The sequence below is a fragment of the Tauraco erythrolophus genome, chromosome 22, assembly GCF_009769465.1.
Source record: "Tauraco erythrolophus isolate bTauEry1 chromosome 22, bTauEry1.pri, whole genome shotgun sequence".
Classification (NCBI taxonomy): Eukaryota; Metazoa; Chordata; class Aves; order Musophagiformes; family Musophagidae; genus Tauraco; species Tauraco erythrolophus.
This window is the reverse complement of record NC_141486.1, coordinates 12309159-12453337: the sequence shown is the minus strand read 5'-3', so window position 1 is coordinate 12453337 and position 144179 is coordinate 12309159. Positions and strand designations below refer to the sequence as shown.

At 49.2% G+C, this 144179-nt stretch overlaps 1 protein-coding gene across 2 annotated transcripts; it reads right to left on the bottom strand.

The window, feature by feature from the left end:
- Positions 1-32555: 32555 nt before the first annotated feature.
- Positions 32556-132758, bottom strand: LMX1B (LIM homeobox transcription factor 1 beta). 2 transcript variants are annotated; one of them, XM_086625198.1, is made up of 8 exons: positions 132620-132758; positions 132098-132284; positions 40223-40455; positions 36862-37040; positions 35897-35974; positions 35459-35525; positions 34451-34612; positions 32556-32713 (listed from the first exon to the last, which is right to left on the bottom strand). In XM_086625198.1, exons 1-8 carry the CDS (start codon positions 132756-132758, stop codon positions 32556-32558), a joined length of 1203 nt encoding a protein of 400 aa, XP_086481324.1. The 2 variants fall into 2 exon arrangements, with proteins under 2 accessions (XP_086481324.1, XP_086481325.1); XM_086625199.1 differs by having other exon boundaries at positions 34472-34612.
- Between the last annotated feature and the right edge of the window lie 11421 nt (positions 132759-144179).

The window sequence follows — 144179 nt, the reverse complement described above, 5'->3', positions numbered from 1 at the left end:
GTTCCGGGGTATTTTGGCGTTCCTTCTGTTTGCGTTTAGATCTTTCATCAGGAAGTTTATGTTCTCGGAGCAAGTAAGATCTCAAATCCCATAAATCCTAATGTTTAATACGTTAACGATATAGAGATAAGTATTTAATTCTACTTTACGCATGACAGAGAGGCCAATGACAAATAGCACTGAGTAATATTTATGAGTTCCATGCCTGGAGGAATAATAAGCACCTTAAATTATTGTAAATTTTGACAAGGCACATACATTGAAGACTTTATAAAACTTCATGCATGTAACTACAACACTGTTCTTCTCCTGCCACAGTTCAGCTCCTGATACTCTGAGCTGATGCGATCACGAAGGAGGATCTTCCCAAGCTGAAACCACCTGAGAGAATGCCTCTACCTGTCCTGCTTCATGTTGCTCTGGCCTGCAGTTTCCTGCTATGTTCTGAAATGTGCCCTGAGAAGGGCAGTGAAGAAATCTGTCCAAGTGCTGTGGAAATAGCATCAGGTAATTATATGTCCATCATGGCTAGAAACAAAATGGGGTTCTTCTTTCCTTCTTTTCTTTCATTATTCGTATATTAATGTTACATGTTCTGCATCTCCCCCTCTGGAACACAGTTTGCAATCCCTTCTCACCTGCAGCACTGAGGCAGGTTCCTTTACCAGTGAGCTGAGCATCTTTTCTAGGAGTATCCAGGAAGCATCTGGCACCTAGTTTTAGGAAACTCCAAATTCCTATACATTTCCTATAGAGATAATCTAACAAAGATCTGGTAGAGCATTTGTATGGATCACTAACTGTTCAACGTCAGAGGTTTCTCAAGGTTTAGCTGCAGTCAGCAGCAGTGCTTGAAATGGGACACCTGTGCTGGTAACATCTCATAGTGCTTGCTTGCTGAATGGCAGCTGGAGGGGGTAACGTTACACACGCATGAACACAGCAGCAATTTCTGTGAGCGTCTTACAACAGTTGAGCAACAATGAATGAAAAGCTGCAGGAAGAGAAGACGCACTATAGCAAAGGAAATCTGTAGGAAGATTTTCCTTGAATTTTCAAGTGCATCTGATAACCGGATTCAAAAGAGGAGTCACAAATGTTCAAGAAGGTACCGATTCCTCCGGCTGTATTTGGCTCCGATAGCAGTGGGAAACTGAAGCTGCCTTGGTAGCCAAGGAAATATTTACAGCTACTAATGAGAGAGGATGACAACCTTGTACAAAATGACATAGTTGCCAGTCACTGTCATTAACACTAGCTGTACACTGCAAGACTTAAAAGATGTTTTTTCAGTGTACTATTTTAAGAGCATTGTAAGTAAGGAGTAGCTGCCAGAATGAATGGAAAGTAACCTGCTGCATGGATAATTTTTTTTCAACTCTGTTCTGAAAAAAGAGGGAACAACAGAGAATTGGCTACTTGAACTCAAATTGTTTTTCTTTGGAATACGTGTGTAGAGCAGAGGCAGCGGTTGGCACATAAATGGGCATAATCGTGTGACTGAGTTTCATGATATCACTGAACCAAGCATGATGAAATGAAGAGGGAGAGGAGGTGGGAATCTTCCTGTCTGCAATCATATTTAGACTGGTGAAGAGGTAGTTCCCCCATCTCTAAATATCAGATCTTACCACCCATCCTTTGTGCCACTGCACCACATCAGTGTGCACTCTGCACAGAGCGGCGTACCAGACGTGCGCTCGGACATTCGCCTCTGCTTGCAGAAGAGTTGTGCTGGCAGGAAATGCAGCAGCTGAACCAGTGTCCCAGTCCTGCTTGGCAAGACTCCTGCCTCTGCTCCCTCATAGTAAAATCAAACTGTTTGTTGGGAAAAAAAACCCACAAACAAACCTTAAAAAAAAAAAAACACAACAGTTCCCCAAAGCAAGCGTCCTTTTTCCTCTTTTCCTTAAGGGCAATTTAGCACAACCTATACCTTGGACGGGACCTCTTCCAACAGAAGCTGAGTTTTGTTTTTACTCCGTTAATCAGGCGTGGCAGGAAACTGTTACCAGTTGTGCACAATGCATCTAGTTTCTTCCCTTCTCTGTTCCAAGTGTGCTTGGATTTATTAAGGTACAGGAGACTTTCAGAAATGTGATGTTGTGGGCTTGCCAAAATAAACCACGAGCGATGATGAAGCAATAATGTATTTAACAAAGCGTCATGGAAAAGACACGCTGCAAAATCTATTTGCTGGGCTGCTTCACTGTCTGCAGCTGCATAAAACAGAATCCTGCGTATTTGCTGAGTACTCTGCGCGCACAGGACTGCTGCATGAAGTTACTCGCATTCATGTGCTTCACCCAGACTCTGATCTGGGTTATGGTTCTTTAAATTCTGACACCAACTGTTGAAAATATATTGGATAGAGAAATCTCTGGCCACATCCACCCTTTGATAACAGAAAAAATTATTCGTGTCAATAACTTTAGAAGAGACCTTGTGAGCAAGACGTGGCCACAGGAAGGAAGAAAACCCCTTGAATTCTTCAAAGCCAGTTCAGACACTAGGACACAGCTGGATGGTCAGAAGCAGCATCTCTAGGAGATGCCTCCTTGTGACAGTTATGGTCACTTACTGCGGGTACAACATTCAGACCTGTAACACTGATGGGTGCTCTGAAATATTCTATTCTATTCTATTCTATTCTATTCTATTCTATTCTATTCTATTCTATTCTATTCTATTCTATTCTATTCTATTCTATTCTATTCTATTCTATTCTATTCTATTCTATTCTATTCCATTCCATTCCATTCCATTCCATTCCATTCCACTCTATTCCGTGGACCTTCCCTCTGCCCACACTGCACTGGACTCTGCTTCTGTGTGTAAAGCTGTGCTAAGGGGACATGGGGGACGGGTGACAGATTTCACAACTGGCCATGAGAGCTGCACGTGGTGCCAGACTTTGGGGGAGGCTGTGGCCTCTGGACTCTGTTACTCAGCGTCACGTTTCGCCTCATCATTGAAAGGCAGCTATGCTGCTATCCGATTCCTGGGGGAGATCCTTCATCTCTCACAATCATGTCACTGCATCCACATGTACGAGCGCCCGGCTGCGAGCGCTGGCAGTGCCAGGATACTGCTGGAACCCAGGAACCAAGTTTCTAGAGCGAGGTGATGATACCCAGGTCACGGTGGCACAGGTCCTCGTAGTGCTGATGCACAGAGGTGCAGCGAGACGTGATTCACTGCTCCCTTCGGCTATCGCTGCGAGACGCGTGGTGCGGCAGGGCTCTGAGGGTTGGGCTGAGAACGTAGGAAGGACTCGCTACTGAGACAGCGTTAACGTTGCAGCGTTTGCCAGCGGCTCAGCTGACACAGCAGCAAACCCAGCCTCTCCTCTCTGCATCTTCATTTGCTTCTGCATTTGGCATCTTCCCTGCCAAGACTGGTTTTCTAAAAATCAGATAAATATATGTATCTAATCCTATTAATGTATTTTTAATTCTTTTTTTTTTTTTTTAATTGAGCAGTGGAGACTGGCTGTCTCTCACCAGCTTTTGCTAAGTTTTGCATTTTGGATGAGAGACGTACATAAAGGGTCTTGAACAAATAGTAGCGTTCTGTTGTGCTCAGTGCCCATCTGTAACTCATTTTCAGCTCATTCTAAGGCTTGAACTAATGAGTGTGCTGAGGACACTCAGAGCAAAAATAAAACAAGATTCAGAAAGTTGGTGAAACACTGTTTTTCTTGGCAACAGGAAGGAGCATGGACTGCCATGGGGAGGTGCTGGGTGAGCGAGGGAACCGTCAGCGGGAGAGTGCCCAGGAAAACTGAGACCCCGTCGTGGGAGCGGGACTGGTCCGTGGGCAGAGCCCACCCCAGCGCGGGGCTGGAGGAGCGTGCTGGCACCTGTGTGCCACACACATCGCGTAGGGACACGCTGCCCCAGGCGCCCTTCCCCACTCTGCTCAGCTGATAACTGAAATGTTTTCTAATGCGTTATTTCAACTAACGAGTAACTAATACAGACTGTAACGCTGATTTCTGAAGCTTAGTAATGCTACCAGGCGAATGAGTCTTAACGTAGACGGGAATCTGTACTGCAGAAACAACGGCAAACATGGAATGTAGTAATCCAAATAAAAATAACAGCTCCTGTGTGAGGACAGCTTAACTTCTAATCACAATGTTGATTTGAAGTGCATCTACGAGGTAAAGAAAAGGTAAATAAATTACCAAAAGTCACACAGCATCAGGAGCCCTGAATCTGAGTTACTCTTCACTCAGTCACTTCTTTCAAAGCCCATTTTAAATTTTTTCTCTTTTGCTGTCACCCTCAAAAAGCATCTTACTGAAATCAGGGGCTGTCCAGGGCATGCAGGTGTTGAAAGGAGGTCTGGCTGCCTTGAGCTTGCAAGGTCAGAATAGAGACTGTACTTGTTCAGATTATTCTAAAAATAAACTCTGTTCCTTGCTCTGCCCCCCTCTCCTCATTCCTACTTTTCTGTCTGTACTGTCAGTGCTGCTTCCACCCACTCTATACACGAAAGTAAGTTAAACAGGCACAGAGAGAGTGTGTTTACCATGAGAGTTGTAGAACACTGGAACAGGTTGCCCAGAGAGGTGGTGGATGCTCCATCCCTGGAGACGTTCAAGGCCAGGTTGGACGAGGCCCTGAGCAACCTGATCTAGTTGGAGATATCCCTGTTCCTTGCAGGGGGGTTGGACTAGATGACCTTTGAAGGTCCCTTCCAGCCCTAACCATTCTATGATTCTATGATTCTAAATAGGAATAGCGAGAGGAATCCTGAAGTACCTAACAGGAAATTTGGGGCTAAAATGATATTTCATCATCAGAAAGAGAGGCTGCCCAAGGGTACAGAGGGAAAGGAAGAGGAATCAAGAAAGTTCTGAAAAATAAACTCAAATTCAGGAGCCCTGGGAATTAAACTGAGCTGCAAAGAACTTTTTTTTTCTCTAGAATAAAACCAGGTTTTTGTGGTAGAAACTTTCCCAGACTCATCTTGCTTGCTTTGCCTCTATGATTGTTGTTGCTTACTTTATTCTGTTCTTTGGTCAGTGCTCTTTCAAATCATCCCTCTACCATCAGGCTGAGCTGAGCTCCCAGGATGCCCCCACAAAGGTGATGGAGCCCTCGTACAGGGACAGACTTCCAGCAGCTCCGCTCCCAATGCCGCGGTTCCAACCTCTTCCTGGTGTTCTCACTGGTTTTGGGGCTCCCAGCTCTATTTAACCTGACTGGAACTTGCTTGCTCTTTGTCTTTTCTGGATTGTTACCAGGAATAGGGAGAAGCAGCCGGAGCCTTAGCAAAGCGCGAGTGGCAGGAACATGCTCTTCTCAGCAGGACCGGCAGCGGCGGCTCCGGAGCGGGGGCTGCCTTAGTGCTGTGTATCGTAGCAGCCATTTGGAGATCACACTCTGTTCTGATACATTATTGTTCGTTATTAGGTCTTATAACCTTTGGTCACTTCTTGTTTAGCCAAATTACTTCACAGCCCTCTGCTGTTCCTGAGTTACTGGTGCTATTGAACAGTGCCCGAATGCTGGAAACGTCAGGGTATCTTTTTTCTTTTTTAGTGTCGAGGCTGTATTTTTGTTTTTTTCATGATGAGTTTTGCTTCAGTACGATATTTTCAAATCACGAGCTACCAAGTAGGAGGTTAGGGATCAAAGAGGTATTGAAAAATGAAAAAATTTCATGAAAAATTCAAAGCAAAATTGTGGAGGAAATGGGTGATGGAACAAACAATGATATTTTCAAGGATAAGCAATGGCGATTGCGCTTCTCAGCAGTGGCTCAATCAAACCGATAACGATCAGACATGTGTCTAATGAGACGCAGGTTGTTGCAGGAGCTCACAATGAGTTGAAGCCGCTCGGATTCCCTGCCCCAGCGCAGCAGCAGCCCACCTTGCTGGGACATCCCCTTCTCCCCAGAACAGCCCTGGGTAGAAGCTGCCGGGCTGCGCTGGTCAAGGTCAGGCACCTCAGGGATTGCCAACTCCTGTGTCGTCATATGAGGCTGAGAAGGGGACTCACTGGTGGGTGGTGGTAGCTGACGGGTTGGTATCGGGACAATAAATCCACTTTGGGGCTCTTTACTGCTGTGGAAAGTCAGGTCCAGGCCACGGGTCAGACAGTCTTTACTGGCCTCCACTTAATTTCAGAAAAACTAGTAACAAAACATAAAAGATTTAGTTTGCTGGAAGTGTTGCAAAAAGATTTTTAAAAGCATATTTCAAAGCTTTTCTTAATAAGGACGCATGGTGCTCTTGCCTTTCTTTGCTGGTTTAACAGGATGCAATGGAGATGCCGTCCCTCTCCAGCCTCCATTAGAATGAGTTACCTGAACGCGGAGGGGGTTCTTGAAAGTGCTGGGAGTAGGGGCAGGCTGGTAGCCAAGCAAGGTTTAAATCTTACAAGGCTGTAGTTCTCTACTCTCCAAACTAATGGAAGTATTTCTTTGGGAGGAGAATTTTCCTGCATTCCCAAACAAGTGTTGCAAGAGAACATTTAAAACATTGCTGTCGGTGCCTTCTAGCTCTAAACCTAATTAAGTCTCTTTCATGTCTCGGAGGACGGCACATGCTCGCTTTCAGGAGGATGGCAAAGCGCCGGCTCTGCCAGGAGACGTGTGTCAATGTGTGAGGTGCCTCTGCTGTAGAGAGTAAATGACAGTCAGGAATTGGTAGCTGGTGCTTGTAACATAGACCCGAGAAGCTGAGATTGACATTTGCTGGCAGCAGGTTTGTTGTGGTTAAATATCTTTTTTCTTTAGCCAAGAAAAAATACTCACACAAAAATTACTTGATCCGCAGCAGAAGAATAGGATTAGGATCAGGAAGGGGTGTCTGGTGGCAGGCCCCCACGGAACGAGCCGCCGTCCCTGAATGGGATTCATTCTTCCCCAGCCGAGCCGGTGGGAAGTTCCTGCTCTTACAGGAAAGTGCTCGGACCGCTGCAGCCGTGTTGTTTTTGCTCTCGTGTTATGCCCTTTTGCAGGGGTCAAGAGTTCTTCCATAGAACTCACTCCTGCCTATAGGTCCCAGCATGAGTAGCCTATGTTGCCCGTCCTCCCAGAAGGGATTTTATAGACGGGGTGCTGGAGCCCTCCTGAAACGCTTGTCAGCCCAGTACTGTTTGCTTATTCCGGGTTCACTGCAAGGAGACCTGGCTTCACTCTTCAGCCTGTCGTGGCCATTTTTTTCACACATTTTCTCTATCTTTTTTCGGTGGCCATCTCTCAGTGAGATCTCTCCACCACTGCCAACCCGCTCTTCCAGGCTGCGCAGTCTGGCACAGAAGGAGACAAAGCCAGACTGAGTCATTTACACAAACAAGGCGCCGCCCATTATTTTAGCACGCTGGAGTGGACTGCTGCTGGGAGATCTCGAGTGCCAAACAATAAATGAATCCTCTCCGGTTAATCGTCACCCCTGCCAATGAGACGGAGGTTGGTCGCTTTTGCAATAAAGGACAAAAGTCTTTTCTTCTGCTCTTTGTTGCCCGTGACAAAGCTGGTTGGCTGCAGCTGGGATCAGGCCCACAGCTGATCCTCCCCTCCCCCGCCCCTGGGCCATTCCTTTCGGCTCAGCTGGGGTAGCCCGGACAATGGGGAAGCTGTGTGTGCTGCATCTCAGGGTGTCAGGGCTATAGTTCGGACAGCCCGAGAATACGCGTGTATTCTCCGCGTTGATGTCCGGGGGCTCGATACCTCTTTGTTTGCTTTGCTTTATTGAAAGGTAAAACGGAAGAAGGCATAATGCCCCCGCTTAGAAATATAGATGCATGGTGACATAAAAGCGACGAGAGAGGAACGGTTCAGACATGAGCCCTGAACCGACGCTCTTTGCGAGGGGCGGCACGGGAGGCGAGCTGTGGTACCAGCTGTGCTGCCCCGCTGCAAGGCTTCCTCAGGCAGGAGCCTTCCCACAAAGCCAAGCCCTGGTCCCTGTTGGGATAACAGGCTGCCCAGTGTGAGATGTGGCAATAACCTGCTGGTTCCTCCCGGCCCCTGGCAGGTAGCGCTCCGTGCAGGAGCGAACAGGCAGGGCTGACTCAGCTGCACGCAGACGAGCCGTCAGGAAAGGATGATCAGAAAATAGTGCTCTTCGTTTTCCGGTGTTGGAGCTTGGCTTCCCCAGTGTGTTTGATGTAGGTGCATTAAAAGTACAGGATAATTTTTTCCACTCTCTGTTTCTGTATTTTTGCGGTTGCCTTTCTCGCAGCTCGGGAGCCAGCAGGCAGATCCGAGCACGTCCATTTTCTACCCACTTGTGCCTCAGCGAGCGAGAGAGCCAGCTGTGCAGGCTCTGCCTGCCTCATTAGGACCTAACCTCGTTACCTGCTTCCCCACAGTCTGACCTGCTGGGCCTTACAGGAAATCACCGCACGGCATCCTCATTTCCATAAAGCACACTGCTACCCAGAGCATCCCAGCAGCCAGCTGCGTTTCCCACAGTTTATCATACGTGGTGGCTGCAGTTCATTTATTGGCGTATCAGTCTGAGAAGCTCTCTGCTTTCACATCTGCACTGAGCACCTAGGGGACACTTCCCAGTGCCGTGGGTTAAACAAAAATACGCCCTTTTCCAGACCATACCCAGGGAGCTGGAGAAAGGTCAGAACTGCAGTGGTCTGCTTCCTCCTGCTCCCTACTGCCGAGTAACTGCTCTCACGCCTTCAGTGCTAAGAGTAGCGGAGGCTGATAAGCACCTTTAAAGAGATAATTTAAGTTGTATTTACCTATGCACACAAATAAAACTTGAGGCAACACAGGCGACGTTACATTCTCTGGCATCTAATGTTAAAGATATGAATGGCTTTTAGTCCGTTTACTGTTTTGGAATAATGTATCTCCTGATTTTTCAGGTGTCATTGGATTATTGATAGTTACTGTGTTCTATCTGCATATCAATGCTTGTACTCCCTCCGCAAAAGATGCTCACCTAGAAGCCTGTGGAAATCAAATACATATTCAGGACTCGAAACAATTCTTGCCTGATGTATTCAAACACAGCAGCAGAATTTCATCACCTACCTCACCACCAAATTCTTTTCAGATCTTATCTTTTCCAGTCATAAGCTAAAAAAGATGCATGATACAATATCCTACCAGTGCTGCAGGGGATGTGACTCCATAGGTAATTTGTGAGATAGATGTTGGGAGTGTCCCTAACTAAAATTGTTTGAGGATAAAATTACTGAGCACAGTGCTGAAATGGTGGATCACCCACTGGCCTGGTCTAGGATTTCCAGAGGGCTTCTAGGATCTAGGTGCCAAAATACTACTGAATATGAATTAAAATTGTGTTTCTAATTAGATTCCCTGAAACTCAACTAATCCTTCCCGTAACATTTCTTTCAGCTTTTGGATGATGATTACATTAAAAATCCTATAGAATTTGATCATAACAGACAACATTGCTATAGCAACTGAAGTATGAAACACTGAAAACTGGGCTGACTGGACAGACTGAAAAATTCAGTGGCATCCCTAAGGCACAGAGGGTAAGCAGATCCGGCGGAAGGTCTCGTGCCTCTGTGCCTAACCAGCTCACTGCGTGGTGCTCAGGTTGAGAGCAGAGAAAGGAACGTGTCGGGCCACAGACTATTTTTTTCCCATAGGGGTTTTCATTTCTGAGGATTCTGAGAGTGGCAAGAGGGGAGGGGAGGTTTGGAGAGGAGGTTTGTGGCTGTAATCTCAGTTTTCATTGGAGCACCAAACATACAATTATCTTAAGAACTAAACCTCTTCTTAGTGTGCACTCTCTCATTGTCTGAATAACGTTAGCTCTCCCCTGGCCTTGCACTGAATTCACACGTAACTAGGACTGAAAACTGACTGAAAACTGTTCAAAGTTTCACCAGAATCCAGTGAAGAAAGAGTTAGTCCATGGAAGTATTAGAAGAAAGGAAAATATTTTCTGTATGGGAGGAAAACGTTTGTGCTGGGTGTCACAGGGAGCTCTACTAAGTGCTACATTTAAAAGGTTCCTTTTTTTCAGATTCAATGGAACATTGTATTTTTTCAGATTCAAGGTGTTTCCATGGCTCAGCTCCTTACCTGTGTGTTGTCCCGTTTGTTTGCCGGCCACATGGCAAGTGGTTTTTGAGCTCTTTATCCTGTTTAGCTTCCAAGGGAGAACACACACCGGAGCAGGATGTAATCAATACAATGGTAGAGCATTCTTTATTAGAATTCCATACATGCATAAAAAATTCACTGTGATTGATTATTACATAGTGCTTTATAGCTTTTTATTGCAACGTAAAACTTTATTCAAATGACACTTTTGAAAGGGAGAATTACAACTACTGTCTATGGCATCATCTGGTAACACTTTATTACTAGTGGATTACATACAATGCTTTACAGAAAGTTATTAAAGAATAAATTGCTCTTTAATAGGAAGTTATTAAACCACTCAAAATAGAATCTTAATGAGAGATTTTTGCAAATTAATATTTCAACTATATACTATATACATGCTACTGCACCTCCTTGTTTTGGAGTCAACATTTTTGAAGTTTAGACTCTACTAAACCATTGAGCTGCTCGTTCACTATTTCAGCGCCGTGTGAAAAGCGTGATCTTTCTCAGGGGCAGTAGTACATCAGCAGTGAGCAAAGCCCACATACGCTGATATTAACTCTGCATCCATTTTTTGTGTCCCTGCTGAAATGGCAGGAGAACACATCTTTACACCACCTTCCAAGCTCGTTTACCTTGCACAAAATTTCACTCTCGAGTAGCAAGTGTTCATGGGTTTGGCCTTGTTAAGCTCCATCTGAAAGATGTTGCAGGATGGGGACTATTGCTCTTAGTTCCTCGAGGATGCTCCACTGTCTCTACCACTTTCCTTCAGCTTTGTAAGGCTTTGGAGAAGCCACCCTGCTCCGCATCACAGGCTCAGGTGCTGCTGGCAGCAGAGCCACTGCTGAGTGGAATTGGGCACAGCCCAACTACCCATTCAGTACCCAGCTTCGTAAAGGGCGTTGAGCCCACGCCAAGCCACAGGCACTGCTGACACACGTATCCACAGGTGACCTAGGCGGGTAAACAACTGGTAACAAATCAAAAGACACAGAATAAAACAGTGGCCTGTTTGCGAGAATATCCACATGGCAGTTTAGATGCTATCCCAGTGCTTCTTGAAAAATCAGGCGCTTCACACGGTACTTCGTTTTTAATGCAAATTGTTCATCTAGGAGCAGTCATCATAGATTAGATCACTAATGATGTAATATGAGTCTTTCTATTGCATCCTTAGAGTGCCAAGAGACTCCTTCAGGCCATTACAATACCGACCAAAGCAGCGTATTCTTGGTGTCACCGTTCGATGCCATGGTAACACGCAGGACTCAGAGGCAAAGCTCCCAGATGACGACAGAGATGTCATGTAGGGATCGGGTAAATCCCTGGCAAGGACAGCAGGTTAAAGCGAGGTACCACCTCAGCCAGCTCCTTGGAACAACCTGTTCTGGCGTGTGATGTGCCCGGTCTCCTTCTGGCCTGGAGGACGCGAGTCCTGAGTGCTTTCCAAAGCACTTGGGAATCCTGAGCATCAGCACAGCCCAGTGAGGCAGCCCACGGGCATGGCTGCTGGCACTCCACAGGCACCGGTCAAGAACAGAAACGATGCCATCAGCAGGTATAGCAGTTTACCTGACTGCTACACAATCTGTAACACATAAAGACCTCAGGAAGAAGCACGTTAAGAGTTGCGCTAGAGGGCTGGAGACTAACAAATATTTTACTTGTTTTCAAAAAGGACTCACTGCACTAACTGCAGCTGAAAGCATTCCTGACATCCACACGAATACCCAGTCTCTTCTCAGATTTTTATATGCTTTGGCCTCAGCTGTGTCTTATTTTAATGATCCAAAGTTTTAAAGAAACACAAAATAACCTACTTTGATAGTAGAGTTACCATCTTCTAAGCATGTCAAGAGGATGGGCAGGTAGCGTGTGTTGTTTAGTCTCTACACCAGTTTAGAATGAGTAAATCTACACTTTCTAGACCTAATTACACCAAAAAAATAGACCACACACACTGCAGCACAGCAGAAAATGTGAATATTTAGGTGGAAACTTTGTGCAAAGAGTATGGACGCTTATAAAATGGACTTCCCCCCATAATTTTGTTCATGGAAACTGAGTACATGGGAACATGGAATTTTATTCATGGCTCTGAGTGACACAAGATGTTTGATGTGAGCATGCTATGCTTGATATGGTTGAACAAAACCTTTTTTCATCAGAACTGCATTTCTAGAGACATCACAGGCAGCAGCTTCTATGGCAAAATGCATATTGACTGACTGATGAGGAAATACAACCGATCCTGGAACAGCAACAATCAACCTTCTTACATGGTAAATGCACTTGCATTTCTGACCTGAGATCAAAAACTAGTGCAGTAGTGGATGAATTGTGTGAAGAACACAGCTCAGATATGGTCTGATGAGAGGTGGGATTTTGGAAGCCACCCTTTGTCAGAGGTACTCCAACCAGCAGGGCAGAGAAGCCCAAGGCTGTTTTCTTACCAACAACACTGCAATACTAATACAAGCAACTTCATGTGATGTTGCTAAATATGCTGAGAACTTAATGGCCAGATCATACAGCAAGTCAGAACATCCATATTGAGGCATGAGTCTGATGCCCCCAAGATGAGTTATCCTGTAGACATGCTGTTTTCTGATGTTTGAACAAGAGCCAGACTTACCTGTATTTGCTTTGATGTGTTAGAGCTTTGATACCCACATCAACATGAAATCAAATTATGAGAAAAATTTAGAGATTCATATCAGCTTATTATGGCAGCTATTCACAAAAATCTCTGATAGAAAGGAGTGCGTATGTGATGTTTACTTGTATTCTTAGAAGCACAAGCCAGGAGACAAAGGTCTGATGCTAAATCAAGGTGTCAATGACAAAAACCCAAGCACTGACATACTTGGAAGCAGGAATGATAGAAATTATGACACTTGTGAATCTCTATTCCAGGCTGGACTGCTGATCTGTGAGTTGCCATCTCCTTCACTTGTCACCACAGGTGACAACATGTCTTTTTAACAGAGGCAAGAAACAGCAGTTGGTTTCCTGACAGAGCATCACCAACATTGATTGTGAGCTTGGAACCTGTTCAATTGTGGCTGCTGGTTCCTTAGAGAAGGACAAAATCTCTGGTACAGATTTACTTCCCCAGCGTAGGTATGCTGAGGGAGCACCCAAGTCCAACCCCTTTGGTTTCTTTGGGATAGTGAGAAGAGCCAAGAGTTACTGTCTGAAATTACCTGCAGAAAGCATTTGCCTGAATTTGAGTTTCGCAGCATGACTAAGGATGACAGAGCTGTCAGGCCAAGAACTGCTGAACCGCAGGCTGCACGTGAGCGCAAGAGCAGGTCGGTAACACCCGCTGCTCCCAGCGGACACATGGGAGGAAAGCTGGAGAACAGTGTGAGAGGGAAGGGGAAAGCGCCGCTGAGGACAGACAACGGAAGTTCACAGGCTGAAAAGAGTGATACCAGAAGTCACCATACGAAAGTGAGCTGGTTCAGTCCCGCAGCGGTGTCTCTAGTACCAGCTTGGCTCTCCAAATTCTGTTTTCTATGTTGAACAAAACCTTCCCTACAAATTCACCCATTGTTGCTTCTTCTGTGGTTACTTCGGTAAGTGGGTCTTGACTGGAGGGACCGTGCTTGCTAGAGACGGAGCCTGCCTGCTGCCATAAATCCTCTTCCTTATTCCTGTACAAGGGAGGGAAGGACTTGCCCGAGCTAATTATCTGGAGAGTGAACTTGCACAAAAGCCAAACCGTGCAAAACCAGGAAAGTGCCAATGATTTTTGCTTTGCAGGACCGAAGTGTTGGAGAGAAAGCTGCCCTGTGGAACATGGTCCTGCCCTCCATCAGTGCCCATAGAATCGACCACAGGGTCGTTGTAGGCATTTTGCATAACTGGAGGGCAAGATTTTCCTTTTGCTGGCCACAGTGTTTGTACAGGAAAACCTGCATGTCTGATTGGGAAGAAAAGAATATTTGTACCTCATATATTGGAGAAATTGTTTAAGAACAGTTAATCCTTGTGAAAATCTTGCTCTGAAATGCTGCCAAGAGCAGTGGCTGTGTTGTTATCTGCCATGTCAATGCCAGTCTGTGAGCTGGCTCTTGCTGTACAGCGTGTAACTTGGGCATCTGACAAAAACAGCAGGACGTTTTTCTTCCAGAGGGACACAGCGGATTCTGTTGTTAACGCTGCCTGTTCCCGGGGAGTGCTGGCCTTTGCTCCACTGCAGGCATTTCCTCCTGTCCGCTGCGTCACTGCGGAAGGGCTGGTTGTGGGATGTCCTGCCCGTGGAGCACATGGGCACTTGGTTCCAGTGTGCCTTACCTGGAAAACCGTTTCGCGCTCTACGAACACGCGTGTACACTGTGCGTCTGTTTTATCATCTCACTCATCGCAGTGTCTGTCCTGGACTCGTAACCAACCGTGTTCTGCACCGTTCAGAGCCGGGTTTTTTCAGCCAGCCACTGTCAGACAGGACGTGCCAGTAAACTCTGCGCACCCCAGTGACAATGCTCATCACTTCAATAGCCTTGTGCTTTCCTCCATGTCTCACTTTTCATGTTCTTAGCGGCCGTAACAAGTCTGAAAGGTAAATGCTGTGAAGACTTGAGTATAGAGGGGAAGATTGTTTGATTCTCCTGCAAAACTGGAAAAGAAATGCCACAAACACCTTTTGATTTTCACATATGTGAGACATTGTTCGTGTCACAGCCATGCCAGGCTCAGAAAGATAAAACATACTGTTTTCTTTATAAAGTGGTGCTTCCAATTTTTCCCCCTCACCACCCATACTGTCCTTACATATAAATGTCTTTTCAACAAAAGAATATTTTTAATTCATTAAACATTTCCCTGCCCTTTCTATCTGATTGGAATAACAATCTACGCTCCTTGGCAGCCTTTCTGAAAATAAATGCTATTCCCTGACTCGTAGTGCCTGTGAATGCCTCCTCAGCCAGGAGCCCGTGGCACGGTGGGCAGGCACGACTGCTCTGAAAGTTTCTGCAGGACTTAACTCCTTACCGAGGCTTGAGGAGAACGTGCTGAAGATACTTTTCTCTAATTCCTTCTATACCTAATGCACAATGGCGCTGTAAATACTGGCGGGTTATTCTCAGCCTGTCGCACAGTGCACGAGGTGGGTTGCTCATAGTTCCGATTTTTAGGGCGCTGTCCTCTTGGTGACTCCGCTCCGCTCCTGGTGCTGAGCAGCTTTGCCTCCCGGGAGCTGCAGCCTGGGCAGGGCACAGGGAGGGCAGCCCCCCCCCGTGCCCAGCTCCCACTGCACGCGGCCGTCACCGTCCGAACCACCCGGAACCGTGGGCCTGGCGGGAGGGAAAGCCCCGCTACAAACGTCACCGGGGCATCGCGTTAGAGACCGTCGCTGCAGTGCCAGGGTGTCCCGAGCGAGGCCAGAATAGCCAAACGGATACGGAAAAGCTGCCTCTCACTATTTCCTGGGAAGCTATATATTAGCTCCAGCCTCCGTTCTGTCCCAGATAAGGATCTAGGTCAGACCTTGATTTGGCAAAATAAGAGATGGATATCTTTTATTTTGGAGGAAATAAAGTGTAAGAAATCCTCAGGTTGTCAGAGTGAAGCAAGGAGACTGATTTTTATATGGCTGCAAGGCAGAAAAGAGACAGGAAAATCAGGACAGGTATCTGGAACACACCATACTTCTGCAAGAGCCATTTTGGGGGGGAACTGGTCTTATTCAGATGTTTTTAATTATATTTCAGAAATAATAAAATAATGGTTGCATAGAAATGTCATATCAGGTAAACTTTTGATTTAATTTTCAATTATACTAAAATATCAATGTTACCATTGTATTTTCATTAGTAAAAGCTTTAATCACTCTTACATGCATTTGGTTCAAAACTAACCATTTAAGACTTTTTTCCCAATCTTCGGAAAGTCAGCTTTTCATTCTAGTCTGTCAGATGTTTCACTAGAATGAAAAATCAGTTTTCTTCCAGTGTTATAAGGTAAAGTTTGGCAAAGCACAATAACGATGATTGATAAAATATTATTCCATTGCTCTGATTAAACCTGTTCATTTTTATCTACTTGGTCTGTGAAGGTTTGTTTTTCTTCCTGTGGTGTAATTGTTGATTTTGGTACAGAAACACAAATATTCCAGACTTGCAGATACCAGCTCCTGCTTTCAGAAACTCCTATCTGGCAGCTAATTGAGGTGTTGCTTCATTAGCAGTACTAGCAGGAGCAGCAGAGTCTTCCTTACCCCTCTGGAACGGGGGAAGGAGAATAACCCAGGGAAAAGCAGTGTCTGGTAAAAGCAAGGACTGGTGAATCTGGACGGGTTTGTCACAGGGCATGACAGCTCTGAACTGTTAAGTCCTGGCTGTCCGGACGTGGATCGTGATGTCCTGGCTCTTCAGCGTGCCCCTTCAGGCATCTGAATGCTGCTGCACGTTTTGAGCAGATTAGGAAAGAAAAAGGTACAGCACTCTCTAATGGCAGCTGAAAATTGCTGAAAGCAGTAATAGGTTTGGTGTGCAAGTTTGAGTAATAGTTTGAACATGCGAATTAAGGTCCAGAAATTTACTGTGGTGCCCTCAGGGGCATGTCTTTGCAGTAGCTCTATGTAGAGATAAGCAAGGTACCATGAGAATGAATTCATGCTTTTTGTAGGTACGGTAATTTGGGCTAATTAGGGCAGGCTCAGCACCACCCTGGTGCAGAACAGAAAGCTGCACAGTAATTCAAAGGAACTAAGCTGTCAACTTCGGTGAGTTCCTCATCCAAAAGACCTCACTCACAATCACCCAAGGAAAAAAGCTACTTGCACAGGCAAGCCATCCTGAAGGCATCCAGAACCATGAAAAAATATTTCAGTTCTGAAGAAGGTGAGATGTTTAGAGCTTCCTGCCAGAACTCCCTAGTGATGCTTGCAGGGTACGCAGGCTGCGGACAAGCCCGACGGTAGAACTGCAGCCCAGCAGACAGCCGAAAGCCTCGCGAACCCTGGCATGGCTGTCTGGTCTCCAAGGAGGCAGAGAGAAACTGAGTTCACTTCTCATCTGTTCTACCCAGCACCCAAGCCCAGCACTGCTTGGCCACGCTTCCAGCAGTATCTGAAAGATGAAAGGCTGAGATCTGCCCTTGGTTACGCCACTTTCCTCCAACCCAGCCCAGCACAGACATCAGTGATGCCCCTGAGGCTGCCTGAATCACCGCTGCAGCACCCGTATCTGACACCTCGCTTTGCAAAGCATTGCTGTTTAGTGCCTGTCTCTGCTCCAGTTCCAGCTTCGTCGAAATGACGAAACCCTGCACAACATCAGCCTGACACGGCTCCTTTCTCCTGGAGAGGATTCATTTGCTGTATTGACAAAGTTGCCAGGTATGTGGAAGGGGAAGGGCTAGGGCTGTGCTCACATGCTCCGAAAGCAGTTGAGAAACCTGAAAACACAGCACAATCTGATGTAAACAAACTAGTTCTGCATATTCTCCTTTCCCAAATATTCAGAAGTCTTAAAAGAATTGGGCGTGTAATTGAAAGTAGCCAAAGGCAGCTTTATCCTGTGCTACCAGCGCTTACGCAGCCGATCGCCCGAAGTTTCACTTGGCAGGTTGACAGGGTTATGCATTTTCACATGGGTGAACAGTTCTCTAACAAAGCCTTGCAGCCCAAAAGACAGAAAGACCCACATCGTCTTGTTCCGCTGCTTCTTATTCCAACAGGCTAGAAGAGAAATTTTCATTCTTTCTTTGCCCCAGTCTTACGGCCAAGCCCCTTGCCTGATTTCACAGCTTTCCAGCACCAGGAGCCTGTTTTCTTTCACCTCTCGAATCTCACCTGCATTTTCTTGGAGAGGCGATAGGAATGATCTTTCCTGTGTCAAGTCCCTTGTGCTCTTTCCCGCGTTCTCGGTAAGCACTTTTGAGGACGTCGTTCTTGATGTCACGGGATCCCACTGTCAGGAAGGGATCCTGAACCAGCAGCATTTTGGAGTTTGGAAGGCACTGTATCAGAAAATTTGGCACTTGAAGGGGATGCAATGGTTCTGAGAAACGAAAACGTAAACCAAAGAGCTCTCAGAGCTCCTGCTCCAGGGAACGGCGCTGGCGCTGGTGCCAGAATACCAGGTCGGCTTCCTTGCGTGCTAAGACCTGCACTTTTTTCTCTTATGGGCCAGAGAAGAAGATCATTCCGTGAAAGGAAAACTCAGTAGGCAACACATTACTGGACAAAGCAATGTAGAAGGGGAGGGAGATGAGCCTCTTACAGTTCTGCATTTGAGGGAACAGAGGAATTTGTCCCTTCTACCATGGAAATTCAATAGCTCTCTTAAAAAGTAGTCGATTTCCCATCTTTTGAGAAAAATTCTCATTTCTGATTACTTTGTTCCTGGCTAAAAAAAATATTTTTTTTTACTGAAATATGACAAGATAAACAGAAAACACCATAATATGGGCAGAAACTATACATTCATTAAAAAAAAAGAAGAAATAAAAAATAAAAAGGCTTTTCACACAGTTGATTTCTGTTATTTAGGCACACAGTTGATTTCTGTTATTCAGGAAAAAAAAAAAGTGCTTTTTCTCAATCATCGCTCTTGTGAGAGACAGAAAAGTCCACCTACAATACAAATCATCTCGTTTACCAAAACCACAAATGAGCGCATTTCTGGTTCCTTCTGCGGCAAGCTTTGACGTCGAGTGGCATTCCCAGCATGGAGACAAATTTATTTATTCATTAATTTAATATATTCAATAAACCAACCAGCACACAGACTTATTCTTTACAAGTAATTAGAATGTATTACAAGCATACAAATGTGCCTAAGATTGAGAACTTGGGTTATAATCTAATGAAAATATTGTTGCTGAATTAATTTCCTATGTGGTGCCAGAGCCATGGAATAAAAACTATATTGAAAGTCTTCAGAGACCTACTGTCAACAGCCTCGCTCTACCTCTATTTTAAGCTGTAGAAGATTAGATTTCAAAAGCCTGTTCTTTTTCATGCATGTTCTAGCTGTCTTACAGGAATCTTCCGTGCTTGAAAGGCCTTGCAAAAGTTTCAGAGATTAAGAAAGTGAAGAAACAGGCAATTTCTGCTACTGTCATTAAAGTGCGTTACTCTCACAGAAACGGGCTCAAGCGCAGGTTTACCAGGAACTTGAGGCAGTTGGTCCTCTCTGTGCCAAGTTGCAGTCTTGTGAGCTGTGAGTTGCACCATTGCACCCACTGGAAAGCACGCCGTGGCTGCCTGCTCTTGGCGCAGATGCGCTCTCTTTCCGTGGGCGCTGCAGCAGCAGAGCATACCAGCAGCATACAGAGGGTCACTGCTGCTTCGGTCCTTCTAAAAATGCCCAGATTTCATACTTCCCTAGGATTTTCATTTTCTAAGCATTTTGCAAACTAACTAGTGCTGTATCAGTGAGAAAAGGAATATTTTTAAGAATGGGACGTGCAATTGCAACAACTCAACACATGCAAAAGCATATGGAGTGAACTGGGTGCAGAGGCAGGCTATGCTTGCTGGTGTTCCCAGGAGAATAGTTGCAAACATGAAGGAAGGAGAGTTGTGAAGCATAGCTGTTGAGACTCGTTCTTTGACTCGCCCTTAGAAGCCAGACTGGCCAATGAACTACAACTGGGATACTGGTTCCAGTTTTCTGTTTTGATCTGCTGGCACAGAGGGTCAAGGGAGCCAAGCAGACGTGGCCCTGGCCGGGTGCACAATTCCCAAATCAGGCTGCGCTGGTACGAGCTGCGTCCTCTGGTGCGCTCCCGGAGCTGCCAGCCTGTCAGCGACCTGCCTTCAAACATCCTTTTGTTTCTTTCTACCTGGCACACAGATCTCGGGGCTGCTTCTTCTTTATAGTAACAAAAAAAAAAGAGATTAGGTTATCCAGGTCTTTGCGATTAATTTTTTTAATCACGTATGTTTTGCCTTGCTTCAGTAAGCACAAGTTTCCATTGCTGCATCCTGTAAGAAAGACTATTGCCACCGGGAGTGTAATTACCTGGTTGGTTCCTCCTCTCAATCCTAAAGCAAAAGGTTTTCACGGAGCGCTGAGATGTAAAGAAAGATCAAGGGAACGCGCCCGGCTCACCGGGAGCGCGTCTGCGCCGGGCTTATCAGCAGCGCCTTATCGCCTTCATCTGACAACACAGGTGTGAGGGAATGCCCCAGCTGGGACGGAGCGCTGGTAATCTGATCGGGAGTAACTGGTGTTCTGGTGGACACCAGGTTGCTTGTTACCGGTTGAACAAAGGAAGAAATTAAGCGCAGCTGATGAAGTGGTGCTGGAGACACGGGAGGTGCGGAGGGGAGAGCCGCAGCCGCGGCTGTGGGTGGGTGTGCGGCTCGTGGGCATTGCACAACACCCGCAGACGCGCTCCGGGCTGAGGGCGAGGTAATTACAGATGGCTGTTCAGAAGGAAAAGGCATTTCGTATCCCATGTTCCTCATTTTAATAAGACAGACTGCTGCGTTGTGAAACATCTTCCTTAGCCAAGCACTAAATGCCGTGGCCGAGAAGGGTCCGTGCCCAGCGGTGAGCGGGGCTGGTCCCAGGGCTGCTGGGGGACACTCACGGCTGTGAGGGTCGGCATCCGGCCGGAGCCGGGGCATCGAACGGAGGGGTGTTCCTGCCGGGCACTCCCCGGCATGCCTGGTGCGGAGGCATGTCAGCGCTCTGTAGATCGCTCCTTCACAGACCCGGTCTCCATCGCCCTCCTTGTCCTCACCCTGGCTCCCACTGGGTCCTGCATGTGCCCCCGGGCCCACTGCCCACGGGGAGGGGACAGCACACGGGGCTGGCGGGCGGTGGGAGCTCAGCCGCCCCTGCCTCAGTCTGGCCTTCTGTGGCAGCGGCCATGGCCCTCCACCACCCCAGCGCTCCTCCGGAGCAGCCGCTGCCACAGTCCGGACCTCCACCGGGAGCCAAAGGGAACGCCGAGACCTCGCTGGGCGAGGGAAGGGGCAAACGGGCAGCACGGAGCCACTCTCCCCTCAGCCCCGTCTCAGAGGACCAGAAGGCATCTTCATTGCATAAGGAAAACATAGATCTCCATCATCCAGGTCTCCGTCACCTCCCTCGTGACTCCACGTCGTTTGGCCACCGCCGTTACTCAGCTCCTCAGCTTCGTTTGGGCGCCTCTGTCTCGTCACGGTTCCCACAACAATGTCCTGTGTGCTGAACTGAAGCAGCAGAAGAGCTAGGAGCATTTTGGGGGAAGAAGTGTGTTGAGGCTGTTGTAGTCCTGACGCTCCAAAAGGAAGTTGATTGTTTATGCAGGAAATAATATTCACTTAAAAAGCTGTAAGAAATCCTTCAGCGCCTTACACTTTTGTACAGTAATTTGTATGGAAAAATGGCTCAACTCTGGCAAAAACACTTGAACTATGAACAAGCCTTTCTAGAAGTAAAATATCACAGCATACGGAAAGATTTGTTTGGAAGGGGAGGGACACACCAGCACACAACAAGGAGAAGAACCCGTGTGTTGCTGACAGACGCGCGTGGTTTGCGCACGGGAGCTGCTGGGCTCTGCTCTGGGTGTCAGCTGTTGAACCCTTGCCATTAAAGCACTGCTTTTATCTGCCTGTCTTCCAAAATCCTTTTTCCTTCGGACATCACCTGACTGTGCCAGTGTCTAACGGCACCCTCATTCTCTGCTGCTGCTGGGAACGGCTTGCGTGGTCACTGCCCAGTGACCGGCTGGCACAAGCGGTGGGCAGGGGGAGGTCTCAGCAAGCAGACGTCATGTTAGTCCCCTGCACGGTTCCTTGTGGCTGCACCATCCCAAAGGCAGACAAAAATATCACTCCATTTCCTCTTTTTGGTTAAAGAAGAGAGAATGTGATGCCCTCTCATAACTAAAGAGCAAAAGATTATCAGCTAATGTAAATCCAGGGGGTAGAGATGAGCCAAAGGGTAAATCCAGAGAGTAGAGAAGGGCAAATACTCTATCAAGAGCCAGTAAAATGTGCATTGCACTAATTAATGTTGTGTCCTATATAATTGTCCGCTCATATTATTTTCTTTCCTCTGCAGTCTGGGGTGCAGCTCTGGTCGTGTCTAATACCACGTCTTGCCCACCGTGTGATACTCCAAGAGCCTGTGATCTACAGCAGCAGTGAAGCCAAAACCCTGGGGCTCAGTGCCGTGCACGGGTGAGTCCAACCCCAGCCACCATCGGTGGGAACTGCCAGACCCCGGTGAGGAGCTGCAGGCCAAGGAGATGGGTATGTGCAGATCATTTCTGAATTTAAGGTCTTCCACAGGTACAACCAACAGTGTGCTTTGACTTCATCTGAGTAATTCATATGTAGTTCCCAAAGTATGAGGAAAAAAACAGTTTGAGAATGCAAATGGTGACTGTTGCTTTGATAAATACTACTAGCCAAATTCATTAGTGGGCTTTCAAAGAGAATTGGTTTGTTTTCGCATCATAAGTAAATGAAGAAATAGCATTCTCTATCATCTCTCTCATTTCAGAATGTACCTGCTGGTTCGAGTTCTAATTACCATGTTCTTTCTGAGATGGAAAATAGCCCCATAGCATCTTAACTGCAAAATTTGGTTTTCAAGAAAGAACAGTTTTCTGAGAATGTAAAAATGTGTTTCATTCTTACTGAGTAATTGGTTTATATTTTAATATAAATAAATGAGAAGCAAGTATGTTATTTGTATAATAGCATTTAATGCACAATCATGTTATACAGTGGGGCCATACTCATAATGTTTCTCTTATGTTATTAAAAATATTGATAAAACACTAGACATTCATTAGTTACACCATTTCCAAGTGCACAGAAGGATGAACAAATGTGTTTTCATTATAAGAGGTAATAATAATTAAGAGTGACAGCACCTTATCCTCAGGATCTGCCTCCCAGCAGCAGTTTGGCTGATAAAAAAACAGAAGTTAAGATAAGGCAGCAATTATTAAGACAAATCTTTTGAAGGGCTGTTTGAACTCCTGTGTCCAGCAGATAATCTGATTTTACAAGGTGCTCCAAGGAGGGGGTAGACTGTATGGGAAGCAGTACCCAGGTGCAGGCCTTTAGCCCTTTGCACCGGCATTTTTACCTCTAGCCATTTCCCTGGTCGCTTCTTCTTTTGTTTGCTACAGCTGTGGCATATAAATCAGTCTTCATTCTGTCTCACTGACACCAAAGAGAAACACAGCACAAACAATGCGGAACACCAAGCCCCAAATGTATTAATCATCTTCTTTTTTTTTTTTTTTTTTTTTTTTTTTTGTGTGTGTGTTGGTTTTTTTTTTTTTGCTGATCCCTTCCACCTGTCTTTTTGGGAAGATTCAGAAATGGCTACGGGCAACTCAGTAATTCTTCCTTCATAAATATTAGATGCACGCAGAGCATGAATATTTGAGTAGCTAACTCTGACTTAGGTGAAACCAATTGCTAATGGCAATTCATTTTTCCTTAGTGACATTCCACCAATAACAAGCGTGAGGGGGACAGGATGATGCAATTTGGATCTGGACAGCAAAAAGGGAAAGAAGGTGCCGACTGGGAACAAAGATGCTTTATTGATCGGGTCTGCAGGTCGAACTCAGGGCTCTGGAGCCCCCCTTACTTGGAGAAAGTTTGAGCAGAAATATTTGTGCTCAGCAGTTACATGCGTGTTGCTTAGGAACTAAATATTGGAAAAAAGTTTTAAACACATATGACTGATTTTTATTACGTCACTGAGCTACCGACTCTTGATGTGCTGTGCCCATGACCTGCAAACTGCAGTGGGAAAGGCCAGGCGGTTCCCCGACACCCTCCCCCCGGGGTGCACCACGTCCTCGCTGTCAGACCGCGGCTCGCCGTGGCAAGGGGCACTCGGGGCTCCCCGGAGCGTCCCCTGCCCCCACTGACTCCCGCAGCCCCGTGCCTGTAGCACGCGGCACGGTCAGCCGCTGTTGCGGGGACAGGCGCTGCCGCTCGGGTCCGTAGCGGACTGAGTTTCAAGCCGGGTGAAGCCGCCGGGCGGCACGAGGGCTGCGAAGGGCGTGCGGAAACGGCGCGACCGGCAGCGGGGAGTGAAACGGGGCTGCCCGTTACGGTGATACCAGGTTAGCTGTGAAGCTGCATGGTTTGATTTTCATTAAAAAATAGAAAGCACGACTTTATGCCTGAGGCACAGAAAACAAATGTAGTGTCTCTGGACCTGGGGAACAGCAATGAGTAATCAGATGTGACCAGATCAAACCTCAGCTGACGTTCATGTTCATGTTCACATGGCCCAGGAGACACCGGCACATATCTGTCATTTTATATGGGTCTCGGATTTGCCGTTACTGGATGAACCCTTTATAATCCATGGGCAATACTTACAGGCGTCGGTTTCAGCACGCGGCTCTCCTCGCACGCCTTTTGCCTCAGGAAAGATGCCGTTGGGTCTCTCAGAAGCCACCACAGCCGCCACGAGCTGCTTTGCCAACCTCCTGCCCGCCATCCCACAGTAGGCAGTGCTGCCAGTGGTGCGGGTGGAGCGATGCTCCGGGCTCACGCTGGGGCCCGGCAGCCGTCTGCGCCCTATGGACGGTGCCCGGCAAGCGCAGGGGCTGCCCGCCTGCCCTGGCACGCGTCAGCCGCCTGCAGCCCCGCCATCTCAGCGCTGGCACCGGGCCCCGCTTCCCACTCCAGCCAGACCCACTGCAGCTCAGGGGCTGGGGACACTGCATGCAGCTCCGGCAGGAGCCTGTGCAGCAGCACATGCACAGAGGACAACGTCTGGGGCCTGCAGCCATGACATGTGCCTCTTCAGATCACGGAGCCGCCTCTCTAGGGGTGCCAGCCGTGCTCCCGCTGGCTGTGCTCCCACCAGCCGTTCCGACTAGCCCCCGGCCACACAGACCTGCCAACCACGTGTGGCAACCGGGGCCGCTCAGGGACCTGCGGGGATGCAGTCCTCGGACGGGGCAGCAGTGCCAGCTGGGTCCCTGCCCGCTGCTGCACGTGCCCGAGCAGCCGGTGGCAGAAGGGCTCCCTGAGCCCCAGCACCGCAGACACCAGCGCTCTGTTTGCCAGTACGAACCTCCGTGGCGGGACCAGCAGAGCCGCAGGGTTGTTCTGCCAGGGCGGGCTGTTGGCATGGGCTCCTCGTCCCCGGGCACAGCCCAAGGAGCCAACCCTGCCCAGGAGCGGCCTGGAGCAGCAGGAGCCGCAAGACGGGTGCTGGGCTGTCCTCCTGCCCCTGCAGCTCCGCACCGCTCTTCTTGTGCTGCTCTCCGGGTCAGCAGAGCCTGATACTGGCTTTTCACTTAAGGATAAATGGCATCAGATAAGCTAATAAAACGATAACCACATGGCCACTTCTCCATCACTCGAGCAGCAAAAAAGTGGTTAAAAAGCTTGGCCCAGATCTCTGGCTGCCGCGTTCTGGAGCTGGTTCACCTTCCACACCTGCACTTGCTCTGCTTTGCTTCCCTTTAAGGACTATCTCTTCCAGAAAATGTTCTTGTCTCAGTGTCCGTTGAAAACTGAGCAGGTTTTTGTCAGAAATTTTCCATCTGAGACATTTTATTTCTACCCAAAAAAAATCAAAATTTTCTCTGGAAAACTAAGCATATGCTTTCTGTAGGTGAAAACCAGCTTTTAGCTGGCAATCATAATTCTCAGCTTAAAAATAGTTTGAAGGGCAAACTTTCAAGGGAGCCCATTAACTGTCTAACTTGCCTTGCACCAAAACTGGACTGACAGGACCAGACCATGTCTCGTGGGTGAGATCCCGTCTCTGGCTGTTGCCTGCAGGGGCGGCTCGGGGCACGGGCGCAGCAGGCACACGGAGACAGCCGCTCCTCGCCAGAGCTCCAGCCGTGGCAAACGGCAGGCATGTTGGAGGCCGTTAACAGCAGCACGTAGCCCTCACCTCTGCGAGCTTGTCGGGCTCTTGGACATCGCCACAGCACTCGGTGGCAGTGAGTGCTGACGCCTTCCCCTGAAGCAGTTCACGCCTCATCCAAAGCACTGCTCATCCTCCAGACCTCTGCTACGTTGTGGGTGAAGCAAAGGGCCAGTGAGTTGCTGTGCTTGTGGTGTGAGCTGTTTGTTGTAATGAACAGGTGTTTCCCTGGTTTCTCCTATAGCTGTGCCTGTGGCCAGTGGCAGAGGAGTGGTGCACCCATGCTTGCCATGACCCCAGGTACGCCCAAAATGCTACTGGACTTATTGCAGTAGACTGGTCATATATAGAGTCACAGAACGGTTTGTGTTGGAAGGGACCTTAAATACCATCCAGTTCCAAGCCCCCTGCCATGGGCAGGGACACCCTCCACTACACCAGGTTGCTCAAAGCCCCATCCAACCTGGCCTTGAACACTTCCAGGGATGGGGCAGCCACAGCTTCTCTGGGCAACCTGTGCCAGTGCCTCGCTGCCCTCAGAGGTGTATCTGTACTAATCTAAATCTCCCCTACTTCAATTTAAAGCCATTACCCCTTGTCCTATCACTCCACGCGCTCTTAAACAATGGATATGCGTAGTCATATCCACGTGCCTCAGAGCAAGCCTTCCTGGCACTGCCAGCACAAGCAGCCCCTGCCCCACACACATCTTGGTCCTGACAGAGCTCCGCCTGTGCCGTGGGTCTGGCTGCACTGGCTTGAATTCCTACAGACTTCTGCTGTCCTCAACGAGCCCATGCAAAAACGGCTGAGGGTCGTCATGATGTGTAAAAGACTGTCCCCATCCCTACAGAGCAGCTCTCAACTTGCAGAGGCCAAAGAACAGTGTGAAAGGAGACCCTGCCTTTGCCCTTGCTGTCTCCCCTCGGAAGAAAGCAGGGTACCCACTGAGCAGCCTGGGCTATTGTCCCACACCGCCGAAAACACGAATGCAGTGCTCAGCTGTCACAGCCCCCCGGTCCTCCTGCCTGAGAAAACAGCCGTGCCACCCCCAGTACCCAGAGAACATGCTTTCAGTCTGCAAAAGCAAAGAAAGAACTGCACGCTGAAAGAAAATCCTGCTTTGTTTACAGGTTGCTTTTATTTACAAATATACTGAAGTGTCATCTCTCTCTTTTTTTTCTTTTTCTGTTTTTGCTTAGTGAGTGTGCGTGCACACACGTGCACATGAGAAGGAGTGTAATGTATGAGAAACTCATGTATCTTAGCTGCCAGGCAATGGTGGCAGGAAAAAAAATACAGTGAAATGAAATTTAAAAACACTAATAAATAATTTAACAATGACAAGTAATTAAATTAAAAAAAATCCGATCTACATACATTATGGTGGTTTGTTACCAACACAGGGAGAAAGGAGCAGAGAATCTACGGTGAAAGGCAGCTGGTTAAGTATGAGAGAGCATAGTCATATTTTTTACAAGTTAAACAAATTGTAACAGACAGCTACAAAATACTACATTTCGATAACATAAATACAGAATATATAAATATACAAGTAATACAGCCATACACAGCTAAAAAATAGGGTGTTCACTTAAAAACAGAGTTCCCAATGCAAAGTATCTGGCAGTCCCTTCCCAGGCACTGCTGAGCAGACACGGGGTGTGCAGCACGGCGGGGCCGCGGCCGCAGCCGCGCGGAGGGCGAACCGTTGCCAGTTCGTTCAGACAGGCCTCCAGTGAGCAACACCGTGCTGAAATCCCACCGAAGCCAAAAGACTTCGGGTACCTGCCAAGAGGCAAGCGAGTGCCCAAGTACCCCCTAACTGCAAGAAGAGCGGCCCAAAGCCCTGCGGTGCTGCCACGGGCGCGGTGGCCGGCTGTCCCGTGCCACCGGCGCACGGAGGGTGGGCTGGAGACGGACCGCACATGCGGGGAGCGTCTGCGGTTCAGAAATACATCCCGCGGTTTGGGCACAGGATTGGGGAAGCACTACCCTGAGCACTTGCAGCCTTGGGTACTGTGGCTCCAGCTCCCGCAGCTTTGCTACGCTCTGGTCGCCTCTCTGTCCTTTCCCTGTCGTGACCGAGCTCTGGGCTCCCAACAACCCCTCCCTTCCTCCTGGCTTCTGCTGTTAACTTCTCGCGACTTTGGGGGACAACCAGAATTACTATGACACGGTTCAAAGAGGAGCTCTCGCAAACCCCAGCCTGCAGCATTCCTAGCAGCATCCCAGAGCCGGGATCCCCGCAGCACCTGGGGCGGCGGCTTGGGACATACTTCTGATCCTTAAGGAAACTGGAAGGGAGTCCTGAGCACAGTAGGAAGAGGTAAGTGGGTTCACATCATCCCTGGAAGGTTTGCCGGCATGCAGGGCCCTCCCCGCGCAGCGACGGTGCAGCGCAGTGGCTGAGTTGCTGCTGACAGAGCGGCAATGACCCCCTCAAACGACCCGGTAACATCGGTCTGACCCGTGCGAGGTGAGTCTGGACAACCCATTCCGCAGCCACCGCGAGACTAACGTGAGTCCCGTCTCTGGCACGGCTAGCAGCAACTGAGCCGAGTGGTCTGGATGCCTTGACGGAGTTTAAAGAAGAAAAGGCGATCGAAATGCCCAGGATGGTGTTTCAATCTCAGCGACTGCAACCACCACACTTTACGTACAGCAGCATAATTATCGTCCGCGTTGTGACCGTGACAAACGTTCACCACCGGCCCCTGACTGCTTTAACCCGCCGCGCCGTGGCAAACGGGGTGAGGACAGCAGCGCGTGGCACGACTCGTCCCCTCGACGGTCAGCCGTGCGACGGAAACGTGCTGCTGCCCAGCCGAGGCACCCGCAGACCCCGCTGCTCAGTAACCGCTTCCCAATGCCGGGAAATCTCTACGTGCCACCGTTACAGGTCTGGGAAGTGCACAATAAAGACCTCCGAGGGCGCTGGTACCTGGCAAAGCCATTCTGATCTCACAATCATCTTTTCTAAACATTATTGAGCAAACACTGAAACCTAATCAATCATCTTTTACTTAATTGCATCTTGTCACCACTTTAGCTTAACATGTACTCCTTGCTTAGCCAAAGCAACATGATTGAAACCCTGTGAAGAGCTCACTTGACGCATTTATATTAGAGAGGGGTTAATTTCCTAGGGAAAATGATCACTGTAAGGTGCATGTAATAAACTGCTGTCGTGACCTCTAGCCTTCAAGCTCCCATATGTGCAATCATTGTTTGTGGTTTCCGTGGAAGTGCCAGATGCTAAGAATTTTTGGCAAGAGTTTATCAATTTGACTCAGTGTAAGATATTACTGTGATATGGCCCATTAAACATTTTACTTTCACCTGATTGGTGACATTTCCCTTGACAATAGAAGAGTAAAGCAGAAATCAAAAAGGTCAGAGGTTGCTATATAATCTTTTACTGCAGGTCCCAGGTTAAAACCACAATGATCACACTCCAGTAGGATAATTCATTCCACAAAAAAAAAAAAAAAGTGACATTTATTTTCCTTTAATGAACTTTGGCCTTTGCCAGATATAACAGGTCTGCTGGAAATCATTGGCTATGCATTCCTTCCCTTGACCATCAGCAACCCACAGTGGCATGGGAAACGTTACGCATGCCAGAGGGATTGACTGCGTCGTGTGCGTGGTACCAGAGATGGTAGAATAGGGGGCAACAAACCAAGGCATCATCATACAATACATCAAGGGAAGAGGAGGTGATACGTACAAGCAATGGAAAGAAATTAAAAAAAAAAAAAAAAAAAAAAGAGGTGGCAAACAGTCATCCAAAAAGTCAGCAAAAGATTATGGTTACTTCAGCTATAAAATGGGATATCTGGTTCTTTCCTTGGAAATTGATTGTTTTTTTCAACATCCAGCCCAGAAGCAGAGGTAGAGTTGGGACAAGGCAGTTCTCCAAACTGTAGGTTACATTATACTTCTCATGTAAGTCCCTGTAAACACTAAAAATGCCATTTTGATCCTGCCAGTAATGAAGGATGAAGCCAGACTATGCCTATGTGTAGAGCCTATAAACCCGGTACATTTGAGATGGTGAAGATGCTTTCTATGACTCTAACGTAGCACAGCAGAAGGTGGGGAGGAAAACTTGATGAATCCATTGAGATTGGTGGTAACAAACGTTTATAATGTGTCATGTGAAATCTGCTTGCCTTCTGCCCTGCAAGCAGTGAGGATCACCTGAGTTCTTTATAGATGTTTGCTATCATGCAGAAAAAGGAAATTGTTATTTATTTTGATACACAAGGAAAGGGAAAAATAATTGAAGGAGATGGGTGAGAAAAGAAAATTCTCCCAATTTCAAAACACATCCAGGGGCTCACAACCTTCAACTGAAAATCCACATCCCTGTCAGAAAGCGAGACAACGGTCAGTAGCAAAAGGGCCCATCTCCCTGGCACGGCACCCAGCAGCTCAGCTGCAGCCACGGAGGGAGGGGGGCGTCACCCCGGCACCCTCGCAGACGTGGGCCCCTCTGCTCGCCAAGGGCTGCGCGTGCGGCAGACGGTGCGTCTGCGTCCGAGCAGCAGCGGGAAGGGTTTGCCTCAGCTCTGCGCTCGGCTCTCCTGCACCGCACACGCAGTGTCTTCTCCCCCAGTGCTTTCCTCACCTCCAGGGAGTGAAAACGCACACACTTATCTTGGAGACAAAACTTTGCTTTCTCGAGGAACCTCTAACACGCTTGGTCCGCGTTTCCAAACTGGGGAGGAATGTGGTCTTATTTTTTCCCTTGGACCTATCACTTGATCCTTGACATCCAGCCCTCTGGGACGCAGGAGGACCTTTCTCCATCTGTGAAGGGGCGGGCAGCCGCCTGCGGGGCTCCCCAGCAGGACCTCACCGTGGCTGCAGCCATGGTGCCCCTGGCACTCAGAGGGGCCGCTCCTTCCCTGGGCACGGAGGCTGTGGGGCTCCGCTCTGGTGGCCACCCCCCACCATGGGAGTCCCACAGAGTCCTGTGCTCCCGCAGAAGGTGCTGAGCCCCACGGGAGACTCTGCAGCTCTGGCCTGGTACCAGTCCTCAGCCTGGAGGAGTCAGATTAATCAACGCTTTGGACTTGTTTTCAGCTATTATGGTCAATATATTAAAGGTATTTATTTAAGAAAGTGCCTATCCTGCCAATCTTTCCCCATGAGCTCTATTTTGAACACACCCTATAATTACTGATATTACCCTGGCAAATTTTCCCCATGAAGTTTTCTCCACTAAAAGCCATGACCATACTTGTCTGCCTCTCCACATTATAATTATCACCAGGCAATATTTATAACTATACTATTATTATTCATGATATTTTATGCCCTATGAAAACCTATATGACATATGCTCAAACTTCAGCATCTGAGACATTCAGACTTCAGCTGGGACATTCCCTTCCATTTGCTTACTTGTTCTTCTGACATTTGCACTAACAGGTTAGTTGGAGCATTTAATGTAAATACAGGAGTCCCGTCAGTGTGAAACCTGCAGGACTTGGGTTAGACTCCAGCTCAACATATCTAAACCTCCCATTGTGGTCTCTTTCATACTTTTTTTTCCCCAGTTGGTGCACATTTCAGGACTTGTGATGGTTCAGGCTAGAACTGTATATCATAGATTCTTGCTGAGGCGAGATAATTAACTAAAGGAGTGCTTAATTATTCCAGATGGACAATGGAGCATAGCACATTTATGCCTCATGCAAAACATAAATAAACAGAACAGAATGAACAGCACATGCTTGCCAATCATGGTCTAGACTTGAAATTTGGCACTGCAATACTTACAAACAAATGTAAATGCTTTATTCTCTCACACTTCAAAAAGAATTAAATAAAAGTCTGTCTTGTAAGCACCTTTAGTTTTAATTATTTAAGATCAATACTAACCTAAATGCCTCTGTCCCTAACATGCATCTCCTCTCCAGGGTCACAGACCTTTCTTATTATGAAATCACTGGCTTTCTCCACAAATATTTCTGTTAACCAGTTTCCTCAGTATCATATGCATAAGGGCTATAAACTAATGAGCAGATCTAGGTTATGTAGAAAAAGTGCAGAAAGGAAACAAATGTCGAACGTCACATTTACATTAACTTCTCACAGTTCAAATGGCAATTTATCCACAACATAGTATGAATCATGCAGTAAGAAAAGGGAGGAATCTCCAGTTTCTTTGATTTATTTGTCATATGGTCGACTGATGTCAGTATCAGTGGCTTTAAAAAAAAAAAAGTTTAAACATCCAAAAGAAAGGAAGAGAGAAAGGAGGAAAAGGTCTAGCTTTCCGCAAAATCCATTTCCTTTACAACGATGAGCTCAAACCAAACCAAACCAAAGGCTGCTGAAGAGCAGGGTCTTCCGTTCCTTCCGTGCTTGTCTTGTGGTCTGGTGCAAGCTGGGAATCAGGGGTATGGGACTGGTGGATGCATTTTTTTATATATATATATATGTATGTATGTAGGTAGGTATTAATATATATATACATACATACACATATATGCACACAGATACAGTCTTCCTAAAAATGCTCTTTGCAGTCCAGAGGCAGCAGGAGTCACTGTGAAGGAAGAGCTGGGCAACATATGGCTGTAGAGTCTGCACTGGAAAAAGTCACTGGCTAAATATACGCCGGCTGTTTGTTTTCTTTTATTTTCATGAGGCGAAATACGAGCTCTGCATAGAGTACAGCCTGTCAATGGGGTTTCCTACTCTAGCCTGCATGGAGTTAACTTCGGAAGAGGCAAGAAAACAGTCGCTCAAGCTAGTTAAAGAGGTATCACTGTCGATATCATGAAAAATGGAGTCGTTTCCTGCAAATGAAACGTACACGTTAAGCTGGATTCTGTGCATCCAGAGCAGGACACAGTACACACGATGCTCTTATGTTGCGCACCGCAGCAAAAGGGAACGCTCCTGGTTTTGTTTGTACATGTCAACATAATTTCGCTCTAAGGGTCTGACCTACAAAGAGGAAGGCAGGCAACCAAGTCACAGAGTTCAGCTGGCAGCAGTGCCACTCAAATCTGCCAGGATTTAATTTATACCTCAGTCAGCAGCACAAAAGAGAGTCTTGGCTGATGACAGGAGCAAGCGGTGCCGGGGAGGAGCAGGTCCCCGGCTCCCCGTCAGCTGGGCTCCAGCATTGGCGGGGGCACCAGGGCCACCGGGGCAGGTGGGACCAGACACCGAGTGCCCGCAGCAGGGAAAAGCGGTCTGGGAGCCATAACCAGTAACGGTCTTCATTTACACACGAGGTAAAAGGCAGATCTACGAATGCAACAGGACCCAGGAGGAAACCCAGCTTCCCTGGCCTCAAGTGAGCTACAGCCGTAAACACGCTTTCATTTCAGAAAACTGCACTCTTTTGGGGCTGGTTTGGAACAGCAACTTTTATTTCCCTTAGCAACTAAGACTTCAGCTTACTTAACTCCTAAGGTAGCAGAAAGAGCTCCAGCCTGTGAGCACTAAGAAGGTGTTAGTCCAGCTCTTTTTCCGCATGCACTCATTTAAAATGGCTTTGTGCTCTCTCCTGCACTGGTTTTGGAGCACAGAACCTGCCTCTCAAGGAGCCAGTAAATTGTTAGCAACAGGATCAAGAGCCATCCGATGCTCACTGGCACTTCAGATGTCCTCAGCCCCTTACAGGATTTACCAGATTGCCTGGTGTTTACTGTGGACTTGTCTCAGGGGGCAAAGTAGTAACATGGACCCGAAGCAGATTTCTCGTTGGCCCGTGCATGCCGTGCTCAAGAAAGCCATACGCACACGGACCTCTGCAATGAAGTGCTCCTGGTCAGCAGAAACAAGTCTGAGGGAACAGGCCCTTGTGGGCTACAGCAATACGGCCAACAATCACAGTCTGAGAAATCTCCATAGATTTTATTTAAATGCCACACTGCAATTGTCCAGAATCAATTATTAGGCACTTCATGTTTGTGATGCGTTTGGTGTACCTGCCACTTGATGGTATGTGGTCAGGACATCGTGAAAACAAATCATCATCTTGATTTTGGGCAGAGAATAAAATTACGCAGGAGAAATGTCCTGTGGTGATGCATCTCTTAGTAGGCTCAAGAACTTTCTTTAACAAATTCATGCATCCAATCTGAGGGATCTTAGAGGGGAGCTTATTCATTTTGGAAGGAATAGATTACTTCATTAGACCACTTTTCAAGGCACTTTTTTCCCAAAGCTTCTAAGGAAAAGGAAAAAACTTGTGGGGGAGCTAGAATTTGGTACTGTTTATTTTTCAATGTCTTGGATAGTGGCTTAAAAAAGTGGAGCTGGAGAGGTGAAGTAGCTCGGTTTATCATTTATCAGAATTATACTGTGAAGTAGTTCTGAAGGGTGTCCAGAGCCTGGGATGAGCTCTCTTCTATCCCCTTATGTGTACAGGAAAATACAGCACAAAACTGACGGGTACAAATTCCCTGGTACAAATCCCAGAAAAGATATTATAAAAGCAAGTACCTCTACTGAACCTTTGGTGTGTGTACCAGCACACGAACCCTGCTATTTCTGATGCGGCAGAATGATGCATGCCTTACCATAAGGGTTCATGTGGTCGCCTGGCATTTGTGGAGGGGTAAGACCCTGCTGAAATGGGTCTGTGCCATAACTGCTTTGATCCATTGCTACAATCTGCTGCTGTGGTGGTGCAAGTGGCGTGTAAGACGTCATCATCCCTTCCATTCGGTTGGACATTACTTCTGCAAAGCAAACAGGAGGGCACAGTCACTGCTTAGCAACAAAGAGGCAGCGGACAGCAGCACCAGTGCCAGCACCAAACCCAGGCGCAGAGTAAGCACAGCTAGGTGTGTCCTGTCGTTCAGAGGAGCCTTCCAAATTTTGTCTGAGAGTACAAATCTGAGCAGTAAGTTGGAAGACTTGTAATTTCTGACTGTATCATTTCTAGAGCTCCTGGGTGCTGGACTGTATCTTCCCAAAGTCTATCCTGTGCGTGACATAGTGCTATTATTCTTAACTTCTGTTGGTACCAGTTTTTCTGGCTCTACATAAGAAGAGGATTTGAGGTGCAAACCCTTGGGAGTTGGAGAACCTCAGGAGCATCCACGGAGCAGCAGGGCAAGCCCTGGCACCTCTGTGCAGCACCTGCCCCAGCTGCTGGGGCGCAGGAGGGGCTCCCCATCCGTGACTGCGGCAGCGATGCTGACGTCCTTGGAAACAGCCTGTGGACGCTGAGCTGAGCACGGTCACCCTTTCTTCAGGAGAAGACAAACTGGAGGATCTACCTGGAGCAAGCCTCCTGGAGATCTCGTCCAGTGAAAGTGCCTCTGCAGTGCGCGCTGCTTCTAGAGGCTGTTACCACAGCCTCTGCGTAAGCACTGCCAGGGTCCGGCCCCGCCGGAGAACTCTGGGATAACTGGCGTGGGCACTCAGAGCACCTCTGCATGTTTCTGCTGAGGATGGCACACGTTATCCATGGACTGGGACGCGCCCTGTACGGCTGTACGTAAGACATTATGTGGGAATGGCACTTCAGGAGACCCTGCAGATCCTTCTCCCCTCCCTTTGCTTCATTGCGAACCCCCTACCTTGCCCTAGTCGCTGCGAGTTTTGTTGCTCCTGCTGCTGCTGATGCCTCCGTGCCAGTTTTTTCATCTAAATAAAAGAGGAAGAACAATCTCATGGCTCTGAATGCAACAACTGTTTCCTCACAAAACTCTCTGCGAACATCAGATCAATCAATATAGACCATTTATATTCATGCACACACCACTGTGGCTTCGGTTTCATTTCTAAGCTTAAACATTTCAGTTTCCAGTTCATACCTGCATGCAAAACCGCCTCAGTGTGCTTTGAGCACATGAACTTAATGGCTGTGTTTGAAAGTTGCCTTTCTGGTACGGATGCAGACAGCAGTGCATGCAAAATAAACGTACAGCCCAGTCCCTGGGATGTCTGTGGTACGTACTATATTGTGTTGGAGGACAATTTGCGTTTTACTTTTGAGAACTTGACAAACAACCTACCTTTGCTCTTTGGTTCTGAAACCAGACCTGGACAACTCGCACACTGAGTCCTGTTTCAGCTGCTAGTGTTTCTCTGACCTGCAGGAAGAGATGCTTAATGATGTAATTTTTTACATTTAAAAAAAAAAACCTAATCAGTTATGTTAAGAGGAATATGCCTGTACTTACAATAAAAACTGCATGTGCAGAATTACTTTTAAAATTCCTCATATTTTTGCATAGTTTGTTCGAGTTCTGCCCTTCATGTCGCTACCAGTTTCGTAAGTACTGAATAAAGGATCTGAGCTGTGTAAAATGACACTAAGTCATTTCATAATTTTTATTTTACCCATAAAACAGTTCTGTGCAAAAAGATACAAATTTGTCTACAAACATTTTTTATATTGCTGAGGTAAAATGTCATACTTTAAAATGGCAAAAAGGCACATTGCACTGTCCCAAAAGACACACTTTGTACACCAGGAGGAGACTGTAACTTTTTGCAAAAATGACAGCTTCCAGGATGCAACTCCATTTTTTTCCAGTCAAACTTAGGAAGAAAACAGTTAGCTGGGTTGCTTTTGGCAAAGATTTGATTTTCACCAGCTTCACCAGCGAAGCAATACGTGACACTTTTCCCTAGCTGCTATACACAAGACCGAGAGCAGGGTTAAGACTGGAAGGACAAGCAGTGGGACCAAAGCTGAGCCACCATCCCAGCAGACCATGACTCTCTCCACGATGGGAAGGAGAAGGGCAAAAGCCACTTGTTTACCCGGGCTCTGAGAGTCAGAGACTACTTCATGGTATTGCTGGGACAGGATGCGGGTGAGCGTTGCCGGGCACTGCCCTGGCTTCTGTATTCACTCTGAGGCACTGCTGCTGTCCTGGGACGGGGCAGGTGGCTCTCTGGGGCTGTGGCCTGACCCTGCCACCCCTGTGGCCCGGTGTCAGAGCTGACTTCAGGTCCCTGAGGAGGCACCCACCTTCCTACAGGGCTTGGAAGACACTTCAAAGGATGCTTTGAATGCTCGTCTCTGCTGCGTAGTAAGTATCGTCCTTGGTCGTTTAGGTCTTCTTGGGTCCTTCCCATCATCGCTTCCTTTTCCTTGGGTTACTTGTCCTTTGGTGGGCTTAACGTCTCCGTCTTCATCATCACTTTTAACTAGTGAAAAATAAACAGGATATAAAATTGTACTTGTTCCACCAAGAAAACAGGGCATGTGAGAACTGCTTTTCAGCTGCCAAACTACTCAACGGGTTCAACTATTATCCCATGTTTATTTGAATGCCTAAACTAACTGCGGGCAGGAAGAGACTTAGATTTGTGTGCGCTGCCTAAATCAAAGGCCACAAAAGCATAAAAACGTGTTTAATTTTCAGCTGAGGGCATGGGACTGATCAGGGGATGGAAACTCAGAATACGCTTCAGGATTTCCAGCAATCAGGACAGAGACTTTGTGCCCTCCCAGCATCGCTCGGTCGCCCGTGTGCGCCCACAGCAGCTGGCACCCCCCCACCCTTCGCAGCACAGCAGCACCTTCTCCCGAGGCATCGGCTGCAGACGGGCACCGCTGCCCGCACCGCGCGGCAGCACAGCGGTGTAATGCGCTATCACAAAAATATCTCGATGTCTGTTCAGCTAAATGCAGTGTAGATTCCAGGGATTGTTCTGAACATTTTGAAGCTCCGGAGATGATAGGAAGTATAATCTTTGCCATCTCATTTCTGAATCCCACAGAAAACATCAGTGTTCTTTCTCTGTGTATTTCAATGTGTCTATACGCACGCACAGATTTCTCTTCCTTGGTAAATACATACAAGTATATATGTGCTTGTGCAGACCAAATAGATTGTTTGTATTTTCTGTAGCTAAATTCTGAATATTTGGTGACATTACTTGTGTTAGTATATTGCACTGGGAAATCCCACTCACAGTGGCAAAGGTCAAAGAGTAAGGACAAATTTTGTTGTGAAAACAACTTTTCAACTCAGCGTATTTTTTTTCACCAGACTACTGATTTTTCTTCCAGAAAACATTAGTATGCTATTATAGGGACTTGAACACGAAGAAACCCACTGCAATTTTTATATACTCAGAGATTATGTTTAGGGAATTAAGAAATTAGACTTTAATTCATTTTGGGGTCTGATTATTATGCACCTAGCAATCTAATCACCTTTTACTTTAATAAGCATCTTTTGCCTAATGATGAAAGAGAAGTTCAGTCATTTTAATAACCATGACATTATTAACTTTCCAGCACGCCATTTCTAAGGAAAGGTTTGCAAGGATTAATATTGCTCATTGGAGAGCTACTCTTGTGTCCAGTGGATAAATATTTGATTGGAGAAGGACACGTTCTCAGCCAGGGCTCTGTGAAATCATTTGCTCTCACACAGGCATCTGGGAGAGCTGTGTTTTCAGTGCATTAGACAACGGGAGACAAAACATCCCATTTAATTTGTCAACTTGTTTTTCAGGTTTGGGTTTGGCTAACAGAGAATAACGAGGGGAAAAAAAGCATCTCCAGGAGTAGGAAACTACCCCTTGTGCCAAGGGGAAATGAAATTGAAACCGAGGCGGTTCTGTGCCGCTGGGGCACCTCACTGCTGATCACAAAATCCAAAACGTGGTCCTGAAGGAGAGCCCAGCCATGCCCAAAGCAGACTCAGATGCAGCTGGCTGGCCAACAGTGCCTGGGTGGCGCACAAGGAAGGCGGGAGGAGGATCCCCGTGCCCATCGCTGTGGCACGCGGACAGCCTGGACACTCGGCGTTTCCGAGGACACAGACAGCAGGATGCTGCAGCTGGCGAGGAGAGCACTACACTGGAGGGCAAGTAGGAAACTCTCGTGCCTCGGGTAAACTCACAAAGAGCCCAAACCCTGCGACACGAGATTTACAGAGCAGAGTGCTCGAGGTCCTGCAAATACAGTATGGCAATAAATAACAGCTGCTGCAAGAAAGGCCTCGGTCCCGCATGTCCTGCTGAGTCAGCACTGACCTTTGTCTTGCAGCATTCCTGACATGAAAATATAAATTTCAGCAATGTAGAGAATATGGCTCTCAGATTAGAGATTAAGGATAATTACTGCTCCTAGCTAAATTGGAATAATGCATTTTCCCATAAAGCAAAGGCAAACATTCATGTCATTTGTACGCTTAATGGAATGGTAATCGTTGATTTTCTTAGACGTTTTCTTGGGAAACAAGCGTGCGACGATGATGGCTCACAGCAATTTGTGCACACACTGTCTCTAGTCTTGGGATCAGCCAGGGCACGCCAGCAGCAGGCGGCTTCCAGTCTCCCTGAGTGCATATGGCACAGGCAGGAGTCATCTCCTGGAACTGCCTGTGAGCCTCAAAGCCAGTCCTCACTGTACCCACCACTAGATGCCCCAGTTTTGGACTGGAGAACCCAAATCCAGTACATGAACTACTTGTCCTGCGCAACACCGTGCTCCCAGGCCCGGATGGACAGCAAGGGGACTCTGCTCGCTCTGCTGACAGTCAGGTGTCCTTCTGCCTCAGCTCCTGGGCCAAGCGGTGTGGACTCTTTCAACCACGGTGTTCAAAGCCCAGGTCCCTCTGAAGAGAGAGGTCCCACAGCAGATGAGTAGTCGTGCATTTTAGTAAGATATCGAGCCTGTGGTCTCTTGATCCCGAACGGTTTGCAATCATCAGGAACCGCACAGGACCTCAAGGACACTCTTGGAGACCTGTAACAGGCAGACTTTGCACGCCCCGCTTCTGTGCTCTACAGCACACAAACCATAGGGTGGCTACCTGCGGGTCTGCTTGGCTGACACCGCAATGGGCTCAGACACAAAACAGCAGGGAGGCAACAGAGATGATGGAAACCAGGGCCTTCGTGGCACAGAAGAGACGTGCTGCCAGGGAGAAGTCAGGATTAGCAGAGAGAATGCTCTTGAAAACTGTATTACTACTTTGCCCATGTTCCTAGCTCGGTGCTGAAAGTGTACGTGCAGAAGGTCCCCTGAAAAACACATTAAGTGAGTGGAAGAATGCCTGTGGAAAACAGCACGCTTTGAACGAGGCCTCAGGTAACCGAAATCAGTCTGATTCACGTTTTGTGATCTCACAGAAAAATACTTTGACAAAAACAAAAAGATTTTATCCTTTACTAAGCAGCAAGTTAAGGAAGGGAGTCAAGTTAGGGAAAACAGACTGCAAGTAGAGATTTTTAACTGTGCCTGCTCATTTGCATGGGTGGCATGTGCATATGGATAAAGCGGATGCGTACATGGATATACTTTTCTATATAAGAAAGCTCTACAAACCCTTGCAGCTTTTCCAGTTGGAGCAGGTGTGGGAAAAGCTCACCTGAGTCCGAGTCGTCCGGGCTGACAGAGCTCAACAAGTCTTTCTCTTTTTCATAGTCACTTTTGCAGAGCAATTGCCCTTCCTTGAGAACAAATTCATCCCCTTTCCTCAGCTGTCGTTCGCAAACACAGCAGCAGAAGCAGCTTAAGTGGTAAACACACTCCAGGGCTCTCATCACGAATTCTGTTGGGGCGATTTTTTCCATGCAGCCACTGCACTTAGCAGCAAACAGCCTGAAAGAGAGAGAGGCAGAAAAGTCAAAGGGGACGTCAGATCATACACTGCATGAATGTAAATACAACAAATTCTTTAATTTAACTACAGATGGGCTTGGCTCACGCTTTGCACACCGGGAGACTCGCATCCTTAGTCTTGGAAACATCCCAGACATGCAATTTATTCAAATCTCAATCCCTTTGGTCTAGAGACTCCCAAATCATCTTTGCTGGATAAAAACCACTAAGATTTGTCCTTATCTCACTGTTTTGTTCCTCTTCAAAAAGACAAACACAAAGGAGCTCTCAGAGTTTGGACAACTTGTTCAAAACCAAATTTAATTTAATTCACCTTTTCGAGGAAGGACCAATTCTCGCTTTGTTTTATACAGGCTCTCAGGTTTCAGCACTTAAACCCTATTCTGAATAGATTTCATGACTTTCCATTTTCAGTACTGTCTGTCTCTGAGGACGCCGATAAATGAACACAGAAACAAGCACGAAAACTCCGTGCTATTGCTGAGGAGATCACACACACACATGCAATTGCACACATGCAATTGATAAAGAGAAGAGTGAAATAACACGGCTTTTATTTGGATGTTGAGTTATTCCAGAACAACCTGTCTCTGAAGGGAGCACTGTGCATTTCAAATGGTGTGAAACATCCTTTGGCAGAGATAGGCCGTGATGCAATCTGCTAAATTACCACTATAATCACAGGCTCTAGAATATACACTGTATTACAGACTAGTTCTTACTAAACCTTTACAAACCCCCTCTTTCGTCCATCATTAATTTTCTAAGATAAAGTAAGAATGATTTAGATGAATTTTATTTTGCTTTTCTAATGGCAACTGGGAATCTCCCTAAGTGAGCTTTTAGGAAGAGGGCTGCTTCAAATAAAGATTAATAGCTAAGTTACGTCCCTGCATCACGCAGTGGGCTCGGTGACTGGAAATTCAGTGTCTTTTATGGCAATACATCAAAGTGCAAGGTGCATTAATATTTACATTTCGGCAATGAAATTAACACAGCTGCACCCGCGTGTTCACAGGAAAAAAAGGAGATTCTGCCTTTTAGGTTGGAGTACACTGCCTTATTTTTTTCAGCCTCAAAATTATCCTCTTTTTTTATCAAAGCTGATTATCTTCAATTTTAGGAGGCGCAGGCTGTGGTAGTCACTGATTCCTCCAAAGCCTCCATTTTGTCTGAGCCGAGAGGTACAGCAAAATGGCAGTCACAGCTCCTGCGCAAAACGATGGAGTCACAGAACGGGCAGGAGGGAAAAGAAAACGTAAATACATCTGCGTACGGCAGCCACAGAAAGGCTGCGTGCCCAAGAACTTGTGGGTCCTTCCCCATCTGTATCTTTCAAACTAATAAGAGAGACCCACACAGTGACCTCGGTGCGAAACGCCGCACGAGCCATGTGAGGTGGGCTAAGCGGCGCTTTTTTGGGTACATAACGAATGAAATCTATTAAAGGGAAACTGATGCCATGCAGGACCCACAGCCACTGTTAGTAAACAGGTCATCTCATTTCCTACAGTCTACGGGGTTTGTCTGCAAGATTTTTCTTCTGTTAGATGCAAACTTTAACAGAGAGAAATATGATTTTGTGTTCTGACTGGTAAACATCACAAAAACAAGACGACGCTTTAGCTAGCGAATTCCTAAGCAGGAAATATTTTCATCTATACACAATAACATACGTGAAAGGATTAAAACACAGAGGAAAAAAGAGCAAACAGATTTTAAGCACTTTTAAAAAGTTGTTTCCATTTAACTGCTTAAACCTATTTGACGCAGTTTAATTAAGCTCGTGTCTTTTGTCTGAAGGCTGTTGTTACGCCGGAGCACAGTTACAGACCCAAGATGCGCAGACCTGGTGCGACGGCATCCGGCGGCCTCGGCGGGCACCGCTGCACCGACACCGACAGGTAACCCGCGCGCCTCGGCGCAACCCACCGACGGCGCTCGGGGGGACGGGGCAGACCCCGCGCCGGGAACCGGCTCCGACGGCGGCAGCTGCACCGGCCGCGCCGGGAGACGCGTCCGCTGCCGCCGCCGGGTCCCCGCCGGGCTCCCGCCTCCTCCGCCCGTCGGGCCGGTGCGGCTGCGCTGAGAAACAGCGACAGACCCTGCGGGCGGCGGCCGCGACAGCGGCGCTGCGGGCACGGAACGTCGGGGAGCCCTCGGCGCTGCTGCGACAGCGCTGACAGCCCCGGGCCCGCAGACAGCGCTGCGCGGCCGCCGCGGCAGGCGGCTCCTCCCGCCCCGGCCGGGCGGGCTCCGAGCGACACCGGCAGCACCGGCGCTTCGTTCTCCTCGAAAGGAGAAACCGGCGCAGACGCGGCTGCCGCCGCCCGCGCAGCAGCTCCCGCCGCGCCGAACCGCCGCACCGAACCCGCGCGGCGGGAACGGGCAGGAGGCAGCGTCCCCCTCCCACCGCAGCGAGGAGAGAACCGGGAGCCTTCCCTGGGAGGGGGCTGGCGCCCGCGGGGCCCGCTGCGGCGGCCCGGGACGGGCGCTGCGGTGACGGGCGCGCCGGCTGCGCCCGCCTCCGGGTTCCTTCCGCGCAAACCGCAACACACGGCTCCGTCCGGCGACAGCGAAAGCACGAACGCAATACGGTTTACGAACAACGTTACGTAGGAAAGCAGATCCCCCCCCTCCCGTTTCTCCTAACTGGGCCACAAACACAGCCTCCAGCGTGGCCCGGACAATTCCGAAAGGCAGCTCAATAGGTTGAGGAGGTTTTTTTTGTTTCCCTCTGTGCCCGAAACATTTGGGGGATCCAGCTTCTTCGCCTCGTGCCATGGAGCGTGCTGCTTACCTGAGCAGCACCTTCGCCGTCATACTGCTTTACTGAGTCTTTGGTTTGTCTTTGTTTTGTTTTGATTTGATTTTTCTTCAAAATAAAAATGCCTAACTCATAAATAGAAAATCTTCTGTGTTATTTCTGGGCAATTGTTTACTGCCAGAAAGATGGTGCTTTCACAGCAATGTTTCCAAAGGCAGTCTTCTAGCCGTAACGAATTACATTGTCATCAATGTAGCATTAACTCATTCAAACTAACATTAAATTGACCTGACAGTACTGCATGGACTTCACATCTTTAATTTGTCCGTTGTCAACATAAGAAAATTCCATACTCTGTACTCAGGTGCTCTCTGTGTTACAACATGCGCTCACACAACTATGTCCTCACATACTGCACCACGTTGGATTTAATTCTGAGATTCTAAAATCTTAATTAAATCTATCTTATAAAGTGTTTATAGGTATTTTTTCAGCTTCCAGAGAGTAACCCAAGGTTATGCACTTTTTTTTTTGCACAAGGCAATCTCACAACAGGAAACAAATCTTGACAAATGACCAGACTTTGATATCTGTGATCTAAAACACTGCTCATTAGACTGTTCATTTTATAAATGAATGGTAATAAACCTGTTGAGAAGTGTAGGATAGCAGGAATACTTTACAGATCACCCCTTTACAGGTTTCAATCAAAGCTATAAATTTGAAGAGGAACATGCAGATATTCTGTGCCGAGACAAAGACTGTCCCACACCAACCAAGTTTAAAGAAATACTGCTTTTGCTTTTTGTACATTTTACAAATAATTTGCATAACTCTGACTTTTTACCCCCATGGCTGATTATCTCCAGCTCTCTAAAGTTAATGTCAAACCTCAAAATCCTTGGACTTGTTAAAGTATGTGGAGAGTGGAAATCAAATGCCTTTATTAGAAGCCCCAGGAAATCTCTGACTCCTAAGCACAACGAAAACATTCCAAAGAAAATTGTTCAAAGAGGACAAAGGAGAAAAGCAGACAAGAAAACCTTGTTTTGAATCAACGATTGCAAGAGTTTTATAAATAAATTCTGTTGCCTGGACAATTCTGAAAGACAACTCAATAGGTTTAGGAGTTTTTAAGTGTGTTTGCTTCTATGCCTGAAACACTTGGGGGATTCAGCTGAGCTAAAGCTTGGAACAATGGCCTGTCTGTCCATCTGAGTATTTGTAATAATCGCTGTGAAGCAAGTTTACAGTACTACATAGTCAAAAAATCTTCATTGGCTGAAACTGGGTGAACTTAAATTAATTTTGCATATATATTGGGGGCAATGAAAACGCTAAGACATGTGGTCCTGTCTTTAAACAGTAGATGAAAATGTTCACCAGCGGAAGAGGCCGTAAAGATTTTATTTGTTAGGATATCCCTGTGAAGTCAGGCTGAATCAGTAATCCTTAGAAACAACCACAGTTACATGATCCATTGTGCCTTCCTGCATGGGCACAACCATCTGGTGTTTAATACGTACTACTGATTTATTATCTCTCGCGTGGTTATCTTGCAGTAAGTTTGACCCTGCTTTGCTCCTGAGAATCACAGTTCTGCTGTTTACTCTTCTGATGTCCTGACAACCCACCCTTTACCTTTCTATTGCTCACCCAGGTCCTTCATTTCCTCCTGTCTGTGGGCAAATAGATTTTAATTGTTTTATTATAACTAATTTAATCTGTGCTGAGAGATCTCCATGTGCCGTGCAAAATTTGCTGTTCGTATTAAGTGTGGTTCAAGAGGTTTGTTATACAGGACAGAGGTATAAAAACAGACTAATTCAGTCAGGTTGTTTATTTACTGGACCTCTGCCGTGAAGCAGTAAATAGGAAGTTATTAAGCCGTGTTTGATGTATGCAAGAGGACAGATGCTGCTGTCTACCTACCTGAGATGTTAAATCATTTTCCTTTCTGTGTTATTCTGACGTTATGTGTTGCGAGAAACCGCGGCAGATACCTGGCTTTTCTTTATTTAATAAATATGCAAAGATGGTGGCCACAAGCTTTTGTAAATACTGTAGGTATAGTCTCTGGCTCTGATGCTTTTCTTCCTGATAATAGCCTGTATATGACATCCCTACCGTGCCTCTATAGCCAGCTGGGACTTCGCTTGGCACTCGTATAGTACGAAATATGTTAGAGCTGAAGTAAAATATATTCACACAACTGAGTTTTATTAAGAGAAGAAATTAAATTACTAACGAATGACATCTGTTACTTGTTCTTTGGGAGAAATTTTGATACTTCCTTCTTCTTTAGATGACACAGAACGGGGAAAACACTATGCATGGCGTTTTTTTTCCAGCATAGGACTTGAACATTTTTGTAGTGTCTTACAGCTCATGGATGCTTATAAAAAAGAAAAACTGTTGCTTGGTTACACTGAATTCTGAACATTCAAAACATCTCAAATGCACTAAAGCAAAACAGAAATATTATAATTTTATGATTTGAAAAAAAGAAACCCTAAAAAAAGAAACAATCCATTTTAAATATTTTCCCTGCAGAAAAAATAATTACATAGTTTATTAAAGCCAATTTCATAGCTGAAACTTCAGTAAAAGAAAGCTAATTCCCTTTTGCTGAGTAGTAATAAAACATGCACAAAAATTAAAAGTTTCTAGGAAAAAAAAAGCACTATTTAGAGAGAAACTAAACCAAAAACCTTTTGCTTCTTCAGGGAGAACTGAAGAAAATATTTGTTAACCCTCTATCCACAGGTGCTGTAGTAAGAGCACCAACTCCTGGTGAAAGCTTGTGTTTAGAACGGTGCTTCACGATGTGGATTTGGATTCACAAATTAAAATGTAGCATATCTTGGTACCAAGATATTTTTTTTTCCCTGTGAACATTTAACCTGTGTTTTCACAAGAAGGGCTGTAGCGCCACGCAAAGCCAACCTAATGGATAAAACAACGATAGGGGCCACACGTTATCCCACGCTAAGTGAAATCTTGCTCTGAAGCTGATGGGACTTTGGCCATGGACCTTGGCAGAGCCACAAGCTCACATAACCGCTCTGTCCACCAAAGATGGGCCCCAGGCAGCACCACGGAATGGCTACACTCAGACAATGGCTTGTGTCGCAGCCATACCCACAGAAATACTACCCGTTGTTTCATGTACTTACCACTGGAATAAGAGGAAAAAGTCCCATTTGCGTTGATAGGAGCAGGATTTGGTTCATTTTTAGAGCTCTGCTTCGCATTAGTGGCAGGGACGGCTGCACGTACCTCCGTGCCACGCGGCAGTCCTGGCCGGACCACCGTCACCGGCCTCTACCGCAACAGAAATGACAACTGCCAAAAAGTCTCCCGCCCTGTGCTACTTTCTCTCTTTATGGAGTTTCAACACAGGAAAGAGTCACCTGTGAACAGCGAGCCGACGTCCCTCCTGAGCAGAGCTCAGGACCCTGCGGCTGCTCCACCAGCGACGGCTGGTCCAGAGGGCCCTTCACGCAGACCAGCCATCCCCAGCTCCCTCCCAGCACACAGACCAGCCATCCCCAGCTCCCTCCCAGCACACAGACCAGCCATCCCCAGCTCCCTCCCAGCACACAGACCAGCCATCCCCCGCTCCCTCCCAGCGCGCAGACCAGCCACCCCCAGCTCCCTCCCAGCACACAGACCAGCCACCCCCAGCTCCCTCCTGGCGCACCAGGACAGGTTGTGGCTGCCACCTGCTCTGACGGGTGCGTGCTCAGCAGGGGAAGCGACTGGGACAGCCACCCCCCACGTGTGACAGAGGACTGCTCGGCACCTTCTTGGAGGTCCTCAGGCCACCAGGCACAGGGCTCCCCAGCCACTGGTACCCACCACCCGCTCTGGCAGCAGAGGCATCTCCAAATCCTTCCGCAGACCACACCGAAGCTCTGTGCACTGGCGGTTCCGGGGTCGGAACCGTGATGCTAAGGCAAATGGAAAAGACCCAACAAATGGATTCACTAAGACACAAAGACACTCAGAATTCAAAGCTGCCATCCTAACATAACTTGCTTGAGTGGGGCCAGACTGACCTAAAAAGTTACATCTTCCTTAACTATACAGTAAAACACAAAATGTAAAGTGCAGAGGAGTTTCTCGCTTCAAGCAGAACGTGACAGAACGGATTCTTCTCTCTGCTTAATTTTCATCCCCTAATTGACCACTTTGTTCAACTGTCTTCCATCACTGCCACGCAGTTCTATTTTACAGCATTTTTCCTTACAACACTTTGATGGAAAAATTTATGAAGAATCGAATTATTGCTGTTAGAAGGGAATTAAAACAATTTTTCATTTACAAAGTCACTGATATTGCTCTACTGTGCTCCACCTTTGGGAATCCAATTGCTCTTCTCAGCTACTCCCATTCCTCTTTATAGCACGGCAATTGCACTGTACAGATTATGGCTGCAATTTTCTCCTAATCTGTTCTGTAGAGTAGAAACTGTTATAAAAGTTAAGGGCGCCAATTGAATTGATAAAGCCAGGGCTGCAATTAAGAAGCCTAATGGATTAACAAAATATGATGATTTTGTTAGAATTGTATTTTTAGGCAGTGCAAACGTTTGGGAAATAACGTTATTTTTGTCTACGAGTTTAAAAAATGCTAAACGGGCTTCTGCTCTTGTACTTTTCGTGTTGCTTCAAATCATACTGAAGTGCTCTAAAGGCACAGTGCGTGTTGGGGAGCTCGTCCTTCTGCTGCAACTCTGCTGAGCCAGGTCATTACCCAAAACCAAGGGTTTTTTCATTTTTCTTCCTTCGGATTTTTATTCAGTTATTTACGCATATTAAACTAAATCCATCTCTATTTCCTACTTGCACAACCTCACTGGTTTCTGGTGGGCAAAAGGGCTCATGCTCTGCGTGGAGAGGGGCATCATGCCACAGCCCTGCTCTGTGCCACGGGCGCCTGTCTCAGCGCGCTGAATATTCACCAGTCTGATGGAACGTCGTATCCTTCTTGTTCACTAAGTGGCATTCTGAATTTACAGTTGCCTTCGAATTTACATCGCCAACAACACAGGGAAATTCTTCTAATATAATTTTTATATGAGAATTCACCCTAAAGGCCCTATAAGCAGGGAAATTGTACTGTTGGTGATTCACTGCCCCGGCCTTCACTTTTACAGAAAAAAATAATCGTGTGTCAAAGCAATTCAAATGTAATTTCTAAGTTATTTCTTGGCTGGCAAGAATGACTTAGGGAAAGAATTTACACGGGGCCTTTCCTCTCAACTAAGAACATTAAGAGGAAGAAACGTTATTTGCCAGTATAAAACAAAATAACTTCCTGTGCCTGCTGCACTGATGCTGTACAAGAGCTTGTGCCCAAACCCATCAGCACAGCCAATTTAGCAACTGATTTGCAAGGGAAAGATACCTTAGTCCTGTGGTGTTAATGTCTTTACAGTGGGGGGTCTATTGCCAGCTTCTCCAAACTCATCAACACAATCTATTATTAATACCCAGAAAGGCTTTATAGTATCTTTATAGCACAAGGCAATGAAAGCTCTGTGGTGTAATCTGTTATCTATATTGCAAAAACATGTGAAATAAAACAAAACATAGACACTTCATAAACAAAATGTTTCATCTGTTACATCTCTCTGCCTCTCCTATATATAAAGCAGTAGGGTGCAGGAAAGGCATTCACAGAGATTTGCTGTTAGATGTGGGACTGGCTTCTTTTTAAATTTTATTTCTAATGTGACAAACTTCAAACTGAAAGAAAATTTCTGCTTCCTTCACTGAGAAGAAAATGTTCGGATCCTTGTGAAATTAGGCTGTGTTTGATTCGTAGAACAAAGGGGTTTAGGAGCAAAATCCAGCACCTCAAACCCCTAAAGGTGAGCTCTGTACGATACGGCGACGAGCCGGTGGGCACGGCGTACGGACGCAGCCGCGGTGGGGCACGGAGGGAGGCACAAGTCTCCGCTCCCGGGGGTGCCGAGCGCCCGGGCAGGGGCAGGACCAGGTACCTCTGCGAGGGGCATTGCCATGGCAAGAGCTGAAGAATTTGTCCCCAGTAAGCAGCAGCAAAAACCAAGCGCCCACTGGCATTCTCCTGGAGGCAGTTATTTCTTTGGAAAGCATTCAAGAACAGAATTTGAGCAGTTGGATCTTTTCTTGTGTTATTGATCTACATGTCAATATTTTATATGAAAAGCCCAGAATTACTCTACGCTTTGGAACAGACACAATTAGAAATATCATTTAACAGCAAGTAAGTAAATACACAGTTTAAAACCTGAGAAGGTTTTGTTTTGAATAAACAGATTGTGGCAAAGGTGGAACTGAGAAGGGGTATGGAGAAAGTTTTGCATACTTGGTGCAGTTATTTTTGCAATACAGTAAGAACCAAAAAAGCCCTCGACACAGGCCTGTGTCTTATTTCCCAGATGCCCTTTTATTTTCTTTGCCTGTTGAAAATAAATTGTTCTTTTTTAGTGTTTCTCTTTTTCCCTTTTCAGTCCGACTGTCAGCTATTATTTTTCTATTTCCTCTTTTTGTCACTTTGCATTATTTTTGGTGCTGTAATTCCCATTTGTTCCCACTCCTATCTTCCTGTCTCCCATTGTTCCATTTTTTAATCCCCAGTTTTACTCTTCTTCGGCTCTTTTTTGGCCCATTCTCAGTAGGGTTTGAGAGAATACCCAGGCGTGACTCCCTGCTATAGCAACCACACCTCCCCAGGAAAGCCACAACAATCTCTTCGGGAGGAGGAAAGTCTTTCACAAGCTGGCAGCAAAAGTAAATCCTTCTTCAAGGAACAAGAAGGATTAGCAGAGAGCAGTGGGCTGCAGACTTAACCCTACCCCTCATTTCTTTAGAGCACCAGTCACTCAGAACCCTGCTGTGATGTACAATTAAACAGAACCCAAAAAAATCCTGAATGACACAAGAGCCGGATTGTGTAAAGGTTTAATTCCACTTTAATACCTTTCCAAGTTCAGAACTCAAAGATAGCAATTTAACCCAAGAATCCCCATCTGAGCATGAAAAGTTGCTGTTTGTCTTACAAAAGTCCCCACTATATTCTGCTCCAAATCGTGCTCTATTAGCCTGGCCTTTAACGGATGAGATTTTTTTTCCCCCAATCATCTCACATAATTTGTCTTTACTGTCCTTTCACAAACTTTGTTCTTCTGGTAAGACAGAAGAGTCTTATCAGAGGCACAGAGCTTTGGGAGAAACTCTGTAAAAAAAGGACCACTGAAAAAGGAAAAGGGACACTAAAAAACCCCAACCCAACCCAAACTCCCAAAACTCAGGCAACTAAAGGCGTGTCCTGCAATGTCTAGGAATGATAATTTATTCTTGTAATGTGGAGTCACTCTTATTAACATCATGTCAATTACTTATTATTAATATTACAATGGAAAATAAATAGCTCTCTTAATACAGGCTTTTCTGAAGACTCCAAACATCTGATTCATCTTTTTTACGTTAATGAACAGACATCTGATTCACATTTTTTAAGTTAATGAACAGACCAGCCTAGTTATTCTAGTATGGATGACTACTATAGTTGTGCTATATCTGAATTTTTAAATTAACACGGAACTACCAAGATTTCCTAGCTTATGTAAGGCCAAATATGGCTGATAAAGTCCTAAAGACTTTGCGATCAGCATCTGTGTTTGTATTCGGGCTTTGGTAAACCAGACTCTCTAAACCCGTACAAGAAGATTTATCAATAAGCAAGGCCCCATGGCATGCCCAGACCCTCCTTTTGCCTGGAACATCGGCACAGGTTTTAAGTTATTCCAGCAGTTACACATATATCACACAGGACACTTCCACATGTGTGAAAATGAAATCCCATTAGACACCAACAACATTATTAGGCATGCAAAGAGGATTATTCCCTTAAGCTCACAGGACTGAAAGGTTTGCCTAAACATTTTATTAACTTTTTCAGATTTTTTTTTTTTTTAATTAAATGAAAACTTGTAAGTAGGTCAAAGCTGGAAAATACTACTTAGCTTTTGGTTATGTGTACGTATACGTATTATGCACACACATGCGCACACACGCATAGAGAAAAACAGAGATGCCTGTTAGAGAGAAAGCGTACAAAATCCCCACCACATCATTATCAGTACAGCATTCCTTTCTTCTGGCAAGAAAATTTGTACGGCTTGGAGTTGTTCTATAAAAGCACAGAAATATCCCATGGTATTCCTGAGGGTTCCATAAATGTTTCCAAAAATTAGGTGCTTTGTTGAATATCTGGCTGAAAAAAAAATCCTGCTCTGACTGTACTCTCTCCAAAGTTGACAAAGCACTTTTTTTTTTTCTTTTACAGAATATTTGCTGAAATAGAAAGGAGTTTGCTCACCAGTAATTCTGAGGTTCTTAAGATCATCTGCTAAAGATAAATAAAAGAGGAGAAGCTGTGTCAGTTTGCTTCAATGAAGAACTCCTTTGACACCATTAGGAACAGGATTGGGTCCTGATTCACGGGTAAGAAGACTTTAAAAACGCTTAGCTCCATCGAGAATTTGGTCCTAAAACTATTTTCTAGTACTCCCTCGCAGAATCCTCAGCTTTGACATTAAAATATTGTTAGCAGTGTCTCAGTTTGCTGTCAGAAGGAAAACGATTCCTTTTTTGGGTCCCACATCAACACACATCACAATTCACAGAACAGCTGGCACTGGAAATTTTGTGAACACCATCAGCAACGCTGCAGCACAGGCTCGTACGCGCTGCCTGCCGCCGGAGAGGGACACGTCGGATGGTCACGTAGGGGCACGGCTGGTCTGCACGTTTCTCTAGTTCTCGTTTCACTGACAATAGGCATTAAAATATTCAAGATTTGCTTCTAGCACCGCACCAAGGAGGCAGGAAATGTAGAAGCTTGGGTGTACAAGTTAATGAAATATGGTTGGGTGAACATAAGCTCTTCATTTAGACAATAACAGTTACTGCTGCAGTTTCTTTGTACCCACTTTATGAAAGTCATAAACTCTCCAAAGAAAAGCATGAGCTATTTTGCCCGGATGGTCTTTGACTCTCTCTCACTACCTGCTGGCGCAGTTAGAAAGTATGAACTGCCTTTGAACAGATTAGGACCAAGTTAAAGTGTGACAACATCTTAAGCTTTCTCCACATGTTGCCAATGATTTCCAACTAAAGATGTTACCCTCATCACTTCTGCCACAATGATAAGAATCTATAGCCTGCTCACTTGAGGAGATAAAAGCGGTTTAGCTGGAAGTATAAAGTACTCTGACTTGCTAAGCCCAGTGGCTGACTGTCCCAACCTAGCTGAATTTTTCCTCTACAAAGCACAAAATCCTTATCATTAGGGACTTAAGCTGCTTTTTATTTTGAGACAAAAAGAATACTGTTTATTGGCATCCAACTCAAACCAGCTGTAAACAGTTGCTTTGATGAAGAAGCAGCTACAACTCCAGCATGCCCGAAGGCACACACCCACTGAGTGTCAATCATTAAAGGAAGAATGTAAGGTGTATACAGGGTCAAAAGAAGGCCAAGGGACACTTAAGACCTCAGGGATCCTGGATAGCAGGGTTTGCCTTTAGAGGCAAAAGAGGATTTTAAGCTATTCTGCTGTGTGACCTTTCTCTCAAGCGGCAGCTCCGTGGCCGGGCTCAGCCCTGGGTTTACCCACGGCATCAGCAGGCTCGCGGTGTCTTCGGCTTCTCTCACACGTGACTGTGGAAGCAACGTGGTGAACTTTGATTTGATGGAGCCGACACAGCTCCAGGATGCTGCACCTCACAATGAACTCAGGATCCACACAGGAGACTGACAGCAGAAGTCCTGCTGGTTTCTACAGATATTTGAATCATAGACATGCAGGGCACTCTACGTAATTTTAATTCTGGTATTCACCCTTCTCATAACTTATTTCTTTCATCCAGAATCATTTTACTGGCTGCAACAACTATTTAAGTTAGAGATGCCCCACCAACCATTTTGGTGTGAGAAGTATAAAGTTGTTACAGAATGAAAGATGAAATGTCAGGAAGATCAAAAATTTAGTTCAAATTAAGTTTGAGAACCGACAGCAATAGCTCTGTCATGAAACATGTCTCCACAGTTATAAATCCTCTTGTAATCAGATACATACCAGTAAAAAGGCCGAATCTCAGGACAAGAGTCTCGAGAGTGCCTGGGCAATTCCAGATTCTGTCTGGAAAATAGTCACTCTTGGATGTAGACTTGGAAAGGGTTCATAGTCATCAGGAGAAAGCAAAATAGTCCCGTTTTTGTCATACAGTTCACTCTGAGAGTGCCAGCTCTTTTCTGTTTCCCAGAGCGGGTCAGCCCAGTTAGTGTCACCAGTCAGGTTGGGTCTCAAGCAAATAAATGCACAAACACTGAGGGTCTCTTACACATCCCTGCTTGGTCACAGCACACTTTATTTGGACGGTGGTACCTACCGAACACTTCCTAAACACGGAGAAAATATACAAATCCTGGCCCCAGAAATGTACATTTTGAGAGACAGCCGTGGTTTGAGAGGTGAAACGGCTCAGCTGTTGAGGGGCCTCTGACTTCTCAGTCGCAAAGTTCAGCACAAGTGGGAAAAAGAGTCCACATCTTACAGACTCCCCGTATGAAGTTCACACCGCTCCCTGACACAGACAAATAAAACAGGCTGATTGAGGGGCAGCACAGAGGTATGGTGCTGCCTGACACCGGGGGTAGCTTTGGGTGCTGGCACCGCAGGGAGCGAGCCACTGGCACCGAGGCCCCTGCGGGCCCCCGTGTCCCGGCCGTGCCCTGCGGATTGCCATTCCGGCAGCGACAGCAACACCCCTCTGGCGCCCAGCCGCCTTCCTGCCCCGCGGGCTAACCCAACCTTGCAGCAGCAGCACGTGCCCAAAAAACACTGGTTTGAAAGAGAGCAACACAGAGTGGAAACGCATCCCCTGCTCCCCAGGGAGCTGGCACTCCCCAGCGACAGCCCGCACCCGGCAGGGGACGCAGCGCCCGGCGAGGGAACGCAACGCCCGCAGCCCTGCCACTGGCTCCAGGGCAGCCTGGCACGAGCCTGGCACACCTCGTGTCGCTGTTCAGGCATCAGCTGCGTAATTCCACTGTACATGGAGTTAAATGCTGAGGCCAACCTGAGGCCTCCTTCACGGAAAACTCCCTCTTACACTCCCAAAGGACCCTTTTATAACATTTAAGTAGAAAAAGACAGTTCTCTGCCACCTCACCCCCAGTCCAATGCTGAAATTATCCGTAAACCTGCTTCAGGTTCAACCTCCTCAGCAAGGTGCCATCCCATTCCAGCAGGGAATAAAGGACTGAAGAAATGTGCAGGTGAAGCCAAGGAAGGGCAAAAGAGCATCAGTGACAGTGGCGACACATGGAGAGGGAGCTGCAGAGTAAGGACAGTCCTGGGGGTTGGTCTCCTGCAGGACCTGGAACCTGGGGGAACTCTGGAGCAGGGACAAATCCAGCACAGCCGGGGCAGAGCTGCTGCTCAGCACTGGGCTCCTGGCACCGCTGGGGCAGACAGTGCTTCGGGCAGTTGAAGCCTCACTTCTGCATCCCTGCAACACTCTCCAAGTCCCCTGACGTGGCTCCGTTGGCAACTCTGCTTCCTTGTGAGGCTGCCTGCAGCCTCCCAGTGCTCTGGCAACTCCTCACTGCAGGAGCTACATAAACAGCAGCCTGCCCAGTTTTAAGAGACCCAGCCCATGGCCCACACCTGCACACATGCCACTGTCACGGCCAAGACTTGGCTTCCAAAGTCAAGAAATAGAGAGGCCCCGGACAGCCCTAAGCTCTACTGCTGGTCTCCTGTGCGTGGAAGGAAAGCAAAGCGCCTGTTCTGTGGTGTGCTGGAGAGAACAGGCTTTCTGCAGACCGTTTGCACAGATGCAGATGTTCCCTTGTCACAGCAGCAAAGACACTCGGGGGAAGAGTGGCCACTCGTGCCCAGAGCTTTGTGCTGCAGCCAGACACGGACCCTTACAGAGGTTCAACGCTAGCTGCTCTGGGCAGCCCACGAGGGTGGGCTGGTATCAGCTGCTGGCCCTCTGGCCACCCTTCTTCCTCATCGGAATCTCTGCCTGGTGGATGTTGACATCTGACAGTTGGTCCAGGCCTCCTCCCACTCCCCATCCCTGGCACAGAAAGAGAGCTTTCCAAAAACAAGCAGCAGTACAAAGGGTTTCGTCACGAAACGGCAGCACCGGTCCCTGGGTCAGGCAGTTTATGCTCCTTTAGAAGACCAGAGCAACTGATTCAGCACGAATTCAAACGCTAAGTTAACTTAGCTACTGGGTGGGCCAGGCTAACCAGATCTCATTCATGCCACACGAGTTGGAATAACTGCGTGTTTTATAGGAAAGTGTTATTTCTGTAGAGGGCCCTGGTGCCACCAGAATTATGGCTCCTCCAGACACGGGCTCAGCACCTCCTCCTCTTCCCACGGCTGGAAAGATACACACCAGTTTTACCAGTTCCTCTGGCAGATATGGGGCAAATCTTCCTGCCCGCATCCTCACAGATACCACAGGTATCCTTGTTTTAGGACTTCAGTTCAAAATTGCTGCCCAGGCTCAGAACCCTCTCCTGGGATCTTGCAAACCTCGCAGCCTCTCCCTCTCCCCGGTCACATCCGTACCCACAGCACATCCTCCCACTGCCCACTCCCGCGGTCAAACCACCAGCCCGGCTCTCCTGCTGCCACTGCTGCTCTCCCCCACCCTTTCACAGACCACATGCACAGAAACATCTCCAGCCCTTCCTCACTGTGCTGGTGCCTGCCTGGTGTTCAGCTTCCAAACACCCATTTGAGGCAGCCACTCCTCCCAGGTACAGCTCACACTGCTGGAATTGCATGTATTATTTTGGGCTTGCATGACAGGCAAAAGGCAGTAGAAAGTTTGTGGTGCTGTTAGATGATACAACATTACACACATTATATATATATGTGTGTAAAAAAAAAAGTCTTTGCAATTTATTCTGTTAAGAAATTTTCCTTCATAAAATCTTTTTTTAAAAGAGACAGTAGTTCATCTTTATTGTCACGTTGATATCTTTATAAACTTACTCCAGTGATCTATACGAAAAGCAAACCAGACAGCTCTGTATTTATGGGCATATTTAAAAAGCCTCTTATATTTAACAACTGCATTTAGCTGCGTTAACTGCAAGTTGCAGTAATAAAGGCTCTGCACACTTCGATGCTAAATTAAAAAAAGTTCTGCTGTTCAATAATACATAGATGCTGTTTTTTTCATTACTCTTTAATATCATTTCCATTTAGTTTATAAATAATTGTAGCTAGCTAATGAAACGAAATAAAACCTGCCTCCAACCCATTCCCTAGAGCAAACTAAACTCCTCTTTTTAAAGCTTCTTAATCACCGCCCAGTTCTTACAAAATTAGCATAGTAATGGGCTTTAAATTGAGCCTCTTTGTTTTTTAATTAAGCTCCCAGCAGGTAAAAATAAAACAGATTATTGAAGAATATGCCAACACTAATAGCCTGAAACTCTTTTGACAATTAAAAAGATCCCGCGTTAACCCTTTTGAGGAATCCTGCATGCTAATTAGTCACTCCGAGGCCCAAATCCATCAATATTCCAGCCAGGCACCTTGTAAAGTCGAGGCGGGGATGCCGACCCGCGCCCGTCCCGCCGCCGCTGCCCGCAGGAAGGTGCGGTGCGACCGCCCCGCGGCAGCCGGGCCGGCCGGGAGCGGCGGCGGCTCCGGCCCTTCGCCGGAGCGGCCACGGAGCCGCCCGTCCAGCCCCGCGCCGGCCCGTCCAGCCCCGCGCCGGCCCGTCCAGCCCCGCGCCGGCCGCGGGGCTCCGCTCCCCGACAGCCCGGCCGCCCCGGCGCGCACACAAAGACCCCTCTCACTCTCCCAGCCCCGGCGCTCGCTGCTCGGCGGTGCCTCCTTGGAGCCTCTGCTGCATTTTGTACAAAAAAACAACCGGATGCCAGAGGTACCAGCCCCGCCGGCGCGTCAGCCCCGGGGGCTCCTTCGCAGTGCCCGCCTGGCAGCGCCCGTGCCCCGGACACGCCGCCTCTTTCCAGCTCAGCAACATCGAACTGCCCAGCGGCGAAGGTAACTTTAAGCAGAACAAGGGGTTAAGAAAGAGCAAGGGCGAAGCCACGTCGTGGACAGCAGCGATTCTCTGGGAAGACTTACTAGATGTTTCTGGCAGCCTAGGAACAGGCATAGCACTGAGTTTCACTGGTAGTTCTGTCAAATATTTGGAAACCCCCTCCCGAGTCCCCCCCGTCACTTCCAGTGTCTGATTCAGGCGTCAGTGGGAAGTGCTGGCTGCGCTCTGCTCGCATCCAGCCAGGACTATTAATCCCCCGCTTCTGGAGTGCTGTGTCCATCCCAGAAATGAAATCAACAACATGAAAAGACCATTCATTTCCAAGAACGCGGACCACTCTGCATCCTTCAGAGACCCGCAATAAACGGTACCGAATGCTCCTGTGTACCCAGTAAACCCTGCCAGGTCTCAGGCAGCCGCAGTAACCACTGCCAGTTGCTGCTTTATATTAGACCTTATAGCGCGAGGGTCACCGTGATGGAATTAGGGGACAACAGAGGATGTGATCGCACTGAAGGGCAGGCTCTAGCCACGCTGCCTTCTTTCACTGAAGCATTTGGGAGCCTGTAACACGCGTCCTAACATTTCATTTTCAAAGATAAATGGCATTTCTCGTGTCTCTTAACCGATACCAGATAACGTGGAGAAAGAAGGTGCACTTTGCCTACAACGGAATATAAATTCATTAGGCAAAGACCTTCATTTACCCTCTGTGCAGGGACAAGCACTACAGACTTCACTGGGCATCTCTAGACTGTGCCCTGTCACAAATAAGTATCACCAGCAGAATCATTCAAAACAACATAAATCCATCCCAACTGAATTAACTTCCCCTGAACTACCCTGGAGTAGATCACATATACCAACCAGAGAGGCTGGAGTGCAAGATGGTGAAGATGACTTGGAGTTTCTTAGATGGGCTTCTTGGTCCGTCCCACAACCCCTCTCCTCACCATCTCTTCTGGGCCCAATGGAGACACAGCTTATGTGGACAGAAATTCCAGGTCCTCCTGAGACCATTTCAACTATGGGGACCTCTCCAGAAATATATTTTCTTTAAAGCAAAAAGCTGCAATGTTGAAAATAAGCTTGCAACATTTTCAGCACATCTGGCTGAGAACAGCTGGAGAGGCAGTATTCAGTACACACTTCTTTATCCTTCTGCTTGAGGTTTGTCAGCTATTGGTGGGGCTCCAGGGGGGCTGGAGAAGAGAGCAGTAACTCCTGAGGCGCTTCTCAAATTCCCGCAGAACTGACTTCAGAGAACGCAGGATCCATTGCAGCAAACAACTGAACTCCAGCCGTTTCATACTCAAGGCTTCCCAGAAAACTGAGGATAACAGTTCCCTATGCCCATGAGATTTACACTACACGTCAAGCTGGAAAGCGTGCATCCATACATTTTGCATTACATACCTTGTGCCATGTCACATTAGACAAGCTATTCTATGAAACTGTGCTGGCATAACCATTTTCAAGACAAGCATTCATCCCAATGCATTTCAAGAACAGAAATACAAGAGGAGCTCAGCATAATGGTGCATTTAAAAATACTCTGCCTTTTTTGACAGTTTTTACCAGGCCCAGAGACATTCCTTATTATATGAATAATCCTTCTCCCACCACAGAATCAGTCAAAATGGAATAAACTTTTTTTTTCTCATGTCTACTCCTGATTGGTTTTCAGCTGTGGCTGCAGATGGAACTACAATGAACCTACCAACTTTCGCTCTGTGTGCACAGGCTGTTATCTCCACCAGCGTCTGACCTTTTGCAAATGTGATCCAAGGTGACCTTTTACTATTATTGCAGCAGTAAACGCAGTTTTTCAAGGAATTCTCACTGGAGCGTGTTTTACATTAGTAGTTGGTATGCATCAGAAAATCTAGCTTCTCTGCTGTGTAAGGTTTATTAACAGAGCTATCTCTATAGAGATGTACAATTTTATACGAACCTTATATGAAACTAGCGTTATTATCACCAAGCCACTATCAAGCAGCACGTTTCAGGGGGCAATGCAGCTGTCCAAACAGTGCCTGTTGTACCTGGGCGGCATATAGGTACTTGTTTACTCTCTTCCAGCAGAATACACAGAGGTAATTCTCCTGGATTTCATCACTGTCCCTTGTTTTATGCTTTATATTCAACCTCTCAGGAAATCAGAGAAAGGTATTATTTCCTAACAAAAATATCTGTCATCTGATTGCAGCTGGCAGCTTCAACCTCCCCCTCACTCCCCCAAACGAGTGCTTTTGTTGTCTCCTTGGCGGGAGTGTGTTTTATACTGACAAAGTGTAATATGGTTTCTTTTGGATAAAGAATATCCAACCGTTGCTTGTTGAAAGCTCACACCATCCTTTGTCTCATAATGAAGCTGGACTTACTGGTTGCTCCATAGGAAAATAAAAAATAAAAAAATGCTGCATGTGGATTTTTTGTTTGAAAATTAGACTCTCAACAGATCAAAACGTCAGTCCAGAACCAACTCTGCTGACCCAGGCAAGGGGCTCTCTAATACCTGGGAAGCACATTCAGAAGTTACCAAACCCAAATAATAACAATAACAGCAAAAGAAGAGCGTTTGGATCCTAATGGTCTTGTAAGAGATCAGGTATTGGGAAAAATATCTGCGAAAGAGCAAGATACGACAGCAAGCAGTGCCACAGATTTCAATTTTTTCACCACACTCTCCTTCCTGCACCCATCTGGTTCACTAAAAACTTGCACAGCCTTGTCCATGCTAATCCACAAATTCAAAAATGGGCATAGAATTTATTTCTTCACAGTGCACCTTTTTAATCACTTCCAGATGGCACCTGTGAAGCCTTGTGGGACCCCAAAAGTCCCTGCACAGCTTCGCTTCACTCCCACTCCACCAACCATGTGGGCTGCCAGTGCCAAAACCTGCTTCACCCACCACTCGGGGACAATCGGACTTCCCAGGGGCCTGGGGGCCTTTGAAGAGCAGTTTCCAGGCATGTGCCTGTGGCTACAAACAGCTAGCAGGTGAGAGAGATCCTACACCTTCAGCAACTCCAGCTCATGTTTTCTCACCAAGAAATAAATGAAACTTGACAGGAGCAAGGAGACGGCTAGGTCAGGGCTGGCTTTGAGCCGGCTGTTTGCTCCTGCTGGTCTTCTCCAGCCAGAGCCCTGCGTACTGCCACTGCTTCTCCCCTGGCTGGAGAGCAGCACCTTTAATGCCTCGGAGCAGGTGGTGATCTGGTACCTCTCCCATTCTGGCCCCTGCACCACCCGTGCTCAGCAGGGGAGGCAGAGAAAACTCAGAAAAAGGCTTATAAATTTCTGGAGGGGATGACCCCAGTGTTCCTGGTATAAGGGCCACCCCTGCGCAGACAGACATAAAAAGCAGTGAAGCCGACACAAACAGCAGGAAGGATGACACAAAAAGTAGAGAAGATCAGATAGGGATCTGGGGGGAGACAGTTGTCACCTTGTGAGGGACTGAGGTGGGGCTATGGAAGAAAACAGTTATTAGCAACTTGGAGGTTATCTGCATGAGCACAAGGGAGGCTGATGATGTGAAGGTCCCTGAGCGTTTACTTCACCTGAAGATGGAGCAGCTACTGATGGCATTGCTTCCCACTTTGAATGCCTGAACATGCTGAGGGAACGTCCTTCCAGCTCCTCATCCTGAAGACATTTCGCATTAAAACACAGGCATTACCAAGGAACATTTGCATTTTCTGAAAAAGTGCAAATTCTTTTGGCCAGGAAGTCATTGTCTCATGGCTGTACGCTGTAAAACCCTGTGTTTGCTAATGCAAATGTCTAAATTTTACCATGGACTGAATTTACGACCTTTAACAAAATCCTTCATGTGAGGAAATCAATACAATCAAAATAATTTGACATGAAAATGCTAAGAAGAAACCTCATCAGCCACTCTTCCACATTCTTTGAAACACATATCTAAGCGAGACGACAGAGCTGCTGAACCACTAGAGTTGCCACCTCACTTGGAAAATATACATGCATTTTTATTTCCAAATTCTGTCAGAACTGTGAAAAAGACTGTGCAGGTTTGGTAGTTAATAGCACAGCAGAAATCAGATTTTCCCAACACAAGGCTCTGGAAAGAACCTGAAATACCCAGATTGTGTGCAATAGTCACCTGTAAGGAACTCCTGGATTGGTCAAGAGAAGTTCGTATCTCTGTGAATAAGTACGGGACGAACAGATTAACAGGGCACGTTTCCCAATCAGCCCTTATTGGCAAACATTACTGAGTTTAAGAGAAGAATACCATGAAAGCTACCAACGATCCCATCAGCAATCACACACACGAAGTCTCAGGATGACACTGGCAGAAAACTGAAACCATAAAAAGGGGAGCACCTGACTCAGATACCATGAAGATGCCAGCAGCTCAGTGCAAGCCTGTGCTTTTGCACTCTAAAGCTGCTGCACACCAGATAACGATCTGCCTTAAGCCTCCATCACTTGTCCGCTCATGGAAAATTAATAAAAGCTCATCAGTAGCTTTCAACAAAAGCCCTAGCTTTTCTTGATAAGGCTCTGCTCCTGATTTTGTTAAACCATCTTATACTAAAGTCTAGGATTAACCTATAAATACAAAAAGATAAATACAAAGCAATCAGCGCGGCCTCTGTAGTGACACAGGGATGCAGAAGTGCACCTTGCACTGCTGACGCTGTTCTGCGTCCTGGCGCTGAACACGTGCGCTGGAGCAGGAGGACGGTGCTGGTGACGAACTGGGCAGCCTCTGCCTACATGGAAACCGGAACGTTTCTGCCATGCCATGTTTGCATTGCACCGAGAAAGGGAAGATCAGAAGGCAGAGGGGAAAAAAGTCCATGGATTGGTTTTGTTTTTTAGTTTGTTTGTTGGGGGAGGGGGGGGTGTTCTTCTGTTTCACCCCTTTGGGAAGCAGCAGAGACTTGATATGCTGCTGCTGTGTTTGTTTGGAAAGAAACGATGCCCTTACTGTCGGTATTTGCTGAAGGGAGGTAGGGAGGAGGAGGAAGGGGATCGGTTCTGGTTTTCTGTGTCAGAGAACAGCAACACAGATGAGATACCGTAGGAGAACCCTCCAGAGTGCCCTGCCGAGGGTGACGAAGGCTGACATTAAAGCACCTATACAGCAGCCACCTACATGCCCATACATTAGGAAGGGGCAGGGACTCAGCCTAGAGACATTAAGACGGAACAAACAGGCCAGTGAATTTTTGGTCAGTTCAGGAGGAGAAGTGATACACAGACCTTTGCATTGTGTCATCTATTACGTTGCCCATATAGATTTCAGAGACACCCATGGTATGTTTAATTGTGCCCTTTTGCAGACTGCACAGATCTACAAACTCTGAGGCGTTTACGTGCGTATCCGTATCGACAGCGCAGGGCTCTCCTTCCCGAGCCCGCCACGGTGACCGGACACAACCTGCACCGCAGGAGCTCCGGGGCCCGCAGCGCCCTGCGGAACCTCCGGCCATCCTGCAGTGGTGGCCGCGGGCTCGGCCGGGCCGGCCGCTCTGCGGTTGGCGAGTGGGGAGCGCCCTGTCCTGCGCCTCTGGCACTGACTGCTGACGGGAGACGTTTCTTCCCCAACTTTAATGTAGAGGCAAACACAAGGGTAAAGGCGTGACTGTTCCAATTTCTGATCTTTGACTGTATTCAGAAGAAATCCTTAACTCCTCATCGCACTTCCTCATCCCACCCTCGTGTCCCCTCATTTTCCTTTCCAGCTGTGCCCCACCACGCAGGGCACTGCCCCTCTCATGCAGTATTTGCCTCCCGTTCACTGCACGCTCTTTGCCTTTGCCTGGCTTTTCCACGGATACTCCAAGTTCTTTGTGACAGCAGCTTTCTGCTTCCCTGTGCTGCAGGGTGCCGAGCACCGCGAGCCAGGAGCACTTTTGCAACGGCGTAGCCCAGCAGCGAGCACGGGAACACCAGGGCCGAGGAGGCCGGACCGCTGCCACGTGCTCCAGAGCCGTGCCCCGAGTCGGGAAGGGCTGGCAGAGCTGCCGAGCGGGAGCTGCCTGGTGCATCGGGGCCAGCGCCGCTTCTCCCGCTGACCCGCAGATGTGCCCCACTGACAGATGCAGACAGCAGGGTTACGGCTCCTACGTTTTTCTTACTTATTATATAAGCTGACTATGGTCATCAGCTGCCAAATGGCAGAAACAGAATAGGATAAACGTACCTGGAGCCGGACACCGAGCCCAGAAGTGTCATTTAAACCCCGTGGTTTCTTTTGCTCCCACGCACGCTTCAGCATTTGACATTTCACAGAATGTATCCGTCAAAACTATCACCTAATTGCAGTAGCGACCTCTTGGTTAAGAGTGAGCTCTTGGCAAAGCTTCAAGCCCTAATCACTTCAACTGCATCCAACTGCAAGACAACAACCACCTTTAAAGCTGCCATTTCTTATAGCATGGCCGTTACTACCACCCCACAAAGCACACATGCCACATCCTCTAAGTCCATCCTCCAGCTGACCCACATCAGCCCTTGGAGTTCCAGTGGCTTTGTGATTCTCACTAAAAAGACCAAACTCTGGCCAGCTTTGTACATAAGCCAAACTTTTACCTGGCAGTAACTCAGCAAACAATTCTGTGCATGTGAAAAAGATAATTAAATAAAACGTGGCAAAAGGTGGCTCCTGCTCTCAAGACATTGTCTTCAATTTTTCTCCCATATTTTTGAAGCAATATTTTCCAAATTAATTTTTGTCTGAAATTATTTGAAAGTGAGATAAACTACCTATGAATATTTTATTAGACTTGGAATTATGCCAATTAGAGAAGTTTGGACTTAAACATAAATTAGCTCTCAGCCCCCCAGAGGGACTACTCACATGATTTCCCACCTACTAAACACTGACCCCCAGCATTCTTCTGCTCTGGAGGAGCTGAATGCAATTCCTGACTCGACCCTGTACAGGACAGACCGAGGGAGACAGTTAGAGCTTTAGAAGCCAGCCTGGAAAGGAGCCTCCTTCGGCTGCTGAGGGAAGCGTCGTTGTTTGCAAAAACCTTTCAACTTAAGTGACATACAGAAAAGAGGCATGAACACTCTTTATATGATGTCCACATCCACAAATAGTGATGTTGATTTGGCTTATAGCACCGTAGTGGTTTACTCAGCAATTCTGCCCACTCATCTCACAAAATAATAGGCAAATCCATAATTAAAGGCAGATTGAAATGCTGAACTCAAAGCCTTCTTTCTTGCCTGTTCCTCCCCTGCGATGTACGAACAGAAATTAGAGCACCCAAGTTCAAGTACAGCCTTGCAGTAAGCACCTAAACACGCCTCCTGATTCACAAGCGAACGACACAAAAAGGTATTTCTTAGGGAACTCTCAAAATGATTACTACCCATAGCACACAGCTTATGTGCAACTACCAAACACTACAGGCTGGATTAATCTCCGAGCTCTTCTTTTTGTTACCCACCAGAATCAGGCGTATGATATGCTTAATTTAAACCATATTTCTCTAACCTCTAAGTGGTCTCACAGAACTGGAAAGCTTGTCACACTGTAGAAAACAATTTTATGTCATTTTCCTATTAAAAATTCACAAGCTCTAATAAGCAAACTTAAAAAAATGAATGACGAATGTGTCCTTCCCAACACATACATTCTTCCCTTAACACACATTTTCTTGAGCCCCTGGCAGACTTTCTATACAGCACGTTACAGAATAGCAAGATGCATTTGCTACAGGTATGTAACTTAAAACTGTTTGTAAGAAACATCCTAAACATGTCCCTTGCTGTAAATGTGACATCTTTACAGCATATGCTTAGTAAATGAAAGCCCTGGGAAAAGGAGGAAAGTCAGGATACCTCCCATATAACTGATTGTAAATTCTTGGGCACCAGGTTTATATTCTTAATAACCTACTAGTTAGACTTAGTGTGTCTGTTCCATCTAAGTCAATTTAAATGAGGTGTACCAGATACAGTACATAAAGTGTTTCATACTTGTGGAGATATGTTTAACTATTGTTTCTTTAGGAAAATCTAATAGCTAGCTCCATTTAATCACTGTCAGATGTTCTACATGTTGCAAGTGGTAACTTCCTTGACACAAACTGCTTTTAATCAGGAATCTCTAACATATCTTGCATACATCTCAGACTGACTTTTGTGATACATTAAAAAGTTTTTATAGTATTTATTTTTCGGTCATGTTACCCTGGTTTACTTTTTGCTTTACTGGGTACTTAGGAAAAACCCTACAAGGTAACTCGTTCTTTCTCTGGCAAAGGCCATGAATTCCACGGGGTTTCATAAAAATTAAAACACAAACGCAACACTCTCCTACCTCCCCCTCCCACAAGCTCTCACCACACTTTCTTGGAGCCCGGGTTCATACAATCGGTTCTGTCAAACTGGTGCCAAACCAGCCCCGGGCCCAGTGCAGCATTACTGTTCTCCCTCATCTCAACGGCTGTTGGTAAACGCATCTTGGCTGGGAGCACGCGGATGGAGCACTGATAATAAGAGCCTTCAAACTACGTTCTTTAACTTATCTGACTCTCAAAAGGCAATCAAAGCCACCCCCCAATGTGTGATTAAATATACGCAGGGGATAATCTCGCCTCCGAAAAGCTGGAGAAAAGGTGGTGTCGAGACTGGTTTGAAGTGGCCTCCTTAATAGAAAAGGACGGTCCCTTTCTGTGTACATCATGATTTGCTTTGGGATTTCTGTTGTGCCCCGTAAGCCTACAGGATATTACAGCAGCTTTTGTGTCGCTGGTGACCCAGCTGTTCATTATTGAAAAATTCCACTGCTTGATGCTGAGGGCAGGAAGGCTGACCCCTCATCTTATGGACGTTACTATCTTTCAAAAGATACAGGATTAAAGGGCCGAGCAAAATCTGGAGGAAAGCTATGTCTGGTTTTCTGTGTTTTCGTTGTCTTTCACTATATTGGCCCAGAGAGGGATGTTTGTACAGGATTTAATTAGTTGGAATCAGGCTGAGATTATTGTTGAGACTATTTACTCAGCAAATCTCCAGTCTGAGCCGGAGCTCGAAATGAGTCTGAATAAGAAAATCTAGGAGTGCTCAGTCTTACTGCTCATATTCTGTAACAAGCATCAAGACACGGATGTGAAGAGTCTGATCATGTGAGGTGCTGAATGCCCTTCGTTCCCACTGGGATCAATACAGCATGGGGGAACTATCATTATATCACATGATTGAGCCTTTATCAGCTATAAATAGCAAGCAAAAAGATCACAAAAGCCCCTGAGGTTTAAGAACTTTTACTGCATTCTCTTGGGGAGCATGGCTATAACACTGGTGCATGATACAGACAAGAAGCAATAAAAGGCATGTTGTTATCGCCACTAAAGTTGTGGAGATCCAGTCTTTCCACATACATCAACTTTTTATAGTAAAAAAGGTTAGGAATAGAATATCTTCTTTTACATATTTATTGTTTAAATTAAAGCATCAAGAGTTGGACATGAGACTCTGGGCCCATCGGCTTCAGTGGAGAAGAATATATTGCATCTTCCAGATACAAGTAAGGTACCTGGAGGTAGAAGCTGGAGAGGCAATCAACATGGGGGAAAGCAAGGAATACAGATCTGCAGCAGGATAGGAGTCTTGAGAGCACAGCACACTCGCTGTCGGGCCTCCCTGGCTTAGGGAGGGAGGAGATTCTCTGGGATTCACGCCCTTAACTCCTCAACAATTCAAGGCTCCGAGCTCTCTGCATTTCAAGAAGAGAGTATGCACTATCAGGAAAGGTTTGTAAAGTTCAACAAGATGCTGTTCATACTTTGTACAAGAACACAGGTGCTTCAGTCACCATGTGCAAATGCAGAGATAACAATGTACTTTCTGGAGCTCTGGAGGGAGCAGGAGCAGTCCCTCCATCTGCCCCTTCCAACCGTGCTCCTCTGTGCAAGCGTTCAGGTGGAAAGCTGCTGCAATACACGCAGTTATTGGACTACATTTCCTTGCAGGAGGACCTCTACCAAAATTATGAATAGCTGCTTACGGATGCAGGTGGTCATTGTCCAGTATATTAGAGGAGGCACTAAGATTGCTATAGAGCAGAGAAAAACGTGTGGGGTCAGCTCCTCTTAGCCAGGCACAATCCTCATCAAAAAATTACTCCCTGTGATTTATTAGGCTTGAAATCTTGATGATGACCCAGAGCTAGCTGCCAGGACCTCATGTCTTGAACACTAAACAAGCCCAACAGTATTGCTGCAGCAACATCCCATCATTAGATGAGTGCACAGAGACCAAAAGATTTCTGCCACGTAGAAGGATGTTTAAGGTGAGGCGGCCGTTGCTTTGGTTGCGCTGGTTACTATGGCTGAACCCGGCCCTGCTGGCGCGGGGACAGGGAGCTCTGCCGGCGCGTTGGGCTGCAGATGTTACCATTCACCAAGCTGCTCTCTGCGGAGGAGAACAGCCCTTCCCAGAGGCACAAGGCCCCTTGTTGCCTGGCTGCACTGTTTCAGTCCAAATAACATTGTTTTAAAGTCACACTCGCCAGGCTGCAGAGTAGCAGATCCAGAGAAAGCAAACACAGAACCTCCAGCGGACCCTCACCAGTCGGCCACCAGCGACCGCCCGTTCCGACAGACAAAGGCGCGCTCCGACCCACGCCACGGCGCGGACGGCCGCGGGCACACTGAGCGCCTCCCGAAGTTACAGCAAGGAAGGAGAGGAAAATTCAGTGCTGCTCTCAGATCCCAGCTCTGACTTCTCACCAGTTTTGAGCAAACTCTTGGCATTGGCTCAAAAGGCTTTTTGTGAGCAAGCGTGTTGTCAGCATTTTTCCTTTAAAGACATATAACTTAGAGTAAAAGAATAAAGCCAGACTGAGATTTATGCTGCAGCTTTCTTTCACCTCCCACCCCCCTCTTTTTGGTAAATTACTGATGTTGATGCATTAGTCAGCTCTGCAAGCTGTGGGCATACGACTTCAAAGGCAGAGGTTTACCCTGCCAGGAAAGACGACAGGATGGACTCTCCAGTGCCTGGGGTGTGGATCCTGCAGCTGAGCAAGGCAGAAAGGCATCTTATCTGTAGCTGCTGTGTAGCACTGGGAACTTCCCCAGACCTCTGCCAACTGCTCTCAACATGCCTGATGGATCACAGGGCCTAAGGAAATTATTGCCACGTTTATATTACATGGTTATACTATCTGCTTGCAGAAACCATAGCCCTCCTTGTGCATTCAGACTCCTCTCCCTAAAGAAAGGAAGATAATTTGAATAGAATAGGGTCTGAATAGCAGTGAGATGCAGCAATGAACAGAAAAACCTCTTTCAAATATTTTGCTAGTGATCCTGTATGAAATGGTTAAGTATGCATTCCTCCCTGAAACGCACTGTGAGCTTTTGTAAATAAAAGATTTTTCTGAATGTTAAAGGTTTTATAAAATTCGGAGTATGGAGGAAGGGCTGCATGACTCAGCCCACAGACAGAAACCCTCCGGCACTGTGCCCGGCGCTGCCGGGGTGCCTGGCCCAGCTCCGCAGTGCAGGGGTCAGCCTGCAGCTCAGGCTTCTGCAGAGGGACGGCTCGACGGAACGGCTTCCGGCACCCCTCAGCAAGCACCGCACACGGAACGTCTTGTAAAAGTGGGTAAACTGGTTATCTCCTCCAAGAGGAAAATTGTGTATATTCACTGAGTTATTAGTTAAGAAATTAACCACGAAGGCTTCTTTTTTCTTTAAGTAGTAGAAAAAAAAAGATAATTTTAAACAACATACAGCTCTGTGAGGACCAGCTCATGTAAAATCACCATGCCACAGGGGTTTGCCAACGTCCAAGCTGCAGCGAAACTCAGACCCTCTGTTTTAAAACTCTGAAGCACAAAGGAGCACGGCAGCAGCACGCAGCACAGAGCGCGAGCACGTCCGCAGCTGACGCTGCGCTGCCGGCACAGGCACTCGCTGGGTGCGGTGCCGCTGGAAAACGAACCAAGTGCGGGTTTAGGGCTGGAATCCATGTGGGATGTGGGGTTTTGGGGTGCTCTGGCAGACACACATAGATCACGGACACACAGCAGTACCCCACAGGGAGCCATTCGAATCCTTTACTACTGATGTCAACCAAGATACCCCAAGTATCCGCAACGCACTACAGCTACATCTCCGGCTACAGGCCCACTGGGCATGAGACCTTCACCTTCACAGCCTCTCTGACAGGCACATCCCCCCACGGCACGGGCAGCACCAGGACCCTTGACAGTTTTGGGACCCCCTGCCCTGGTCGACCAGGTTCTTGTGCATGCTCCAGCACCGAGGAAAGGGGCTCTGCAGGGGTGGGGGGAGGAAGGGCAGTGTGGGCAGCCACATCTCACACCCCAGCACCTGATGGGCGGGGGGACCCCGCATTGTACCAACACCCAGGTCTGGCACAGCACCCACCCTGGTCCAGCCAGGACCACAGCTCTGCAGCGGCGCGGATGCAGCGGCCTCGCCTGCGGAGGAAAGCGTGGGCTGCAAGTTCAGTGCCGTGGCTGCGTGGTTGTTCGTCAGATGACCAGAAAGGCACTGCAGCACACGCTCCCTTGTTTGGCTCCGCAGCCACGCTTGCTCCTTTGTTGAACCGACACGCACAGCGACGTGGCGCACAGCGTCAGCCGAAGGCGCCCATGCCACGCGCATCGCGCGCTGCCCTCGCCAGCCTGGGCCTGCCGCACACCGCACGTGGTGCACACCAGGACCTCATGAAAGCCCTTCCCCCCCTCTTTTTCCCCCCTTTCTCTCTCCTTTCTCCTCCTTTTCACAAAGAGCGGATGGACGGTTAAAAAGCCCTGATCTGATGGCCCCGTCCACGCCATGCTCGAGGCCCACACCTCGAGAGAATCTGCATACAAGCTGCCGACAGCGCGGCTCCCCTGCCGGCTCATCCTCCCGTGGAGAGCGACCAGGGCCAACGTTTTTGGTGATTTATAAAGAAAACTGTTTTCACAGACAGAACATGAAAGACACAAACTCTAGATTACCACTAAGATTAGCATGCAAAAATGTATTTGAATTTCTGATCAGCAGGAGGCTTCAAAGGGACCAAGTGCAGATTAGCAGGTGTTACGTGAAAAAAGAGAGAGAGCTTTTGTGCTACAAAGTTGCGCGAGCAAAACAAATATGTCTTTCACTTTGAAGAGCTGGGGAGGAATTTGTGGCCATTGCCATGGAAACTCAACAGGCCTTACGCTGTAAAGCTAGATTTTGGAGACAGAACTGCTGTTACGTCTGTATGCTGCTGAATACAAGGTGTCTTTATCAGAAGAATGGTGCAGGAAGTTAAATGACAATGTGACACCATTACAACACCTTTGTTTCAGCTGAATTTCCATCATCTGAAAAAGGAAAGAGCACGGCAGGCACTTGGCTTTCAATGACAGACCTCCAAGAAATTACATTAACTTGGAGAAAAATGTCAAGGTTCCAGAGGACCTTGATTAACATCTAGCTAAATTTTCTGGGCTAACATGGTGGTCCCACTCAAAAATTGTATAGGGTCGGTCTTCGGCTTTTCCACGTCTTTTTTCAGTCATCTCTCCGCATCGTAACTGAATGGCGCTCAGGTGCATCGTTGGCCCCGTGAGTCAGCAGTGACCTCTGACCAAACCACAGCAGCCGTCTGGAGAGCACACGACGGCGGATTTCAGGACCCTCAGTGACACCCTTGGGCCATTACAGCTCCACACCCCCGACCCCAAAATGGCACTTTGCTCTGCTGCTGGCGGTAGATGCCGGTGGCCGCCACGGGGTACCCCCAATGCACCCACACCCGGGTGCCACGAGCAGCTGAAAGGTCCCCAGAGGGACAGGAGATGAGTCCTCCTTGAGGGCAGGGGAGAACAGAAGAGAAAGACAGCGCAGCAAAGGTGAGAGGTTGCAAGGGTCCTTCTCGCCGAGCGCTGGCGGTACTGGGACCACGGGCTCAGGCTGCAGAGCTCCTCCTGCCCACGCGCATCTGCCTTCGGCCGCCCAGCACACCCGGCCCTGCTTACGGGTACTGCTTCATAAACAGAACACGTCCGCAGCTGACCAGTTAGTCCACCTCTAACTCATCACCACCAGCACACTCAAAATACATAATTAACTAACTGATGCCAAGATATTAAACTTAAAGGTCAGAGCATCTCACAGCTTCCCCCACACCTCACCCAGCAGCCCTGTGGGACTGACGGCAGGTCTGACAACGGGGGACAGATAAAGGAAATAAAAATTAGGGAAGACTTGGAAAGGCAGGATTCAGAACCCCCCCAGGGCTGGGAGTCAGCAGGGACCAACAGGGCGCCATGGGCTGTGCCTGTGTTCCCAGAGGCAGAGGATCAGCCTCTGGGCACCTCTGAAGGGTGCTCAAGATTTCATGCAACCCTCCTGAAGGGCATTTGACCTCACAGGTTCCCCAGGGACTTTCTGGTTTTAGGGGGCTTGGGGGGTGTGGATTGAGGGCAATAATTATTAGTTTTGCTCCACTTACAACTGGCCTTCCTGGAACACCCCGGACAGAAGGATCCCAGCACCACGTCAGACACGGGGCCGGTTCCGAGCACCCTGGTGACACTGAGCGAAGCTGGTTTCCTACTTCTCAGATAAGAGCATCAGAAGATAGCTTCTAGACACACAGGGTTTTGGTTAGTTTTCGTCCTGTTGAAAATCTGAATTGTTATTTTAAAACAACAATCCACTGGTGCTTGAGTGAGTGAGCTTTATATAACACATATAACCGACTGCAGTAAATTAAGAACATATTCTGTACAAGCAGCAGCAGCATTGTCCAGACACTGATACCAACTACCTGTGAAAAGAAGCGAGTGTAACAATAGTGACTGGGAGTGCTTGAAACCCAGTACGCTTGCTGGAACACGTATTCCCTGCCTTAGATCTCATTTTTAACTTCCACAACTGCTTGCATAAGAATACCGACTTCCTTTCCAGCTTGACTTACCTTAGCCTACTTCATTCATATTTGCAAGTATGCATTTTGCCCCCGAGAAATCTGGCAGAAAACGAAAGTGCTGTCCTTTTCTAGTTGTTGGCTACTTATGAAAAGACTTACAGTATTAAAGCTAAAGAACTGGTTCCACAGAATTCCACAGAGATAAAGGATACGATTTGTTGCAGATACCGACCGAATTTCAGTATCATTTGCGTTCAGCTAAGAGGGAGCAAAGACTTTTGTTTTTAATCACTAACTAGTCACATTTCTGTATACACAAAGTAAAAGGCAAGTAACACTTGCGTGTGAAAAAAGAAGCATGCTTTAAAATAATAATACTTGAAGCATATTTTCGTATGGTCCAAGCACTTTTAAATAAATTAGTTACATCCAGATATTTTCAGAAGGCTAGGAAGGGAATATTTAGATCTTGCCCCACGCCACGGGTTTCTGAAAAACTACTCCTTCAAGTGTAAGCATACAAGAAATATGCAAACACGTCATTTATCTAAGTGAAATAAAAAATGTAGTCCTTACATTTATAGCCTGCTTACATTTCTATTAAAAAAAATATGTAAATTCACATTTAATTCTAAGATAGATATGACACAATAAAGTCAATCAATTCAAAACAAATTAATATCATTTCAAAGCACGAGGTTGGAAATGTCCAAAGATTACTCTGAACAAATGAAGAAAGAAAGAAATTTTATGATATAAATCTGGAAGTTGAGGGAATAACTTACAGTCAAATGCCACGGTTTTACGCTGTCAGTTATGTAAAACAGCATAAGACAAGGCAGCTGAATTTGTAACTCACAAAACCCTGACAAGTGTGGTCAACCTCCTGAAAGCAATAATTTATTATCAGAGATGTCACGCCTACACAATAGCCTTATTGTTGATTCATTAGGTAATTTCCCTTGAAGACCAGCTGTTTCTAGCGTGGTAGGATGAATAATGAGGAAGATATTCAATGTTCAGGGTACAAATGACAGACATAAGGAGGTTCTAACACCACCAGCGTCCCACCGCCTACGGCACCAGCTCTGTGCTAGAGGGTAAAGGTCCTACACCTCCCACTCGCACAGAAAACCTCCCAGGTGTCAGATTTGCTCAGAGGGCAGGTTGCCCGCAATACCTTCAATAGAATCAGGAGACCCATGTGATACGGCCACGCAGCCCTTGGGCTCATTGTCACCTTCTATTTCCATTGACGTGCCCCGAGGGTAGATACTTTCTCCTCCCAGCAGACTCAATTTATTCCCAGGTGCTCTAGCTAATGTCTCGCCACCAGTATGCCTTGCAAAAGCCAGTCCCCATGGCTGTGCTCCAGGCCAGCTTTTATCCTATTTTCCAGAAGTGCCTCTCTTTTAACCTTAAGCCAAGTACTATATAGATAATAATTATTAAACTATAATTTACTACAGTGAGTAGTACTATCGGCTAGTTGTTTGGGTTTTTTTTAATTTTACACAAATACATTATTCGTCCCTCAAATGATCCCTCTGAGGGCTACATCTCCATCACGCACGTAACGCTGCAATTAAAGTGAGTTAAATTCACCAATAAGCAGACAAGCACCATGTGCTGTATGGTTGGTGTTCATTATGCTCAGTACATTAATGCTAACAGTTTGTCAAGTCTTTTCATGCTACAGCCACCTAAACTGCATTAACCAGAAAAAAAAAAGGGAAAACTTGTCTAAAGCCTGCCATCCGATCAGCCTTTTAAAGCAAACCTGGAACACAAAAATCAGGTGGGACTATTTCTTTGCCTTTCAGATTGTATCTGTTTGGAAACACAAACGTGTGCTGAGCAGCGCTGCGGGCAGCCGCCGGAACACAACGCTGCACAGAGCAGGATCTGATTAGAATGGCCACTGCTTTTGTTGTGCTCCTGAAGGCTGCAGCAGGATGGAAGTCTGGATGTTGTCACCTCCATATCAGATTCAATCAACATAACCAGGGTGCTGATACTCACGGGCTGACAGAAGGCACAAAATTTGAAATTAAAAAAAAAACAACACACCCAAAAAACAATGTCTCTACCTTGCCTAGTGACAGCTTGAGCTTTGAGATGATGGAAGAATAATTTGAGTTCTAAAGGCTTGTCATTTGCAAGTGTCCCTATTCCTGCTACGTTTTCCCTTCAGTTGCAACTATATTAACACTTCCAGTTAGACATGGCTTTATGAAAACCAAAAGAAAACCCAGCCAGTAAATATTCCTGCAGTATTTTCTCCTGTAGTAAGATGCACCTACCTGGCACTCTGCTAATGGTACATGAAACAAGTAATTGTTTTTCAGTGAAAGCACTGTATAAGATAAATAATTTAGTAAATATCTTCTGCCAAAATCTTCCTTGAGTTGCAGCTGAGATTAAAATTAAGCCATTGTCCTTATCTGCCGGGTGTGTGGGGGGAGGTGTAGGGAGGAAAGGAGTGTAATAAAAACCTGGATTTACAGTTAATCAGATCTGCTGACTTTGTGCCTTCTGTGTGCATTTTAGTTGAGTAACTGCATCCTTAGTCAACAGAATAGGTGTTCTCCTTCACCACTACCATGTTGTAGTAATTCTGTTGCTTCTAAAACTGTACCCTTTTATGCCTCAACTGAATACAAACCAGAATATTTTTATTATCAAAAGAAAAGCTGTGTGAAGACTTTTTCCCCTAAGAAGGGGAACACTAGTCCTCAACGCAAGCTCCCCACTCCTGAGCTCTGTCTTACCCCATGGAAAGACGGCCCATCGCTTTGGGTGTTCTGGCCCCCCTTGGCAAGCTTGAAGAAACCTTCCTCCACATTTGAAGTCTCCAAATTTTAACAGTGGTTTCCAAGGGTCATTAAAACATTTGCCTAATTCATGGCCTGATCCTGTTCTCCATAGCAGGATTTTAAATTTGAAGTCACTCCTTGTCTCACTGTAAGTGGACCGAGAGAGTTGTTTGGGATTTATATTCTAGAGCCTCGCCCTTATATTGCCTTCAGTCAGCCTCTTTGAAACAGAAATTTAACTGCTGGTTTACTAAGCCATAGGTAAAATCTCAGCTCCGCAGGAGCAGGTGGCATCGCAGGTCCCGGCGCACTCCCTGGGCTCGCCCCCTCCACGCCAGGGAGGCTGGAACGTGGTCCTGCAGAAACATACTGCGGCCGGAGCTGCAGACATCGGGCACTCTCTGAAGCTGCTGTCACAATAAATTCTCTCTGCAGTTAGGATTTAATTATGTGCTCCCTTCTGTCAGAGAAAGCACAGCACTGACATTTGGGATTACCAAAAATCCAACTTTAGGAATCTGTCTGCCCTTCTGAGGAGCCTCCTGCAGCAGAAGCATCTCTTCCACCCTGTTCAAGACTCCTTTCCCTGAATTACGGAGTACTTTGCATTAAGATCAGTACATTTCAAGAACAAGCAAGAGTTGAAGAGGTCCTCCCTGGTCACTCGGCTCAGCCGTCCTACTGGGACACCAGCAGTACCTCCAACTGCTGGGAGACTTCACAGCGCATCAGAAGTAGGGGACCCCTGTCCTATTTTTTGCCCTATTGGACCTTCAAGTCCGAGCGTGGAGATATGCTCAGCACCATTCCTCCATAGGAAATTTATAAACCATGCCCCACTACAGAGAGTTCTGTCTGCAGAAGTGGCTTTGCAATTAACAAAATCTTGTCCACGGCTCAGTTTTAGAATCTGATTATTGTTCTACATTTATCTTAAGCAAAGTGGCTGACAAATAACTGCAAAATAATGTGATAAAAACCATTTATAATGCCAGCTTATTCCAGGTCTTTCTCCCTAACTAGTTATGACAAGGTAATAATGCTGGTTATGCATTTGTCTGACTTTAAATTGGTTACTTATAGCCATGATGGATGAGGGGAAAGATCGCCTTATTCTGAAAAGCAGCTCTTGATTTCTGATCTCATTTTTGCAGGTAATGAATTATATCTAATTAGTAGGTTCCAAATCTAATCAAGAGGTTGAGATGTTGACCCAGAGACAGTGAAAGAGGGTGAGGAGGCCTCCTTTTATATTTTTTGCTTATCTTAAATAAATAATTCTTCATAAATACAGTCTTCAGGAGAACACTGACTATGCTGGCTAAAGATGGAATCAATTTTAAAAGTCACTGTTTCAGTTAACAGTTTAATGAAACTCATCTCCACAGATGTATTCTTTCCATTGGGAATGTAAACTCCTTATTCACCATTACAGTCTATTTATTTTATTATTTAGGAAAAGTATGAGAAATTATTGTTGTTGTTGTAAGCAAATCAGCCTCCAAGTGAAAGAAATTACTTTTGATGAAATGAAAAAATTCTGTGAGTTAAGAAAAATTTCCATCAGAATTCTTGAGAAATAAGCAATTATTAAAAATATTCAAGGGGCTGGAGTGGAAAAAATAGCATAAGGGATGGATGGATGGATGAATAGATAGATGAAAAATTTCCTCAGTTTTACATCTTAGCAGCTGCAAAACAAACAAAGCTGCATTTCTAACCACATTTTGCTCTCACGAGTGCGGTTCTCCCCACCGGAGCAGCCCTCGCTGCCTGTCCTGGAGGGAAGGAGCTCAGGCAACACATTTCTCATTCATCGCAGCAAAACTTTTCTGCAGCAGAACAGAGACGCTCTTGGAGGCCTTAAAGCACACTGGGGCGACCAAAACTCCCGCTTTGTGCGGTGGCACGGCGGGCACGCGGAAGCTCAGAGCACACCAACCCCTGTGTGATCCGCGCAGCCCGCGCGCCTGCCCGAAAACGGCTGACCGATCCTTGCTGTCCCAGGAGCAGGCAGAATCTTACGTGATCTATTAAAAGTGAAATAATGATCAGTCTTTTGGTATTTTTACCTGCCAGAGTCACTACATAATGCTTTTTTCTTGCTTTGATCGTAATGTGGGAGTCTCTTCAGTGCTCGGCGCCCAGCATTCCCATCACCGCTCTTCCCAAGGATGCTCTGTCAAGCCACAAACCAGCTTCATGCAGCCCAACGCGATGCACCGAGACACTCAGAAACCCCAACGACTGCAGAGGGAGCGCTGGACTGAATAAACTGGAGCCATCCAGTGTCCTGCTTCTGCTTAACATCGCTCAGACAACGCTGCCTCTTGATTAGCATGCTACTGAAAGGAGCGGCGCTTTATTTTCTGATATCGGAGCACCCTGAAAACTCTTGGTACTTTGCTTGGATTTGCCAAGTGTAAAAAGAGAGAAGAACATGCTTTTTTAAAATATATTGGTAAGACACCTGGATCAGGAGGTCCTTGGGCCACATATTTACGGAAAGAGAGACATTATTCCATGTTGTACTCACCTCCCTAACACGCCTGCCCTGCTCTTACGCTCTTCCTGACCCTGCTGTCAAGATCCTACAGTAGAAAATATGATGAAGGAACATTGTTATAATTTACAAGCACACATCGTACAGCAGTAGCAGCTAAGGTAATTAGCTGTAATTCCTTGACTAAAGGCATAGCTTAACCACTGCAGTGTCACACATAATGCAGCGGCAGCTCTCCTCTTAGGAACCTTCATTTTACACGGTTTATAACTGGGCTGCAAAAACTATTATGGGCTTAAATCCATGTACAGAAAGTCTGAGCATGGAAACTCTCCCAAGTGTCTGAGAAACACAGCAAGATAGCCATAACAAGCTCTGCTAGGTTAAACTGGACATTTTGAAAAGAAAAAAAAAAAAAGTAGCAAAGTCTCTGGAAGACAACGATCGCTTCAGTTCCATCCTTTGCCTTTTACAGTTACTTTGACAATGGCTAGCTAAAATGAACACTCCCCCCAAAAAAGAGGATTCAGACATCCTTTCAGCTCTAACACCAAGTTTATTTTGTTTCTGAAGGAAAATTTCCTTCTAGACAAGCCTACTTCCTTCTGTACTTAATGGTCCTGTGCAAGAACAGCAGTTTTAGTCTCAAAGCCTCTGCAGGCAGGCAGATTTCATCGCTGTGTGCTCCGAGCAGTTGGCTACTCCAGCGCCCAGAGGCGTCCTGCACCGGCTGCGATGTGCACACTGATCTACCCCACAGAAGTCTACTAATCCTTAGATTTTGTGGCCTGAAATCAGTTCTAAGAGAATCATTTCATCTGTTGAAGCAAGCGCGTGAGCAAAGGATGCTCTCAGGGGACACACTGCTGTTTCCCAACTCACCGCCTACGCGGCGGCAACGGCACCTCACCGGACCGCCCAACCAGCAGCGCTCCTGGCCTTCCATCCAGATACTGCTGCTTCATCTCTGAGCACGTCCACTCAAAGTGAAAAATCTGTTCTACCTCCCTCTGTTTTGTGGTCGCCAAGGACAGTCCTGTAAAGCACATGGGTAAGAGTAGTGGAGTCTTCAGGCAGGGAACAAGGAGGACTCTGAACTCCTTGACATTAAGTGGATAAATGGATGTGTGTAAAAGGCATCGAGCACTGTCACTATGAAGGGTTTTAAAGGAATTCCAACTGTGTTGTTGGGAACACTCAGGTTTTTTATTTTACATGAAAAGAGGTATGCTTCAAAAATCCGTCTAGCTATTAATGCTTATTTTCTGGTAATACTCGTAAGACTTCCTGACACTTAACTCCTGAAACCTAACCACCACGGAAGGGCTGGCCCTGTGCTCCCAGGTACCGAGTTGGTACAGCTCACCCTGTTACAGGGCACTGCCAACACGTACTGTGCAATCCCTGGTCAGGAAGAGACGCGCTTGCTCGCCAGGCAGACGAGTAAAATGATGGATTCATAGAACTATGCCTTTCATCTAAAGAGGTTAAGTGACCAGTTCCAACTATGCCTGTTTCTCAGGCAATACCAGTTTTAAGAGCTCATTTTTAAAGCCAGACAACTCTATTTTGTGTATTTATCTATTTATTTATGCATTTCCAAAGATCACCACAATATTTACTCTGTTATTAAACTCCATGTGTCAGGCACTAATGGCCTGTAATTATCTCTGAAACTGGATTTGATGTTGCAAAGTTACATAGTGTAGACAAGTGTCTTAATGACGAACGTCAGTGTCAGGGCTGCTGTTCAGAGTTTCATCATGAGAAACACTGTTCTGCTTCTGCAATTTACTTAGAAAACACACCTGCCACGCAGAGCATATGAAAACAGAACAACAATGAGCCTTACTTAAAAATTAAACCACACCAAATCCTAAATACCCCAAGCCTGTATGTTAATCGATTTCAAAACACCCTAGAAGAAAAGAAACCCTACAGTTACCAATGCTTACATTCTGCAGCCTGCACTCAACTGCACAGGCCTATAGGGACATATTGCTAATTTTTTTTATTCAACAAAATAGTTCACAACACAATCCCACAAAATTAACATAAAATCAAATGTTTGTGAGCGGTATTTCCTTTGTGCCCCTCGAGTCTGGCTGAACCAGCACGCTCTATGTCATTCTTTTTGTGAACAAACGGCTGAGAGCTATCGCTGCCAATTCCCCATTATGTCCCTTTGCCCTCACTCATTCTGTCTTCATCGAGAACAGAAACCCCCCAGCAGCAGGAACACACTGCCATTAATTCAGTTACCCAGGGAATTTCACACCTTTGCCAGGCCCTTTACGCTTCTCATTTTAGTGCAACCTAATCTCAAATGGATGCAGAAAGCTGTGAAGAAGGGCAGCTCAAGCTGAAGGCAGCAATTAAATGATAATTAGGGCTTTACTTCATCTTGTGATTGATAGAGGCTTACTGGGCCCAAACTGCATCTTGTCATCTGCTAATAGGCCAGGCAAGATACTCCACTCGAGTCTGAAGGATTTTCTCTTATCTCAAGAGAGATAATCTACTCAACAAGTAATCTCCTGCCTGCGGTAAAGTGCCGCGGTGTATTTACCAGGCCAGTATTCTTCACGGTTCGGCTCTGAACGAGCCCCAGGAGTTCCTGGGCAGTGGGGAAGCCGCGGCTTTTCTGTCCTGTTTTCAGGCTTTCGGGTGTCTCTCCTGGTTCAGCTGCCGAAGGGGAATCGGCTGCTTCGCGCCCCCCCCAGCACGGCTCCTCCCGGCACCATCCCTCGCGAGAGCTGCCACCTCGCAATCTCAGCAACGGAAAACTTCTGGACTGTTTTTAATCTTTCCTATTCCTGAGAAAGTTAACTGCATCACAAAGATCCGCCCAGCACCAGATCCAACCCAAACACCATCCGAGCAGTGGCACCGCAGCCGGGACGCGGGAGCCAACGCACGAGGTCCAGGGCTGCAGCTCCGGTGCCCCTACGCTCGTGTACTCATCTGTGTCATTTGGGCCTTTGTAGACCCAATTACTTATTATAAACAATTCGGTTTATCTTTATCAGAATCATTATCTAAATTGGCTACATGACACATACTGTTTTCCTAACTGCGCTCTTGGGAAAATCTGCTATAAAATCTGTGATTTTGTACTTTGTAATTATCCCTCCATGGGCTATAAAACATTACACTCGTGTTTAAAATAGGTATAGCTAGCATTTTCCACTGCTCCGAACGGAACATTTATTCTACCTCAGAAAATAAAATGCAGCAAAACATTTGGTGCGATCAACGGGAGGAGTTTCTGCAGCAGCCGTGTTGCGGCTGCTGATCTGTCCCAAACGCAGCGGAGTTTCTCGTGATGTGCTCCATCTTCACTACAGAGTTTCGGTCTCTTCCTTGATCTTTCTTTTTCTCTGGGCAAGGCAAAGACAACCGAAGGTAGTGCCAAGCGAAACACAGCCTTAGCTGGCATTTTAGCCTGGAAATGATGAGGTGTCAACAATAACAGCTAACAGGATCATACCCCCAGTGCCATTAATTTTCTCTTTGCAGTATCCTCCACATTTCCTGTTGTAAAAACGCTGGCCAATTCTTCCCTGTTGCTGACTTTTGTTTTCCTTACTGTTTTGAGGAATTCCTCCTTCCTCAGGATTTCTAAATCTATTTCACACAGTGCCAAGCCAGCAGCTCTCCCCATGATTAAAACAAAACACTTTAGTTCTAAAGAGCAAAGACCTAACCTCCCATCTCGCACAACATGAGGTGTCCCTGGCCTCCCTTTTTAGCTGATTCTGCTTGCTTGACGTACTTTCAGAAGTTCAGTAACTAGCAGTGGAGGGGTCATGTTTGCCCTCAAGTTGCTGCTTTTCATGCTTGACATGTTTTTCTACTGTCCAGTCCCTCAGCCGCTGCAGGGTCACGAGGATGGAGAAAAGGGTGGGGGTTACAGAAAGGGTATTGTATTACACAAACCCCAAAAGGTTTCGGTTACAGAATGTATATTGTCCATGCCTATTGGGCTTGTGGAGAAGTATCAAGTTCACCACATTCTCATTTGGGGACTTTGATCCTTTCAGTTAAAAAGAAGCTGCTTAGAATTACTCTGCAGAGCAAAGAAATGAATCAGTTGTACTCACTCACCCAGCACTGAGGAATGCCAATATTTCTGTTAGCCAGCCCAATCCTAGGGAGATTTACCCAGCTGCAGAGAGGCTGGAAAGGGCTTAAGTCTATCAACACAACCACAGGCTCCCCCCTCCTTCCAGAAGGGCCCAAGCACCTTTTATGTTGCCTGACTTTCAATGATGTGGAGCCCCTGCACGGTACTCAAGAAACGCACGTAACGTCATGCTGGGTTCGAGTATTTTTATCCTCCTTTCAAACTTGAGTATTTTAATACTCCTCCTGCAGCTAAAGCAGCAACGGGAACTGCAGCCATGCATCTTATCTCCTCTCTATTTCTACAGGTTATCCATCATCACCCAGGTCCTCCTGCTTAGGTAGTTTATCAGACAGAAAAATATATATGGAATCACCATAGTGGTTGTTTCTGCTGCTCTAAATTTCCTGTCCCCCTGAGAAAGGCTGACCTGTCTCAATGAACTTTTATTCTCCCACAGTATGAAACTCTGTAATTCTCTTTTTCTGTAGGAGTCCCTATATTTTTTGCCTGGAACATATTTATGCACATACTGACTATGCTTTTTTTTTTTGAGCTTTTACACGTACAGTTCCTTTACTCAGTAATCTTTGTTAACCTAATTTTCATGGCCTGATGAGCTATGTGATGTGCATACTATCATATTCTCTCTCATTGCTAAATCAGGAAGACCTTATATGTGGGTTTTTTTGTCTGTATTTTACTAAAAGTAGAGAGACTCAGAGCCATCGGGTGTTTAAGGGTCCGTGCCTAAGCTTTTATCATCAGGACAGCACCTGGATCAAGACAGGGCTGTCAGAAACTGCCATAAATAACAGGAGGAGTGATGGAAACTGGATTTCCTTTTGCTACACAACATGTACCTCACCGCTGAACGACTGCCAGCCTGGCTGCCAGTCGGTGCGATATGCAGGTCAGCGCCTGATCCAAAGGACGGTGTTTTTGTCAACCCAACATAAAACTACATCATCCAGCATAAGATGAAGTGTATTACTGCTTCAGCTATAGATTCTTCTCCAACTGCTGTAGCTCAGGTGACTCCCTCAGCACCAAGTAAACGGCGAAATAATGCCGGCACAGAGAACACGCTGATGCCAGCATCTGCTGGCGGCCCCTCGACCCCCACGCACTCCTCCCGGAGCAGCAGGCCCTGCAGAAGAGCAGGCAAGGGGAAAAAAGGAACGTTGAAGATCCCTCAGTCTTTTTCCTCTGGGTTCCCCCTGGCCAGGACACGAGGCTGAGCTTTGCTGGGGAGCAGCAATCCCTGATGCAGCATTTTGTTGATTGTAAGAGATGCTTTTTAGCACCCCTGCCTGCTGCAAAGGCAGGCGATGCCGGGGAGCAGCTACAGCAGACACCGAGCAGCCCTCGGAGCCGCAGCCGCTCTGCGGAAGGTGCTGCTCGTGTGATCGGGGTCCAGAGGGACCCAGGAAGGCAGAAGGAACCGTTAGCTGATTTTCCAAGGGCCTCTGTTCTGTTGCATTAGCAATTTTCTACAGCATTAAGCAGTTTCATGGCACATTGCACTGTGTTGCCTGAAACCACATACAGACTATTTTCAGCCCAGAAAGCTGAAGGATTTGAGCCTTTAAACACCACGCTGGGCAGAGACTGGTGACAGAGCAGCAGCAACCCACCGTAAGCTTCCTCGTGCCACAAAAGTGACCCTCCTTCCAGGACTCCAGCTCCGGCTGCTCGGTGTGCTGCTGCCTCAGTGCCCGAGGATGTGTCTGCATCTCTATCAATCACTACGTATGCCTCACCTACACGCTCTCCTTGCTCCAACCCGCCATCCTTCCCCTTCTCTTCAAACAGTCTTCCTCCCTATTCTCTTTCTCAGTGAAATTGTCCAGAGATAATAAATAGAGCAGCTTAAATAACTACGGGGTTAAGAACTGCCTTTTTAGATAACAAATGCAATATAAATATTTCAATTACTGTTTTCAGTTATATTTAGATCTGTACTTGTCCCTTCCAGTCACACAAGGAAAACTGCAAGCTTTTATTGGCACGTCCACCGCGAGAGGGGCTGTGCCACAGGTGGCTGAGGACGGTTCACTCACCTTCACAAAAAAGCCAGGACAGGGAAAAAGGAAACGTTACAAAAGGGCTCGATGATCTATCAGCCGTACGCCATAAGCAGCGCTCCCGGCTTCCGAGAAACAAACCGGCCACATCGGTCATGGCTTTTACAAACACAGCACTCGAGACCAGCAGGTGACACGACACGACGCGCACCCGGACTGCGCTGAACGGTGTTTCACGCAGGGTCACGCCAACGCGCAGGAACTGCACTGCGCAGGGCTGAGCCTCCTCACCGCGACACAGAGGAAAATTTGGGAGTATCTGCAGCTTGCAGGGAGATAAGGAACACCCCGTGGCTATTGGGGTCTTTATTCTTTAAGATCTCATCTTGTAGAATCAAGTAACATTCCTAATAGTAACAATAATGACAATAATTTTTACTGCTGCTTGATGTCCAGTATTTGAATCAGGTTGGAATCAATATCTTTGGCAAGGAAGAATTCCATAAAACATTCTGCAATCTCTCCTTTTTATTTATGACTATAATCCTAAGAATTACAGCCAGCTCACATTGGGTGAGTATAGGAGCAAAATGCTGTAAAGACAGGTTGAGAAAGGGAGAGCTCTCATCTCTTACAGGGAGTTCTGTCCCACTCAAAATTTCGTGCACATTATTAGAAATTACGGTCATGTATTTGTCACTGGAATATTTCTCAGCTATCATATTAAACTTCATTGATCAAACTACAAGTAGTTTTTCAGAACAAATCCCCAAAATAAAGCCCACCCAAGGTGCTCAGCACCCTTTGCACGTGCTGCTGAGGGATCTGCCCTGTGGCCTCCGCAGCAGCTGAGCTCAGACTGCCTTTGGCTGCAGGGGGACCTGTCCAGGGACCGCAGGGCATGTAGAATCATAGAATCACAGAACGGTTTGGGTTGGAAGGGACCTCAAAGATCATCTAGTTCCAACTCCCCTGCCATGGGCAGGGAAACCCTCCACTACACCAGGTTGCCCAAAGCCTCATCCAACCTGGCCTTGAACACTTCCAGAGATGGGGCAGCCACAGCTTCTCTGGGCAACCTGTCCCAGTGCCTCACCACCCTCCGAGTGAAAAAAATTTCTCTCTTATATCTAATCTAAATCTCCCCCCTTTCAGTTTAAAGCCATTGCCCCTTGTCCTATCACTACACGCCCTTGTAAGAAGCCCCTCTCCAGCTTTCCTGTAGCCCCTTTAGGTACTGGAAAGCTGCAATAAGATCACCCCGGAGCCTTCTCTTCTCCAGGCTGAACAGCCCCAACTCTCTCAGCCTGTCTCCATAGCAGAGGTGCTCCAGCCCTCGGATCATCTTCATGGCCCTCCTCTGGACCCGCTCCAACAGCTCCATGTCCTTGTTGTGTTGGGGATGTTACATCCCCTTGGATGTACAGCAAGGGAGAGAAGGATGTCTGTGCTGAGCACGTGATGGTCACAGCCAATGCAGCTGCTCTGTGGGCAGTCACCCCATGAACCTCACAACCACGCAGACACCGGCCAGGGTCTCCAGGACCCTGCCCTGACACCCGAGTCAAGATGCTCCACAGCACAGCAGTATCTCATTTTGTGGATAAGGTGTATTCTGATGCTACCTGTGCCACCGACAGGAAGCCATGGAAGCAGGAATGATGTGGAGATCCAGATCCGTTTCCAGGACTCCTCACTGACCTCGTGTCAGCCATTCACTACCTCCTCCCGGAGCTGTGCCACCCTGCTCCCAGGGGCTCTTGGCGCCCACGAGGAGCGACGTTTGTGGGAGAAGGTCAAAGCGTGAGTCCCACAGCACCGAACAGAGGCCGAGGGGAGAGCGGAACAGGACTTGTGCGACTCGTGCCTGTTCTCTCCTGTGTGCAGATATACCCAAAGAAAGCATCCGCTTGAAGAACCAGACTGTGCGTCCCAGAGAATCAGAGTAACATCCGCGCTCCAGGGCAGTGGAGGAGAGAGAAACCGTGTCTCAGTGTCAAGTGAACTGCTGATAGTGTAAAATGCCAGCCACGATATCCGGCACCGTGCCGAGAGCGAAGGCGAGCACTGCTCGTGGAAGCTGTGCCTGTGCGGTGGGATGGTGAGCTCCGCTGGGTCTCCGTGGGGCTGTGCCTCACCTGTCTCCCAGCTGCCTTCTGGGATAAGACTTGGAAATAAAGCATCCTCCTCTGCACCCTGATCTCTGCTGGAAAGGAGCCCAAACGAATGAGGGGACGCAGCCCGGCTGTTCCAGGCGAGGCACCGCCAGCCCCACCACGCAGCAAGGGCGCAGCAGCACCTGCACCCAGGGACAGGCTCCTGCGCGCGCGGAGGGCTTGTCCTCCACAGCACCCCCAAAGGCTGCACGGGAGGGACCACGCATGGGAGCTGGCCTGGCACCACCAAGGGTACGTTCTGGTCAGGACTGAGCTACACGAGCGTTTCTACTTCAGCGCTGTCAATCCTCCAGGTCCACTTTCTCCGGCCTCAGCATCCGCCCCGCAAACCCCCGTTACAGAGCTGAGGAAGTCAAGGTGCTTCCACAGCTGATTGCCTTCTCACAGCAAACTGCTGTGCACTCAGTTGCATCTGCTCATATCCTCTGTAATCCAAACTATGTGGGTGAAAGCAATCAGGAAGGCTCAGATTAAACAGCAACAAAGCTCAATGCCATTTCTCAGCTGTCCTGCCCTAGATACTTACTCAAAACTGCATTCACTTAACATTCATAATGTTAAGATTAGGAATCTCAGATTCTCCCTGAAAGGTAGAAATTTTCAGCACCTAAAGAGAGCAAATTCTCCATTTTTTGTCACCTTCTAGAAAACAATTCAACTAAACAGAATTAACCAAAACTGAACTTCCATTGCAGAGAACGAGAAGGATGCCTTTTTTTGCTAATCTATGTCAACTCTCATGAAAGGGACATTTTGAACAGGCAGCCTACCCTCCTCAGCGAGATAAAGTTTGAATAAAAGAACACATTAAAAGGCACAGAAAAGTACACGTATGAAGGAAGAGCTGTTCACTGGAAACAGCCGCAGATAAAAATCCCTGGAAATGTCATCATGCACTGTTTGTAGATACAGCTGTACCCATATCTCTAAATTACAAATGATAATGAGGTGTAAAGATTTTATCAGATACCCAGCCAGCTTGAAAGGCCTTTGTGTGTTGGCTGGTGTAGTCTCATATTAGGTGGTAGGAATTTTGTTTTCTTTTCTAAGTGGAACATCAGATTACACAGGTCTTATTTCACTGCTGATTGCAGTCGTCCACTTAACATCTTGACAGATATTCAAGAACGGAGCAAGGCTGGTGGCACTGCCGGGCGAGGTGTGCGTTCATCCATCATCTGCTAACAGATCACTTGGAGGGCCAGGCCTTATGTCATTAGCCTGCCGCGCTCCACAACTTGGTGGCTGCTTTTTTTTTTAATTCCTGCTAACTAGGTTTCTCAACAATTTTGTGACAGCCGGTTAGCTTTCGTTCCTACAAACAAAAACAACAACTGCAAGCCTTGTGCCTGGCCTTCTCATAGGCCAGAAGTTGAACAATACGGTAGGTTTTTTGACATATTGGCTGGAGATAACACAGTTGTACGATGTTCTGGCCTGTTTCCAGCAAGCGTGGCCGCTGCACAGTCTGTATATTGCTGAGAATTCTTTAAATGCTTTATTTTTTCACAGCAGCAGGATCACCCCTTGTGCCACCTCCTGCACTCCCATCCCCGTCCACTCCAGCCCCTCCTGTGCAGGAGGACAGGCTCCCAGTTGAGCCCGTGATTCTATTGTCCAAGGGTCAGGCTGGCAGATCTTAAAGTGGGAAAGGCCACTTTGGGTCCAAATGGACAATGGGCACCGGCTCAGACACAGCAATAACTCACCGGACCCAAACGCGCGGCCGAGCCCTGGGCACTGCACCAGGGGCTGAGCAGGGCAGCCGCGGTCCCGGTCCCCGACACCCGGCGAGGTCCTGCGGCTGCTATCGCCTGCGCTTCGGCTCAGCCAAAGGCTGAAACACCTGAAGAACAATCGCTGCCCGCGATCCAATCCTGCCTGACCCCTGACCAGTCTTCAAAAAAAGCCATTTTCCAGAAGGGTCTGGCAGAGGATGTCCCTGGCTCCAGGTGATCTCCATGCCACCGCTGGTTGTGCTGACAAACCAAGCGCCCAAGCTCGCTGTGCGTGCCAGCATGGAACAAAACCAGGACCCTGAGAAAGACTTTTGCTCCAAAACTCAGCAGTTAACAGTTTCTCCTCTACGTGATTCCTATTGCTCTTGCCATCTAACAAGTTCAGAGAAAAATCTTTTTTTTTAAGGAAAATTTATTTGGGGGAAAGAATTGAGATGAGTTACAAACACAATGGACGTCTGCGGCTGTTGCCAGGTGCAGCGCAAGCAGCAGGAGCATCCACAGCGCGACGCTGCGGAGAGGCACCAAGAACCTGTGGGTCGGTATGAATCTGATCCAAAAAGCAAACTGGTCCATCAGTCCAACATGGCTGCTGAGACGTTTTGTGAAACACAAAGCTGGTTGTTCTATACCCATTCATTAGTGCTTCTGGCACCTCGTTCAGCCTCCTTTATGACTTACTTTTGTCAGCTTTTCTACTTGCTTACATTAAAAGAGGAACCTTCTTGAATCTCTTTAATGTTCTTAAACTCCTAAACCACAAAGCATGTTGTATTTCTGGCAGCCTCTAAGATTTATTACAGCGACTGGACCTGTTCACACCTCTGCCCAAAGACAGAAACAAACCAGCATTCGAGAGGGAATCGTTGCTTGTCAAGGTGCCACCGCATGGTTTGCCTTCAGTGGACATACGAGGAGGGTGAGGGTTTTCTCTAACGCTGCTGTCTGTGGAATAGTCCTTAACAACAAGCAACAAACACAGAAACTTGAAGCTACCTGTACATGTGAAATAGTTCCCATCCTGCCTGCTTTCCTGTAACACGCAGTGGCAAAATGCTTTTGGTTCTATTTGGGAAACACTCAGTAAAATCATTAAAAGCCACAGATGAAACCGTATAAAATAGATTTGTGTTTCCTCGTCCCAGTATACTCGACATAACAAAGGGTATATACTTCTTAATGTAAATAGATCACACTCGCACAACACTATTCCAAATAAATCTGGGGCTAATGTAGTTTATGAGATATACTGAGGAGGGTAAATTGTTTCTGACTAGGTGGTTAATTAAAGGATTTATTTTGCAATTGCAGAGGACCCATAACTCATGAGTTACTGCACAATAAAAGTGTTGTAGATGTGTAAAATAACACCACGATTAACTCCCCCAAGCCATCTCGCCCCACGCAGTTCTGAGTGCCCCTTCTTTGTGCCAACGGCCCCTGTCCAAAATTCAAGAACTTCTACCAAACTGTGGCTTGGGTTTTGTTAGTGGTGGTGGTTTTGGGTTTGGAGGTGTTTTTTTGGTGTTGTTGTTTTGGTTGGGGTTTTTTGTGAAATAGATTCATCTGATGAAGTGGTTGGCTCAGGGCTTCTGCCAGCTACATCAGAGGAAAAAAAAAAATATATGGAGGATTAATTATCAAGAAAAAGTGGTCTGGAACAGAAGAGAGAAACAGCCCGATAAGACTTCTTTATAGATGGTTCTCATTCTGTTTCTCTATCAAAAGGCTCATGAGAATCTTGGAGCTCTACAGAGAAGCCTCCATCAGAAGACATATTGCATCTGTATTTCGTTTGGCAAGGTCTAGCATTTGTTTTACCATTTCCTCAAAGTAATCTTAATGTTTAATGAAACGTGACAATGAGGAAGTGTGAAAAAAAAATAGAACATGGTTTTCCTTTTAGTTAAAACTCTGATTGTTTTGGTCCGTATTAAAAAAATGATTTTCCTATATATTTAGCCCTCTAAAATCTGTGCCATTCGGCTACCAGCATTAATGATGTTAGGGTGAATTATAAAGAGAAATCAAATTTTCCATAGCATTTGAACGCCATTAAAATGCCAAACAATAAACTACCAGACTGCAAATTAGATCAGTGGAAATATCAAACACATTGCGGTATAAAATCCATAATTGCATTTAGTGCTCCGGCTCCCAGGGGACAGGCTGCTAAAGATCATCACTGTGCCACATATGAGAAGCTATTGACAGAACGATAAAAATCGACAGGCTAACCAAATAAACACTGCAGGCTTCATTAAATATTCAGCAACTGAAATTTGACTATCACGCGCTTTTTTTCCCACTAGATGTGTCCTGCTGCAGCGCTCAGGGTTTTCACTGTGACAGCAATCTGGGACGCTGTGCCCCGCAGCACCGAGCGGCGGCAGGACACGGCCGGTGCCGGCAGGTACCCGCGCCATCAATAAACATGCTGCAGCTCAGACAGGGTTATTATTCTTCTGAATGCATTATTAGCCTTGGCCCCGGGAATATCTGGCTCCGAAGACTTTAATTAGAGGAAGTGTAATATCTACAAAAGTTTAACGCTTCTCCTATGCGGACAGGGACATCTCGTCCCTAACGAGGCACTCTTAAGGAGTGGAGCGCTAAATTTCCTCCTCTCCGTCCCCCCTCCCGCCTGGTGGGGTGACACAGTGCCTGCACGATCCCGTGCGCCCCAAGAAAGGTCAGGTCAGGCTGTTCCAGGCGAGCCAATGCTCAGATGGCCACCCACCCTTGTTCCAGGCGAGCCAACGTTCAAATGGCCACCCCCATCCTTGTTCCAGGCGAGCCAACGCTCAGATGACCACCTGCCCTTGAAGAGCTGCCCTGGCTGGCTCTGGGATGCTCATCTCTCCGCACAGCCCTACCCGGGGCAGGGCAGTTTGCTTTAGGTAGCTCTGGATTTTGCACCCTAACAGGGACACAAAGGGAACGAGTGTCCCCGGCAGATAATGGGATGGTGCTAATTTTGAATTTTATTAAGCACTTATTTCTTGTTACTCTTTCGGTTGCCTGCTGCAGGAAGAGCGTGCCTGTGGTTCCACAGCCATTCTCCCCAGTCACAGTGAGATAAACGGAGCTACAGGAAAGCCTGGTACAGGCTAAGGGCACAGAGCCATGCCATGTGCTTGTGAAAGAAAAAGAAATCCAAGAAAAGCCAGCATGTCCCGAGAAATCCTCAAGCAGGACAACAGTTGCTGCTCGCAGAGTTGGCCTGACCAAAAGGGTGAGAGCGAGACTTGGACAGAGTTTGGATACCGAAACATCTGAAATATTGGAAGTATATTGGCATATTTCTCAGAATTACACTGAATGTTTCAGATCCTGGAAGGGGTTCTCAGTACCCTGTCGAGATACATTTTGGCCCCCTTGCACGACCATGCGTGCAGAGTGGCACACGTACTGCTACAACAGAAAAAACAACAACGAAAAGGCTGCACGTTTCCTCTCTCTGTTCCTACAGGCCTCGAGTCTGAAATTAGAACAAATAAAATGTATAATGCATGCTCTGGAAGCACCCAATAGGGTTATAAGCAGCCATTCCCTCTTCATGGAGAAAAAGTTTATGTAAATGACTGATGACAGTGTTATTGTGTGAGGAATATCAATGGAGTAATTACAGTTACATAGCTCGCTGCTGCACTGCTGCTCTAAGCCTGTGTTAATTTTTCACACCGCTCCCTTGGGAAAGATCGCAGTGTGCTCCTAAGAGCAGAGCTAATAATCGGAGCTCTGAGCCACTGCCGCTGAAACTAGCCCCAAGGTCTTTCTGAGCAGACTGCTAAACACTGACTGTCTCCCCAGAGAGCAGAGAACAGAGATAAAATGATTAAAAACTGCCAAATTGGACTGGCAATCACTTGGCTATACTGTCAGTCCAAGACAAGACAAATCTCAGTTATTTTTTCTTTTGTGAGCTGGAGAACTCGGATAGCACAAAGCCGCGTGGCTGCAAACAGAGCAGCGCGCTGCCCGCGCGTCAGGTCTTCACAAGCACTGTGTCAACATCTGCAGACACAAATGATGTGTCAGTGATTGTATTTAACACCAACACAAATCAAGAGTCTGAGAAAACCAATTTCTATTTAGGCCTACTGGGACCCTTATTATTATGAGTCAAATCCACTTGTTTGATCCCAGGAATAATTTCAGGACTGAGCAGATCACAGACTCAATAACTACATCTTACTCTGTATGAGCAGTTCCCTGAGGTTAGATACTGCTTGTCCTAAAATTTTAGACAAATGACATCCCCTGGTCAGTCCTGTATAGTGAAAGGTAGCACAAGGATTAAGTGACAGAACACATTTTAAACTTTATCCAATAAACGCATTTCTAAAAAGTCGGCCGAGGTATCTCTGCATCCCAGCTGTGTGAACACTGGGAGAAGATCCCAAGCCACATCTGATGATCAGTAAGACAAGGTACTGCTTCCCACTGAGTTGGAAGAAATACTCCATATCAAAAGAGAAAAGTGTGCCACAATTAGCCTTCCAGCTAGAAACAGCAGCACACAGCAAAGCAAGCGTGCGGTACTGCCATAAACCACCTTAAAAAGGTACATCAGCCATTCCTGGCGAGGGGATGCAGACGAACAACAGCCTGAAGCGGCAGTGGACAATCCCACCGACCTAACGCATCGCTGGTCCTCAACCCCTGCCTGAGCTGCATCTCCTGTGGGTATCCTGCCAAAGTCAGTCAACATAGCTCCATCCCTGTGACAGCCACAGACCTCCTCTACCTTCCAACCACAGCACTTCCAGCTTGAATTGAATGCATGAAACCTAAGTGCAGGCGTCAGCATTCATGTAACCACCTACACAGGCCCTTTTCTGGTGTCTAGTTGTCAAGAGGCTTGTGCATAATAATGGAAAAAAGTTATCCCAGTCAGGCACTGGGGCTCACTGACTCCACCCTGTCTATCCACAGAAAGAGAGATGACACAGGGGCTTTTCTCCCCTGTCCTGTAAATTTCTCAAACATTTGTTTGTGATTAAAAATACTTCTAGCCCATTCCCTTTTGAAGCAAGAGGAAGAAATCTGGCAACACTGAACACTGGCAGCTGGCTGGGATGCAGTTGGGCTACAGGAGGCACCTTGCTTTGATAAATCCTCCCATGTTTCCCATTTTCACTGAAGCATCCCATTGCCACATCTACTCCCCAAACCACTCATTTAGAGGACAACTAGTGGAAGCCACTGCCAGAGTTTCACAGGAGTTAAGATGGTATCTCAGCTCTGACTTCTTCTTTATAGGACTGTACCAGCCCTTCCCGTGTAGGGTTGCCTGGGGACTGTGGTCTCCTGTCACCCACACAGTGCCCACATCTTCTGCAGTAACCCAGTGCTTGTGGTGCTCTGCCAGCCCCGAGGACCATGCTGGGAACCTTCTTGCACGAGCAACAGGCGAGAGAACAGGTTTGCTCCTCCTGATCCTAACAGAGATCTGCATTTTGGAAACGGGATACTTCGAAAACCTGCACATGAAGGAGGGTGGGAAGCAAAGCGGCCCCAATACAGAAATTACTTTGTTTCTGTCTGTGTCCCGTTTTAATGCTTTTGCTCTCAGCTCTGCATCACGTACAGGGTGGGTAGAACAGGGACTCGCAACAAGCCACCAAACTCGCAAGGGGAAGGTCTGCAGCACATCCTCCTCTCTCCATCCTGGAGAGGGAAGCAGAAAGAAGTCCAGTGAGCACCATGTCCCAAGGGCTGCCCCGAGGTGAGGGGCACACAGGGACACTTTGGGGCCTCAGGACAAAATCCCTCCCCATGGGACACCCATGTGCACTGCTCCACTCCCAAGCACAGTCTCTTCTGCAGGAAAGCTGCGGGCTGGACTCTGGGTCGCTGAACTAAAACCACATCTAAGGCAGAGTATAATGCAGTTATTTAAGAAGTTTTAGTTTATTTCATTGATAGTCCATTTTCAGCAGATGCTTTTTGATCTCAGTGCCCTGCCCAAGATGTCCTGCAGGTCCACCCCAGCTCGCTCAGGCTGTGTTGAAAAGCATTGTCCCTCCCTTCAAGCCCTACGGCTCTTGCTTTTCACCAGAATAAGATGAGCAGAATCCTTTCCACCTATTCCAAAACTGATCTTGCACAGAGAAACAGCAGAAGCACGACACAGAGCTCTGCAAGGTCCCATTTATTACCTCCCGATGACCTACTGGTTAAAGCTGACGTTTCCTGCCTGTAGAAGCAGCCGTTACAGCAAGTTTCTAAACAAACTTCAGGAGCGATATGGCTGTATCTGCAACCCCTTTCCACTCAGCTACACGCAATGACACATTCACACAACCCACTCAATTAGGAGAGTCTAATCAGGCATACTTGCAGCCTGGGAAAGCAGAAGTTACTGGAGGCCTCTCTGTAGGGCATTTGTGGGGTGCCAAAGCTTTAGGCTGCTGCAGCTTGGAGCCAGGGAGTGCGGGGTGCGCGGACGGGGCAGAGCTCCGCTGGGCAGCCCCCACCTGCCCGCAGTGCAACGCGGAGCCGTCCTGCCAGCCCACGGGCCTTTTGCAGTGCAAGCAACATGGCTTTGCTTACTGCCTTTGTTTTCTCATTTCCTATCTTAAAAAAAAAATCCACTACAATCTTAACTTTCACGCATAAAAACGTGCCTTTTCCACACACTAAATACATAGTCTATGCGTACACAAGACGCGCACTTACCACATGTTTAAAGAACATTATTATGAGCAGAGAGTCATATTGTAAACAGAAAAACAACTTTCCACTTCAGCGGCTATAGATCCAGATGCTTTCTCTGTTCTGCAACACTCCAGACACGTATGATTAAAAAGAACATACCAGGTATTACAACTATTAAACTGTTAGATACAATTTACAATGGCAATAACCCGCTTGTCGTTGGTCTTTGCTAAAGTTAACCAGAAGTTTGTCAGGTATTTAACAGTCCATGGAGCGAACTGAGCTTGTGACTTGTTTCGCAGAAGTTTGTTCAGTTATTTCTTACAATTATTATCTTTTGTTTTAACTCAGTTTGCTCAAGTTAAGAAAAATGTGAGGATAACTGGCAGAGGGCTTTTTATTTTCAGTCCCTTTATACTAAGTGTTCCATTGCATTTGCGTTCAGAGAAGCCCAGACCCAATTCCTGCTCCGCACTTGCAGAGGGCTGAACACCTCCCGGTGCAGGCTGGCAAACCGCACCGGGGCAGCGCCAGAGCCAGGCCAACGCCTCGAGGACTTGGCTCTGGACAAAAGGACCCCTGAGCCTTAAGGGCAGAGGCTGCTGACACACGTCTGGGCACCAGGGCGCCCATGGCAGGGCCACCAGCCTGGTCCCTCTGGGCCACGCAGCCCCATACGCAGGCAGGGTACAGCCTGGCCACGCGTCCCACTGCACGAACACGGCCAGGAAAGGTCAGCCTTGGTGGCCCTCTGGGGGTGCTCTGAAAGTGTCCCAAGGGACCAGCTCAGAGGCAGCGGGACGTCTGCTGGACTGTCCTCTGGAAAGAAGGCAGCAGAAGGCATGAGGCTGGTCTGCCTGATGCACTTCCCTGGCCCTCCAACAGCACTGGGAGGTGCAGCACACCGGGTCTGGCATGGACTTAGGTGGACAAGAGTGGTAGGACGGGCCAAAAGACAGAAGCGGAACGAGCACCTAGCAGGGTCCTCGTTTTAAGAGAAATTTTATTAATTTTGGTAGAGATGTACGAACCAGGAAAGCTGCTAGTGCTCACTCACTGACAGTAATGAGATTTGACGGATTTTTCTCAAGGATTATGAGATCTGGGCTCCCCTACACATCAGAAGCAAGATGTTGTCTGAGTGGATGTCCACCTTTCCCACAAAATCTGAACAATTTAAACATGTGAGAGCACACACAAGTCACCATAAAAATACTCTGCTATTTGTGCCCCCACCAGGGTGAGCTCTGCAACAGCAAAGCAGCCCACCCTCAGCATACCCACTGGCAGGACACAGGGCTGGAAAGGACCAGTAAGAGATGAAGACACAGCACTGCTCGAATGACCGTTTTCTCAAGACAAGTCCCTAAGCTCAGCCTGCCACCTCCAGCTAAATTCACAGAGAACTTAGCCCCAGACTTCTCTGGATTTTTAGCTTAACAAAGGATCCTCAGGCTCAGTAATTTCATCAGATGAGAAGACAAGTTTACAAAATGTCTTAACTTTCTAAATTTATTTCCGGAGAGCTGATAATTTAGGGCCTGACATCACGTGCAAGTCTTGCCTGAGCAGGAACCCTGCGTGGTGTAATCATTTCCTGCTGCAAGAGCACGGTGTCTGGATCAAGGCTCACAGCTGACACGCTTCTGCCTGACATCAGGCTGGATCAGCTGCTCCTCTGTGCCATCAGCACAATCCTTCAACCATTCCTCATCAGCCAACTTTCTCTTTCAGTGGCACAAGTGTTGTCAGTGTCTAAGCTTTTTTTTTTTTTTTCCTTTTGCTTCAGTTCTCAGGGGAATGAACTGGGAGGTGCAGATTTTATTATGCTAATGAAATAAGAACACAACAGCCCTCTGAAGCATGCAAGCCAGAGTCTGGGGCAGCCCTAAAAACTTCTCCCACAGGAAAAACAGATACAAGGCTGGCTTTGAAAGTGGGCGTCTTCTACACTAACCACTGCATTGTCAGAAAACCACAGCTGTCCACCACATGAGCAAGCTCGAATGTAGCTGCACCGGGGCGTGCTGACAGGGCAGTGCCCACCACGCTGCGCGCCAACAAGGGGCAGCTCCTTGGGCTGCTCGTTGCTCCATGCCGAGGGTCTCATGGACCAGCCTGCGTGAGGAGGAACAACAGGGCACGGCACGTACTGGCCACCAAGTCGAGCTGTGCCAGAGCAAGCTCTCCTGTTTGTCTTCCTAAAGGTGTGGTGCAGAAGGGCCTCCCTGCGTGTTCCCAACATAGGAACTTCCCCCACACACACACACACTTCCTTTTGGCCCTTCTAAATGCAGCAGTTTTTACGGGTGCACATCTTGCCGCACGGCACCAACACCCGCCTGCAGCGCAAACCTTCAGCGGAGAAGCTGCACGGTTCCTGCCGCCCATCCCGTGTTCGGAGATGCTGCGCACAGCCCCTCTCGGGATCAGCTCTCTGCCCTGTCACGCTCTTACAGGACATGCAGAACAGCTTGGGTCTTCCAGAAGAAAAAAAACACAACAGGCCATTATTAAAATGAGTTTAGTAAACAATAATCATAGGAATAGTTAATAAGGACAGCCTTTCTGTGTTAAGTAGGAAATTAGATCCACTGCCCCATTACTATTTTGAGTGAGAAAGCAATGATGCCTTTAATTATGCATAGTCTGCTTTATTTGAACTGTGTTGGCTGTTGCGAGGGAAATAATCAATGTAAACGCCTCCCGAGGTCGCTCCTGAGGCGGATGCGAAATGAACTAAGTGAGCAGAGCAGCGCGTATAATCACATCAAGCAAATCCCCAGGTACTCGCCGAGAATCACACATACGTATGATTTATACACTCTCAACAACTCAACACTGACACCCCGAGCCATTTTAACAGCAGAGCTTGCATATTGCTCTGAATTCTGATCTACACATGACAAGTCAAATTTCTGAAGTTGGAATTAATTCTGTGTGTTTTGAAGTGAATAGAGCCTACATGGAACCCAGTGGAAATCCTGCTTGATTACAGATCACAGAACTCAAAAACAGTTTGTATTCTCAGGTTTTTAAGCAGAAGTCACCAAAGAATTTCTTCAGACTACAGATAATCCGCAGAAGCGCGACAAAAAAAGTTTAGAACCAAACCCTACTTCAGTGAGAGATGCAAGAATCAGTCTAGAGGTATTATCTTCCAATTTCTACATTGCTACAATGTATATATTTATCCAACAACAAACTTTGATCTGAATTTGTTTACAAAGCTACTCAGCTTTTTTGTAATTTCTCAAGTTTTTGAGTTCAAGCAAATATTTTGAATACAAGTATCTAATTTTAGTGTGAATTGGCAGCACATGTGTCAGAGAACGCAGGAGCCAACACACCACCTGAAACAAGGCGTTCCGGGTCGGATTCCTTCACCCATCGTCTTTCACTGACTCGGGCGCCGCGGCAGAGTCGCAGCTCACCTCCACGCGCGCATTGCGCCGCTGCAGGAAGCCTTCGCCGAGCAGCTTGCCGGGGGAAGAGGAATTGTGTTGCAATCCAAAGAATCCGCTTGGCTGGTGCAGCTTGTAGGAAAAACTGCAATGCGCGAGATCCAGCCTGGAACAAGCACTGGCGTCTCCTCCAGCTCTGCTGGGATGGAATTTGCTTCACAATTCCTCAAAAACTGCCCGACATGTCCTCCAGCGGCTCCGAGAGGGGCTGCTCAGCCAGACCGCCCCGAGCGGGGCTTCCCACGGGCCCCCCCGGAGCTCCGGGCCCGGCCGAGCGGTGCCCCCGACCGAGCAGTGCCCCCGGGGCCGCAGCAGCCACTGCCCGCAGCCCCAGCACCGCTCCCAGCGCAGATTCGCTCGCTACCAGCCGTAACCACTGAGGAAAGTCGGTGATGGATCAGAGAAGGGCAAATCTCGACTGATTTACATCCATGTGAACCTAATTGCTTCAGTTTGCACCCTGTAAATCATACCTGCCATGAAATAATCCTGCCACTCCCTTGCACGCAGCCCAAGTCTGTGATGGATTTGGCAACAAGACTCAGGTATCACAAGTCCCAGGTCAACACATTCATCATTCATTGGGGATGGCACAGAAGTCTGACACTAAACCATTTTTTACATCTGCTTGCTGCAAGAACTCCTTTTGGTGAACCCTGATAAGCTTGTTTTCTCCCAGCCCATCTGCTGCAGCCGTGAAAATGTGATGTTGCACCTGTGACATCACCTTCATTGCCATGGAGACAGACAGTGTCCTCAGCCACACAGAGGGCCGTCCTGAAATGCAAATTTCTGTGAAGCAGAAAGCACCCCTGACGCTGCTCCGCACACGCGGCAGTTGGACACGTCCCACCAGGAACGGAGCTGGGTCCCATGGCCCTGGACATGTTCTCTGGAACAGGTAAAGGCTGTTTCAGAGAAAGTTGGGCCAGTCCGACCTGCTACGGGATGCCAGATCGTGGCACACCTGAGAGGTCTGTGCCATGGCGCCCGTGGATGGCACCAGATGCTCGCGGCGCACCACGGGCTATGCGCCGTAAGCAGCAGATCCCCGAGGCTCAGCTGAGCAGCAGGTGTGCAAAGCAAGAAGTTTTCTGCCCCATTTAACGTTTTCCTTCTGTGACAACTGCATCCTCACACATTTCAGAGGCCGTGCTGAACTGTGACATTTGTGTAATTTTTTTACTCCTAGAATAAAGTTTCTAAGCTGCCCCACGCAAGGCCTTCTGCTCCTAAAAGCACAGCGGAAAGGTTTTTTGCTTGCAGCTGAACTACCATAGTGTTTGTTCAGCAGAGTTTTCTGAAATCTCATCACTGCTGGTGAGGGAACCACATCATAGCTATAAAGAAGTTTCTCAATACATGTTTGCATGTTTGTGTATGGACATCTGCTCTCCACTCCCAATGCAAGATTTCTGCAGGTCCCTCATCCATGTGTTAAAGGGAGTTTGATCTTTCAGAGAGACACGTGCTGGCGTGAACTTCACCCTAAGGAGTTAAATCAGCTTTTGCTATGGAAACTCTCATGATAAAAATAGATCCTCCTGCTCTAAAGGATTTGTACTGTGCATGATTTAAGGGGGCGTATTGAACTATCCTGTGCAGTTTGTTTTGTTGCACAGAAATCGTATTTGTCAAAAATTATTTTCTTTCGCCGAGATTCATTTGAATAGTTCTGCTGTACTCGCCATACTATGGGAAAATACTAGCATCTCCTTTTCAAATGGAAAAGGCGAGCTTATGCTTCTTAGCATTTTGGCTAAAAATAAAAGCTTTAAGGAGCAAAAGCATATGGTGGTCTATCATTATTATACATAATCCTCCAACCTATCCCTAAGCATGTTACCATAAATCTTTAACAGTAACTAAGTCTGAATAGAGGTATCCAGGATCATAAAAAAATAGTATTTTGTGTGACTTCAGACTTTTCAAGTCTACAAACAAAACAGCTCTCTCCAAAACATGCTAAAAAAAAAATCCAACAAGAGACTGTGGGCTATTATTTGTGTTCTTTACTGGATTTGACTATTTAACCCACTTAAAATGGAAATGCTGTAATAGTGATTCTAGAAAAATACGTTCAGCCCCATGACTTCTGAGAGTTGGGTAGACACAGCGTTGGGTATCAGGAGCTTATTTCAAGATTATTTGAATGCAGAAATATTGTTCATTGGTTTTATTTTTTAAGAGGACTGTTCTGGTCACCTGCAAATAAATTGCAAGTGCAAAGGCACATCCAGTCACCATGGGCTTAGCAGGCCTGGAAAAAGTGACTGGCAAGAGTTCTGAGCAAGGCCAAAGGCAATGATCAGATGAACTATCACCTCACCACCCGCCTACGTGGCACCGTGCACCAAGATGATCTTTTCAAATAAGACATACAGTATTTCTAACCCCAACTTCTCACTTTGCCCCTATATAACAACACATAGAAGAATATTCTTAACAGTTTCTGAACTGCGAGCACCAGTGAAACGACGCATCTCGGCGCGGCGACGCTTTCGCGGCTCTGCCAGAAGAACTGTAACAATGGGCTTTGTCAGTGCGCACAACCACAAAACGTGGAGATGCTCCAGGAGCCTTGAATAGGCTCCTCTGCCACACACACAGCTGGAACGACCTGAAATTCCTGTCCCCTCTCTTGAAATAACACGGGCAGAAGCGAACGAGGTTTCCAGACCGGGGTACGACCGAGAGGCCGGCCCGTCTGTGGGACAGGGTGTCGCAGGCAGGGGCAGCCCTCCTCCACCTGCAGCTCCGCGCACCCCAACGGCAGAGCTGCTGTTCCCATGAGCTTCTCCTGCAGGCAGAACTTGGGGGATCCCGCAGCCATACACACATGCACACACAAACACATCTGCACACACTCACGTTTTCCAGCCCCTTAAAGAAAATAAATTGCATGAACGTCATGCATATTTGAAGCTGATACCCTGGGGGACTTTCAGACCAAAAATGCCTTAACCAGAAAACTTTGTATTTTCCTTGCTCTCAAAAACTCAGAAGAATTCATACACAAACGATGACAAATACTTCATTCAAAGAGACAGTTACTCCCCGAGCAGAGGGAAGAGGGCCAGCTCAAGTAGTCAGAACGGCTGCATGCAGCTAGCCCCTTTGCTTCAAGACCACAGGAATTGTTTATCACTGAGACTCTCCCAGGCTAATTGAAACCAGCCCTGACTTTTGAACCTGCCAGCACTACAGAAACTTTAAGTGTTTTCTCCTACTGAGATTTGGCCTATGGGGACTGCTCATTGCTCACCCCTCAGTCATTTTCAGTTCATTTTACTTCCACCTTGAATGAATCCTTAGTCTAAAAGATGCTTAAGCAATTCTCTGGCAAAACACTTCATTTATAGGACACTGAAATTTTGGAGACCATGTTGCTCATGTTGCATCCTTCTAAGGACATTGATACTAAAGTAAGTTTGAATCCGTACATTAAGGACCCCTATTGTAAGACAGTTTCAAGAGTATCTCTGTGGTTTACATGTTACAAAGGTAACCTACAGATATTTGCAGCGTACAGCATGCTCTCGCTTCAGCTTTTCACAAGCTCTTGCAAACAGAAATTTGAGCAGGGAATTGGAGAGCCCAGTCAATCTCAAGTCTGTTTAACATTTGCTAAAACTAACCAAAAACCCACTCTTGTCTAAAGGCAGCCTTCCCTGGTCTCATGTGCTGTGCTAGACAGGTACATTGGCCTGCCCCACACACCAAGGGAGAACATTTTTTTTTTTAACAGTACACATCTCCATTTGGAGGCTGTGATAACAGGACACCAATGTACAATGCCTCTCTAAAAAAAAACGCATTGGAAAACATTGTGACCATGACACTCTACTGCTAACATGCAATCCACAGCCTTATCATTGATGGAGAAACTGATACAGGTCACATCAGCAGGTCCTGGCAGCCTGACATCCCAAGCTCTCTTCTAGCCCCCCTAATCCCCCCAGGACACTGCTCGGTGCATCACAGATTAAGTCAGGACAAGCAGGCAGGCAGCAGCACATTTATCTTCTCTGCAAACATCAGTTCCAAGAGAGATTCCACAGATAAGACAAGTTCATTCAAATTCATTCATCTGAGAATAGAAACCTGAGCCAAAACTAACACACATTTTATGCTTATTTACAGACCACCAGAGACTAAAGGATTCACCATGAAATTCACAGGTACCTTCTCTGCAACGGTGGTGAAATGCCACAGACTTGATCTCCTGGGAGGTTTCACTGCACGCCAGCCTGGAGCTCAGCTTGTTCCCAGGGCTCTTCTCCCTCTGTGGTCCTGCCCGCGTCCTCGGTCGTGCTGTGAGCAGACTGCCCACGCAGCAGTAAGGAAGACACTCCATGCCTGTTGCTGTCTGGACGGACGATCCACCACGTTACTGCAGTAGCCAAACGACTACTAGCCCACAAGCCCTATGAAACGCTTGCAACTTAAGCACAAAAATAACTTTGAGTTGAGCCCATTCATCTGCCCAGAAGCTTGGGGTACCCTGAAGAGCAGTCCCACTCTTGTGCCTACTGCCACACCAGCCCTGCAGCCCAGCACACAGACCAGGGAACACTCCAGAGGGCCAGCTGCCATTTTCAAGCTTCTGGAGAGCTTGGCAGCATGTGAAGCTAATAACGAGGAGCTACAGACCTCACCTGTGCCTCCCAGGAGAAAAGGAGCAGAGAGCCAGGGAAGAGTAACAAAATGGTTTAGATCTTTGTCTCTAGGATGATTCCAAGATGCAGTGACGACACACTGCTGGATCCCTTTTTGAAGCCCCTGCAAAGATCAGCTCCTTCTCTGGTATTTTCTATATGTGGTACATGCAGCTCTCAGTTGCCTCTGTGTATGGAAAACAATTAATGGGTCGAAAAAAAAGAGGCCAGTTAAGTTAGAAGCTTTGTGCATGTTGTGTCCAGAGGAACCCAGTGCTCAGATGTTGTCAGTGTGTAGACAGTCAGCAGCCAGGTCATACCATACACGAGTAAGATAGTGGTGATGTCACAGAACAAGAGAGCAGGAAGAAGAAAGAACTTTCTCAGTGAACCTATATCATGATCTCCTGTAGAAAAAAGGACCAACCCAACCTTCTTTTTCTCGTTACACACCTTTTCCCAACCTTGCCTCTTGAACGCGTAGCCGGCAGTCTGAGAACCTCATCAGAGGAGGACACAGAGTGGCCGTGCCGCTCCTTGTGGGAAGGACACGGGAGAGCAAACAGCGTGTGGCAGACGTTATTCACAGCACGTGCACCCAGATAGATGCTGTTGGGGTCTGGAGATTCTAAACGCTGAGACATTTAACTATGAAAACCAGGAGTGTGAGATGACTACGTGCCTTAGAGCTCCACGTGCCCTGAACCTCAGGCACTGCAGCGGCGAGTGCTGGAGCAGGAGCTGCCGAGTGCAGGATGTCCAGGGGTGTCCGGGGTGGACCAGCTGCACCGCGCGGATGCACAGGTATGGCTGAACTGATACAGCTCCTGTGTGGCAGCCACGGTCCTGCTCGCTGCGCTCACGGACACCGGCACACACCTTCGAACAACGAGGCTGATGGCATTTCCCGGGTCACCTCACCAGGACCTCTCCGAACAGGCTGCTGGCGATGCTGCCGTGCATCAGCAGGAGGAACACCTTCCAGGAGCTCTGCAGGCCACAGCACCGGTATTCACCACACGTGCCAATACTTCCAAACTGTGGGCGCTCCCTCTCGACAGGATGCAGGAGAGCTTGGGGGGCTTTGGATTCGCTCCGGGAGCTGGAACAGCCGTGTCAGCACGGCACTGTGCCCGCGCTGAGAAACGTGGGGGCGTAAGAGCCGAGTTCACCTGGAAGTGGGACGGGGGTAAAACAGCCTGGGAAATGCTGACAGAGGCTGGTTGACACTCAACCTGTGCAAGGAAGCCTCAGGAATGCCTTCGCGCTCCGTATCGTGCCGGGATCAGCCTGGCAGGCTCACACGTGCACACTAGTTGTTTCCCCTGGGACCGAAGCCCCGGCCGCAACATCCCACCACCCCACGGGTGGGAGCAGTCCCAGTGCAAATGTTGACGCAGGTGGAGGGTCACCTCCAGCTCGCACAAGGCCAGCCTGCCCCGTCACCCCCCCCAGCCTCCAGCCCTCGGCCCTCAGGAAGGGAAGAGCGTTGCACCCACTGCCCGTCTCTGCAGTGGGCACCTGTGCCCGGGCGTGCGGGCGTGTGCGTATGCCATCTCACAGACGCAGAGAATTAACACTTCCTCTGCCAAGACGATGTTGCCTTTGTACCAACCGGTGGCAGTTACAGCACAGACCTGAGACAAGAACGGTGAAAATGGACTGCTTGTGTGCTCCCTGTGCGCTCAGCTGCCACAAACGGCCGAGATTCCCAGAATAAAAGACGCAGGACCACGTTGCTGGTGGAGCATGAAGATGTCCTGGCAGGTGCGGAGGCTGCAGAGGACAATCGCTGCTTCCTTTTGTGGGACACACATTAACATATGCTGTCCTACAACAATGCAAAAAGTAATTAGGACTCAACTGCACTGTACTACGGGGAGGCCTTCACCTAAAAGCTGTGAAAATGAGACCATGGGCTGCAAGTTTGTGGGTCAAGGGAGTGGGAGATGTCAGTTCAACCCTCTCCTCCCCTTGAGGGGGTTCACACCTTTTGCCATCCTGGAGAACACCCTCCCCTGCAAGCTACGGGGCATCTGGGGCAGGTCCCATCTCCACCCTCCCGCAGATTCGCTCCACTGTGCACAGAAGGAGTCACTGGGCGAGCATCCGGGGGCTGGTGTGATCTGGGCACATGTGCAGCGAGGGCACCGGCCCAGCTGAGGCCAGCGGGTGTCAGTCCCCACCCAGGGCTGCCCATCGCTGCTGCCGGGGTGCTGTCGAGAGGAGCGGGGCACAGGCTCCTGTGAGCGCTCCAGGCTGTTGCAGGCAGGGGGAGAGGGAGAAGCACAACCAGCTCCTCCTCTGGCAGTGCTTTAAGAGAAGGTTTTGGCTGCCGCTGCATTTTGTGTGAAACCCGATCTTGTCGGCGTGCGCAGTGTGCTCTCGGCATGCCTACCGCGTCGAGCCCGCGGGCCGGGGCGCAGGAGCACCTCCGTTCTGGAGCGCAGTCAGCGGGGCGCGCGCCAGGGCCTCTGGAGAGCACGGGCAGCCCCAGCCCACCAGCGCCTGCCCCGGCGGGCAGCGGATCTGGGTGCCAGGGGAAGCAGCCCCCCACCTCGCACACGTACGCCGCAGAACACGCCACTTCCGAGACCTTTTTCACGCCTCTGGCTCGGTGTTGACTTCGGCCAAACCACCTGCCTCCGCCAGCGGCTCTGCCGTGGCTGCTCTGCTGGGCTCTCCCCTGCCATAGCAGCAGCCAGGATGACGGTCACTGCCCAACCTCCCCACCTCCTCCAGGATAAACTGCGTTCCAGGTGTCCACACAAAAAGGACCAGGGACCGCGGTCTGCCCCAAGTCTGGTCAGCACAGTGCCACGCAGCGCCACGCAGCACGGCTCACGCTGCCCCGTGGCATCGCCACCACCGAAACCACCCCGGCCCCTCTGTCCTGTGCTGGAGCGATGAAGCAACACCCGGGGATGGGCACCCGGCTCCTTTACATCATTTATATCAGCAATAGAAGTGCCCTGACTATTGCCTGCATGCACGTTCTTCATGAGAATGAGATGGAAAAAGGGATTTGAATCCAACCTTTAGGATAAATATTTAAATATGGAAACTGTACAGGCCAACGTTTCTAAAGACTCGCTCCCCTGCCCTGGAAGTCCCGGAGTCACAGCCCCCTAAGGCTGGGAGAGGTCGTGGAGCGGTGTCCCCCCTGCGCCCCGTCTCACCGTGCCGCGCCGCTGCCCGCGCACCTGCCCCGCTCCGGCCCTCGCACCCACTTGCGCTTCTTACGTCTTCAAGTGAATCAAGTAAATCCTCTGCCTTCAAAGTGGAAACACAAAACCAGTTTCTATTCATTTAAAACAACCACATACGTTAATTACAGTTATTAAAAGCTACTCTGTATTTATACTTAATAACAGCATCTTTACTGGGGGCTCGAGAGTTCACGCTCATCTGACAGCCCTTTTCTGGAAGGTCTGAGCTTCCAGCCAAAGCTGCACGAGCTGCACCCCGGCTCTGCCCCGCTTCCCTGAAAGCACTGTGGATTTACAGCGCTGAGAGACAAAAACTTGGCTGTAAAAATGTGAAATTATGAATCTAACCTCTACAAAATTCCAGCATAACACAAATTGAACTCAAGTACCAGGCACAAAATATTTTCTTTTAAAAATTCTTGCGTTTTTAAGCACAAATTCATTCCAGCCCCTGTGTCTCCAGCTGGCAGCCAGCTTAGTACTGCTCCCTACTGTCAGTACTCAAACAAACAGAAATTTACAGCCTTTCCTCCATTCAAAAGTGTCACAGAGCAAATTACTAAAAACAAGTCGCATATCTGTTGATTGCACCTTTCTGCAGGTCAGAGGGTTCTCTATTTATTCATAATGGGTAAGCAGAGTAAACATCCCTCTTTGTAACCTCTCTTCCTCGTCAGCATTACTCTATATCATTTTTTGCACATTTTCCATATTCTAACCTCAGCATTTTTACTCTGTTTACTCTCCACCGTAAGTCACAGCCCGCTGCATCCATGCATTGCTTTGGACAACTTCTGTTCCCAACCATCACCGCACTTGTAAATGCACGTGGTAAGATTCATTTTGAAGAGTAACCAAGAATTTATCTGTTTTGATTTTCACAAACACTTGCACAAGTAAAGTTTAATTGCCAGATCATTTCAGAGAGGATATGCAAAAGCATATTGAAAACAACAGCTTTAAAATAAAAAGCCAAGGGAAATGTTTCTCACCCTTCCCTGCACACAAGACACGGTGAACGCTGCCCTAACATCCCTCCGGGAGGGAGCTGGGATAACGTCCCTGCCACTCGCTGTCTTTAGCTGCGAGTCTTGGACTTGTCTGGAAGAATGGAAACAGTGAGGAAGCAGAGAGAGAAAACTGCAGCAAAGGTCGTGCAGAATGGCCAAAGAAGTGCGCTCACATCTGTCCGCCAAGTCTCGATAACACAGAAAATGCACACCGATTCGCCCCGAGAGGAAGATTCAATTATTTTCCAACAGCAGCTGGCTAAACGTGGCATTGTCCTGTGCCTATGTAACTCCCACGCACCAGCTAATACGAATGATGCACCCTTTAGGCAGGAAATGTAGGATCAAGATTTTGGGGGGTTTTTGTCTCCACGACACTGCAATTCGGGCGTTTGGGCAGCGTCCCAGCCTCCGTTTCCCCTATCCGGTCACCTCAGCAGCAACGCCGGCGCAGCTACAGCACAAGACGGCACTGATCCTGAGCTGTGGCTGACCCTGCTTGATAGTCCTGTTGTTTTCGTGGGGTGTTCGTTCATAAAAGACTCTGCAGATCCACCTAAAGCTCCTTCCTCTCTGAATTTCCCCATGATGCAATCCATTGAAGTTTCAGGATGGCCTTTATTACAGCATATGCTGAGGCTTCAAATGCAAAGCAACATTTTGAAAAGGCAGCATCTGTCTCTGCAGGCAGGAAAACCCTTTTGTTACCACATTGAACTGTTGCACATAGCAAGAGATGCAGTTCAAGCAGTAAACTCTTGATCTTCACTCGAAAGTCTCTACTTTCACTTATCAGCCTGACATCTCACAGTGGGGCCACCTGAGCAGACCACGGGGCTGGCTCCAGGGCTCGCAGACTGGAACCAGACCTCCGAGGGATCAGGGGCGGACGGAGGTGGCCCTGGGACCCTCCAGCACAGTTCAAAGTGACATGTTTCAAACACTCCTTTCCTCCATACCCCATTGCCTTCAAAGCACGAACAGCTTTATAGCCTGGAGCACGTCAAGGATTCATTCAGGGATGCACGGCAGTTGCTCTTAGCGGAGGAAGGAGCGCGGCTTTGCAGAGGCGCTCGCATCCTGCGCGCTTCCAGCATTTTTCGTACCGGACTTGAACGCTGACTCCCTTGCTCTAGTCCATTCTTTGATTTCTGCCATCCCATTTCTGCCAGATCCTTGCAGTTCTCTGTCAGAGCTCACACACGCAGAATTTTAAGCAGAAATACAGTAACAAAAAAGAAACAAAAAAAGAAATAAAAGCTGCCCAGCAATTGGACTCCAAAGTTCAAGACAAAACTTCCCTGAAGTAGAAAATGAGTTAACACATAATTAGGGGTTTTCCCAAAGAGACTGAATAATTTATGGAAAGTTACTGACATGTTCTTGACATGTTTAGTCCAGTTACGCCTTTGTACAATATTAGGCTGTGACATCACAGCACCAAAGGACAATGTTTTCAAAATAAAAATCAGTTATAGTGAAGCCAACAGAGTAGAAGCTCCAGAAACGGCTAAACTTAGACCGTTTTCCTAAATCACTATTTTATAAAAGGAAAAGGAAAACATTCCTGGCTGTGTGCAATGTGTGCTGGAGTCACAGGATCCCACTTGTAACAACTCTCCTTCCCCTGTCACAGCTTAAATTAACTGCGCTCACAGGGAGGCAAACGAACAGAACCAGAGCGCCCGGCCCGGGGCCTGCGGCAATTTGTCACCAAAACCGTTCCCGGAGCAAAGACCTACTCGCCACTGGGCAAAACGAGTCACTCTGAATCCGAATGAGCGAGTTTTCCATATTGATAAAGGGATTAATGGAGCACATATTTTGCAGAGAGCTGCAGGAAAACAACTGTCCTTAAACAAAGAGCAGGGGCTTCTTTCGGAGTGAAGATACAGACTCTGTTTATCTAATGGCTGGAAAGTTTACAAGAAAACAGCAAACTTCGTGCTGTGGTTGTTGAACTGAAGTAGTACTTTACTAGAACCAGGTTTTTTCGGTAATTTTGCGGTTGTAACAACTATTTTCTTTACATACTGCTATAGAAAAGGGACTCTTTTTAACTTAATTGAAGACACTATCAAGAGTAAATATACTGGGGCTTTTAATAAAAACAGTATGAGGAGAACATTCAAAGCTAAATAATCAGAAGCAATTTGTGTTCATGAGCAGAATGATGTGTCATTTTTTTCCCTTGCAACGCTCTGTACTGGATCAGTTTTGAGACTGTGGCAAACTTTAAACCTATCTTAAAATAATGAACAGCAGTGAGGGTTGAAGATAGTTTGAAAAATACGCTGGAAAGAGAAAACATATGCCACAGAGTGTGGTGCAAAAGTCATATTTCATGCATGACTTTAGAGAATGTTAATAAGGATTAGAACCATACTTCAGCAGAATAACAATCAGTCAAAGAAGTGTAATTAATTTTTCTTTAGATCTCGGTTAGACCAAAATACAGGAGAGATAGCATCGTTGCCTATAGATTTAGCTCCAGCTAAGAAATACAGCCCTTAAATACACGTCGTAATTGTACGCCATAACCGGAGTGTAGTACATGACTCATTTGCTTTATAGTTGTTAGTTTTATAATATTATGAATCCAAAATTATTTTAAACTTCAATTTTTTTGCTTCGGCCAATAAATATGATTAAGATAATACATCCAAAAACATATGTAAACTGTGTATGTGGGACATATGGAAAGCAGATGTGTTCTTAATTTACACATGACCCCCAAAAAATCAGCTGATTACCAGAGATGGTACTTTGTGAAGCTGTTTCGGACTCAGAAGCATTGTTGCTAACTCAGCACCATTTTAAAGTAGGCAGTTTGCTTCTCTTGTGTCTGAAATCCCAAACTCAACGCTGCAGAAAGACGGTATCCCTGGAGCAGGGATCATTTGGCTTCACACAGAACAGCCCAGAAAGGCAAAACCAAGATCATTTGTTTCTAAACACAATTGCTATTGAAAACTTTTCTTTAATATTGCAAGTGTATGTTCCAGCATGTGCTTACAAAACTTCAGCGGTGCCCTTAACAATGCTCTTTCAACCATAATGATAATAAAGGCCACGCTCAGTTTCCATTGCAAGCCCAACTCTGAATGCCAAAATCAAAGGCAAAGCTGTACCCGTCTCACCGCCGAGAAACCACACCGAGGTGACAGTCGCTTTTTTCCAAAATCACAGTGTCACTTTTCTCAAAATCACAACAGATGAGGGAAGTGGTTTCTCAATTATAACCTCTCGTGACAGAGGTTCTCTGGGGACCACGTTCTGGTTTTCATTTTTTTAGCTATACCCGACAAGAAAACAATAACTTACCGCCAGATACAAAAGGCAACGGGAAGCTCCGCTTTCGAGGCTCTCTCGGTAGCACACACAGCCAAGAAGGAAAGTTGCCATGGCAAGTGGGCCCCAGAAGTCAAAGCCGGGCTGCGAAGTGGGGCACCAGAAATACCAGGCTCCTACATCTTTTTGCAGCAAAACATTTTCTAGCCTTTTTCTGAGAAGAGGTGGTTCGAAGCCCAGGGCAGAGGGGCGCGATAGCTTTTCCCAAACACAGGCGAGCTGAACGCACCGCTGGTAAATAAAGACACATTTTTTCAGGCAGGCATTTGTCACAGTTAGGAAATTCTCACTCTTCTGCCAGGCTCCGGCTTGGCAGCGTCCACGGGAACCGCTCCAGCCAGAGTCCCCCTTGCAGAGGTGCCAAGACGCAAACCCACCGCTGCTGCCTCTCCACAGCCGGCGCCCAGAGCCGTGGTGAGGGGCTGCGCCGGGGGGCAGGATGGGGCACTTGGCCCTGCGCGGGCGGGCGGCAGCAGGAGATGGCTCCGGCCGATCCGCTGCAGCCCCTTCCTCACCCCCTTCACCTCCTGCGGCGGACGTGCGCGCCGATCTCCTCCCAGCGAGCCAGATGCCAGGAAGACCTTGCACGGCCTCCACACTCCTGCGAGCCAACAGGCGATTATTTTATTTTTGAGCAAACAGTATTTTAGCTCTGTCTCCTCTCTCCTCCGCGCCGACACATCGTTTGGCATTTGCTGCTGCAGCAGTGGTGCCGCACACCCGGTGAGGCAAGCCCGTGCCAGCCTTGCCACTTGCCCCGCTGCAGCGGCAGTGCGGGATGGGGTCTTCCTCCGCGACTCCAGGGCACTGGCCGCATGCCCACCAAGTGCCCGCCATGTGCACACCATGTGCCCGCCATGTGCCCGCCGAGTGCCTGCCATGTGCCCGCCATGTGCCTGCCAAGTGCCCGCCGCATGCCCACCATGTGCCTGCTGTGTGCTGCCACCGCTTCCCGCGGCACTGGGGAGTGCCCACCGAGGCGTGAGGTGCTGGCTCAGCCCAGGGCGGCCCCAGTGCCACAGCGCAGCCTCCCGGGCACCCTCCTGCTGCACTCCCCGCCTGCGGCTGAGGCTGCCTCGAGCGCCACGCGGCCCCAGAGCCCCACGCTGGGGCCTGGGCACAGACAGGGTGTCCCTGCGGCAGAGACCCTGGCACACCCCCAGGCACAGCGGGACTGCTCTCCACTGTTTCACCTGTGTTAATCTCTAAACCAGACACAACTGGGGCTGTTTCCCCAGCTCGGGCTCCACAGCCTACGCTGCTCTCCTGTTGCTCATCTACACGTTACATAAGTGATGCTGGGCCGCTTTCTCGCAGCAGAGCCGGCGTGTGACATTCATGCGACTCTCTGGCCCGGCAGCCGCGATGCCCAGAGGCGCTTTGCCCCGGCCATAACGCAGGCTCAAATCCAGGCGCCGGGGCTGGGTCTCAGAGCTCCCACCCATGGGATGTGGTGCTGCCCCACAGCTCTTCTCCACTCCTCCGGAGCGCAGGGACGCTGAGGAGATGGACAGGCAGGTATCTGGCAGGTCACAAGCACTGGGCAGACCCACTGCTGAATTAGGATCCTGAACGATTTCTCCTCCTTCTCCTCTCTGCCAGTATTTTTCTTTCCTTGTCCCAGAAACTGTCCTCTTTCCAGGAAATCTCTGTTTATATCAGACAAGGCAATGGGACATGCAGTTATTGTTGGACTCTTGTCCAAAAACTATTGCTTCTCTGGCTCTGCTCCTCTGCGGACAACCCTCCTCCGTGGGCCGCTGCCAGGGCTGCAGCACACGCAGCCGCTCTGGGTACCCCCTGCCACCGCCAACGCACACGGGGCAGAGCTCGTAACAGACTCCCCGGTGAGAAATTAAAATCCCACCCTACTTTTCAGAGCTACCTAATACAATAAGCACAGAGACTCTTCCACGATAAATCCTAAAAACTTAATCCTGTGAGACGTGGCATTGCTACAGCAAGGTAAAGAAGAAAGGGCTGTAGAGAAGACTCCAGCCTGTAGGCTGCTGGGGCATTTTCTCATCATCTGAGACCTCATGATCTGAAACATCTGCATTGTCTGACACTGGTCATCAAGACGCACTGTCCCTCTGAACTCCAAATGTTTCCCTTCTCCACCGTTCGATGCCTCCCTGGGTCACAGGCCCTCGCACACAAATCATTTCAGCCTTCGGAGGGGGCTGAGAGGAAGGCAGAGAGGCTCTGAAATTCAATCCCCAAAGGTTTTTTCTTTTTTTTTTGGTCCAAACAAAAGTTATTTTTCTTTCAATGAGAACTCTTTAGCATCAAGTGCTGCTAACAGCAAACCAGCACCCCGGGCTCGCTGCGGGTGGACGGTTGTTGCCCCGTTTGCTGACCCTCTTGCCCAGGGAAGGGCAGGACGTGTCAAGAGGAGCCGAGGAGCTGCCGTGTAAAGCTCCAGGGCACGCCGGGGACAGGGTCCGGCTGCCTCTGGAAGGTGCAGAACACGCTGCGTTGCCAGTGTCCCTCTGAAACAGGCCCCTTCGTGGTCGCTGCGGGAGACCCTAACGGGCAGCGCCACTGACGGAGCTGCTGCCTCGTACGCACCCACCGCAGCGGAGAGCCCCGACGTTTCACACCGTTGAGCCCATGGGACTAAGGGGATCCCGGACCGCTTTCCGGAGCCACCTTTTCCGTACCGCATCGCTTCGGTTCGCATTTAACGCTTCCGATGTGTTAAATACTCCTGTTCCAGCACCTCGGCGAGGCTTTCTGTGAGGAGTCTGATGTTCTGACGGCCGTCTACGGTTTTACTGAGCCTTATCCCCAAGCACAACCTGACATCACACTGTCTGCCGCAATTCACCTTCAAAGTTTACAGACATTTCACAGACTCCTTCACCAGCCTCACTGAGTAGCTGCATATTTAAAACTGTTTCCAGCTCACTACACTCAGCCCTGTCCTTGCTGCAGACTGCTGCCAAACTGACACCCGATCACCCGCTCTGAGATGCGTGCAGAGCTGCGTGTTTAAAGCAAACGTGCTCTGCTAAAGGAAGCTGCTCCCTTGTAGATTCCTTCGCTTGCTGGGTTTTTTTTAAATATGGCAGAGTGTCTGTTCCCTTGTTTGCACTGTACAACAGCAGCCACTGGTGCTTCAGGTGGAAAAACAACTCCAGGCAAAGCAGCAGCGAACTGCCCCGTGCACTCGACGTGAGAACTTTCCCATCCCGACTCCTGGAGCAGCCCGGTCCTCAGAAGACATGGGAAGAAATGGTCCGTCCCCGGGACAAGCGCGCCCGGGACAGGCCCCAGCCTGCAGGAACCCTGGGCAGGTCGCTTTGCGAAGGACTTTGATATCTGCTGGAGGAAAGGGCCATGAGAGATGCAAACATCTCCCGAAGATGAGATGTGTGCTCCAAGCAGGGAGCGCGAGGTCGCCAGGAGACTGGGCGGGGGGACGGGGAGGAGAAAGGGGAATTCCTGAAAGATAATTTCTTAAAACATTTAATTAGCACTGACTTTTAACATCTAAAATTACTTTTAAAATGTGCATCGAGATGAAAAATACAGAGGCGCTGGACACGCCTTCTAAAACTGGGTCTGGTGAGTGGTGCCGACTGAACCAGCTTGTAGCAGATTAGTTGAGGGAAGTTTTTACGCAGGATCTCTCCCAGTAATGCCAGGCTGGATGAAAGGAAAATAATCTTAAAACTTTCTTATTCCCTTGCTTTTGATTACAGCTTGCAAAAATACTTAACACGAGAAAAATATAATTAGTCTATCCCCCAGAATGCAGCATTTTTAAAAAATTTCCCAGACTTCTGTTTCAAAAATTACAGCAACCAGCATAAACTTCACAAATCCACCAAGGAGGCAACTCTTCAAATACCTGTGGTTTCCCACATTTTCCAAGGAAAACAAAAAGATTTATAGTTTCTCATGTTAAATCTGAGAGGCTAAACTTTGAGGGACATACTCGCCCACCTGCTGCATGTGAATTAGTTCTAGCTGAAGAGAAGTCAATAAAAATCGAGAAAGAAGAATTTGCAGAGCTGGTTAAAGTAATAAGATTTGTTTCAGAGCATCTGATCTTTAGACTAACAGACTTCCAAACAGTTGGACAAGTAAATAAAGCACCGCAGGGAACCGCTAGTTGAAATAGGTTACCACAGGGACACGCACAAAGGAATTCCTACAACTAAGAAAGGGCCGGAGCTACGAAACTTACACCACCAGCGACCGGGATGAATTGCTGACTTCTGCGGCACTTAGGAGCGAATTCTATAGGTAACCACGCTTTGAGGAGGACACAAAACTCTGTCCTGAGCTTCAGGAAGGATTACACCCAATAACAATTACCACCGAGCAACAACAATATTTTGCATTTCACGTTGATCCCATGCTTCTGGCAAGAGAGCGTTTTTGAGTTCCACTTACTCCTTTTTCTGGATGGAAGGCTTGAAGCAGCTTAGTGACACGTTTCACTACGTGGTCTTATGTACACGACACAGAAGGCATTATTTCCTTGAAGGGCCTTACTTTCTTTAGAGAAATCAAAAGAAAATGCTGACAAGTTATCCTGTGAATCCTCCCGCCATCTCCCCAGGATTTTTCTGCACCACATGCACAGCTTCCCCTGGCTGGAAGCGGGACAGCGCAAGACAGGATCCGTGGAACCTGTGTCATAGCCCCAGCTCCCGGCAGCCGGAGCGGGGCTGGGCAGCGCCGCGGGCAGCAGCTCTGCTCCGACAGCAACGCGCAGACAGTGAACAAAGCAGGAGATGTCCCATGTCCGTCCAGTGACGAGGGGGTGGAGGTGACACTGTTGTAAGGTGCCATCTGATCAGGACTTCTTTTCTGTGCTTGACATGAATAAGGGGATTAGGATGGCAAGTTTCCGTGAGCTCACTCTATGGGACAAAAGGCCCTGAGGTTTAGTGTCACACTGCCTGATAAAAGTACAGGAGGCTGTCAATCAAGGGCTCCTAGGTACTTGTGTCGGTGACATAATCTTATTAGAAGATAAACCAGTGAAATCCTTTTCATGATGAAAAGTTACATTTAATTGCTCCCTTGCTTTTCTTCTCTTTCTCTTGTTCATTTGTCCATTTAACTTCCTTAATGTTAGCTATTACAAGAATATAACGGCACAGAGACGGAAGGCGTCTTGCCCTGTGGCCATGCTCACAACAACGCACGGCTCAGGATCCCGAAGGACAGCAGCGTCTGTGCAGAAACAGCATCAGTTGAGATCTTTTAAACAGAAGGTCAAAAGAGTTACTGAATTAATTAGCAGGAGTGCTCATGCACAAGGATAAAGTTAAATGTTGAGTCAGTTGCTTTCATACCAAAGTAGGCCAACAAAAAGACTAAAACATGGCAAAGCTCAGTCTCTGTGCAACAAAGGCAGACTTTGAACATCCTCTTACAGGAGCAAATCCATATCAGCCTTAGTGATGTGACTGTTTCAGCCAATTTCAGGTTGTCTCTTTTCGGTTTCACAAACAGGCAGCTGACGCCGACAGCGTGAATCACCGCACGCCGCCGGGAATCAATCAGGAGAAACTTCACCGGAGCCCGCAGGGGCGAGTCGGGGAGCGTCAGTGTCCACATCCCCTGCGCACCCACTGCAGCCCCCCGGGACCTGCGCTACGCCGTGGGCTCGGCCAGGAGCAGGATCCGGCCCGTGTCACACCAGCCAGGGTGACCGCAGGAGCCCCCGCAGCACGGAAGCTCTGCCATGCCCGAGAGGGCACACGTGAGGTCTGCACAGGACTCTCTTCTGGGGAGAGAGGAGAAGTGGGGGATACCCTGCCCCATCAGAAGACGCCAAACCCTGGTGCAGAGGATGCAGCCCCAAGGCTGCTATCCCTGGACACGCTGCAGCCGGACACCTGCACGGCTGCAGTGGCAGCAGCCCACACGCATGCGCCCGCCCCAGCCATGCTGAGCGCAGCCCTCGGGCAAACACAGGACTCAGTCCTCATCCATGGTCCCCCAACGTTCCCAAGACACCCCAGCCACCGCTCTGAGCCAAAAGAGGCTGTTGTACTCGCGGCTGGGAGACAGACGAGGAAGGGCGAGTCACCACCCGCGCAGGTGGCACGGCGCAGCATGCTGCGTGCGCTGCCCGCTGTCGCCTCATGCCTGCTCACTCCTCGCACATGCATGTCCGTGCACCGCACTGCCCCGTGCACCACAGTGCTCTGTGCACGCCTGCGGTGCGGCACCCAAAACACCATGGCCAGGCAAGAGAGGACGAGCTGCCCGCGCTGCCGCGACCGCCGGGCAGTCCCGCTCTCGGCACACCCGGGCGGCCGAAGGCGGCTCTGCCCGCAGCCGGGGCCGGGGGGTCAGCCGCCACCGAGCGGCAGCTGGACACTTGGTCCGGCTCCAGCTGCCCAGCAGTGCCAGGAGCGGCAGAACAGCAGGAAGCCACGCAAAGTTTTGCAGCTACTTTCCAAATATTTTCAGTTTGGGAAAGAGAGCTTGAATGTGATCGTGCTTTAACAGGACTGATCCTACAAAGACGGAATCGAAGGTCAAGAAGTTTGTCCTGCAAAAGCCCAAATGGACGCAAAGATCAGCCAAGCCTTTGCCAGTACAGAAGCGGATTGTTGCTCAGGTTACCGTGGCCCAGGTCGCCCCAGAAAACACCTCTGGGAAGTAAATGAGCATCCACCGTGCAGCTGTCTCCCCGGGGGCCCCGGTCCTTCACCCAGCTGCGCGTGTGACTCTGCCTGTGAACAGCTACTGAGAGCCTGAGCAAAATGAACCGCCTCACCAAAGTGCAGGGTCCCAGCCCAAGCTAGCAGCTATGCTTCTCAAAATAGGTATTTTTAAAGCATCATATAATTGTCACAATTAGTGAAGTACAAACATTGTCTCAGTAAATGACTAATGCCATTCAGTGTCACGGAGCGTCACTAAAACAAGTTTTACACAAAGTACCTGAGTGTGCGTATTATCCAAATAATTTAGCTCCACAAATGTGAAATGTTGAAAGAAAAAATGAATTCCATTCATTTTACACATACTGTTCCTTATTTTATCCAAGTGCCTGTCTGACTGAGAACAAACTACCACTTAAGGCTGAAACGCTTTGAGGAATTAAACGTGTAATTCTCTTCCATAACTCAGATGATGTTAAAGAAAGTCAGTCCTCTAGAGCTCTTCAAGAAAACCACATTTTCTTTTAAGGACTAACAAAAAAATTCTGACAAATGTCTTAATACTTCACTTTTTTAGTAAAAGTTTGCATGAAAAATCGTAAGAGAGAAGGATCGAGGGGTTGATGGCAGAACAAAAGCAGCTGAAAAATGTGATTTAACATTGGTTAAATCAGTGGTAGTTGGTGATTTAGTGAAAAGACAATTGTTACATTACCAGGCTGCTGATCACATGTCACTGGCATTCCACAAACGCTTTGCCAGTGGAAATCGAACTCCAGCTTTTGGGAAGGCAATTTCCAAACAGTGCAACATACTACAAATTAATTACCTGCCTGACTATTTTCTCTCAAAACAACAGTTTCTATACGATGCATATTTACAAAATCCTTCAGTACATTTTCAAATATTTAATTGCACATATTTCATACCTGCCAGTTCTGTGTCAGACTCGGGACACTCCAACGACTAAACCAAGAAAGCCTGTCAAAAATACTTGCATACAGGTTATTTGCTACGCACTCACACTTCTCTCGTGTTTTTTCTGAAACCAACACGAGATGTGGAACGAGACCAGCCCCCAGCCCAGCTCTGCCAGGTCGCTGTCCTGGTCACCTCCATCTGAAACGCTGCACGGCAGAGACGAACCAACACCACCAGCCTCCTACAAATGAACGTTTAAAGGCTTTCAAAGCAGCGATGAGGAAAGAACAATGGGTGAGCTAAGCACAGAAATTTATTTTTACTGATCGAACTTGAGCAAATTCGAGAAACCATTAGGAAGTGCTGTCAACTCAAGCTTGAAATCTAAGAAAGTAGCCATTCAAAGCACAGTAGGCCCTTATAAACAGTTAATCCACGCAGCTGCAGTAGTTAAAGCAAACACACCACCCTTCACTGCGCCATCAATTACACCTTCCCAGAAAAAATTACACAAACTTTGTAGGATTTTTCAGAGAGAAGATGGATTCTTTTGGAGACTTGAGGTCAAGACTGGGCTGTTTAAAGTATATTATTAACAAATAAACATTTATTGCAAAAAAACCCTATAGGCCTTTGGGGAGGAAAATTGTGTTATTTTTGGCATCAAATGACACAAGCCATTTATGACATGAATGGCTATCACCAACAGACTGATGAAATGGCAAATGTCTCCCACTTAACTTCCCCTGGCTTCCTGAATAAACTTTTTCAAACACTTTTTGACTTCTGAAATGGCAATAAACTCCATGTAATTTTGGTTTTCTCTCTGTTCTAGCTATTTCAAGATCCGTAGCTGGAAAGGGTTGAAGGTACTTCCAGATGGAAGCTGAAGACTCCCCAAAGACTGGTAAGGCGATGAAAATCACATTGTTAGGATCCGGGGCTCTGCACTGCCCTTGTTTGTATGTACGCTTGCTTGAGTGACAACTTGCAATTGGCTTTCAGATGGCTGGGTGAAAAAGCTGAGGTTTAATTGTGGCATCCAACAAATTGAATGTTACAGCTCTTGTCATTGAACGTATCCGCTAAGCGCTCAGACAAACCCCTGCCAAAATATGAGCTGAATTTTTAAGTAAGAAAAAAGCCACAAATGGAACAGGCTTCAATTATGCCAGACAACCAGCATGCATGGGACACGCATGAAATGAAGACAGCTTGCTTGCCTTGGGCTTCTTTTCCAACCTTTCTGTAAGACACAGACCAGCACAGCGAGCTCTGCTCCCACCCAGCGCTCAGTCCTGTCGCCCTGGACCAGCAGCGGAGCACGGTCACTCGTGGGACCATGGACCACCCTGCTCCGGCCGCTGCCGCGAGGGATGCTGCAGGCAGGCAGCCGCAGGGAGCGGGCACCACCGGAGCGCCGGTGCTGCTGTGCCGAGTCCTCCCGTCTCCTCCGCGGGGATCAGCGGCCGGATGGGGAGGATGCCATGCTGGGCAAGGCTGCTCTCCCTGTAATTGCCCTGGAACCTCTGGGGATTCTCCCACATAAAATTAATGCAGGCGCCATCAAGGCTAATTTATTCCACACCCACAAAACCATGCTGGGGAACTGGCCTGGGCACGGGTAGTGAGGCCGAGGCAGCACGACTCTAAGGACCAAGCTGGCAGGAGCTACACCCTCCCGAGCACTGCCTGCTCCCCCCACCTCGAGACACCCGCCCAGGAGTTCAGGGACCCCACAAAGCCCCCACGTGCCCCCGCAGCCCCGGCGCAGGACACGACAGAAAGCTGCTGCCAAAATACAAACTCTGCCTCCTCCGTGCAACGTTGTCCCGTGGCAGCTCCTGCCAGGGCTGCGACCGCCGGGAGCAACCAGGGCGCAGGAGCAGCAGCGGGGGATCCCCCCAGTGGGATTTCGCCTGTTCCTCCATTAACAAAGTAGCTGTGGGTTGTAACGCTTTCTACTCTCATCAGCCGAATCACTTGTTTGTTGCAGCTCCAACCGCGGAGCCTGGCATGTTCAAACCAACGATACCAGCTAGAGATAGTATCGCTGCAACATTTCACATGCCATTTATTCCCTCAAATAGTTTTACTCCGTTTGTACTTTTGCAACATTTCATAAGTTGCTCTTCACCGTAACTTGTTTTTTGTTCTACAAGTGCTCCCATCGGTGTGTCCCATCTGTGAAAACCAGCGCGGTGCTTTTCTTCTCACGCACAGACGAGCCAAAGGGCACACGCCGGACGTTGCAGTAACTGCTGCAAGCACCGGCGCTCGTGCAAACGCTGCAGAAAGCACGAACAGCACACGGCCACAGCAGTGCTACTGTCACCGGTTCACGACTCGCAAAGGGAAACGTGCCGGCAGCTTCCTTGCAGCTTGGCAAAACGCCGGTGAATGAAGTAAATAATTCCTCGTACGTGTGTGTAAATAAATAAAAGTGAGAAAGTATCCAGATATTGCAAAGCTTCAGCATGTTTAGCCCACAAGACCGAATCCTTAGAAGAGCAGCATCGCCCCCGCGCAAAGCGATGCCCAGAACGCGGGAGCTCTTCCTCCCCAGACCTCAGGGAGAACCAGGCAGTGAAAATCCAGGGGGCCGGGGTTGCAGGTGCTGCCTGCCCCAGCCCCGGGTGGGCAGAGGCACCGGCCCCACAGCAAGGCTTCCCAGCCAGCTCTCAGCACCGGTGGGCGACGGCATCGGAGCCCACGCTAGTCGGCTGTGCACCTCCAACCGCAGGCCAGACCCTCACCTGCGGGCACGGCGCAGGATCTGCCCAACGCCGGGCAGCACAACGCAAGCCTCCAGCAGACCCCTGCCTGCCCGCAGCGACGGCGGAGCGGGTGCTGCCACCCACGCTGCCGCCCTCTCCCTTCTGCACGGGGAGAGCTGGAGAAGGGCACGATGGCAGCGGCAGAGCTCAGAGCCACCACCTCACCACGCGGGGCTGGGCCGGGGCAGACAGACGGGCTGCACAGGACGTTGAGCCCGAGCTGGCCGGGTGCACGCAGGGTCACGCCATCCTCTCGCGGCAGCGTGTGCCAAGGATGTCTGACCACAGCCGCCGCTGAGCGCCCGCAGTGGGGGACGGTACCGGCTCCCTGCTGCCCACCGCAGCGGGGCCGGCACCTCACTGCAGGGCTGACGGCGACCCCGGAGCCTTGGCACTTCTCCCTTCCCAGGTGCAACTGCAAATTCTACTGGCAGGAGAGCTCGAAGGGCTTTCTCTGTACGGCTTCGGTCCCATGAAATTCTCCGAGCCTTCTTCATCACCTCTGTCTGTTACAAATGTAGAGATGCTGAGTCTGTGACTGTTTGCATGTAATAAAAACCAGACTGACGTGTAATAAAATTAAAAGCAATAGAATCACTTCAGAAAAACATTTTGGTTTGAAATTTCAAGAGAGCTGCACACAACATGCAAAACTCATTCACTGGGGCCCAGGACGGACTGGCTCTGCCTCGACCTCTGCAGAGAGACAGGTCTTGCTCACTCTTTCTCTCTCTCTCTTCCCTCTTCCTTTCTCACTCTGGACTCTAATTATTAATGATGAGAAGGTGACTGGGAAGCACTCGAAATACAGTGTTCGCATTTCCCCAGTGCAGTCATAAGGCGAGTGTCTTGCAGAGGACCACAGAGCCACCAGCAGAGTGAGGAGCACACACTTGGCTCCGTCAGAACGCTTAATGACAGAGAAGTATTTCTAGATCCTCACTGCTGGTACTAACGTTCATAGAGGGCCCCACCACACCTTCCCCTCATCAACTCTAGCGCGAGTGGGAGCTGACCCACAGGGTTACGCTCCATACGTGAAGCTTTTCTTGTCATCAGATGAAGCCCAAGTCAAGCTCCAACTGAGATGACAACTCACGATGTTAAACTGTGACTTCTATTTCGGGTGGTTTTCACCTATGAATAGCCCCATCCCCAGGAACTTCAGCGAGTGGCTCCATCGAGTTCTCTCTAGACACTTGCTGTCAGGTAAGTAAACTGACCTCGCATGACACTGCAAGCCACAGCACGCCAGGGCAACTGGCTCCTATGGCATTACTCATGGGAGCCCTGGGAGCCGGGATTTGCCGGCTCAGGCCCCCGACGAGGCCCGTGACCTGGCAGCGTCAGCCCCTCCGCGCAGGGAGTGTTCCCGGCGCTGGTGACTGCTGCAGGAGGAATGTGCTGCCAACCTCTGCGAGCGCTCGCAGCCCGCTGCGCGCACCGGTAATCTGAAGATTGCTCTCTAAAATTATAACAGATAGGTACTGACTCAAGCCTGCAAGTACATACAAACCTCCACGGAGTGGATACTCAGTCTGCAAACCACAATTATTAATAGCGGGAGGGAGGAGGAGGAGGAGGAGGAGGAGGAGGGAGGATCAGCTCTTTCTCTCTTGAACGTCAGGAACGCAGACCTCTTGATGCCCAGGCAGACCCACCTGAACAGGCAACCCGCGCGATCCCATCCCATGCACGTGGGGAACCCTGGCTCACCCGCCAGCTTCTGTGCACCCACCGCAGCCCGGAGCAGACAGCCGGCGGCTTTTGACCCGGGTGAGCTCACCAGCAGCTCCCGCACAGCTCCAGTATCCAGAAGACGTCACTCAACTGGCAGGGAGGATGGACCAGGTAACCCAGATCCCCCGCTGCTGGAAAAAGTAACCGAGGTGGAAGCAGGGCCGTGTGCCCGGCCAGCTCCAGCTCGTCCGTGCTGCTGCAGTGGGATCCTGGGAGCTCCCTGCTGCTCACCACCTTCCCACAGCTCCTGCCGTGCCAGGTCCCCCTCCTGTGGCTCCTGACTATCTGAAAAGCCAGTGACAAGCCTGACGGCGCTGGGCAGGTTGGTCTGTGCCCGGCCAAGATGTGCCACAGAACCGAGGGCACAGCACACCACAGCCACCAGCTGAAGAGCTGCTGCACTGGAGATGGCTTAGCACAGATCATCAGCTACAGAGGAATGTCTGCAGAAGATCCTGAATATTTATGAATAGTGCTGGGGCTACCAGACTGTCACGTACAGCTGGACCTGATTGTACCAAAGCTTTCCCCTAACCAAAGGCAGCTTGCCTCTTCCACGGTCAGTTCGGTGTGTTGGTTTGCATTTTTCATCTTAGTTTCATGATTTCCTAGAGTGCTTTATTGTAATTTGCTAATAAACCTCTTTGTACGATACAGAATTAAACACTTGTCTCATTTCACATGCATTATCAAAAGAAACCTCAGCAAGTGCACATGCATCCCACCCCTGCCATAAAACCGGATTAAAGTCGTGACATAAGAGAAAAAATGAGAAACCAGAGAAGCTGCTTCCATTAGGAAACTGCAAGAACAGCTCTGTCAGGTGACAGGAAAACGCTAGCTGTAGGCAAGCTGATTATGTCAAAGGATAGGATCCCACAGGTTGAAAACAACTCTTCTGTGGAGTGGATGTTAATGAGAACTGTAACCTTCCTCACTAATGAGTTTTGGCAGGTACCACGCTGCAGCCTGAGGGTCCAGCCCCGCGGAGCTGCCAGTGACCCCAGCTCCAGCTGCCGCAGGCAGCGGTGCCCGGCGCTCTGCCGAGCCCCACCTCCAGAGAGCAAACGCTGTCCCAGTCACACCGTCCACATCCACGTCCTCTAAGAAATGCGCTTTCTCACGAACACACGAGGAATGCACCCGGCTCAATTTGTGAGGAGAAACTACTGGGAGAAGCAATGATGCTCCTATGGGTCTGGGAGAACAACGAGCAACCACTGGCTGTAATCAGAAATGCTTTAAAACAATATTAATAATTTCTTCTTCACATTCAGATTTGCTTGCTTCCTACCATAATAATAACCTGTAATAATAGTAAAAACTGCGAAAAAATATTATTGATGCAGACTACTACTGTTTTTTCGGTTTTGTCATTTTGTTGGTTTTGTAATCAGTGAATGGTGATTCAGGCTACGCAAAGGAACAAACACATGAAAGTAAACTTCCTAACAGCTACCAGGAGGATTTGGTCCTCAGCATGTGCACATAAATTCCATTAGCTCTTACTGGGAGAGTGCACATGCACTCTTGTACATTATAAATAATACACTGATTGCAGTAAAATCAAGAGCCAAATTCTATCCTTTGATGAGCAAGGATGGCTCTCATTGAAGTCAATAGGAATTGCATGTTCACAAGTTCATGTCAACATTTGCAAAGAAAGATTTTGTGCATATTAAAAAAAATAATTATGTTTTGGAAGCAAAGCAAATGACCTCCACGATGAGTGTTCTCTGTAAACGTATTGGCTTCTTACAGGAGCATCAGAGTATAAACACTTGTGAAGTTCCCAAGAAATACGTTATTCCTTGTTTATGTTGATATCAAGGGCATTTAATCCATCCGTGCCGTAGCAGTTCTGCCATATCTAGAAAGAAGGTCACTGTGAAATTTCGAATCCAACAAAATAACAAACTGGAATAAATCGTATTCACGATTCCCTTACTGTAACACAGTCTCGCAAACGTCTCCTCGTTCGGCTGCCCACGGGCAAATGGTTCCTGAAAGGTGAGTAGAACACCCCAGTTGTGTACGAGCGTCGCGATGAGAAGCGCACAGGCGGGCTTCGCCGGGCTGCTCAACTCCCATCCCAGGACCAACGAGCTGGTGTAACAGACCCTGGGTTCCCCTGGGAACACTGATCTGAATGTTTTATTTTCTTGAGACAGTGGATACTTCATGTTGCATACAAGATACTTCATTTTAAGGGTTTGCTTCTACACAATCTGCATTAAAATTGCATAATATGCCACACATGGTGCTTTCTACTTCTAAGGTACATTTAGCATCCAATAAAGGGCAATGGCAACACATTTATTCTGTGTATGTGTCGGTCACATAAAAGGAGAAAACATTTGTTATCAGTAATTTGTTCGGGAACAACCAGAGCCTATTTTGCAAAGTACTGTTTTGAGAACATCTTGCTCAGGTCCAGGGAACAGACGTCCCCGTCCACTCCTCGCATCCCTCCCACAGCCACCACGTGCCCTCGGTTTTCACAGCCCTGCTGATGCCAGGGGCCAGCTCTGGTCGGCGACTGCGTTACTCATCGCCGTTGGACAAGTTTGTCACGATACGTTCAAAGCAATCGCGGACATACCAAAAAGTAAATCAAAAGTAAGACAACACTTCATTTGAGGAATGTCAGCCCAGCCAAAGCAAGTCCAGGAACTTAAAGTAAATGTAAGGTTAGTAATAATAAAAAAAAAAGTCAAAGATCTGCCTCAATTTTACATTGAATGTAAAAAGGCATCTAGAAACAGTAAACAATTTGCCTGAACAAAGTATGCAAGATTTAGATCTATACTAGCATGCACGTTAAACACACCAAAGAGCATTACATTTAAAACCAAAAGTCAGCTCATTTTACCTTACAAGTATTGTCATTTTTTTCTCTCTTGTGGTCTCTATTCTCAAACTCAGAAGTCTAGCTTTACTTTCAACATTTACTTTAAATTAGATATGAAGTTTTTCACATTTTCTTTTTACTTAGTTACTAATAGAGAAAAGGGGTGTCTCCTTCCCTAAATATTACCACTGCTGTTAAAGCTCCCACTGCTGCAAAATAAGCTTATCTCTCTGTTATGTTTTTTAAAATATCTTAATTCAGAAAACACCTTTGCTTTCTAAAAAATAAAACCCTAATATTTTTTATCAAGCAAAAATCAGTTTTAATTCATAGCTTTAGATGTAGCGTACTGCAATTACACAGCCCGCGAGGTGTATATTCGATAATCATTCTCTGCCCACTTGATATATTTATTCCAATTCACTTAAAGAAAGGAAATTTCTGTTCTTAACTGCACCCATCTAAATCCAAAGTAACTCCTGTAATTTCATTATTTGGCTGCTAGAGACTCAGCTGTCAAGGTTTACATCACAATGTTACTTATAACTAACTGTATTCTTTGTTTCATAACAAATGTGAAGCTTTTATATTTTGTAAGGAACAAGAAACTGTCATTTCATTATGAGTCAATCTTTGCCTCGTGAGTAATGCAATCATCCCCAAAACATGCCAAAAAAACCTTCCTGCCACACTAAACCATCCAAGAGCAATACCCAGTTTGTTTACCTTTACTGGAGATTACTGCACAATTCACTTCACAGTTTTATTTATTTGCTTGCTTGCTTTCTTACCTCACTTGAGCAATAACATGACATACCATGCGAGCAAAAAAAAACGTAGGCAAAAAGAAGCATTTATCCCTGTTTTTTCTGCAAGTATGTTGTTTGCCATAGTACACCCTTTCTAGAGGATACTGTAACGGTCTTTTTCCACCTCGCTGGGGTTTAAAGTTTACAGCCTTTTTGCGAATCTGCATTTTATGCAACTCGTGACATGCTCCAAGCCAGCCCATGGTAGAAAACTCCCTTTCTAATATTATCACAAAACATTACTGTTATATTTACACACCACATTCTTCCAAGACTGCCGCAAGAACCGAACAGCACAAGGAGTATTGTGCAAAACAACCAGACAGAAAACGCACTTGCCTGCTCTGAGACTGGCATCGATAAGAAAAATGAGGTATTTTACTAATCTCTCTCTTTCTCCCCAAACTACCCTACTGAGCACGTCAGCAGATGTCCGTGGGCTTCTCTGCGTAGGTGTGCCGGGGCGGGAGGTGTCCGTGCGCGCGTCCCTGCGCCCCAGCACACGCGCCCCAAGGCTGCTCCGCGGCGCGGGCGGCCGGCGCGGTGGCCACGGCATCCAGGGAGGGCCCCGGCGCTCTGCTCGTGCACGGAAAACTCCCACTGACCTGCACACCGAGTGCGTAGGGAGCTCAAACTCTCCTCGAACAATTCACTATATCCGCTGTACTCTTCATTCCAGGAGAAGGAGATACTGAAAAAAATTAAATCAACTCCTGCTACAACAAGAAGTAGCAGATTTACTATAAATTTGAATTTCGTCTGGAATGAAAAATAAAAATCACTGCTGCCTTATGAAAAGCACACTCCTTTCTCTCCTGAATATTTCTTCCCAAGTATCTGACTAAAGCAGCCACTATTTGTTACTAAATATGCACCCACCTTCCAAGTTCACCAGAGTAGAAAGCGTTTTAAGACGTACCATGCTTTATAGGTTGCTCCGCAACGGAGGCAAGCAAGAGAGGTATATATTTACAGTTGAAATATGCTAATCACGTAATTAGTCTAAGAAGAGATGTTATAATCCAGCTACTTTATCACGATGTATTATTGATAGTTGGAAAGGTGTGATGTATGCCTTTGAACGAGTTCAAAAGTTTAGGCCAAAAAAGAAAGACGTGATTTTTAAACAGAATACAAAATGTTCCCATTTGTTACATATTTCAGGGAAGAAATTTTCACAGTGTATTTCGTATTTATTGATTATTTTTTCTCAGGTCAGCAGTTAAGCATTATAAATTATCCTCTTCCCAATCTAACTGCACATTGCCTGCGTTGCAGAAAGATCCTCCCTATCATTTTTCTACCACGGATTAGTGCAAATTACCGATTACCGTTGCAATTATTGTGCCCAATAAAGTTACCATGACTGTAGCAGGAAACCAAAATGTCCCCCCAAATTCTCAAAACACGTTCCACTCCAGATCGCCGCCAGCATCTGCTCAGCCTAACTCCTGCCCAGCTCCAGGCTGGTGGCCGGCCCTGCCGGCCCACTGCCGTTCCCGTTCCCACTCCCATTCCCATTCCAACGCCCGTGCCGCTATCTGCCCCGCAGCCTCCCTGCGTGCTGCAGAGATGAATTCCTGCTGACACAGGGGGGACCTGCGGGGGCCCTGCCCGATCGCGGCCGCTCTCCTGACGTCATCGGCAGAAATAACAGCTACGTTTCCTCAGCACTCCCGCTTTTGGAATTGTTTGGAGGTGCTACGAACGCCCGCTCGCGCAGAGGATTTTTAATCAGGCTGATGTGTCTGACAGTGCAGGGCTGGCTGGAACGGCAGTGAAAATGCCAGAGCACTTCAGTGACTTTTAAAAGCATTTTTAGTGGATGACATAACTTTAATCATTACTCCATGTCCTGGGCATGTGCTTCGGCTACTCCTCATCCCCAAGTCTCAATCGGTTTTTATGCCATTTCCTAAGGACACAGGCACAAGGACTCGTGCCAGTCTCACACACGAGGCGAAGGAAGCGGAGGGGGCCACGGCTGCTCTGTGCAATTTTGCCGAGTTCGGATGATGAACGATTGCACTAATGAGTGTAACGACATGCCTGGTGCTCCTCAGTTAAAAAAAAAAAAAAACCCACAACAACAAACCCCCTAAAAAAAGTAAAACTGAAAACAAATAAAATCTTTGTGTTAGCAAACAGTTATTACCCATTCCGCATGTAGCAGAACCCGGGAGCTCCAGTCCCCTCCTGCACCAGGGATCCTGCCTACATTCCACAGCCTGCGCTCAGGGCAGACACGCACTCGCTCCCTCTGCAAGAAAAATAGCGCTCGCAAACATGAGAGACGTTCACTAAAAGGAAGCTTTTGTCTCATTTCGAATGTAAAACGCAACCGAACTGGGAAACATCAGCCTCAGTATTATACTCATGTGAAAGAATTTCCAAAATCCGGAGAGGGTAACGTTTCCCTACAGCAACGAGGCTTCGCAGCATTTTCTTTCCTTCCTGCGAGGTACATGCTGCTCCGTGCTGATTGAACATAAAAAATAAGCCCAGGCACTAACAAGAAAGGACTCAAAGATGAAGAACAGTATAAAGACATACCAGAAATACACGGTAAGTCTTTTTTTAATAGCATCCAATCGAGATGCTAAAACAATGCCTGACGTATCTTGGAGAATCTAACAAAAATCTAAATTTTTCTCTTTCGCATCCTAAGCAAAATTTATAATATCTTAATCAAAAATTATGAAATAGCAACTGTGATTGTTTGCTATCCTATCCCTTGAATAAATGACCCCTTTCACAGCCTTTATTTTCAAAGCTAGAATAGGGATATGGATCTTTCTAGAAATTACATGCATGTATTACATATGAAATATGCAACCTGAAACATAGCATATATTTTTTTAATATCAGCAATAACTAGGGCAAATCGTTACGCAACACTGAGTAGTGAGATAAAAACAAACCAGAAAAGCACAATCACAAAAAAAAAGAGAAAATATACAAATGGGAAAGAAATGTAATATTCATAATTATTAATGTTTTATAACAGGAAGCACTGTTATGAGTGGTACAACAAATAAATTCATTTAAGCAAAGAATTGAAGTTTAACTACCGCAAACCCCCTATTTTTGATAAACGTTCATTCTGAAGGTTTCAGTTTGTCAGAAAGAAAACTTCTTTTAAAGAAAAAAAGTGAAAGTTTCCAAATGTGCAACAATCCTGCAATTTGGCAAAGCCCTCATTAAAATCAAAGAGATTCTGTTTGACTTGGGCTTGTGAGAGTCAGCCTCCTTGCTGCCATTGTACTGCTCTTATTTTTTCCCCTCAAAAACCTTGCAATCAAATGTACCTGTGACTCTCAAAATCTTAAATTTTAGCAAAACAAGTACTTTGCATTAAATCAAAAGATAAGATATACGCGTGCAAAAATTTGTTGAATCTCTTGTATAAAAAGAATCTAAAATACAGGCATAGCTTAGATGCTGGTCCCACTGATGTACCAATGATATTTTTGTGATAAATTGCACTTATCAGGCACCTCTGACTACTTCAAACTGTGCTTGGGCCACTAATCCATCTCCCCCAGGATTTATTCTAACATTCCAAGCACAAGGATAGCTTCAAACAGCCAACATTTTTATTAAAAAAAAATAGAAAAATGTTTTCACCCTTCCCCCTAATGTGAAATGCCCTCATCCAAGGACGGGCAGTAATCATTCCTGACCCAGTGAAAGGTTTAAGGTCTGATATCTGACCCATCAGAAGCTTGCTTTCATTAGAAAGACGAGACACTAGTTTTCCAAAGATATACACACAGCATTCGATTATAGTCCTGGGAGTTCTGGAGAAATCTGACCTTTAAATTACATTACTATGTACAGAAAAATCTATTTAAAGCAAATTTCAGTAACTAAGATATTTAAGTAATCTTTATTCTCCCTCTATTTTTTTTTCCCCAGAGATCTGTAAATAGGACTCAGGATAACAAAAGGCATCTGATTTTACTGACACTGGTCTTCCTCTGTACTGGTACGGTTCCACCTCACTCCTCCAAAGCTCGCTCACTTAGCACACAGGCATTTACATCCCAGTACATTAAGCACAGGACGATGGCTGTACCAGCACGCTGGAGATGACTTGCACAACTTGCTCATGGCTTCACTCCTCCCTCCACACTCTCACTGATAAAACAGATCATCTGCATCGCACAGCCCATGAAAACTGTTTGCATCTATGAACAGCTATTTTTATACTTCAGCTATCGTAAAAGAACATTTCTCCGAGCCTGAACGGCAGCAGACAGGGTAAGCACACAAACAAGGTCAGCGTAGTTTCACATGTTTTGCTCTTTTGGGCTAATAAAATTTCAGAGAAAACAAATTTTGATTTACCGTGTCTCCCCTCCCCTTTCCACGAGCTGCTGCCGCTGTCAGTCCTTAGGGGCACACACAGCAGGTTACCATGTAATGTCACACTAGGTGCTGGGATTCAACAAAGGCCAACATGTTGATATCTTTTTATTGCTCGTCAGCCTGGTTACCCCACTTCCCCCCTTATACAACTGGACACCTTTGATAACACGAAAAGTTCTGAAGCGGTGACGTTTCTATTTTTAGTCAGAAAAGTATTTTTGTTTTTACAAAGCAATAGTCTACGATCTTGCTTTTTAAGTCACGGAGCATAATTCTCTATTTTACAGAAACCGAAGACAGGACTTAGAGGGTACATTTGTTCGCAATTAATGTATATATTTACATTGCCAAATAATGCTTTTTTAAGTAGCCTAAAGACTATTCTAAATTCTTTCCTAATTAACAAAAACATCTAAGGTAGTACTACCTTCAGAGGCAGAAGTTTCATTGATCTACGACTATAGCTACCATGAGGTGTTTTATTTTGTGTAGAAAACGAAGTCCATGGATCTGCTCCCCGCACAGGGGTATGAGAAAAGACAGACACTGCTGAAGCCCCGCGAGGGCAGGATCGCAGTGGCCCAGTGGAGGCAAGCGCCGGGTTGTTTCATGTGAAGCGCCCGGGCCCGTGGAAGACTCTTTGGTAGCGTGCTGGTGAGGGCTGCAGGATGAAATAACACGTTTTGTTGTAATTCCTAAACAGGGGGACATTTATCTGGGCCATTTATACAAGAGTTATAACCCTAACAATATTTATACTCAGCATGTCATGTTAGCATTTACTACCAGTTTCCATGGAGATGGATTTTCATGCTGTAGCTATGAAATGCACATTGTTGCCACTAAGCCACTTCAGGCCTTTCTGGAAGCCTGCTGAATGCCTGACAAAAGTTGATGCAAACCAATAGTTGTTGTTCTTTGTTTGTTGCCAGACTTCTAGCAGAGCCATATTATGTCCTAGTGATTGAAGTGCCCATGTTCGCCCCCCTCCCGGCACAAAAAGGATCCTCAATTTCGGTGACAAGCATGAAGTGGGCTTCTGCAGGGGAGGACAAACACGGCGCGGGGCAGGGGTTCTGTCTCCGCGCAGGGACGCGGCGCGGCGGGGGGCCGCTCCCGACAAAGCCTGACATTTGGGGATAAAGCCTAAATGAAATAAAGCGCGGGCAGCGCCCGGGCCGGGAGGGACGGAGCCAGCGCCGGGCTCCTCCTGCCGCGGCCGGCCGCGGAGGCACGGCCGGCGCCAGTCCCTGCGGCTGGGCCCCGCGGGCATCGCCGCGGCCGCCCGCGCACCCTCCGCGCCCGACGGCGGCTCGGCGGCGGCTCCGCGCCCGGCCTCGCTGCGCCGGGCTGGCCCGCGGGAGCGCACCGACGGCCCCGCCGAGCCCCGCTCGGGCGCCCCGGACCCGCCGCCGGGCAGCCCGCTCCGCGGGCGGGTCAGCGCCCAGGCGCGGCCGGGGCTGGCGGCGGGGGCCGCTCCCCGCGGCTCTCGGCGCGGCTCCGGGCGGCAGCGGGACGGAGCTCGCCAGGGGCAGAAGGGCCTCGCGGAGAAGCTCCGAGCGCGGCGCTGCCCGGGCAGCGACAGCCGCGGCGGGCCGTTCCGGGCCGAGCGGGGCAGAGCCGGGCCGGGCCGGGCCGAGCCGAAACGGGCCGCCCCGTCGCCGCCCCGCTCCGCCGCCGCCGCAGGGTCCCGGACCGCGGCAGGTCCGAGCGCTACGGATCCCGGGGACGGGGGGCAGCTCCCCGCTTGGGACGGGCGCCGTGGCTCAAAGTTTCTCCGGTCCCGCCCGCTGCCGCCCGTCTCCAGCCCGCCGCGCCGCCCGGCGCCGGGGTCTCCGCTCGCCGGGGCCGTCCCTCGCGCAGCCGCGGGCCCCGGCGCGGCTCTTCCCCGTTCCGCCAGGCTCGGGGCGGCGGCTCGCTCGGAAACACGCTCCGAGCCCGCAGCGCGCCGCCGGGCCGGGCCAGGACTCCCCCGCCGGCGGCGGCACCGCGCCGGGCCCCGCCGCGCTCTTACTGTTGGTAGTCCTGCTTGCAGTAGAGCTTTCGGTCCCGGAAGTAGCAGCTGGTGGTGAGCGCTTGCTGACACGCCGCGCACTGCAGGCACTCCTCGTGCCAGGAGGACTCGTTCACCCGCATCAGAAACCGGTCCGAGATGGGCCGCTGGCAGCCCTCGCAGACGGCCTGGTGCTGGCAGTCCGACCCTGCGAACGGCAGACAGCGGCGTGAAGCGCCTGCCCCGGCCCCGCTCCCGGCCCCGCTCCCCCGACCCCACCCGACCCCGGCCCCGCTCCCCCGACCCCGGGGCAGCCGGCGGGCAGCGCAGCCCGGCCGGCCCCGCAGCTCGGCGACATCGAGCTTGACGGTCGCCCCCGAGCCCGCGCCCCGCAAACGTCGGTGAGAAAGTCCCGCGCCCGCCGGCAGCCCGGGGCGAGGCGGCCGCGGCAGCCCGGCCGGGCCCCGCCGGAGCGCAGCCCCGGGCACCGAGCGGAGCACGGGGCCGGCTTTTGGCGCAGCCGAGAAGCGAGCGGCAACTCACCCAGCAGCACTCCTAACGTGGCCGGACCCGAGCGCAGAGGGTGGTCTTCCATTTTAATACCGTCCAGCATCTTTGAGCAGTCCGACTGGCCCCGCGTAAAGCACCTTTCCAAGGACTCGGGACCTGTTGCGATATCCATGGGGCGGGCGACGGCGCTGCCCGGCGCTCCGGGGCGGCGGGGGAGAGGCGCAGTGCCGGGCGGCGGGGCCGGCTCAGCCCCGCGTCTGGCCGAGCTCGGGGACACTCTGCGGCCGGGAGGAGGGAGTCGCTTTTATTTTTATCTGGGAGACATGAGGAGCGTTTCCTGCCCGGACTTCCAGAGACGGGGGGCAGAGGAAGGAGCCGGCTCCGCTGCCCATGGGGGCAGCCCGCGCTACACGGGCGCGCACATGCCGCGCACACCGGCGCAGGGCAGCCGCGGTGTCACCTGCTCGCCGGCAGCGCCGGAGCCCCACGCCCTCCGCGGAGGGCCCTCCCGGGGCCGGGCCGGGCGGAGCGGCGCGGCGGGGCCGGGCGGGGCGGCGGGGCTTCCCCGGCGCTCCGCAGCCCATGTGCCATGCGGCGTCCCGAGGAGCCGCGCCGTTTAGAGCAGGGGCCGCGGCGGAGGAACACACCCCCCGGCGCCTCACCCCTCCTCAAACTTGCTGACATTTGAACTCCATTGGTGCGCGCTGTATCGCTGCGCCGCGGTGATCCGTCTCCTCGACGTCAAATAGTGCCCTGGCCCCGCCGGGCCCCCGCGGCCCCCGAAGCGCGGTGGCGCCCGGGGCGCGGGGCGGGCGAGCTCCGCGCACCCCGGGGCGGCCGGCGCGGCCGAGCGGCAAAGCAGGCGCGGGCCGGGGCCGGGGCCGGGAGGCAGAGCGAGCGCGGCCGCCGAGGATCGCGGGGAAGCGGAGCCCCGGCCGCTCCGCTCCCGGCCCGACGGCGGCTCCCGGCTCCTGCCCTGCCCGGGGTAGGTAGCAGCGCGCGTCCCCCGCCGGGCCGCGGGCAGGTGGCGGCGGGACCGTCCCTCGGGGCAGCCGCCGCCGGCAGGGACGCGGATCTGTCCCGCGGGCCGTGGCGGCGCGACCGGCCCCGGCGGGGACGCGGGACGGGGCGCGGGGGTCGAGCCGCGTCCGCCCTTCGCTGCCAGGCGGCTCCGCACCGTCGCGGCGGGGCTGCCCGCGGGAGGGACCGGCAGCCGGCGGCTCCTGGCGGGCAGCGGCCCCGGGGGAGCGTCCGGCGGCCCCGCACCCTCCCGCCCGCCGCCAACCGGGCTGAGCAGCGTCCCGAGGGCTGCGGGACCCTCCCGTGGCGGCGGCCCGGGAGCGATCGGCGGCGGCTCCGCGCCCGCTCCCGCTTCCTAAATAGCGCTTACCGCGAGTAGCGCAGAGCTCTGGGCGAGCTGCGCCAACGCGTTTGAACGCGTAGAGGCTCCGTTAGTGTGTGCAGTGCGTGTATTTGCACACAACGTGCGTGTGCAGAAGTCGCCGCATTCGAACACACTGCGCTCTTTTATTCCGTCTTAAGAAACAAAACAAATTCGAAAGGCGATACCCACCGATCTCCCCATGCTAGAGGGAGAACGCCTGAAATCCCGCGTCTCGGGCTTTCCTTTCGTTTTTGTTTTTCTGCCGATACCGTTAAAAATCTAAATCTGAGGAAATAAAAATCCGGAAAGGATTCCGTGCGGAGTTTCTTAATGTGACCCATGATATGCTGTGACCCTGCCGAGGGAAGGGAGTTTATTTTGTAATGCTCCCAAAATATTGATATTTAATAAGCAGGACAAGTGTTAACTTAAATTACTTAATGCTTCTTTTTCTGGGTCTTAAGATAAAGCCTTCTTTTTATGCCGTTTTCGTACAGAAACATCTCTGAAAGAAATTCGTGATTATGTTTTAGTTAAATATTTTGGAAAGGGTTTTCAGTAATAGAGCTTATTTGGTTTTTGTTCTGGACAGTACAAATCTGAAAACCTTTGTAGCTAATGCTGAAAAAATAATATATGATTATTTAATTCTGAGATCAAGATAAAAGCTGCTTAGATTTCAGAGTTCAATCAGTGGAGAGAAAGCTTCTCGTTTACATTAATTTTTTATGTTCCCTTCGTATTTTCGCTTAAGGATTCAGTGTTCTCCATCACACAGGGCTTCCACCAAATTATCTTCTACAATTGCGAGGAAAATTAGAGAAGTTTTCGTAACTTCCAATTTAAAAAGAAGGAAAAAAAAAAAGGGGGGGGGGGGTAACGTTTTACGGCGGGACAGTTGAGAGCGGAGCGGGAACCCTCCCAAACTCGCACCCGCAGCAATAATTCAATCTTTGTTCGTGGGCTTTTACTTACAAGTATCACACCAAAGATTTGTTGTTTCTTGCCATGTGTATGTACGAACGCTGCACCGGATAATTATTATCCCTGCCTCTTACCCCGAGAACAATTCGATGAGGTGTTATATTCGGTTTATATAGTGCTTTTAACGAAAAACAAAATACAATTAAAACACCCACGCGCAAAACCATCACAGAAGTAAAACCAAACCAGGACTAACGCAACCCCACCTCCCCGTGGCTTGGTTCTAATTCTCTATTTATTTGCAAGGCAAATATTTTTGTTTTGAGGTGATTTGTTTTAATTTTGAGAGTCGAGCGAGAAATGCAGCCAGTCGCAATTCCGCATTTCCTAAACAAGGCAGGGAAGAAGGAAGCATCGGAATAAATAACGGAGAGCTGAGCCCGCCCGAGGAGCCCCGGCGGCCGCCGCCGTTGGGCTGTGCGCTCGCACAAACCCTCCCGCTGTGGGCGGCGGTGCCGCTCCGCCGGGACGAGCCGCCCCGGTCCCCTTTGCTTTCTCCGCCCGGTGCGGACGCACGCGGGGGCTCAGCGGAGGGTGCGCGGCGAGATGCCCTCCTTGGGGGGTCTGCAGATGTGTGCGTGACGGAACCGCCTCGCTCGGTGTTCGCGCGTGTGCTCGGGACGGCGAGGGGCCCCGGGCTGCTCGACAGCGAGAGCAGAGCAACTCCGCGCTCTCTCCGCGGCAGCGTGCCGGCCGGCTGCGTGGGTGCCTGTGCATCCCGGCGGCCTGCGTGCGTGTGCAGCCCCGTCTCTGCCCGCCGGGCGCGGCGGGGGCTCTCCGCGGTACCGGCGTGCACCGCCCGCTCCCCCGGCTGCGGCGGGCGCACCCCGCGGGGTGCGGAGGTGCTCCGCAGGGGCGGCGTTTGCTGCGCTGGTGCGGGGCGTGCGGTCCGGCCGTTCGATGCGTGCATCCCCGCGGGGCGCGTGGCCGGATCCGCGGGTGCGGGGGTGCACCCGGCCGACGGAGGAGGCGATCGGGCAGCGCGCACGGCCCGGCCCGGCCCGGCCCGGCCCGGCGGCCCGGTGCGGCGGGGCCTCGGGCGCAGCCTGCCCCCTGCCGGCGCGCGGCGGCACGGCCGGGGCTCCCGCGGGCGCGGAGGGGCCGGGCCGGGAGCGAGCCCGGGAGCGGGCCGGGGTCAGCCGGGGCGAGCAGCGCCCGCGGGGCCGGGCGGGCCGGGGCCGGCGCCACGGCTCGGGGCGGGAGGGAGCAGGGCCAGTCGGCCCGGGTGCTGCCCCCCGGGGAGCCGGCGGCGCTGCCCGCCCCTAGACGGGGCGGACCAGCCTTCCGCCTCGCCGTGCGCGGTCGTCTATCGTCGGCTCCGTCTGCGGCGCCTCGGCCGAGCAGCCACGGGGGCACCAGCTCACTTTGTCCTGTTTTTCTCAACCCACAGCTGGACTCTGCGCCTCGCTGTCCCGCGGAGCCCTGGCCTTCCCCGCCGAACCATCGCTGCCCGGGAAGCCGGTGCAGCCGCCGGGATGGAGATCGGCAGGCGCCCCTGGGGCGGCCTCGGTGCCGCTGACCCGCGGAGCGCCCGCCGCGCACCGGGCGCTCCCCAGAACTGCTTTCCAGCCCGCGGCTCCGACCGAGGGCCCGACGGCGGCGCCCGCCCTACCGTACCTCCCCGCCGTCGGCCCCCTGCCCCGGGCTGCCGCCGCGGGCCGGGCCGGGCCGTCGTGCGGGGCAGTCACACCCCCCGGCCGAGCGGCCCCCTGCCCGGGCCGAGCCGCCGCCGGGAGCGCTCGGGGATGACTGTTTCAGCCCGCGCTCTCTCCCTCGGAAGGATAAATGTAAGCGAGCTGCAAAGTGTAGTTACTAATAACAGTAACAATAAATTATCGGGCTGTTGCTCAGTAGCGCAAACAAACGCTGGCCGTCAACCACGCGGAGCCTCGTCGCGCCTCGCAGCCGCCCCCCGCCTCGGGGGACCGGCCTGTCCGCCGGACCGGCTGCGCCCCGGCCCCGGGGACGGTCCCTCTTCGCCCGACAGCCTCACGGCGCAGGTCACCGGGCCGCGCCGGGACCAGCGACAGGGGCCGGGGCCGGCCGCACCGCAGCGAGGCCGCCGAGGTGCCCGGCTGGGGGTGGCCGATGGGTGGGTGGGCTGGAGCCGGCGGGATCTGCGCTCCCGTCCCGCCGCGGCTCTTCAAAGGGCCCGACCCCCGCCAGGGGAGCCGGGGAACCCCCGCCCCGTCCCGGGGGAGCGGGCCTGCAAACCGTGGTCGGAGGCCGCGCCGCGTGGAAGGCGGCGAACACCGAGCCGGTATTTTAATTAAGCAGGGTCTCTTTGATATAGGCAGCCTGATGCTATCTCTGCGCGCTGTTCCCTTCACGGCAGCTTTTGGGTAGGAAAATTGCTGAGAAAGCTGGATCACACGGAGCGCCGGAGCCGCTCCGAGCAGCGCCAGAAAGCCCCGGGGAAGGCGGCGGGTGCGCGTGTGAGTGCGCGGCGCGCTGGGAGTTCCAGCGCTGCTGTGGTGCGGTGCGCGCTGTGTGCATTTTCGGGGGGCCTGGAGGAACTAGAGTCAATTTACCATGATTAAAGGCACAAGCAAGGAGGCGCCACGCATTTGCATGCGCCTTCATCTTTCCTAAGTGGATTTTTGAGGGCAGCGCGGCAGACAGACTTGGGCTCTGCGTCCCCCTCCGCCGGCGGAGCCCCTCGCCGTGCGGCCTCGGGGACTGGAGCTCTCGGACCCCTCAGCCCGCCGAGGGCGCCGCGGGACGGGCCTCCGTACCAGGGCCCCGTGGGGGCCGCGCTGCCCCGGAGCGGTGCGGCTCCGCCGACCGGTGCCTCCCGCGGCGACAGGCGCGGCTCCGCGCTGTCCTCCCCCTCGCCGCGAGCCAGCGGCTCGCCCGGCGCCGGCCACGACGCGCAAGGGCCGCGCCCACGGAGCGGGTTGCGCTGGCGGGCGCACCAGGCGCCCCGTCTCCTGCTGCCTGGTCGCCCGGCTCAGCCTTAGCCTCTCCGGTGCTCCTCCGCCCGCCTCCCCCGGCCCCGCGTCCGGGCACGGCCCGTGTTACCGGCGCAGCCCCGTCCCTCGCCCGGACCGAGAGCTGGCGCGGCTGCCCCCGCCCCGACCCCCTCCCCTGAGCCGCACGGCCCGGCCCGGCCCGGCAGCAGCCGCGCTGCGGAGCGGCCATCGCGCCAGGCGCAGCGGCCGCGGGCAGGCGGCTGAGGCCCGGGGGCAGCAGTGGCGGACGCCGGGATCGGATCTCCCGACTGCGGGCCCAATTCGGACCAAACCGAAGCGCTCTCGCTCCCGCCCGGTTCCCCTCCCGCACCAACCCGGCTCGCCATCCCGGGGCTCTCTGCGCGCCAGGCGCGGGCAGGGACCCGACGGGGCGGCCGGGGCCGTCCGAGCCTGCGGCTGGCAGCGGCGTGGCGTGCACATGTGTCCCCGCGGCGGCCGATGCCAGGTGCAGGGCTGGGGGCAGAGTTTACCGCCAGGCTCTGACGGCTCCGCGGGTTTCCCAGCCCGGGGGAGTTGGGGGGGTCTTTTCCCAGTTCAGGGCAAATACCTTCGTTTCACTGGGAAATTTAACCTCTCCTTGGAGTTGGATCCATTATACGGGTTTAATATCCGCTCTTTTACAGCTCAGTGTTGTAAAGGCAGCAGCCAGGTCTGTGAACTCTGACATGTGCACCCGCGGCGGGGGGGGGGGAACCTGCAGGCGCGGGGCGCGCCTGCGAGCGCAGCCTTTCATCTGCGGGGCCGCCGCACCGGCCCCGCCGGCGGGCAGCGGGAGGGGGCGGGGGCGCTCCCCACCCGTGCTGCCCGGCCGAGCCCCAAGCGCCCCCGCTCCTGTCCGGTCCCTCGAGGTCCCCGCCGCCATCCCGGGGTTCTGCAGCCCCCGAGGCGCCCCCGGGGGTGCTGGCGGGGCCTCGCTGCTCCCGGGGAGCGGGCTGGGCCGGCGCGGCGGAGGCCGTTCCCGCGTCGGTGGCCTCCCACGCGGCGCGACACGGCAGGTGCCCCGGGAGCGCCAGCTTGCACGGCCGGGCGCGGCCGGCCCCGTGAGCTGTCACCGCCGACGGGACGCGCTCCCGCAGAGACCCGCTCCAGAGAGCAGCCTCTCCCGCACAGGCGTGAACGGGGCGGTGCGTCGGAGGAACGGGAAGGGACGAGGCGACCGCGAACCTTCCGCTTTTCTCCCGCGAATTGGCAGGTGCGTGGGGCGGCCCGGACGGGGGCACCGGACCAGCCCGGACCGCGGGGCCGGTCCGGGCCCTTGGCCGTCGCTAGCCGGGCAGGAGGGACCGCGGTAGCGGCCCGGCCTGGCCCAGCCCGGCCCCGCGGGCACGGCGAGAGCTCGGCGCCGCCACTGCCGCCGGGCGGGCGATGCTGCGGGGCGGCGCCGGGAACCGCGCCGGGAGCCCGCTCCGCCGGTGCCGACGCTCGCCAGGTTGCCTGGCAGGATCCCGGCACCCGCGGAGGCTGCCGGTGCGGGCGGGCTGCCCGTGCTGAGCGGTGCTGGGGCCCGTCGGGCCGGGGCGGTCGCAGGATCGCCTGTGCGGCTGCCGAGGGCGGCGGGGCCGCTCGCCGGGCGGGGAGAGGGTTCCCGTCGGAGGGGGCCTGCTCCTCGGAGGGGAGGGAGCTGGCCGCTCCTCTGCTTTTACGACGCGCTGCGGGATCATTTCTCTACGTTTTATCGAGGAATCTAAATAAAACTCGATTTTCAGTAAAAAAAAAAAAAAAATCCCCAAATTCCAACAACGAGAAATCGCTTGCTCCTGGGGCTGGGCAGCCTCTCGGTTACGACTAACGTTTCCCTGCGCCGTGCCGACGGGAGCGCGCACCGCGGCCGCTCCGAAACGCTCCCCTTCCTGCCCCGCAGCGCCGGGCCCCATCGAAACCGGCTCCATCTGCCGCCCGGGGTCCCGCGCACCCCGCGCTCTCAGGCCCGCCTCGGCCGGCGGCGCGGGATCCGCTGCGCGGAGGGAGCTCCGCCTGTGCCCGCGGCCCTTCCGCGCCTCTCGCAGCCGAGCTCGCTCCGCGCACACGGACAGCGCGGGGTCCGGGGCCCGACCCGCTGATCTCGCCGCCGCAGGGTGCTTCTACTCTCCCGGACCGTCCCCGGTCGCCCAGAGCCCCGCGTGGCGCCGGTGCGGGTGCGTGGGCCAGGCAGGGCCGCGGCGCGCCCCGTGGAAAGCGGCCCGCGCTGCCCCGGGGCCGTGCAGACACCGGTCCGCCGGCGAGGCGTCGGTCGGGAGCCTCCACCGGCGCAGCGCTGCTCCCGGCTCCCCTCGTCCTGCCCCGCCGTCCCGGGGAGACCGGGCCGGTCCCTTCGCCCCCCGCCTCCCGGCATCCCCTCCCGCGGGAGCCCGGGCCCCGGCCGGTGCCGTCCTGGCAGGAGGCCGCGGCGCAGCGCGGGAGAGGGCCCACTCCCGAGACGTCCGCGGGGGCGGGAGGACGCCGGCGCGGCGGCCTCTCCCGGGGCAGGGGTACCCTGCAGTCCCCGGAGCCCCGGGCCCAGCGGGCCGCCGGTGGCTGGAGTCCGTCCCGGCGCGGTGCCAGGACGGACCGAGCCCGCTCCCCGCGGCGCGACTGCTTTGCCCGGTGCTTCCTGAAGGGAGAAATGAAAAACAAAGAGTTTGGAGAGAAAGAGGAGAGAGCTTTGCCTGCAAGGGTATGGCTTTTAACGTAAAGATATTAATAGCAGAAAACGCAGTCGGTAGGTAGTTGCGTTACATTATCTGATGGGGCTTTGCTCCTGCGGCTCTGCCGAGCTGCCTTTGTGAATCGAAAATGATCACGCAAAACGGGGAAGTAGCAGAAGCCGAGCAAATAAATAGCGCTGCTGGCCCCGCCGGTCTGAGCGCTCCCGTGAAGAGCGGAGCGGGGAGCTCCTTTCTGGTTCGTATTACTGATTATTGCACTGTCATGAAGGAATGCAGGGCTGGAAATACTGGCTTCGGGACTCTACGCACACGCGGTACAAGAAGAGGGAAGCAAAATGCCGAAGTCGTGCCGCACAGAAAGCGGAATAACGCTCAGCAATCCCTGAGAACGCCCCAAGGCCGGAGAGCCGGGCAGGGGGGACCCCGCGCTCCCGCTCCGCCGAACGCCCTGCGGAGCTGCTCCTGCCTCTCTCCGCTGCAGATCCATCTTGCTTACAGGCTTCTGCTTCCCAGCTCCCTACACACATGCCTGGCAGCTTGTCATGCAGAGCGGTTGCGTGATGTAATTCCCCAGCATGACATGTTCTCACCTGATGCCAACTGATCTCTCTGAAGATGCGCACGAAGCTGCAGGCTCTTCTGGCAGCATTTTCTTGTCCTCTCTCTTTCTCTTGCATGTCTGCCTGTTTATCTGACATGCTGGGTGCTGGCAAGACGAGATCCGGCGCAGCACTTGGGGGTCTCGCAGGCGGGAGGGCTCCGATCGCCCGGCACTGGCTCTGCGCTGTGCCGGCACCGGCCGCCCTCGCCGTGTTCCCCGCTCTGCTGCGGTCCTGTCCCGTTCCGGGACACCGGCAGGCACGGAAGAACACGGTGATTTTTTCTCCCGTTATCGATGAGCACAAAGCTTACTATTTCTAGTTATCTCGGAACGTGAACGTGAGTTTACATAAACTCGGCTGTGGCATCGGATTGAAGAGGAATCCCTTCTAAAGGAGTTTTCCTAAAAGAAATCGCCTGATCCCGGGGCTCAAAGGTTATCACGAACAATAAACACTTTCACCCTCAGCCTCATTTAGACAATGACAGATGAGCCAATTTGACACTCCTCCCTGCACCACAGATTTACTCCTCTAATTATTTTCGCATTTTTATTTTTGGTTAGAACGAGGGACCTGCACCGTTTCTGCCGGAGCGGCGGGGCCCCCCCCCGTGCCTCCGTCGCACCGGTCGCTGTCTCGTAGCTCCGCGTGAGGAAAACGGGGGAGAACAGTGATGGGGTGGTTCGCCTTCTTCTAGCCCCAGCCTCGGCCTTGCACTTCCCGAAGAGATCCCCTGGGTATTTCCCAAGTTCAGTATTTGCATAACACACGGGGGAAAGGTGTTCCCCAAGAGCAGTCAGGTTACCCCATAAATGTGTGCCGGAACAGACACATTTGCCACAGATTCGGAGCGCCCTTTCAACCGGAGTGAGAAGGGACTGTAAGGCCGGTAACCGGAGCAGTGGATGGAGAACTTCAAAGTCCGGTTTTCAGTGGGATCGCTGCAGACGTGAACGCATTCGGTGGCAGTTTCGGTCACCCGAAAGCCTGGGGGATAGCGTGCCATTCCCCCCCTCCCCCTCGCAGATGATGATCTTACACTTTTGAAGCAGCGTGTTTTATGGCATAAATTCGGATTTGTTCGGTCACTTCTCCGCACAGAGCGAGTTAAACTGCTGTTGAACCCGCAGCGTTGCTTAGGGCCGACCTAAAACCAACCCCAAACACCCCCCCACACACATCCCCAAGAAGCCCGTCGTGTAAACTGATAAATGCATTTCCATTTCTGACTTGGGCTGCGGCAGCATGGTTAGAGGAACCGGTGGTCACCCCGCAGCAGAAGCGCGGCTCCGCAGCCGAGGCGGGCGCGCCACCCCCAAAAGCGCGAGCATGGCACCCCCTAAAGCACGAGCATGGCACCCCCAAAAGCACGAGCATGGCACCCCCTAAAGCACGAGCATGGCACCCCCAAAAGCCGCGCTCGGCACCGCCGGCAGCGCCCGCCGCTCCCGCCCGGCTCGGGGCCGCGCCGGACGCGGGGGCTCGGCGGGAAGAGGCAGGTGGGCGAGAGCCCCCCGCCCCCGCCCCCCGTGCGGGCCCCGCGCCCGTTCCCAGCGCAGCCTCCCGGCTCGCGGCAGCCCCGGGCCGGCGGTGCGGGACCCCGCAGCCTCCCGTGCCTGCGGCACCGGGCTCAGCCCCGCACCGGCTGCGGAGACGGGGTCTGCTGGGACGGACACCTCGGCTCCTTCTCTTAAATACCGACAGCACACCAGTGCCTGGGTCTTAATTTTTACTAGTGTCAAGGAATAAACCCATTGCTCATAAAAATGGGGGGAAGACCGAGTATGTTGATGTGTTGTTATACCGTTTTTTATATGACAGGTTATAAGATTACTCAGGAGGCCAATACAGCACATTAAAGGGGCTCTCACGTCCTGTTTTCCTCCGCTGTGAAAGTTGGTGAAGTGATAGGATTAGGGGTCATACACATTTAGACTCCCTTTATCACACAGAGGAATTTCACGGCAGAACACAAGGAAAGCCTGAAACCACAATTAGTTGATTTCAAGCTATCACCATACACTGGGCAGCGTGGTTTAAAATTTTGTTTCTGACATCTTTCATTCTAGAGATTCTTTTCCTTGGCTTTGTGTGAGAAGGAAGAGTTGCAATCAAAGATGCAAAGAAAAAATGCGGTTAATTAGTAAAATGCTATATTAAAATATGAAATTAATAAGATATGTTAATATAAGATATTAAAATGTTGCTGTTAAAATGGGAAAAGGCAGTTGTGAAGCCTGTGAGACTTCGAATTTTCAAATTCAATCCGCCAAAGAAGATGGCCAAAGAAATGTTGCACAACGTTAACATTTTGTTGTGAAATCCTACAGCATCTCTGTTGCCAGAAGCAACTGCTGTTAGATTTAAATATCTCTGGATCCATCAGCTGAGAGCTTCTGGAAGGGAAGGTGTCTGTCTGCCATAGGCACCGGTGGGCCAGCCCCCGTCGAGGACTAGGCTCAGCATGAAGAGGCAGAGGAGGGCAGGACCGAAATGGGCTGAAACTGCCTGAATTTAGACGCTGAAAAGGCTGGGAAGAGGCAGATGACAGGATGTATGAAGGGCAAAACACGGTAAAGATGAAGAGGCATTTTCAGGATAACATTTTGTTTCCTTTTGGCAGGTGAAAGACATACAAAGCAGTTATTATTGGTGGCTAAACAGAGTTTTCAGCACTCTCAGATACGCAGCTGAAAACATCATATGTCCACCAGCAAAAATGTATGCTTCTAAAATATAATTACCTTGGAAAAAATGGCATTTTAATTTCAATTACAGTTGTTCTATGAGAGACAGATGTGAACTTCTAAAATGTTTATAACATGGTTTAACAGTAAAAAAACCTAATATTAATGAAACCTGTTTCACTGATGGGATTTGATTGGCATGCTGTATTAATTACAGGCCTTTCACCTCTGGAACTGCTGTTCTAATCCTGTCGGTGTGCAGGGAAAACAATTTAAATCTTGTTTATATATTCTAAAATGATATAGGCATCTTAAAAAA

Excerpts from the sequence above, each read along its gene's own strand:
- LMX1B (XM_086625198.1), bottom strand. The coding sequence starts at position 132,758 with ATGGATATCGCAACAGGTCCCGAGTCCTTGGAAAGGTGCTTTACGCGG. Across the intron at positions 40,456-132,097 it reads TGCAAGCAGGACTACCAACA|GCTGTTTGCTGCTAAGTGCA; the intron begins GTAAGAGCGCGG and ends TCTCTCTTTCAG. Across the intron at positions 34,613-35,458 it reads CTCGCAGCGACTAGGGCAAG|AAGTAATGTCCAACCGAATG; the intron begins GTAGGGGGTTCG and ends TTTGCTTTGCAG.